Raw genomic sequence first — 137,500 nt, forward strand, 5'->3', positions numbered from 1 at the left:
ATAAATGGAGAAATTTCCTGGTCGTCTAACTGGTTTTCTTCGTTTGATTCATCTTATAAACTTGGATCTATATTTGCCAGCCACTCTGACTCTTCTTCGTCGGAAATATCATTCAAAATGTCAGCCATTTTTTTTCCGTAACTGCAATCCAATTCTTCGCTTGCGCGATGCGAGAAAACCGGTTTAACCGGTACTCTAGAGTACAAATACCACGTGATATTTGTACTCGTCTAGGGCGTTATTTGTACTCTACGAAGTGTAGTTGGATAATATATAAAAATCATATTTGTGCAGTTTAAAAAAAATGAAAATAAAAAGCGAACTTCGCAGAAAAGAGCACTACCTAGGCCTCATTTTGACTACTACATAAGTGGTGCTCATTACTTGCGTTCAAGATAAGTGAGAGAGATTAAACATTATGAACGAACTGTATTGGAACGAGTCTTCGCGGTATTTCCCCGAGTACACCGAACTTAAAGCTCTTCGTTCAACTTTGATCGCAAGCTGTATCTTCAACAATTTTCTAACGTACACCACGATCGCATTAAACTTTGTGACAATTTACGCGATACACAAAACTTCGACGATGAAAAAAACTCTAAAAACCCTGTTGTTGAATTTAGCTTTTTCTGATGTTGGTGTTCGTTTATTTGCTCTACTATTTCAAACAGCACTTCTGGTCAAATGGTTACAACCACACAGTCCCGGCTGTAACGAAGTCACTGCATCATGAATATTAGTGGTTCTGTCTTTTCAACTGATTCATTCCTCGGTGTTTTGGCTGTGAGTGTAGACAGGATTTTAGCTGTTCATCTTCATCTCAGATACCAGGAGCTTGTGACTCACAAGCGTGTTGTTATTGTGGTAATCTCCATTCGGGTGTATGGTGCATTTTTTTCTTTAATGATTTTGTGGGAATCGCGCGTCACTTGGAATATTTTCATTTCAGCCACTGCAGCGTTTGTCTTCATGCTTTAATTGGTGGTATACATCAGGAGATATCTAACTATTCGACGGCATAAGAATCAGATGCAAATGCAAGAAGAGGGTCTGTCCAATGGTCATGAAATGGCAAATTTTGCTGCCCTCATTGAATCTCCAGTTGGCGTATTCTACGTATATCTCGTGTTTTTAATCTGTTATTTGCCTTTTTTTACTTGTATTGAATCAGTGGCACAAGTACTGCTTTGAAAATATTTTATCTTTTATCACTAATTCCCTTCTATCTGAATTCATCTTTGAACCCTGTAATTTATTGCTGGAAGATGAGACCCATTCAACTTGCCGTCATGCACATGCTGCGAAAGATGTCTCGGAACAGAAATCAGCAGTCTTACCGGTATTACAGCCGGTGATTAAAGGGTAGTCCAAGGTGATAAATGAACTCGTGTGTATGACAAGGACTGCATATACAGCGCAGTCTCGGTGGGATGAGGAAAATCGACAATGTGCTCGAAACTGAGTCATACGGATGGAGAACAAAGACTCCTTCAATTATAATTTTGAATTAAATTATATGTTTTACTATGCGTATCTCACCTCGAATGAAAATGACACAACAAGGCAGATTGTTTTATTTGTAATTTGAAATTGTAGTGTTGTGAATACAAGAGATATCAAAGTAAGACAACAAACATTTATATTGTAATATGATGAGTATTATTTTATCGTCGCACTCTGAATTCAGAATAAAAGCGAAACTAAAACAAAGACATTGGACGGTTAAACAAGTACTTCAGCTAAGTGTAGATGCTTAGTTAATCCCTCGTTAATTTACCCCAATACTGCAAGATACTTTGGATTCACGCCTGGTGTATCAGGGTCAAATGAAGTTGACATGAAGCCTGTCCGTGTTAACCCTTGGATTATAATATACTTTCTTGCCTCCTTACTATCCTGTTTAAGCAACAGAGTTTACACATCGGCCGATAGTATAAAGAAAAGCAATTTGTCCCTCTCATAGTAACAGTTAACCCTTTGACTGTCAATAGTGTGTAAATCATCTTCACATTTCCGAAGCTTACTGTCGAAAAGACGGATGATAAGAATGAAGAAGTGATGAGTTAGGAGATATATAACAGTAGATTCTCAAGGATCAGCAACACAGGAAAGAATGAACTTTCGGATCTTGCAATTGACCGTCCAAGGCGATGAATGAGTTTCGATATCAGTTGTCGACTCGGAGTTTTTTTCCTAATTAATGGACTTGTGTATCATTCTCTGGTAAATGCAAGATTATCAAGGAGAAAAAAAATAACTAAAACATATGCCCAATGGTCAATGCTAGCTGACAGAGAGCGAACGAGTAGTTTGAAGCGACTTTGTTTTATACAGCTTGCGCAACTTTATGCTCACTTTGCCCAATAACTGAACGAGGTAAATGTTATAATAGTAAATGAGCTCTTAACATAACAAAACCACGTATTTAAAGATGGAAGCGATCTTTGCAGTAATGAGCACTACCTAAGCAGTAATCAAAATGAGGCTTTTGTACTGCTCATTACTGCAAAGATCGTTTTTTATATTGATTTCTTAAAAAACCGCACTCACAGATAAGATTTTCATATACTCACAGTTGTTAAAACCATGTGTTTATTAAAGCATTACTAGCCAATCTAGTTGGGTTCGGAAATTGTACACTTGGAACTTAACAGAATTAGTGGTGTATGGGGTGCCAGGGAGTGGTAGTACCTCTGACGGGGAGACATGTCGCACCCTCCAGGGTGGTCCATCCGCTTTGGTCCGCACCTGGCACTCAACTCTCACCTGTGGCTCCAAGTAGCTGTAGCACGCGCAGCGGCCACACCCCGGCAAACCGCCTCGACAGGCGGGCTAAACCAGGTGAGGGTAGCCGTCAGGTCTGAAACCCTCGGTGAACTAGGGAATGTCTACCCAAGCATGTGAAGACTGAACCCGGCGGACTGGGCGGAAGAGATAATCTGATCCAACGGCTACGAAGACGGGGACAGCAAGGTGTTGTAGAGCGCCAAGAGCACGACATGACACAGAACACGTCGGGGTCATCTACTGCAGCCAAAGAAGCTTCCGGTCGTGACGTCTCTACGTACCACTGGAATTCAACTTCCTAGGCTGAGAGAGTGGGATCGCCCGCGTGCAACGACCCTCCCACTATAAACAACCTCCCGCAAAGGTTCTCTATGTGCAACTTTTTCTGAACATCTCAACTCTTCTTCTGTATACCGCTATCATCAAAATCCTACAGCGATGGGGAAAGGGCGAAGCAACAGGTGGAGGTACCCACTGGCAGTTGTAGCTCCAACCCTGCACGTAGGCGGCCTGGAGATAAGAGTTGCTCTTCTTTCTGACCCTGGGACAACAGAAGAGTTCGGCGTTTTCTCAGGTGACTGAACAGCCCTGTTTAGGATAGCACTGCTCACCCTCCAACGAGGGAGGAGACTAGAAAAGGTGTCCCAAACATTGCTTGTCCCATCACCTACTGGCCAGTCTACCGCGGCTGGCAGTGTTACCCCTTTTGCGGTCGAAACACAAAGAGAATGAAACAGATGATTTTCGGAGCATGGAACGTCCGAACACCTATGGACAGGGAAACTTCAACAAGGCCAGAGAGGAGAACAGCCCTTGTTGCTAAAGAACTGTCACGCTACAGCCTCGACATTGTCGCACTCAGTGAAACTAGGCTAGCAGATGAAGGATCCGTTGCTGAGCTCAAAGGAGGATACACCTTCTTCTGGAAAGGCAAAGCTCAAGCCGAAGAAAGAATCTATGGGATAGGTTTGGCAATCAAGACTTCAATTCTGAAGCAGCTGCCATACCTCCCTTCTACCATCAACGAACGCCTAATGAAGCTTCGTTTTCCACTAAACGCCTCCCGACATATTACAATCATCAGTGCATACGCACCAACGATGACCAGCAGTGATGAAGCAAAGGAAACCTTCTATGAGGATCTGAATAACCTCGTAAAGGAAGTACCCAGTACCCAGCGGAGATACACTCTTACTGCAGGGCGACTTTAACGCAAGAGTCGGCTCTGACTACACGAACTGGAATGGCGTGCTGGGACCACATGGAATGGGGAAGATGAACTCCAACGGCCTGCTACTTCTGAGCCTATGTGCAGAGAACAACCTGACAATCACCAACACCCTGTTTCGGCAAGCTGACAAGTACAAATCAACTTGGATGCATCCAAGGTCCAAACAGTGGCACCTGATTGATTACATTACCTGCCGCAGACGATATGCTAGAGACTTCAGGACTAACAGGGCCATGCGAGGAGCAGAATGTTGGACTGACCATCGACTCGTCAGATCTGTCGTCAAGCTCTACATCGCCCCAACTCGTCAGAAGAAGCCCAAGCTCAACCGGCCGTCATTCAACATCGCCAAAGTCAACCATTCAGACCACTGAGACCACTTTGTGAACAGCCTGGACGACAAGATAACCTCCCACGGACCACTCACTGGAAGCCCTACACAACAATGGGACCAGTTTAGCTCGATGGTGAAGGGATCAGCTCAGTCGATACTTGGTCCAAAGAAGAGAGTGCACCAGGACTAGTTCGATGAGAATGATCAAGCCATCACCCAGCGCTTAGACGAGAAGCAGAAGGCATTTGTGGCCTGGCAGAATGATCCTTCCTCCATCTCTAAGCGTGATCACTTCAAACACCTTCAGCACCGAGCCCAGACCACCCTACGCCACATGCAGGATGAATGGTGGAAGAACAAGGCCCAAGAGGTTCGACTATGGGCTGATATGAAAAACTCTAAGATGTTCTTCAGCACCATCAAGGCAGTGTACGGACCTTCCCGGCCTAACACAACCCCTCTCCTGTCAACAAATGGCACTCTACTGAAGGAGAAGAACGCCATCAACGAAAGATGGAGGGAACACCTCAACATCCTTCTCAACAGATCCTCTACTGTTAGCAATGAAGCACTGGACCAGATCCCTCAGAGACCCAAAATAGACAGCCTCGACCTCCCTCCCAGCATGGAGGAGGTCCAGAAGGCCATCAAGCAGACCAGCTCAGGAAAAGCCCCCGGCAAGGATGGGATCCCTGCAGAAATCTACAAGGCTGCAGGACCAGTAACCCTTAACGCCTTCCACAGCCTCCTCTGCAGCATATGGGAGGAAGAGGACATTCCCCAGGAGTTCAGAGACGCCACAATCATCTCCCTGTACAAAAACAAGGGCAGCAAATCTGACTGTGGCAACTACCGGGGCATATCACTCCTGTCTATTGCTGGTAAGATCCTGGCGCGCATCATCCTAAATCGCCTGATCTTCAACATCTCTGAGCACAACCTACCAGAAGCCCAGTGTGGATTCCGTCCAGGCCGCAGCACAACTGACATGATCTTTGCGGTCCGGCAAGTACAGGAGAACTGCAGGGAACATAATATGGATCTGTATGCAGTATTTGTCGACCTGACCAAGGCGTTTGACACTGTCAACAGAGCTGCACTGTGGACAGTTCTTCAAAAACTTGGTTGCCCTAGGAAGTTTGTGACCCTGATCCCTCTATTTCATGACAGAATGACGGGTCTAGTGCTTTCTGGAGGTGAGGCGTCTGAACCCTTTGAGATTACCAACGGTGTGAAACAGGGATGTGTCCTTGCCCCAGTACTGTTTAACCTCTTCTTCGCCTGCGTTCTCAGCCACACTGTCAGAGACATCGAGGACGGAGTATACATAAGGTACAGACTGGACGGAACTCCCTTTGACCTTCGACGCCTCAATGCTAAAATCAAGACAATTGAGAAACTGATCCTAGAGGCCCTCTTTGCCGACGACTGTGCCCTCATGGCTCATACAGAATCCACCCTCCAGCTCACTGTCGACAAGTTTGCTGAAGCATCCCGCCTGTTTGGCCTCACCATTAGCCTGGGAAAAACAGAAGTGCTGTTCCAGCCCAGTCCTCTCGCAACAGACCACCGCCCGTCTATCTCTATCGAGGGAACGGAACTGAGGACTGTAGAGGAATTCAAATACCTCGACAGTGTCATTTCCAGCGACGGCTCCCTTGACAAAGAGATTAACGCCAGGATCTGTAAGGCAAGCCAATCCCTGGGCAGACTGCGAGCTCGTGTGCTGAACCAACACAACATCCAGTAGTCTACCAAGCTCAGGGTCTACAAGACAGTTGTCCTCACCAGTCTCCTCTATGGTTGTGAGACCTGGACCCTATACAGAAGACACATCAAACTGCTGGAGCGCTTCCACATGCGGAGCTTGCGCTCAATCCTGGGCATCAAATGGCAGGACATGATCACAAACCTTGAGGTCTTGGACCGTGCAGAAACCACCAGCATAGAGGCTATGATTCTCAAAGCCCAGCTCAGATGGACGGGGCATATCATTCGAATGGACAGTGACAGAGTCCCAAAGCAACTCCTCTACGGAGTGCTCAGTGAGGGAAAGAGAAAGCAAGGCAGGCCACTGAAGCGCTTTAAAGACTGCATCAAGGCCAACATCGCCTACACTGGCATCGCAACAAAGCAGCTTGAGGAGTGTGCACAGGATCGCACTGGATGGTGTGCATTGACGCGCGAAGCAACAAAAGCCTTCGAAGCACACCGGCGAGCCAATGTCACTGAGGCTCGCGCTAAAAGTAAGGCAGCAGCAGAGACACCCAAACCTCCAGGCCAGTTTCCCTGCTCCCACTATGGACGTGTTTGCCGTTCCCGCTTTGGACTCCTCAGTCATCAACGAACCCACCCACGCACATAGACGTCATCATCGAGACCGATGGACCACCAATTATTAAAGTTTATTGGTGTTTTCTGTTGTTTTTATAGTATAGACTAAACATGAAATAACTTCTCATGCAATTCTCTCAAATCAAACAAGGTTGACTACGGCAGTTTTTGGTTGCGGCTGGTTTTTAAAGCAGCCTACTATCCCGTCTCTAGAAAAATTTCCCTTAAATTCCATGGACCACAGGAGAGAAGGTGACCGTTCCATTTCAACAATACGAGAATCGGAGTGGAGTATAACATGAAAATGTTTCACAATCGACATGTTTTAGTATTTGTTGATGTTGTTGTTGTTTTCCATTCACAGGGAACCCACAAAAGGAATCATACTGATTGAATTCAATCCTGTCCCCTGCACTACTGACTCCACACTTAAATCAAGAAATTAACATCCGGGCGTTGGCAAGAGTTAGAAGAACTACCTGAGTCTGGTTTATATTCTTTCTTTGTTGAATATCGCCGGGTCGACAGCAGTAACCATTACACCAAAGCTATCACACTCGTAATCCTTCCCGTCTTTCGTTCGAACCGTTGACACATTCTCAGCCTTAAACATGATGAAATTTATTCCTCCATTTATTCGTCCCTATCCAAGAAGACTAGAATATCTAACCATTTTTTGTTGTTATAGAAAGGTAGCATATTCTTCTCAATTATTTTAAGACCCTGAGTGTTGGTCCGGCCGGGGCTCGAACCCTCGACCTCCCGCACAACAGTCCAGCGCTCTATCCATTGAGCTAACCGGGAGGCGGTTATTAGTAGTACTTCTACAAGGTGGCTCTTCGCCTACTAATGACCTAGCTACACTATATTATTACAAAGAAAAATCTGATTACAATAAAAACGATTACAATAAGATATGTACAGTTAAAAAAAACGGCATGGTTAAAAACAATAATGATATTCAGTTATATGCTTGCTCCGTCGGAGAACATGAGCTTCTTCGCTAACCTAATGAAATTGTTATAATCAGGCTCTTGCCTAAAGCTATCAGGTAAAGTATTAAACAGTCTCGCTGCTGAGTCCTGAAAAGTGCCGCTTTCAGTTGGAATAGCTAACTTTAGGGCTTCAAGAGATCTTAAATTATAGACGTTGACAATATGGAATTTAAGGCGTAAGTAATCAGGCCAGACATCATCGTAGACGGCTTTATGAGTAATTTACAGTAGAGCTAGGTCTCTCCTTTTAATGACTGGGAGCATGTGATTTCAAAATCAAACGAGCGCGCGCGCGAGTTTGACTTGAAATCACAAGTATTACATTAGATTGGTTGTTGTGTGGTCGTGAGACTTTCTCATTAGCTGGGGAGAATATGCAATTTAGAGCATAGAATGGTGCAGTTTGTGAATAAATCACAACGGTGAGAGCTGATAAGATTTTAAAATGGCTGTCAATAAAAGAATAAAAACAGAGAAGACACTAGCGCATATTCATTTAAAAGAATGAGTCTGGAAGACCAGTTCGCTAACTTAGGACACTGACGGTCACATCGAAAGATCGAAGCCGACCGATAACGACCCATTTAAGTTACTTGAGCGCTCTTAAAGCCAATAACATCATGGGGAAAATTAACCAATCAGTTTAATTTACACGAAACGAACTTATTACGCTCGGCTTACTACAGCTCTTCACTCTAACTCCAATGATGACTTTCGTTAAAGTTTTCGAAACATCAGTCAGTCACTTCTTACGACTTCCCTCGTCTGCACGTTCACAGTACCCAATCGTAGGTCTTAAAATTAGTTCAAAAAGCAGTTAGGAATATTCAGCCGGAAAAACAAATTGCTTTCTAGCAAGATTCAATGTCATGTCTATCTTGGCATTCCGGCAGCGCTCTAACAAAACCAGGTATCAAGACATATGGGAAATGTGATGATAATATGTTCAGAGAGCTGTGTAAAGAAAAAAGTCATAGCATAGTTTCAAAACTGACGACTAAAGCATTTCTGAAAATTGATAGGGCTTCAAAAAATTCAGGTATTAATAAGATTCTATGTTATCATTGTTTTACAGATACCAGTGCAAGCCTTTACTGAGGACGAAATTCCAGTGCTGTCTGATTTGTTATTAGATTGCTATGGACTTAAGGTGCATCACATCGACTTTTCAATCGGCGATGAAATGATCAGTTTGAAGACATATTTTATTTGAGTACAATTTGGGGTTAAGGTCAGTTTATATGTTTTTATTAAGTTGATCCAAGTTTTACATCATTACATGGTCTCAAATAATGAACGCAACTAACTTGTGCTAACATATATTGTAATAGAAATATCTTCTCTTTGATCAAGAGTCTCCGACAAATGTAACAACAAAATTTTGAGAAAATGCAAAACTTACATTTAGATGCACCATCAACGTCTAATTGCTTGTTTCAAACTGTATTCATAGATAGGGTGGCAACATCTAAGAAAAAAACTTCTTAGTAAACTGCGATATCTTCCTCTAAACCTCTATCCCTCGGAATTTTGTCAGGTTTCTGAAAGTAAGTAGCTTTTGTTGGTATAACCCACTGTCGAACTCTTTATCACGCCCCTCAAACTTTGCAAAAGTTTGTCAAACTCGCCTCTTCAATCATTGCGTGCGGCATTTTTGAACTTGTCACCTCTACAGTACAATTGGGTAAAAACCATTTATTTCACGATAAGCGAACGTCATGAAAGTAAAACTCTTGGTTCTTTGATTCTAACACTTGACAGGTACAGCTTTTTAAAGCTGGGCTTTGTTAAAAAGAAAAAGAGCTTTTAGTCGAACGTGTATGATACTCAAAGTTCAACAATGACAAGGCAATACTGCGACATCATGGATTGTTGCACGCGATTACAAAATGACCTTAGCAAGCCAAATAAACAATATCGTCTCTTAGACAAACTACAAAAGCTAGCGCCTTTCTGAAGATATATGCCTAGATAGACCGAGTAACTTTCTCGAAATTTCCTCTTAAAACTTTCTTGATTCGTGAAAACCTTATCTATATCTCTATTTTTGCTTTTGTGATTTACTCGAATTGTAATCACTCGTTAAATATTTTCAAAACAACAGTGCGGGAGTTGAAAAAGGTATGTTTGAGATTGAGTACGTTATCATTACTATTAAGTATTAAACATTTTTTAAATGTCCTTAAAGTTTCTTGATATTGAAATATTTTCTAAAGATATCGGAAACTACTAAATATCCCCTAAAAATCTGGGTTATTTGTAGAAAGGCCTAATCAACTGCGTTATTCATTTAATTTTTACAACATGGATTAAAACACAATTTGTTACGTAAAGCTATAAATACAAGTCACAAATTTTTAGTTCTGACAATGAAAAACCACAAAAGGATAACACATGAGACAATATGAAACGGGTTTTGTACGTATTCGATGTTTCATAGCACAGATCCCTCAAACTATTTCTAATTGCAATAAATGTCTCACGCGTACAGTTATCTTTACGGACAACAAATACGTCTATGAACTTGCACAACTACATTTTTAGGCATCTGCCGCATCTTTTCAAGCCAAAAAGGAGTGAAATATTTCTAATATTATTAACAGTCATTAGTCTAAGCCGGTTGAATTGCCTAAAGAGTAAATCATGATAGAGAGGTCTACAATAAAAATTGTCACAGCTTGGGGTGCATTATCATCCCAACACAGCTCATTAAATCGATTTTTTATATCGGATCGTGTGAATAAACACAATAGATATTGATCTGCTATTTCATAATAAGAAGGAACCCCCCGGCTTTAAACTCACATTTTCTTTATTACACCAAACAGAACAGACAGCACAAGTTGGCTAATTGATCACTGAAAGAAGATCAAAGGTCGGGGTAAGTTTGGATTGCGATTTCTTTTAGGAGAAATCTGAACACTGACTGTTGAAAGTTGAATGTGACTTCCTCGATAGACCTTCCGTAACACCAAATAGATGTACACTTTTAAATCAGTCGGTGTAGTAACCATATTTTTTTTAACTTGTTCACAGACAATATGAGATATAAGTGAAGTTTGACCTCTAACCGCGAACGCCGTTATCAACATACTCAGACCGGCAAAGTTTTCAACTAAAGCAAACGAATGTTTGTACATCAAACAATTAACAATTACTGGACGAGGTTGAGCAAAATATCGTGATTTGTCCGTGGCGAGCAGATCAATTATTTGCCTCAGCCTTCGGCTTCAGCAAATAAGTGATCTGCGAGACACTGACAAATCACGATATTTTGCGATAGCCGAGTTCAATAATTGTTTTATCGTTCGATCACCGAGTTTGTCTTCAATTTTTTGGGGAAAGCGGCAAGCGAGTTTGTTTTCAAATTTTGGGGGAAGTGGCAAGCGCGCACTGCTGCCAGAAATCAAATGGTTTCCTTCTCAGGATAATTTATTCTGTCGACTTTAAATTGTACGTACACTCAACTGTTAATTAACAGAATGTATGCCTTCAAATGGCTGAAACTTACAGGAAAAAGTTCACAGTCTTCAAGGATTTTAAATCCGAAAAAAAAAAGGGAAAATGTATTCATTGATGAATTAGCTTTAACACAATCCCTGAAAGTTTACTTTAAAAGTTGAAATTAACTGTCTGCTGCGTGTTAGATTGCTCGATACTTAGCTCATTTAAAATATGCTCTTCCTGAGAAGTGGTTGCGCTGAAGTGAGAAGTGGTTGCGCTGAAGTGAGAAGTGAGAAGTGGTTGCGCTGCACTCTCAGCTACAGGAATCGAAGAGGTTGCCGTAGTGGTTGTTACAGTCTTCTTGTTTTTCAACGATTCTGATAATGTTTTCACACAAGAGCGACCACAAGAGCGTGGTTACTAGTGTGCATGAGCAGAATATTATTTGCAGCAAAAACGGAGTTGGACGGTAGTGCGCACAAGCAGACCATTATTTGAAGGAAGTTATTAGCAGGTCACGTGGTGGGCTCCCAGTCAATGAAAATGGGATTTTCTTGAAATCTACAGATTAAAAAGTTTCATTTAAGCTTTTAGATGAGTAACACAACCGGTCGTTTATTTTCAGCATTTCCATCGTTGGCAAAATTGTCGACTGACAGAAGCCCAACCCCGACTGTGCCTTCTAATTACGCCTTTAGAAAATTCAGAGAACGTGATTTTGTCAACACAATAGTGATCCTTTTGTGCCAGTCAGCCAAATGACTTCCTGATCTTTACTGAGAGATCTAAAGATATTTATTTAAGTAATTGCGTTGCGATTAACCACTGAGAAGCTCTTACACGTTCAAAAATTAAACGTAAAAAGTATACCGCTACCGATGGAAATTACTGTCTTTGACCAAGAGTTAAGAAATTTAGGAGAGTTAGGGAAGGATCAATCTTACAGCCCTGTTTGTTGCCGCACTTCTGATAAACTTTATTGTGATACTGAACAACGCTTCTTCATTGGAGAATAATACTTAAAAGCAATTCAGTAAACAGAAGCCGACAGAAAATTAATGACTATTAATTGAAAAACACACCTTAAACAGACCCACTTGAGAGCTAACAACTCTTACCACTGCACCGTCCTCAAACTAAAGATCTCTTGAATGAAGAGCACAGGATTTTCACAACAGGTTGTTTAAAAGAAACGTTAATTACATCTTCAACCCGGAGACTATTGGTAACTGCAGTGTTTAATTTTCTTATTTTAAATTTTTCTTTACAGATGGGTCCTACTGCGAGTCTGTTAATTTTAGCCTTTGGAGTCTTGGTCATGGTAAATTCTGCACCAGTCAACGACAAGCTACCAAAACTCGGAAGGATTATGTCCGTTACCCATAGAGTAAGGCGCGATTCAACACCACCCCCTCCTCGACCTTGTGTTAATGCTACACCCACTACACGTGCAAATGTCGGAGCGGTAGTGAAAAAGAAGATCAAAATTTTCAAGAAAAAGATTATCGGCCAAATTCTTTCTGTCGCCAAGAGAGTGAGGCGAGAAGAGCCAACCGTACCCAATCCCCGGCCCTGTTGATAATTTATCCGCAAAGGCTGAGAGTGAACTCGGAGAAAAAGAAGAAGACTGAAGATACCATGGAACAAACAGTTTAAACTGAGAAGGATTCCATGGCAGAAGTTTCCATTTTAAAAGTGTAATTCACATTTAGCGCAATTTATTGGTATTTTGATGTTCAATTTCCACCATATTTATTAGTGTTGGAGCTCTTAAGGGAATTCAAGAGTACAAAGATAAGCAAGAAAACAAAAAAAGATAACTGAATTTTTGCTTTCTTTAAAACGCAACACAGCAGGAAATTTTACTGTTTGACACTTAAAACTTGGTGTGCAACTAATGTAAATAAAACAATAACATGAACTGAAGTGAAAAAATATCTTGAGATTACGATAATGATGCAGTTTTTCACCGGAACTTAGAGCTTTCTGTTAACTCGTGAGCATCAGTAGTCAAATCAAAACACGACAATCATGTTTATTGTATGAAACTTGGTGTCAGGGCCAGTTATACCGGGTTATTGAGTAGTGCTGACTCTCTAAAATTAGTTACAAAACAGCCCAGCGTGGCTGCTCTCTTAGCTTTCCTTGGCTTCTTAGAAGGCTTTATTGAAAGTTCGATCTCCACATCACATAGTCACCAATGAAAAGTAAAGAGGAATAAAAAAGAGTACTCAAGAGAGGGTGAAAAATCTCTTTATTACTCCTTTGTTAAACGATTTCCAACTTTTACGCTTAAAATTGATATTGACCTCGATGGATATATTTAATATTAACAACATCCGTACATCATTTCACCTTCCTGTTAGGTTTTGAATTGAAATTCATAACAGTTACTAGCTGCTAGAAGAGAATGTTCGATTAGCTACGATTCGCGGGCTCTTCTCAGCTTTTACCAAAAACAATTCTAAGAATTTGTACTGAAACACCTCATATTATGTCATCGGCACATGGTCTGCAATTATATTGGTGCTACACAAGTATTACAAGGTAAAAATGCAGAAGATAATCGGAATATCTAACATACAAACCTAATGATATATTCATATTCCCTCGCTAGAAACCACTAAATAGCATATTGTAATGTTTCAATCCTAACTCAGATACACCAGGCTTTTCTCAGCTTTCACCATAAACAATTACAAAACCTGTAAAGTAAGTCAACAAAGTTGAAAAATTGAAATTTCACGATAAAACCTTTGACATAAAGTCGCATCTTACTTATTTGAGATCTCTACAAAACGAGAAATGGTCCCCTACTATTTTTAGGAACAGTCGCTTTAGATCTTAAATTTTTTATGAATTTACGGAGCTCTTAAGGGAACAATCACCGCTGTTTTGGTGTCTGTCAGTTCCTTGTTTCTTGTTGACTTTGCAGATCATTACGCATTACGAAGGTACACACTTATTTCTTTCTAAATTTATCGGCACATAATAGTTTCCCGGCTTTGAGAAATACTTTTGGACCAATTGTAAAATACCCTCTCTCAATCAAGTAACCTACTTCCCGTTCAAACAGGACCGAGTAGTAATTCTTCTTTCCTTCTCCTTCCCCTGCTATGTCCCCTATGGCTCTTTGGTAAAACTTATACAAGCGCTTAATCATTTCTATCTCAGAGAAAACTCTCCTACCCCTTGCTGAATGTGGAAAGAGTTTGACTCAATAAAACTATCACATAAAAAGTATTTTTTACACAATAGTCCAGGAATGCCAACAAAACATAAGGAAGCACAATTTAAACTCCGCGTTTAAAGCTTGTTGATACTTTTTTTTCTGAGAATGCGTCAGTAGTATTTCACTAAATTAATTAAAATTAAAGCCATTCAGCACATTTTATGAGAATTTTTCCGAGACAAAGCCAGAAAATGTTTTCTGCGAATTCTTCCCATCGCAGGAGTACCAACCTAACAAAGATCTAATGATTCTTTTTGAGGAGACAGCAACGCACAGATCACCCAGTAAACGAGAACAAAGATTCCATACACAGATGGCATCAGAACCCGCGCGTATCTGTCCACTGCGTTCACGGATGGAGTGTACATGCCTTTCTTTCTTTTGTTTTTGCAGGAAAACAATCGGAAACAAGCATTTGGTACACCTGCCTGGTATCGTTTATTTTGAGGTGAATCGTCTGATGTGAGATTGTTTAGTAGTCCAAGCTGTAAAATAACACAGTTTGTTTAGACTAAATGATGCCTATATTCTTTTTACTCTATAACTACTAAAAACAGTGGATGTAAGATTATTCATAATAACACAGGGGAGCTATTAATATCACTGTTTTAAGGTATGATAATAACGAGGTCCACACACGGGCTTTCGATCACCGGCTTTTTCAGAAAAAGGTACGCAGTAACTCTGTTATTCTTTAATTCTTCTTTCTTTTTTATCAAGCACCAAAATAACACGTTCCTTTCCCTTTAAAACAGTTTGAAAACCTAATTTTCGAACTAATTAGAAGGTAAAGAATAAAAAAGGTGGTAAGTTTTTAACTTGGTAAGGAAATATAGAAAGATGTTTTTCGTCTGACTAGTCACGAGCATGGAACGAAGAAACAATTCTGAGTCCCCATGGGAATCGAAGCTGAGACCTTCGGATTCCGCGCTCCGATGCTCTACCACTGAGCCATAGAGACTCTATGGCGAGCAAGGCCCATTGCTCATCAATCTTTACCGAGCTCACAACTTACCATCTTTCTTATTCTCTACAAAGCATGACGCTACTGACATTGTCAATCCTAGCCGTATGCAAGACGCGCGTCAATCATGAACTTCGTAATGGGCCTAGCTCACCATAGAGTCTCTGTGGTTAAGTGGTAAAGCATCGGAGCGCGGAATCTGAAGGTCTGAGCTTCGATTCCTCACGGGAACTCATGTAGGACCCGTATGACCCGGTTGTGAGCCATGATAGTCATGATGTATCATTTCAATGTAGGACTAAGCATGCATTCAAACTAACTTCAAAGTTCTCATCAGCAGACATCGTCCTCTTCTTTCTGTCGGAGATGTTCAGCACAATGATATATTCCAACATGGTGGCAAACACAAAACCAAACGATACAAAAAGATGGCAGTCGATCGCTTTCATGTAAGACACACGAGGCATTGAGCTATTGACAGTTCCTACGTAAGAACAAAATAGCAGCTTAATTTACTTACAATCGTGTTGGCAATGGAATTGTGTTTTTATCAATCTAAGTAATTGCTTCAGTATTTTTCTGTTATTTCATTTATTGAGTAAATTGGAAGAAAACTTTGACTTAAGCCCTTGGGAGTAAAACATGGTGGCAAACGACAAACTACATAAATTGTAATTCTGGTTCTTCTTTTGACCTTTTAGTACACTTAAATAAATGTGTTTGCACTTTCTGGAAACATTGTATTTTTTCCCTATCCTTTCTCTCTGCCGTAAACGTCAAACTCAAACTACTAACAAAGTCATAGACGAAAAGTCATCTCCTCGACTAACCAGTTAAGTTCTCTGAAAAGGATGTTGTAAGTTATGGATGCAAATGGGGTTAGAGATGAGTACATTGAACCGGAGCGATTGATCTTTGTATTTCGTTTATTTATTCTCTTACCCAAGAAGTACACAATAGTAAGTACAGTTGTTATCCCCAGTGCCACGCGGGCAGGCACGGCATCTTTAGGTATCCACAAAGCCATAAATGATAAAAGAACAATCATGTAGCTGGGAACGTATACTTGGAGAACTGTATATGACGTGCGGCGGTCAAATACAAACGTGGCGTATAAGTTGGAGAAAGCGGCTGTTGGAAAAGTAGATCATAAGACGTACGAGGTTTCCATATAATTGTGCTTAATGAATATTTTGACACGAGGTAAATGTTTCTCCCCATTTCGAATGCACTTTGATTCTAGTTATTCGCGATTATTTTGAAGATCACAAAACCAGAGCCGCCTTGAAATCCACCGAACGAAACATAACGATTATATCCTCCTGGTTAACTTGAAACCTTTCAGTTTTCCTTCATAAACTGATTGCGAGCTAGCTACAATCGATTATCAAGTCATCAGTTTTGGTGGCAGAGCGTTTCAGTTGAAATATTGCAAGGAGCATTGTAATAGCCTTTTGTTTGCATAGACACATACCAGAGGATATCTTCTTGTGTTTATAGCTGAGTTTCACTCCTTTGTACTCATATTGAGCCATGGCGTCATCATAGACATCCACAACGCATTTCTCCGTTGCTAAGTTTCCCCAGCTGTAGTTCAACTTTGATTCTGTCAGTGAAACTAAATAACAAATAAGTTCAAAATTAGTGAGAGGTACAGAACAAAGCAGAGCGAAAGACAGCGAAATGCTCTGAGTGCCCAGTAAAAAAATTTAACAAAAGAGAATGTGATCACCGACAAAACAGTTTTATGTCATTCTGGGTTCTTTTATAGTCACCACGGAGGAAAGCTTCCTGTCATAATGAAAGGGAAAAATAGAAGTTAGAGAAGTGAAAAGTTAAATACTCACAACTCTCGATAATGAGTTCACATTTCTGTCTGTCAAATGGATACATCTGCAGCTCCATGTGACAAGCAACGTCTAATGTGATCCTGATAATGTATTAACATGAACAACAGTAAAATGATGTCTATGTAACTTCCCTGATGCGAGATGAGGACCAATTAAAACCCGAAATAGAGTTTAAAATGTTTAATCTTGCCTTTGGAAACTTGAAATGTTCTTGGGTCAAAATGACCCAATGAAGCATAACAGTGTACATGGCCTACACTTGGGTCTAGTTCCCAGTCGTCCCTGCCAGGGCTTTGACGGAAGCGCATTGTATCATATGTCTCAAGCTTGCTAGCGCTTTCGTGGGGACTGAAAACGAGTTTTTTTGCAACAAAACATTTACCGGCTAATTTACCTGGACATCTGTACTACCAATCCGTTAGGCATGATGAACACCATTTGATTGTCCTTCATCACCTTTATGAAAATAGGTAAAATGTTAAAGTTTTTTAAGGGCTAGGGACTCTAAAATCGGCGATTTTAAAAATTGACATCCTCTGTCTAATCGCCAAATGTAACGTTTGTGGAGGAGATAATTATTAATTTTTGGGATAAAGCGTGGAATTGCTACATAGAAATTTTCTTAAAACTAATTAGTATAATTTCAGAGCTGAGCAAAGAGTTTCCAGCAATCTGATTGGTCGAGCGGTTCCTTATATGACGCTGAAGAAACCGCTCCACGCGGTTTATAAAATGTTAAAATAAAAGTTTAATAAATGTTACTAAGATGTTATGATTTTAGAAATTTCTCTGTTGTTCAGCTCTGAAATTATACTAAAACAATCATTCGCCTCAGGTTCGGTGAATATTATCGAGTAATCCCCTCGACTTCGTACGTCTCGGGGATTATTCGACGATATTCACCTCGCCTTCAGCGAATAATTATTAAATGTAAAAGCTGCTAATATAAATTTAAAACGGAAAACTTACGTTTTTAATCTCTGTTTTCTTGGCATTCATAAAGTAGGTGTCTGGTGTCCAGATCTTCTTGATGTCATTTCCACTGAATTCGAAATTCCTACCTTGACCTTGAGCGAGTCTGATATCTGTCCAAGCTTGAAGGAAATATAAATCTAGACCGTATTCCTGTTAGAAAAAAAATGATCTTCAAGGAGCTGCGAGTTCACAGAGGGTTCAATTCTTGTTGAAGCTCTGTATCGTTTTCAGCCTCTCTATCACATATTGATAAAATACATCGCTTCGTTCATTTATTCTTCACCCAATTAACTGTTCCACAGTTAAAGTACTTTGATCAATTTTGCTTTGATATCTAAATATTTCAAAAACGAGAAATTATTTTCAGTTGCATCAAGAATCAAAATAAGGATACTTTTATCGTTTGTCTCACTATGTAAGAATCAGGCAAATCAATCGTGTTTTGATTGTTATACTGCTAGTCTTCGTTAAGCGATGAGGTCGAGAGCTTTTAAAAAGTGTCGCTTTTTATAACACCTTGGCTGGTGTGTTATGGTGCGCTTGGCTGGTGTGTTATGGTGCATTTCGATCCTCATGAATATTCCAACTATTAGATGTTTTTTCCGGCCTCATAGATCCGCTTTGTTACTGATCGTTTGTTATGCTTTTTGATAGCAAGCATCCATACTTCAGGAATATCGATTCCGTTATCGAGTTACCGTTTTTAGAAGTATTTTTGTTATGAAAGATCATATTACCATTTTTGCTTCCTTCACCTCGCCAAAAGCCAGGATTTCAAGTGTGAGTGCCACCTGTACCGGCTTATCTGAAACAGTTGAACACTGATAGACTCAGCGGTCTTCACCCGGAAAAAAGCAGCTTGTCCTAACTTGATAGAAAACGAGACCTGGGCCGAGGAAGTATCTGAAGTTACAGTATCAGTTCTTAGCAAAGTCTCTTAACTGACGCGACCACAAGTAAGAAAATAACTAGAGTCATTAATACAGCTACTGAAGCTAATGATCTCCTGTTCACGTGCACTTATGAACTAGACATAACATAGTGTTATATACATAGAGCTATTTTGGTTTATAGAGGAAACCGGTCCAAGACTTAATCTTTCTTAGTACTCAATTTTGTTCAACAAGTAAATTTAGTTTAATACGATGAGGCTTAAGTGAGGAATAAATTACGAAGAAACTCTTTATTCGCACTATTTCAAGAGGTTACTACAGATTATAAAAGTCAGAATATATAAGAAACAGTAAATTACATCAATAATCAAAAGTAAAATTTGCACAGTGACCAAAGTAGCATAGCTTTCGAGTTGGCCACTGTCACGTATAATTAACTGGTGTATCTTAACATTTACACAAGACTTACTTTACTTTAAATCTATATTTACACTAACCAAGGTATTTATACACAATGAATATTATAAACAAAGAGCATAGAGAAGGGAGTAAATAAGTAAATAAATAAATAAAAATTTAATTAAGTTAAAAGAAAGAGAATTAATTTTTTTTTTTATAATGAATCAAAAGAACAAAGACTAAGAACAAAGAAACTAAAGTAAACTAAATCAATGCATTCTAAGAAGCAGGTTGTGAAGTTAGCAGATATAGCTTAAATTCTTTGGAGAAGCGATGATAACATAGTTTTTTTAGATACAGTGGAATAGTCTCCCATATTTTCGATGCAATGAAAGTAAAAGTAGAAGCTCCATAATTATTATGTATTAGAGGCCTAAGAAGTTAAGGTTACGAAACACTACTGTTGGTGCCAAACGGTGTTTAACTCGAAGTTTCTCTCAGGCGAACTGGTAAGTATGTCTCATGGCGGTCACTTTTGAGTCCGAACAAGAAAATAACCGGCTGTATCCTAATAATAGCAGGGATTGTCCCTAAGACTGGCAGAACAGAGCAACCTTTGTCGAAAAATTACCGTGAGTGGAGTCCAGTGATCCAGCTGCTAAGGACTTACCTGGAGTAAATGGAGCAATCGATGGATCATAATCCTTCATCAAATTTTGGAAGATTGTAGAGGAATTTATAATCCACTGTTTGGAGGTATCATTCATATTAGTTCTTCTGCTGGGAAGAAAAGCGAAGTGGAAATCAGAATGAAAAACATCGTAAGCTTATTGAATGAATTCTAAAATGATAAAGGTAAATGGCACCCACTAGCAAGTTTAGTTTGCAAAGTTCCTACACGTTAGCCCATATTGCCCTGGTCGTTTTTATTTAGAAATCACGAACTAAAAATCTTAACCGACGAACACTATGAAAGCCTCTGGCCTGTTTCAATGGAACTTGAAAATGACCAGACGTCAAAAATATGCCAGACATGTACAAGTACAACAAATAACAGTGTTGAGGGTATTAAGTAAAAGCCATGCAGGACTGATCAGCAAGAATCCAATGAAGAAAATAATCAACATGAAATAATCATATTCTCATCGCTGCTTTAGGTCTTCCACACGCTGGGCTTAACACCACATGATCACCTCCTAGTCACCAAGACAAGATTGCTTTTGCCAATATTATTGCTTGCTGCTTAAAGGTTAAATTTCAAAGTCGACGTTCACATAGTATACTCTGGTGGCATTTTATATCGTATGATACTCGCTAAACCTGTGCTGACAAATAATCGAATAGCTAACATCAATAAGGGAAAATACTTAAATCCGAGTCTTTTTAGCTTCATTGGTAATATTGCAGTTATCCAGAAAGCTCACAAAACTTCATTACATCTACATGCAACAAAAATGACATTAAAAGATCAATTCTCACTTTCGTAGCTTCGATAGATATGTCGTTATCATTATTTTACATAAAAACTATGGCAAAAGACCTTGTTCCCTCCTTTTCAAGTTTTTAATGTACCTGTTAGAAGCATGTTATAGACAGTAAAGAAAATACTTACGGTTGTGCAACACAGAAAGAGCTGGATATAAACACACAAAGTAGCTTGGCTAAGAGTTGGTTGGCGTACATTTTGAGGCTGTGTTCTCATCGCCGACTGCTAAAACTCAAGTCTAACTCACTCACATCAAATGAGTTTTACACCTGTAATATCAATAATGTAAAAGCATAATATATTCGAAGTTACCACCCACAGCTACAAAATGAAGTGAAGGTTAAGACCTTGTTTAAATGTTGAATCGAAGCAAGATTGTTATTCTCTCCCAAGGTGAAAAGATAATAACGGATGGAATCAAACACCCGTATATACATCACATGTATTCTGTAATCAAACACCCATATATACATCACATATATTCTGTAATTGCAATTCCAAAATCATTATTTTGGCAAGCATTTAAGGATCTATTAAGTATATCCAGCTCGCTAAAGAAAATTCTAATCAGTGATGTGCCGGTTGGGCATAGTTTATTAAAGCCGCTCAGTTAGTGTTGACTCTTACATTCTAACCCGCATTCAGAATGGAAACATAAACAACTTTAGTTTGAAGAAGTAATTTGACAGAACCCTACGCCAGATATTTATTATTAATCTAGTGTACGAACATCACAGTTTCTGCAAAAGACGAAAAGAAGAATAGGAATAAGTAGAAAGCTACGCTTCCTAAATTTCCTTAGTTTCTTATTTTAAACATTTGGACACAAGCGATTGACATACAGAATTGTAGAGTATGAAAATATTTTGCCCATAAGTTTTATTCAAACGTTGAAAAGTGGAGGAAATATATCTTTAATCAATCCTCTGGCAATGTTTGTATTACAAGGTAACCATCGAACACGCAAATAGCACAAATTGAAATGAATAGTACATTGGTCATTAAAGGAAATATGATCCGTTTGTGGAGATATTTACTAGAGTCCTCGTGATATTTTGGGCTGTAAATTGGTTAGTGGCTCAATCACACGTATTGGCGTCAAAGTGATGAGCGTCGTCAAAGATATGGATGATCAGAGGTTTTGTGAGTAAGGATCCTAATTTTCCTTTGCCTCTCCTCTTTTCTGAATTCCCAAAGCCTCATGTCACAACATGACAATTGAACTGACGCGTACACAAAATTGTTCAAGAAGCTTCCAGTTTGCTTGTAGGTTCGTAGGTTAATTGTTAGTGAAGAACCACAGCGAGATCGTGACTAATGTAAACATAACATACTCCGTGTAAATAAAGAAAGATATAGTCGGTTGTTATCACTAGAGTAATCACGTTTCAAAAGTCAGTCAAAAAAGTCCTAAAAAGAAACCGGACGACTAAGGTTGGTTGGTAAGAAACGTGTAGACAAATACTCTTTTTATTTTCATTATTGAGTGTAGTATCTTTGTTCAAACCGAAATGATTTGGGTTCCGTTTATCTGCAGGAGGAAAAAAGTCCTGATTATTAAAGCATGTTGAGGTAATTTTAAAAGAAAGACTTGAAATGTTACAAAAGTGTTAAATGACTCTGATGATTCAGTTCTAAATTATTGTAACGAGGACAATTTAACAGGAGCGCTACGTGATTCAGCTATGTTGGCACAACAATAGAACACTAAGATAGATCGATAGATAGATAGTTTATTGACTAAAAACATAGCAGCCATTGCCTGAATTACGTCTAGCTTACAATCACTAATATATGTAAATAATACGATAGGAAAATAAGGACCCTCTAATGTAATATCTAATTAAAAATATGAATGCAATCAACTAAATGTCTAGTTATTAAAAACGTGACTCAGAATGAAACTGTTCTTGCAACGTTCAGTCATACATCTTGGTAATTTATATGGTCTTTGGTTCCTAAGGCCGTACGTAGATATGTCCACTTCTGGCAAAAGTGAATGTAATTTGTGTCCCTCATTTGTATAGATCTCGCCGGACGAAGAGTTTCGAGATTTCCTCTCTTCTTTAAGATAGTATAGGTAATCCTGACGAGTTGAGGGCTTCAGCATAAAACAAGGTAGGGTAAATGATCTGAAGAGCGCGTCTTTGTAGACGTTCCCAATCGTCGTCCAGATAAGCTGGTAGTGCACGGTGGAAAACTGGACAAGCATATTTCCGAAGGGACCGGATACACCGGTTCAGTAGAATAGATTGAGTTCTTTCCGAGCAACTTTCGATCTATTAAATTGCCCTAAGCAATAAAGGCGGGAAGTAGTACTCTATTTAAATTTCGTCTTATAAATTTTCTAGACTTTTAACTTTCTAAATTCTGTATATACATTCTATTGCTGCTTATATGATTGTCTGTAAAAATTTTATATAGATGCTTTTTATACATATTAAGGATATTTTGAGAATATATCCTTAATATTTTTACATATACTCTATTTAATCTTATATTATACTCATGTTACTCATTTATAGCTAAATACCTTGACACTTCAATAAAGTTTATGTATGTATGTATGTACTAATTCAGAGATATGTCCGTTCCATTTGAGATCATTACTAATATTCAGTCCCAGGATTTTAGAACTAGAAACTACTTCGAGGGGCTTGCCGTTTACTTCAACAAAGTTGTTATATTTAGTAGACTACTTCATTGCAAAACAGACCCTGATCTCTTTATATTTACTTTTCATTGCAAAACAGACCCTGATCTCTTTATATTTACTTTTCATTGCAAAACAGACCCTGATCTCTTTATATTTACTTTTCATTGCAAAACAGACCCTGATCTCTTTATATTTACTTTTCATTGCAAAACAGACCCTGATCTCTTTATATTTACTTTTCATTGCAAAACAGACCCTGATCTCTTTATATTTACTTTTCATTGCAAAACAGACCCTGATCTCTTTATATTTACTTTTCATTGCAAAACAGACCCTGATCTCTTTATATTTACTTTTCATTGCAAAACAGACCCTGATCTCTTTATATTTACTTTTCATTGCAAAACAGACCCTGATCTCTTTATATTTACTTTTCATTGCAAAACAGACCCTGATCTCTTTATATTTACTTTTCATTGCAAAACAGACCCTGATCTCTTTATATTTACTTTTCATTGCAAAACAGACCCTGATCTCTTTATATTTACTTTTCATTGCAAAACAGACCCTGATCTCTTTATATTTACTTTCGTTGAGTTGGAAGCCATTGGATAGAGACTGCCTGGAAAAACTGTCTACAGCAGCTTGAATGTTACTTGGTTGGCCTTCTTTTAATGTTTTTCAAACTACTTCACACCAGAAAAAACAGTATTTTAAAATACTGGCTAGACTCCCTACTAAGAGAATATGATCAATACTGAGATCGATATTAATCAAAGAATCGGCAACATTTGGTGTAACAATGTCATCTATATTGATTTCTTTTCTCGACGATGTTAAAAAATGGTTACAAAGAAATATTTTCCTATCTAAGTGGAAAAACGCAGTAAACTAAATTTCAAATACTTCTTAGTTTCCAGACCGATGCATTGGCAATTGTAGGTTTGAAGTGAATTTATACCATGAATCCACACAATCAGGGCTACTCATATCGTATGTCAAGTAAAAAATACAGTACAATGGTCCCAGAAATTACGCTTCAACTACGACACTTAAGTCACAAAAGTTGTAAGGTAGATAGGCATGAAGAAAAGACCCTTACATCGCGGTCAAATGAATGTTTTATTTGCCTTTGCCTAGAAGGTATAAGGCGAAAAGTGATTGAGTCACGGCGGCTCGACACGGTACCTTTTTAACATTCAAAATTTCGGTAAATTTAGATGTATTTTTCACATTTTGCTGTTGAATGATAATGATCATAAAAACAATCTGCTGCTTAACACACTTTTCAAGCTAGATGCATTCTATGAAATAAGTGTCATTTCAAAACTGAAATTTGTGATGTGTTGCATGTAATACTAATATTATTATAATAACTATCTCCCGTTTTCTTGATTGATTTCTTTTCCATAGAAACTAGACGCATACCTGCGTGACCTCGCGGTTCTCTTCAATAAAATCTTTAATTTTTATATCAATCAAATTTGTTTGGTCTTGTCGTCATTTCTTTGGTTTCAAGTGTGCAGATCTTCATAGAAAATAAATTTAAGTGGTACAACTAAAACGGAGATACTGTACATCTAGGAGTTGACTCGTCTATAATTATAATAAACAAACCTTGAATAACGAGATCTGGTATTATTTGTAATATTTATTGTAACTTCTGCATCGTTATATACATGTACAGGTTTTACAGTCAAATAATTAGCTTTGTCTAAGATATCACAATCACTGAACGATGGAATAACCATTACAGTTTGAGTATGCCAGTGGAACAAAGTGGCTGTTATACACCCTAATAAAGTTACTACTATCAAACAAGTAAAACAAAACATACTTTCTTGAACTAAAAAAGATAAAAGAAGCAACATATTTACCATTATTATTATCATGAAAGAAGAGGTCATTTTGATGAAGGCTTTACGTTGAGTCACATGGTTTGCTCGATGTTATATCTTCTTCGCTTGAAATGCTTATAATAAATGATAATAAATGACAATTTATATAGCGCCCTATCCCAAAGCTCTAAGGTGCTTCACAATCAAGGTAAAAAGTAAAATAATAATCAAACGTAATCATTCATTAAAATAACGCTTAAAAAGATAAGTTTTAAGATTACGCTTAAAAGTGTTAAGATGTCTACTACATTTTATGGTTTCAGGAATGTCATTCCACAGCTTAGGTGCAGAGACAGAAAAGGCGAAATCCCCATAAGATTTCAACTTGGAGCGAGGAATCACTAACAAGTTCTTACTCGATGATCGCAAAGACCTAGTACGCTTATAAGTTTCTAACAAATCCCTGATATAACTAGGGCATAAATTATTTAAAGCTTTAAAAGTAAAAAATAAGATGGTAAAGGTTTATTTCACAAATAAATACATGGCAGCCCTCTAAGGGGCTGAATTGCGTATTTACAAAAATTGTAACAGAATATCTAATAGTATGACTAATGTAAGAATAATAATAAGCCTATAAAAGTAAAATTGAATACTGTAAAATAATGAAACCTATTATTAAAATTAATAAAGCTATATTTATATAATATCATGCTCAATACAAGATTTCATTAAAAATGTGTCCCTGAACCTATTTATTTTCCACCTTGGTGTTCCAAAACGCCTGCATCGTCTTAGATGGTAAGACGACTTATGGGCTGAGGGTAAAAGAGTTCTTAACCGGTTACTCTATTTAAAATAGAATTAAAGGTCTTCTTACAAATATTTTCATTGTAATGTTCAATGCTTGGATTTTTAGTGCTGACTAAAGCATCGCTGTAGTCTTTCCCCGGGAAAATAATAGCCAGCGCCCTTTTCTGGACACGCTCCAGTTTCGTCTTGAGATACAATGGCAGCGAGTAATAGAACGCAGGTACCGCATAACTAAGTACAGATCGAATGGAAGTGCAATAGAATAAGACTAATTCAGTTGTCGGGAGTCTCGCCCTCTTAAGCTGCACCAAAAAATACAAACGTTTAGAGGCCTTGTTTATAACCTCACTAACATGCTCGTTCCATGACAGGTCATCACTTATGGTGACCCCAGGGAGTTTTGCTGACTTTACGGTCTCCACACCTTTCCCATTAGCTATAATTGGAGGAAACTCCGGCTTTTGTTTACTGAAGGTAATTCGAAGCTCTTTACATTTATCATTGTTCAGTTGTACTCTATTTTTAGAGGACCATTTCATTACACGGTCAGCTATCCTTTGCGAAATACTTGCCTTTCCTTTGACGACAACTTCTGAGGTCGTAGTGTCATCAACATATTTCCACATTTTGGCATTTATGCCACTACTTACTTCAAGATCATTAATAAGCACAAGAAATAACCACGGCCCTAGCTTTGTTCCTTGTGGGACGCCAGACGGAACGGACTCCCACTCGGAAAACAACCCTTTGCAAGTTTAATTCGCTGAAAACGGCCCGATAAAAAAATCTATGATCCAATTAATTATCTGTTTGGGTATCTCCAAGACGGTCAGCTTCCTAACTAAAATGTCATGATCTATAAGATCAAAAGCCTTCCTATAACCGTATAGTGTGGCTCTCACGGTGGCGCCGTTTCCGACAGTCACTTGTGCCCATCGGTGAATCATGTGAATCACAGCTTGGGTTGTAGAGGAGTTCCAAGCAAGATTTTAAAAGTAATCCTCTGCTCCACGGGGAGCCAGTGCAGTTCCCTCAGTAAAGGAGTAACGTGATCATGCTTGCGACCACATAAGATCAGCCGTGCCGCACAATTCTGGGCTTATTGCAATCTATGGACTAAATGTTTCGGAAGACCATACAACAGAGAATTACAGTTGTCTAATCTGCATGTAACGAAGGCGTGTACTAACGCCTTAGTACTACTAAATGGCAAAAACTTTCTAACCCGAGAAATATTCCGGATGTGAAAAAATGCAGATTTACAAATGGCCGAAACTTGACGTTCCATATTTAACTTATTGTCAAAGATTACACCGATGTTCCTGGCATAGTTCGAAGGCTGTATAACAGATCCATCAATCGCTGTAAAAGAAGGAAGGCGAGAAGCAGACAGATTGCCCGATCCGATGACCAAAAGCTCAGTCTTATCACCGTTAAGTTTGAGTATGTTCAATGACATCCAAGTTCCAATATCTTGTAGACAGGCTTCGATTCTCGTAGTAGTACCTGATGAAACCGAGTCAAGCGAAAAATAAACTTGACAGTCATCCGCGTAAAAATGGAAGTTCATATCATGTCTTCTTATTATGTCGCCGAGAGGAGATGTATATAGTAAATACAAAATCGGACCTAGAACAGATCTCTGGGGAACTCCAAACATCAGATCAGAGCGAGAGGAATTTGATCCGTTTATGCTAACAAATTGACTGCGGTCGGCCGGGTGAGATAAGACTTAAACCAAGTAAGAACCTTGCCTTTGATACCAAACCGAGTATTAAGTCTGTGAAGTAATATACCATGGTCGACCGTGTCAAATGCCGTAAATAGATCGAGCAGTAATAAAACAACAGTACAACCACGATCCACAGTACGTAAGATGTCGTCATGAACTCTCAGAAGGGCAGTCTCAGTGCTATGCAATCTCTTGTAAGCAGATTGTAATTTCTCACCAAGGTTGTTGTTATCAATATACTGCACAAGTTTTACCGCAACCGATTTCTCGATCAATTTAGAGACGAACGGAAGGTTAGAAACAGGACGAAAATTCTTAAAATCTTCAGTATCTAAATTAGTCTTCTTTAACAATGGAATAATCAAGGCAGTATTGAGTGAGTTTGGTATGAGTGCCTCGTCTAAGGAACGATTTACAATATCAGTTATCACTGGCAGCAACATTGGTAAACATTTAGTTAGCACAGAAGCTGGTAGTGGATCGAGAGCACAAGTTTTCACACTGGAGGATTTAATAAAGTTAGCTATAAAGTCGGAGTGGAGGCGCGGTGGCCTCATGGTTAGCGCGCTCGACTCCGGATCGAGTGGTCCGGGTTCGAGCCCCGGCCGGGACATTGTGTTGTGTTCTTAGGCAAGACACTTTACTCTCACAGTGCCTCTCTTCACCCAGGTGTATAAATGGGTACCGGCAATTTAATTCTGGGGGTAACCCTGTGATGGACTGGCATCCCATCCAGGGGGGAGTAGAAATACTCCTAGTCGCTTCATGCTACAGAAACCGGAGTTAAGCACCGGCCTAATGGGCCATTAGGCTCGTAAACAGACTTTACAGAGACTTTTTATAGAGTCGGTAGAAACACGTTGAAAAGTCGCAAATCCAAGTAAGGGAAATTCGGAAATCCAGAACCATGAACAGGTAAACTATCGCGTATACGTCGTATCTTGTTAATAAAGAATGATTTGAACTTTTCAGCTATAGCCATATCAGAACCCACAGAAGGATAGCATACTGTCGGTTTCCTGTATAACAAATTATTAACTTCTTGAAATAATATCTTCTGATCTCCTTGGCTGCTTTCAATTATAGATGAAAAGTAGTTCTCTTTTGCGCAACGAATCAAGTGATTCACCTCGTGACAATGTTTGGTGTATAATAGATTAGCTTCGTTGTTATTCGCGCGCCATCGTCTTTCCAGTTTTCTTCTCTTTCTCTTTGCAACTTTAATTTCATCCGTAAACCATGCCGCATAAGGGCGAAGAGTAACAGACCTGCGAATGATTGGGGCATGATTGTCGATTATAGATTGAAGAGTGGAGTTGAATTGATCAATTGTTAATGGAAGGTCATCATTTAGAGGTGATCTAATTAGCGCGGAATCTTCCAGGTCAGAGGAGAACTTATCCATATCTATGGCACGTAAACGTCGAAAAGATAACATTTGATCTTGAGCAACAGGTTTATAAAAATCTAGATTACACCGGATCATAAAATGATCAGAAAGTGCAGGATCAAAGACTGAGAGATTCTTGATGAAAGATTGTTCCTCTCTAGTGATAACCAGGTCAAGGGTATGGCCACTGTTATGTGTAGAATCATTTACATGCTGGCGAAGGTCAAATGAATGAATAAGGCCAGTAAATCGCCGACTGGCATTATTTTGAGATTCAACATGAAAGTTGAAGTCACCAACAATCAGCAAATGGCCTGATGTCGTTACTATATGGGCAAGATAGCCGGCAAACTCATCAAAAAAACAGTGACACATCGGATGAAGGAGGACGGTACAAGAAAATTAAACGGACAAAACACTTTGTAACCGTGAGTTCCAGCTCAAGATGTTCGAAAGAGCAATAGGATTCATGTGCTTGAATTTTTCCCTTGATATTATTCTTGAAAACAATGCCAACCCCGCCACCAGTAGTACGTAATCGAGGGACATGGTGGAAAACATATCCGTTTGGACATATGTCACGGATATAATATAAATCCGAGTCATCACCACGAAGCCACGTCTCTGACAGGGCAAAGAGGTCGACGTTGTGATCAGCTATGAAATCATTTATCAGCCGAGACCTGTTACAAATAGATCTCCCGCCTAAACGAGGCTTTAAATTGGCCTCGCTAAATATCAATAGTCTTTCTGCACACATTGATGAACTAAGAATTTTGCTTTCCGACAGACCTATCGATATCTTAGCCATAAATGAAACTAAATTGGATGACACAATAGGCGATAATGAAATTCATATTTCTGGCTATGAATCTATTCGTGGAGATCGCTCTACTAACGGTAGGTCTGGAGGGGGTGTTTGTTTTTTTATTCGTTCCGAAATCAATTATTGTGTTCGCTCTGATCTAATATGTGAACAAATAGAAAGTCTGACTGTCGAAATCAAGAAGCCCAGATCAAGGCCTTTTGCCGTTATGACCTGGTATAGACCCCCTGATTCTTCAATTTACCTTTTTAGACCATTTGAAGAACTTATTGGAAAACTAGACTCAGAAAATATCGAATATTACGTCTTAGGAGATCTGAATTGTAATATGGCCGCACCTAAGTTTGACAAAAGTACAATTATCTTATCTAATATTGCTGATGTTTACGGCCTTGACCAGTTAATAACTGAACATACTAGAATTACCGACAAATCACGTACTTTAATTGATCTAATTTTTACAAATACTCCAGATAGGGTCGTCTGCTCAGGGGTCTCACATATAGGCATCAGCGATCACAGTTTAGTTTACGTTTTTCGTAAAGTTTCTATTGAATCAACAACGAATAAGCATACTACCCTGAGGTATAGGAAATTTAAGAGTTTTAACTCTGATCACTTTCGTAACGATATAGGTCAACAGGATTGGAGTAGCATCGAAAGCTATTCTGATCCTAATTTAATGTGGGCTGCATGGAAAGAACTATTCCTGGAATGTGTAAACAAGCATGCCCCACTTCATGTAAAACGGGCGCGCGCCTCAAAGTCACCTTGGATTACACCTTACTTAAAGAAACGAATGCATGACAGAGATATCCTTAAATTGAAAGCATCGCGTTCTAAGGATGCTAATGACTGGCTACAATTTAAAAAATGTCGCGACCTAGTTAATAACGAAATCAAAAAAGCAAAAGAGCTCTTTTATAAAAGAGCATTAGATGAAAACGAAGGCAATTCGCGCCAGACATGGAGGATTGTAAATGAGCTCATGTCGAGGAAAACTAGTAATTGTTCCATAAAAGAAATCAAAAGCAACGGTAACTCTATTTACGGCCCTCCTGAGCTGGCCGATACCTTCAACAATCACTTTTCTTCTATTGGACCCAAGCTTGCTAGCCAGATTTATTCTAATAATGGTCCATCACACCTACGTTACCTTGAGGGAACTGACAAACGTTTTGAGTTAAAATGTATTAATCCTTCTAAAGTGTTCTCACTTTTGTCTAAGCTTTGTAAATCGAAAGCCACAGGCTTAGATATGATATCTTCGCGACTATTTAGGGAGTGCGCCGATCTGATAGCTGATCCATTGTGTTCTATTTTTAATCAGTCCATCAGATCAGGTGTTTTCCCTCAGGAATGGAAATGCGCAAAGGTTATCCCACTTTTCAAAGAGGGAGATCACTCCGACTTAAACATTTATCGCCCAATTTCTATCGTCCCTATAGTAGCTAAGGTGTTTGAGCGTATCATTTACGACCAGGTTTACGGTTATCTCACTGAAAACAATTTGATTTCCAGCCAGCAATCTGGCTTTCGTTCGCTCCATTCAACTGTTACTGCCTTGTTGGAGGCCACAAACAATTGGGCCTTCAACATTGATAAAGGCAGTATAAATGCAGTTGTTTTTCTCGACCTAAAAAAGGCTTTTGATACCGTTGACCATACAATTCTTATGTCTAAATTATTCGAATATGGTATCCGCGGTATCGCTTATGAATGGTTTAGCTCATACCTAGATAATCGCCATCAACAATGTTTTGTAAATGGTTCGCTCTCAATTAGTCAAGTTCTCACTTGTGGAATTCCGCAAGGAACAATTCTAGGACCTTTGCTTTTTGTTCTCTACATAAATGATCTTCCTAATTGCCTGTCTAATTCAGTTGCACGTATGTATGCCGACGATACTCACCTGACCTTTGCCAGTAACAACATAGAAATGATCAATGATGTTATGAATCACGACCTATCCAATGTTAACACATGGCTCACTGCAAACAAATTGACTCTAAATTCATCTTAAACTGAATTCTTGTTAATTGGATCGCGGCAAAGGATAGGTACCTACGATACTTCCCCTAAACTAATCATAGGTGGTGACATAATTAAACAAGTTAGCTTAGTCAAATCTCTGGGTGTACATATAGACGAAAACCTTTCATGGAATATGCACATTGAAAAAATAGCCAAGAAAATCGCATCGGGCATTGGAGCAATTAAACGTTGTAGGCCTTTTGTTAATCGAACCACGCTTGAGTCCGTTTTCAATTTCTTAGTTCAACCGTACTTTAATTACTGCAGCGAGGTCTGGGGGCATTGTAACAAGGGTCTTTCGAATAAGCTCCAAAAGTTGCAAAACCGGGCTGCCCGTATTCTGACCTTCTCCAGTTAGGACAAAAGCGCTGATCCTCTTTTTGTGCAACTTAACTGGAGACGGTTAGATACTCAGCGACAAATACAAGTGGCCACCATGGTCTATAAATCTATACATGGTCTTGCGCCCGACTATCTTGGTTCTCTTTTCACTAAATATGATCCTCCATATAATCTAAGGAACTCTGAAAACAAACTAGCTGTTCCATTGCCCCGCACCAATTTCCTGAAAAATAGCTTTAGCTATAACGGTGCGGTTATCTGGAATAGCTTGTCCCCTGAATTGCGGCAAGCAAAATCACTTCAATCCTTCCGAAATGGTTGTCGCAATTTCTTCGTCTGAATCGACAAAACACACACGGCATCTATGTAAAGCAGAATTTCTTTATTTTTTTCTATTTCACTTTTAAATTTTAGATCATGTTTATATAGATTAAAATAGATTGTAACTGTAATAATAGATTGTAACTGTAATAATAGATTGTAATAATATTATCATTTTATCTGATAGATTTACCGTGTCTAAATAAAAATAAAGTTCAAGTTCAAGTTCGAGAATTCAAAAAGCAAAAATCCAAAGGTACAATGGTCGATAACTTAGACTGCAATGGATCCGGACGAATACAAATTAAGTTGTGCCTATTGACATCTAAAGGGCGTGATTCACAGATTTGTAACGTTGAAGTGGCATTTTGAAAATTTAATGAAACGTGGTAATGACGACGACCAGAACACATCACAGGAATCCTAAGACCATTTCCCGCTGATTTTTGTTTCTTCGACCTTCCAGCAAGCTTCCCCCGGTATCTCAAAAGATTCATAGCTTTTAACTTCCCCAGAAATGCAGGCGAACAATAGTGCTTACTCCAATGACGAAGAGACAGTTTCTCTCGTAAGATATGCACGAAGGTTGATAATGCTTCAGATGTCTCAGGTCAAGTCCACGAACATTGTAAGAGCTTGTAGTAAAATGGGCCGTATTATTCAACGAAGAACAACAAGGACCAGGATTTCTTTCAACGTCAAAACAGATAGTTACATCAGAGGAAGGCAGGAAGAGGCACACGAAGCCGCGTTTGTTCCAGCTAACGCCGGATCGGTCGACTTGGGTTGTAGCTCGGAATATCTCTGGGGAAGTTAAACCTCGGTATCCAACGGAAGGCTGGTTATAAAGCATGTTCCTTAGCAGTACCGACATGGTGAAATAAACTTAAAAAACCAGAACACAGCAGCAGAATTAGACACAAATTGCGGAGAGCAAAATTCGTGGCTGCCATCATGGCGCCTGTCACAACGCTTCCAAATAGTCTTTCGTTCATCATGAAAGCTTTGTGTACATTTAGCATTGAAGTCCTTTGTGCTGTTAGAGTTGGCATGAGATAGAATAGAATTTGCTTTTGAATAGACAACTAACTTATTTGGAGTCGATAAGTTTCACAATATGTTCGCGATATCTCTCAAAATCAAATGCCCTTTCCGAAAACGCTCGACATCTTTTAGTGTGGCCATACCGCAAACGGTGTGTGCATTTGTGAGCGACTTGAGCATATTTAAAGACACTGAGGGTACTTAAAGACACTGAATCCGTATCTTAAAATAGTGAACAGCAAAGCGAAATGAAGCGACTACCGACTAAAGCACGATGTCGATCTCACGTGACAGCTGTTGATCACGTGATTCAGTAGTTTGACCACGTGACTGCGTTTTGTGGTTGACGAAGAAAAAGGAAAATAATAACGAAGGCGAAACCTAATCTCGCCATTCCTATGGAACCGTGAGGAATTAGTGGAAAATCATCGATCTCATTGCCCTGTACACCTATCTTTAGGATGTATTTAAAAACGCTACGTAATCACTTGGGAAAATTTTAAGTCCCATTTTACAAAAAAGTTGTTTGGAGTTTTTATTCTCTTCTTCTATGAAGCAGAATACTGTACTTCCTTGATCCAAAAGGGTTTTAGCAAGATGGTAGACGACAGCCATGGCCAATCCACCTCTTCTGTGACATTCTAATGTATGGAGCATTGAAATGCAGCCATATTGCGAAATCAACCCCCATGAGACAAGCTTGTCAGTGTCTTGACAATACACCCCAGCAGTAACTGAGTGGGAAATCAAGTTTTTAAATATCTTCAAAGAATTAGGGTTGCCCCCAAATTTCCAGCTTCCATCAATTAGGACTGCATCTTGAAGCCTCAAAGGGGCTATGAAGTAACCAGGTGGACATTCACTAGAAGATAACACTTCAATTAAAGTTTGCATTGATACACTTGAATGCTGTAACTCAGTGTCACAAATCAAACAAATAATTATTAGAAGTTGCCCCACCCTTGCGCATGTCCCATGAATGACATTCAATCAGTTTTAAATTGAAGTTGTAAACAGAAATAGAGCTACCAAAGAAAACTCATGGGCACATGCCAACTTTTTATGCTCACATCAGCTTAACTTCTTAACAAAAAAATTATCAATGCAAATAATAACAAATAAACTACTTATGCTTCTCTTTCAACTCACTGTTTTTCTAAGTTAGTGACATCAATCAATGCAGCGATATATGGGAGTGCTTTAAGAGTGACTTGAAGTCCACTTCCATTCAATTTAGTGATCTCATTTCCTATATCTAAACATCTGGGGTCACCTGCAACAAAGGAAATACCCAATTAAGGGCATTGATAAATACTGTCTTCTCTGTAAATGTTAAAATAGGCTGGTCATACCCACAAGTATTTCTGGTGAGGATGTAAACCTGCTGAGATGACTTCTATCCAGTGTCATTTTCAGCTTCTCTCTGGAACAACTTGCGAAAATTACAGATGGAGGAATTCTACAATCAATCTGAATTAAGAAAAAATATATACGTATACTAAAATTCATAGTTAGTATACCACTTGCTCCTAGATGTTGTCAAGATGGTGACATTTATAGGTCATTATGATTTGACTTAATTTACATTTGCAGTAATGGCAACAAGAGACTAAAGGAACACCTTATGGCAAAAGTTAATAGATCTCCACATGGCCTGGGGCTGAAACATCTACTTCCTCAAAAAGGGAGATGAATACTAATGAAATTGTTTCTGTTCCCTCTAAAATGTGTAGGTTTCAAATGATTATGATGACGATGATGATGACTTTCTTTAAACTCGGATGAAAATGAGGCTTGTTAGGCCTCTAGCATTAGAGATGCTAATATACCGAGGGGAAAATATATGAATATAAATTACAGAGTAATAAGTTCTTACTACAACATTTAGTGATAAAAACGAGGGATAAAGAATATGAACGACGTTTCGACCGCTCCACGGTCATTTTCAAGTTGGAGTTCATGAGTAAATTTCCGCATATATACCATTCCTGAAACAATGGAATGAAGGTAAAAGCTAAGTATTTACATATAAACAATAGAGCTAATAACTAATAATAAAGTGCAAAAATGAAGTGTAAATAAGCGGTGAAAAAGATAAAAATTAATGATTAATATGAAGTGTTAAGCAAACAGCTTCGCGCGAATAGAATCACTCTGTTTGTTCAGTTTTGGCTAAAGGTCCCGAATATAAAACACTCCTAAAATCAAACAATCGAACTTAAAGTTCTTTGCGATTTCACATGGTTCGATTCCATGTTATCTTACATGGTTGCCGATTACCGATCGTTTATGCTCCTCCACACGTTGATGTAGGCGTCGGCTTGTAAAGCCGACATAATCTGTATCGTACAGATCACACTTAAAGAGATATACAACGTTTTGTTGGTTGACAATTGGAGGTTTAAGTTCCTTAGCTTTAAGCTCATCTTTGATCTTGCGGCTTCAGTGTAAAGACAGGATGTAAGGTAAAGTCTGTTTACGAGCCTAGTGGCCCATTAGGCCGGTGCTTGACTCCGGTTTCTGTAGCATGAAGCTACTAGGAGTATTTCTACTCCCCCCTGGATGGGATGCCAGTCCATCGCAGGGTTACTCCCAGCATTAAATTGCCGATACCCATTTAAACACCTGGGTGAAGAAAGGCACTGTGAGAGTAAAGTGTCTTGCCTAAGAACACAACACAATGTCCCGGCCGGGGCTCGAACCCGGACCACTCGATCCGGAGTCGAGTGCATCAACCATGAGGCCACCGCGCCTCCACTAAAGACAGGATGTACTTCGTTATTTATCTTCCGGCTGAGATCACTAAGTTGTTCGCGTAGTTTGTTTGCTGATCTCTGATCCTTGAAGGGCAGGGGTATCCTAACGGGAATTTTAACTGCTTGTTGCGGGGGACGCGTGCTCTTCATCACCTTCAATTCAACAAAAGACCTGATGTGTTTTGCATGAGGGGCTCTGGGTAATGCAAACGTGTGAAGATCTCCTTTTAGTAACAACAAACATATGAAACATATGAGTGAACTGCGGTTATGAGACGCATATAAGAACGATCCTTCGCAGTAAAGCACTATTTGAGCAATAGTGGAAATCAGACCTGAAAAAAAAAAAATTTCAGGCCTGTACGGGATTCGAACCACTGACCTCTGCGATACTAGTGCAGCGCTCTACCAATTGAGCTAACAAGCCAACTGGGAGCAGGCCATCAAATTAATTCGATATAAACCCGTAGATGATAAATCGAACAACAACAAACATATGAAACATATGAGTGAACTGCGGTTATGAGACGTATATAAGAACGATCCTTCGCAGTAAAGCACTATTTGAGCAATAGTGGAAATCAGACCTGAAAAAAAAATTTCAGGCCTGTACGGGATTCGAACCACTGGTCAGTGGTTCGAATCCCGTACAGGCCTGAAATTTTTTTCAGGTCTGATTTCCACTATTGCTCAAATAGTGCTTTACTGCGAAGGATCGTTCTTATATACGTCTCATAACCGCAGTTCACTCATATGTTTCATATGTTTGTTGTTGTTCGATTTATCATCTACGGGTTTATATCGAATTAATTTGATGGCTTGCTCCCAGTTGGCTTGTTAGCTCAATTGGTAGAGCGCTGCACTAGTATCGCAGAGGTCAGTGGTTCGAATCCCGTACAGGCCTGAAATTTTTTTCAGGTCTGATTTCCACTATTGCTCAAATAGTGCTTTACTGCGAAGGATCGTTCTTATATACGTCTCATAACCGCAGTTCACTCATATGTTTCATATGTTTGTTGTTGTTCGATTTATCATCTACGGGTTTATATCGAATTAATTTGATGGCCTGCTCCCAGTTGGCTTGTTAGCTCAATTGGTAGAGCGCTGCACTAGTATCGCAGAGGTCAGTGGTTCAAATCCCGTACAGGCCTGAAATTTTTTTCAGGTCTGATTTCCACTATTGCTCAAATAGTGCTTTACTGCGAAGGATCGTTCTTATATACATCTCCTTTTAGTGTTCGCCTTCTCGATGAAATGACCGTGGAGCGGTCGAAACGTCGTTCATATTTTTTATCGCTCGTTTTTATCACTAAATAAATTACAGAGTTTAAAAATTATTATAAGCCTAAATATAAATAATGATAAAAAATTACAAATTACTTAGTTTTCTTATCTCATTCCTGAAAGGGCCAAATCCGGCCATTAATCTTAGCTTATCAGGTAATGCATTCCAAGCCTTAGCAGCAATGTAAGAAGTCGATTTAAGGCCGTAAGTTGCGGTCTTAGCTTCAGGTAAAACAAGTTTGTTTTTGCCCCTAAGATTTTTCTTATTTTCTCTTACTTGAAATAAAGATTGAATATACTGAGGCAAATTGAGGGCCTTAAAAATTATTAAAAGCATATCTTGTTTCCGTCTGCAACTTGATGAGTAACCAATCTTATAACATAGACTATCATATCCGTTGGAAAAGTCATTAAACACGTATCTAAGGGCCCTCTCGTGTAATCTCTCTAATCGGTCTATCTTCTTTGAGACAGCTATTCCAAATGGAACTACAATAAGTAAAGTGAGGCATGATAAATGCCCTATATATACGTATCTTTGACGAAAACGAAAGAATGTGTTTGAATCGATTAAGTACATCAATTTGTTTACTTACTTCCTTCATTAACTTAGATATATGACTCTTAAAATTTAACTTATTGTCATTTACAACCCCAAAGAGTTCCACATTATCAGTCGTGGTGATGATGACAGTGCTTACATGTTCAAGTAAAATATAAGTAAAGTATGAGTAAGTAAAGTATGAGTAAGTAAAGTATGGGTAAGTAAAGTACTAGTAAGTAAAGTATGAGTAAGTAAAGTATGAGTAAATAAAGTATGAGTAAAATAAAAAGCACCAAAAACAGAGGAAGGTTCTCACCAATGCTTGATAAGCTATATTTTCAAATATTACTAGGTCAGGGTCAGGCCAATGGCTTACATAGATGCGACCACTTGTTACCTCTGGACTTTGCTTCATTTGCTCAAGGCATCCCAATATCTAAAACAAGACAACTAAAACTCACAAATAACAAAACAAAAGCTTAAAATAAATATAGGATACTTCTGCTCAACCAATAAACAAATTGACCGTTTTCATAATTAATCTACAAAAAAGTAAACAGTCTCTAAAATGTTTTGGATTCATTTTGATCTAAACTATGACAAAAACAGATTAACAAGTTATGGCTGCATATTGATCAATTTAAAAAAAGATAGATCTCCCCAGGAGTATTTGGCCTGCATCTCCGAAGGCAGCGTGGTTGAGTGGTTAGTGTGTTGGACCTGTGATCCAGTGCTCCTGGGTTCAAGTCCCGCCCTGGCCACTACCTGGATTTGTTTCAGGGTAGCCCTGAGTTTCAAACCCTCGGCCATGCTTGTAATATAGCCAACTGGTTTGCCTTTGGCCAGTTGGGATTCTTAACAATGTTATTTTCAATTTGAATTGTTTGTTTCAGTTGTTTGGTGGAAAACCTGTAAACTAGCTTCTGGCTAAGTGTTTCTCCACATTAAAAACTGTTTATTTTTTTATCATTATTATTATTTTATTACATAGCTGAGGACTATTGGTTGCCACACCAACTATTGTCTATCGCCTTATTTTAATGAATTCATGACAAAGAATGTCAGTATCAATTCTTGATTGCTTGCATGATTTTTTTTAATGAAAATCTGGAGCACTGACCACATAGGCATAGTAAAAGTGTAACTACTTGATGCTTTCCTGTAGTTGTTCTTAATAGTTCCTTAACTACTTCAGTTGAGGTATTACCAAAATATATTTCCATGCTTAAAAAAAAGAAAAAATTCAGGATTCTAGTATGAAAGCAATCTATGCCCTTTGTAACAGCTTTTTGCCAAGGGCAGGGGTTTCATTAAGGGCCAGGCACCGGGCAAAGTGACCGGTTGTGAGGACGACTTTGCCCACCTGATTTGACCATCTGGAGGAAAGTTTATCTTATAAAGAAGTTCAGTTCAAAGAGTTTTGCCCGCCTGTGAATACCAGTTGCCCTCCTGCAGAAAACATTAATGAAACCCCAGCAAGGGTGAGGGCAGGAGTAATGCACCAGTCAAAGTAGACTCAAATCCTCCCCACCCTGGGACGGTGGGTGGGGATTGGTTTTGAATAGCGAAAAAACTTGAAAAATGCCTCTCCGTGTGGAGAAAATTTTAAAGGAAAGGAGACAAAATAACCCACCCCTTAAGGCATTTTAAGCTGTTACTCAATGTGAGTTTATTCCTTAAATAATGTAATTCGCTATTAACGTAATTTTACTTCTGGAAAGAGAGAGATTACCGCTAACGATCGTGGAATTTCCTTTCTGAGTGATTTAATGAGTTCGGGAAAACATTTCAGGGAAAGTTCTTTCAGGGATCCGCCACAGAATGTTTCGTCCTCCATGTTGTCTAGTCCCTCTCCTTTTCTTAACTCATTAATATACATGGTAACCAAGCCTTCGTATTGCATTACACGTGTAGTTATGGCGGACGAAGGGAACGAGTTTGAAAGGCCGCGGAAAATTCCTAAAACACTGAAAGAAAAGGACTCTGGAAAACGGCTTATTGTTATTCTAGAAAATGCGTCACTTGAGACAGTTAAGGCAAGGACAGAATATTGATATTAGTTCGACTGCAAGGAACAAAGTTAAGTTTAATAGGCTCAGGTTTGAACAGCTGTGTGGTTTATGTGGTATTCTGTACTTACATGCGATACGTTCTTTCTACCCGTAGAATGGAAAAAATTTCGAGTTACTCAATTGTGACAAACATAAAAGTATAATGCGGAAAAATAAGAAAGATCCAGCAACAGCTAGACCAGACATAGCTCACCAAGTAAGAATTATGTTACCAATAGTGCAAGTCAGATCTTTCAATTTATCTTGCCAGGGTTTTTTAACCTCATGCATAATCATGAGAGATATTTTCCAAAACCTTGGAAGTTTCCTTGAAACCAGGAATGAATTTTTACCCTTTCAGTATGTAAATGAAGACCAAAACTAAGCCACAGGTAAACCAATGGATAACAATATGGACAATCTTTTTAAGGCTGGTTTTAGTGATTCGCTCTGACAAAGGGCTGACGCTCGAAACGTCAGCTTTTTTATTTGTTACGGTAATCCAACTTACAATTTCAACTTAGTTGATCTAACCAAATTACCAGGTTTTAGTGTGGTAATGAGTTGGTACACTATAGCTTGACTCTGCTGTGGCAGACATGTTTACCATAACTTGTAGGATAATGATCTTTGCAGTAAGGAGTACTACTTGGGCAGTAGTGAAAATAAGACCTGGGGTTTGAACCCATGGCCTCTGCAATACCAGTGTAGTTTAAAACTAAACCTGTGAGAAAAATTTTTCTCAGGTCTTATTTTCACTACTGCTCAAGTAGTGCTCCTTACTGCAAAGATTGTTCTCCTATGTGTTTCTTTAACCATAGTTCAATATATGAGTTTCATATATTCTTAGCATTTGACTCATCATTTCATGGGTCATTACGAATCACCATAATGGCCAGCTCCCAGTTGGCTTGTTAGCTCAGTTGGTAGAGCACTGCACCGGTGTCGCAGAGGTCATGGGTTCGAATCCTGTACAGGCCTGAATTTTTTTCAGGCCTTATTTTCACTACTGCTCAAGGAGTGCTCCTTACTGTGAAGATCATTGTCCTATGCGTTTCTTTAACCGCAGTTCAATATATAATTTTCATATATTCTTAGCTTATCTTTACCATAAGATTGACTCTTAACTATTTTTTCTTTAATTGATTTTAATGTGTGTCTCACCAGTGTTTGCTGATGTTACTGGACAGTCCACTGAACAAAGCAGGTCTTTTACAAGTCTACATTCATACAGAGAGAAATGTCCTTATTGAGATTAACCCCCATACCAGAATACCAAGGACATTTGACCGCTTTTGTGGCCTTATGGGTAGGTAACACGCAGTCTTGATAATGAACTATTGATGAGCCTACTGAAATAGCCAAGAATATTTATTTGTGGTATTGCATAAATGGCCTCTATACAGCTAAGTACTGGATCTTTGGTGTTTGTGTAAGAGTTCTAATTATCATTTTGGTATCATTATCATTATTGAAGTCAAATAAACTAAAAGCCTATTTGCAGAAGGATGATATGTTTTTGATTATGTAATTATATCATAGCTCCACTGATTGTATGCAATGTCTTTTCATTTAGTTCAGTTATTGCACAAACTTAGTATTCATGCCTCTGATGGTCCGCAAAAGTTGCTCAAGGTGAGATTTTCCCTGCATTTCATTGGGAACATATTTATTAGTAATATGACTAAGAGACTTGCTGTGAACAAGGTATCTGTTGACTTATTGGATTGTTGGAATGATGTGCACTGGGTGTCTAATCCCTGTCTGTGTTAAGTTGTCCATGTGTCCTGCATGAGACACTGGACACATGCACACACCATATTCAATCCTAGAGTGAAGTGAGCATCATAGTCCAGCTAAGATCTTTAACAGACTGGCTGGTTCCCTTGTCTCACACAATACTTGTCAGATAAGCTCCAGTTGTGAAAACTAGCGATGTAGCAATACACTGAAGATCACACCTGAATTTCGGAACTCATTTGTGCATGTAAGAAGAGAAATTAGACTACATGTAATGGGGTTTTTGGTGGTTATCTGTTTATTTAGAAACCTACACCCTTTAAATAATAGAGTAGGTAACTGTAACTTTTGAGGACAAACTTAGTTTTGGGCATTTTTTTAAAAGCAAATCAGTAAGTGGAGAATAAAAATTATTATTGTTATTATTAGGTTATCAAGAATCCTGTGACTGATCATTTGCCAACTGGCTGTAGGAAAGTGGGTGAGTAACTGGAATCATCTGATAATACTTGGTCCTGCCAAGCTGTGTCTTCACTTCTTTTATTTGTTTTGATTTCGGGTGAAAATTATGTGAATTTCATACTATGCATGTACGTCATGCTAGGTGTATGAATGTCGATGTTGTTACATTTACTTCACAACTTGATTATGCTTTGATTATCTTCTAACATTTACTGAATTAGTGGGATCTAGTGAACATGGCAGCTACTCTTTGTTTTTGGTAAGCTGTCTGTACATTTTGCTTGTAGTATGGGACTGGCACACATACCCATCTACAATCCTAAAGTGAAGCAAATTATGTAGTCTAGCTACAAATTTTTAGTAAAAGAGACTGGTTGGTTCCTTTACCTCACTGCATTGTAACAATAGAATTACTGATTCTTTATTTCATTACTATGTATTTTAAAGGTACCAACCTTCAGTTATATTACCAGTAATTGAAACAAAATATTGATTTGTCATTTCTTTTCAGGAACATCTTTTCATTCTGATAATCTTGTGAAGTTAAAGGATGTCATACCTAAAGAAGAGCCCATTGTGTTAGTTGTTGGAGCCATGGCACATGGCTCGGTAAGATTTTAACGAAAGAGACGTAAACCACTGAGACAATAAAAAATCTTAATAATATACCCAATTCATAGGTATTTCGTGATCTCTGATGGTTAAGTTCTTTTTTTTCCTCCTTTCTTTATTATGTCTCTTGTGGTCAGGTTTGCTCACATCATGTCAATTTATGATTGGCACCTTCAAATAAATGATTTTCCTAAACACAATTTTTTTTTTTCTGTAGCTACTTCATGCTCTACCTTTGACATTCATTGAAAATTTTATTCTGCAGATTGATGTCTCTTATGTGGAAGAAACTGTGGCAATAAGTCAATACCCATTATCAGGAGCTTTAACTTGTGCAAAAATCTGCACTGCTTTTGAAGAGGCATGGGGAGTGGTGTGACATGATTTTTTTTTTTTTTTAAATGGTTCAATAAAGTCAACCTTGAGGAGTTTAGAGGAACTGTTTTGAGAGCAGAAGCCCTAAAGAAATTTCAAGGAGCACCTTGTTTTTGTTTCAATGCAATATGAAAATGTTTTTTTTTTTGGTTGAATGGTTAGTGTATTGCTTTATCCAGTACCATCCTTTTTAATTCAGGACAAAACCATGTTTATGCAAGTGAGCTCCGGAAACATTTTCAAAACAAATTTTACATACACTTTAAGTTTTCTCAGAGAAGATAAACCAGAGACTCTTCTCTCAAAGGGCAAGTAACAATTGTTTATAAAGAAAGATACTTTTTATAAATATGAAAATCTGTAGATTGTTTCTTTTTTTTTTCCTTGGGATAATTGAATAAAATGAGATAAATGTTATATTGAAAAATAATTGTGAAAATTGTGAGTTGTATACAACTTAATTTTATCAATTTTATATTGTTTGTATATAGTTTTTCTTATTATTATAATTATTAGGTTAGTTTACGTAGTAGGTGTTCCCAATTAGTTTTTACTTGTAAAAACTAGAACGATTGATACGTTAATAAAGTTATTCATTCATTCATTCATTCATAACACTGAAATGAGTCGAACCTGAAGGCGTGACACAATAATCCTTGAGCTACGCAACTCGATAGTCCTGGAAACTGTTTCAAAAAGCACTATTCCTACTGCCAGATGTTATTTTCTCTTGGTTACAAGGTTAAGGTGCTTTTTACTTAATAACAAAATTAAACAAATATCAAGAACCAGGTTAAGAACTGTAGATCGTTTAATCTTCATATGTTTAGAATCATGATATAAAAAAAAAAAGAAAAAGCACTGTATAAATTTGATTCAGCTCGTAGTGCGATGGTTAAACTATTCACAAGTGTACAACTTGATTCCTGATGAATTACACCTTTTAAAGAACTCTCACACCAGACGTGTCCGATTCCAATGGATTGAAAGCTGATATTTACATGTATTTGATAAATAGTACGATATAACTAACGGTTAAAACTCGTCGATAAAATTGGGGTATGCTAAAGATGCGATTAATTTGAAGCGTGACTTGTATGCGTTACAGCAGATTGAAAAACAAAATAGAAGAAAACACAACGGCAACCAAACGGCAAAGTTATCCCCACGAGGCAAAATCAAATTCAGGATGAAAAGATGTTATTCATCAGTCCTTCAAAGCCCTCAAAATATCAATCTCCACCGCTCCTCCTCTCTACTGGCCCACGGTGTAGTGAAAAAGATGCGTTGCGTGACAAAGTATGCATCAGCATTTCCTAGCCGCACTTCTGGGTCTGGACCTTGCAGAACTGTTTCGTCGATCCCCTCGCTGACCTCCTCCTAACATGGCTAAAGCACCTGCTGCGGCCATCAGTAAGTCCTGGGAAGTAACACAACACCACAACGTCCCGTGTTAAACAAGAGTAACACAATGTGTTAAAATGTTTACTGATACCACAACAACAGAATGTCACGGAATCGTATCGTTGAGTTACACAATAGCAACGGTATCGGGTTTTTTATGACAGTGCAAGGTTACCGGTATACGCAATGTGACAATGCGTAGGCACCAAGGAGACGAATAACACAACAGATCAACTGCACTTCACTATCTTAACAGCTCCTGTCAGAGGAAAGCTGTGAACAGTTAGAAACAGAGTCCATAACTAAATTAATTTTACCTCGTGTTCATCATCTGAGAAATTGGATTTAGCTTCAGACAGCAATTTAGTAATATTAGCATTCAGTTTCATTTCGTCTTTGATGTCGTCTGTAAAAAAGAAAAAAACCTGAATTCATTAGAAGTCTCTTCACTTACCAATACCAAATGCAGTAATTTTGTCTTACCATATTCTACCAGCTCAGAAAAAAGGACACAGATGTTCTCCACTACTTCGTCGTTGGTTTTGAGGTTACTACAAAATAAAACAAAAGAGAGTAGCACGTTTACAATGCGTGGGTACAGAATGACTGCGTACACGCGAGCCACTGAAGGAACTCACTTCGAATGAATTACACCCTGAGTCATACCTGTGGCGATAATTAGGTAACCCTCGTATTGTCGCATGCAAATACACATGAAAATATAGTAGATTTATGAAAACTTAACTTCAACGGCTTCTGATACTTCACAAACCAATTCTTACATTTTAACCAAAGAACTTTATCTTTTATCTTTGTCCCACTGCGAGAGATTTTAAGAGGAACTGATAACTGAGTGCAATGTAGGACTCCTAAGAGTTGACGTGCTCCCACTGAATTATAATCTCGATGTTCTTGCTGTCCATCTGATCCCTACAGAACACCAGTGAACATCATTAGCTTCGTGTAGAGTCAAGAAAATACTTTCATCTTACTTGTAGGCAGCTATGATGCTCTCCAATCCTTCAATCTTCAACAACTGATAAGCACAGACCTCTAAAAGGAAAAAAATAATTCACGGTTTATTTAGTTAGAACCAGAAAGTGCAACAAAGTATAATCATCTTATTAAACACTAGTTTTGGTAAATATTAAATGCATCTGCAGAGACGCGAGTTTCGTTCTTGGGGTTAATTTTCCGGCAAAAAGGTTTGAAAGTAGCTCACAAAAGCTAGAACATGAAACTGTCGTTCTCTTACCTCGAGCCTCCACAATACTTGCTAATGCCATGCAAGCATTTTTAATGACTTTAGGCTCCTGCAACACAGACGTAAGTTAAAACAAGTCACGAAAAGCTTGTGCATCTTAATAAAGTAAGGCTAAAATTTCGGATTCGTTAACTGCATTCCGTCTTAATGTTTTCCATTCTTAACAGTACAAGTGGTCTTTTTGGTTTACTCTACCCCTTTGCTGTTTGTACACCCTATCAAAAAATTTACCTTACAGTTTCCTTCAAGACTTTGTATTTTATGTAAGAGACCCCTGGACCTAAATGTGGAGATTTAGTTACTCTCAGGAATTGACAATCTGAGTCCATGAATACAAAGTCAAACCATTTGCCAGCACAAGACACGCCTCTGCATGAAGGTTTTCATTTTAGAACAGAAGTCACGCTTGGCTTTCCGTAACTGTCGATACCGCACTGCGAAATCACCGACAGTCCCAAAGACATTTCAATACCTTTTTGTGCATTTTAATGGCATCCACAATCAGGTCAATAACATTAAGGTCCTCCATAAGTTCTAAATTGACCTCTGCAAGAAAAATTATTCAAGATTGTTGAGAACCAATCAAAAAGGGCAAAAAGTTTTTGGTCTGGAAGAAAACAAAGTGGAGGATAGTTAAGATTGTCAAGACTAACAGTCGAATAAGGAACATGGTAAATTACGATCTCGGTCTTGGAATAAAGAAAAGCGTCATTCCTTTCTAATAAGCATGGAACAAAGAAAGCCTCTCGAGTGGATTTTAACAAACAGACCTTCAGATTTGGGGGTCGGTCGAACGATACGCATTTGAGCTATTTGGGAATGGTAAGTGTGTATAAAACATTCATTCCTGATTTCTGAAAGACCCAAACACCAACTGCCGATGATGTAAATCTGCTGTGAGTTCATTTTACCTTCCATTGAAAGAGACCAAAGAGCAGAGCACGCAGCTTCCACCAAATCAACATCTGTGTTATGTCTTCCCATGGCGAGGACAATGTCTTCAAGACCCCGTTCCTCAGACACTATCTTGCAATTGTCCTCTGCAAATATCAAAAGTGAAAGTAAGACACCTTCAAACAAGAGGAAATCACCTTTAAAAAACTGGGTTCACCCTAGTAGATATAGACTGTACTACTGAGTTGAAAAACAAAATGTACCCATATCCACTGATTGGAACTCACTCACATGATAACACAAGCTCAGACAAGGTAGAATTATCCACAAGCCATGTACGACTGGGAACGAATCTAGCACTGTGCGCGATGCTCAACCGCCACGGACTGGGAACGAATCTAGCACTGTGCGCGATGCTCAACCGCCACGGATTATTAGGAAATTCACGGAAGTAACAGTCGCCCAATCAGAACAGCCAGTAGCCACTGACGCGGTCCACACGTCACTTCTTTTGTATGAAAATCTCTCAGTTCTTTCAAACATAAATTTTTTTAAAAATTTGTTCCCATACCACTGACAGCCAGACTCCACAGAGCACCACAGCAGTTGGAAGCAATGCTTTTGTTGTCAGGGAAAGCTCGCAACGCTGATAACAAGTCCTGCACTCCTCCACAACGACCGATTATTTCACCTGCCGCCTCTAATCACAAAAATAATCAAATGGAAAAAAGTTAGCATTGTTTATTTGATGTTAATAAATGTTCATCATATGACCCGGTTTAGCCCCGCGAGTGCAATCCAATACTAAACCAGAACAAAACCTGCCGAGTGTAAGGACGGAAGGGTTGAGGTAAGCCGTTCCGGAAAAAGCCATCCGGTACTGCTGCCTTCACGTCGCTTTGTTGCACAAACTTAAAAGGAAAACAGAAATGAGCAAAAAAAGTCGCGTTTTTCAAGGAATTGAAAGTTTCTCGTTCTGATTCGAAAAAATAAAGGAAAAGTTAGAATTCCAGAATTTTTTTTGGTGCTCAGGTGATTGTGTGTACCCTTCAATTGTGTCCTATTTAGGTTGAAATTTTCAAGACTTAGTGGTCATAGGATAAAATGCTTACTCACCGAGTTTGTTGGGGCTGGACGGGAATATTTTTGGCCCTTGGTCACGAGGCACGGACATCGCTGCACTCGGTCCGTACGTCATGACTTTGAGCCAAATATTTTCTCGTCCGACCCGACCAAACTCAGTCAATAAGTAGGTATTTTATTTTAGGTAGCTGCCTACTATCGCATCTTAGACTTGTTCATGGCGGATTCCTTTACTCGTGGTAGCATAGAGTGTTGAGGATGGCAGCTGTTGGTGCTAATTTTTTAGAATATCTCGTCTTTAATAATAATAATAATAATAATAATAATAATAATAATAATAATAATAATAATAATAATCTTTATTGAGATGATTTTTTCATATAAAATATGGTTTTCGAAAAGGATCTCTAACAAAAAACAAAACAAAAAATTTTTAATGATAAAATTAAAAATATATACAAATTATAAAAAGAAACAACACATTGACTTAAAATTGTATTTAATAATAATCTTTAATAATAATAATAATAATCTTTATTGAGACGATTTTTTCATATAAAATATGGTTTTCGAAAAGGATCTCCAACAAAAAACGAAACAAAAAATTTCGCACATTAAAATTAAAAATATATAAAAATTATAAAAAGAAACAACACATTAACTTAAAATTCATATGGATCACAGATTTAAAAATAACATGGTATGAAATTCATTAATTCACAAGTTTAAAAGATTAAGTTTAAAAATATTAAGATTAACGGATTGGCTGATTTCTTGGCTAAGAGAGTTAAAATCCTTTATAGCATGAAATGCTGTCTGTTGTTGACCCCAGTCCCTCTTGACACATGGAAGTGTGAGATTTAGCTTAGTTGTGGTATTATAATCATGTTGTTCATGCTGTCTTATAAAGTTCATATCATGCCCAGCAAGTCCATTTAAACACTTAGATACATAAATACATCTTCTTCAACACATCTCTTCAAGAAACACTAGAATTTACATATTAAATTAGCTTCACTTGGTCCAAAGTTATTTTCGAGAGAACAATTGCTTTGAAAAGTAGATGGACTTCATCCTAGCTACATTCTTCTTTTCTGAGTCCTCTTATTGTCTACAAACATTAGTTGGCTTCACATAACTTTATCTTAGTGTGCTTTGAAAACCTAAATTAGACTGAAGGATGACACCACATCATTTTATAGCTTCACTTTGCTTTATATTTTAGCTGACAGGATAATAGTAGTAATTTGATAAATACTTTTTCCAGAGGATCTGATTATTTCAATTTGCTGTCTCACAGGTTCAACGATGATCTAAACGTCAAATCTTACAGCATCATGAGATGATTTTCAGCTATTACTTTGTTTTCTTACTCTGATTTTTATCAATTTTTGTACTTAGCTTTAATTCTTGGAAATGGTTAGAAAAGTTTAACCATCAGACACGAGGTGCTTCGTTCCTCTAACTTACCCTCCGCTGAAAGGGCCATAAGTAACTGACAACCACAAGCCTGGAGCTCAGATGAAGTTATGTGGGACTACAAGGAAGAGAAAAAAAGCAGCAGCAAGAACCTTTGAAAATGGAGGTTATGAAAAACGCATTGAATTAGCAATTCCTTTAACTTTGAAACTCAGGAACACCTTTAACTACTCAACGCTAACAATAACTCACCTTCATTGCTTTAAGAATAGGCCGAATTATTTCCTCTGTAAACATGACGTCATTATCATCGGCTGAAAAGCAAAAAAGCTATTAAAAAAACAATCCTGTAATAAACCCACAAAATTCAGGATCACTTCTTTGCATCTAACTGAATCACAAAATACAGGACCACTTCTCTACATCTTACTGAATCACAAACATTTCTATTGTTCTTTTTCATGTTCCTTAAAGCATGCCAGTCGAGTAAAGGCCTTAGTAGGTCCGTACCCTGTACTTGCACCTGCTAAATACATGGTACGAACTCTTATGAACCCAGGCAACTCTTGGTCAAAACCACTTCTCAGCCATCTTTGCACGTGCCAAAAACTTTCTAATTGAATTTCAATGAGCGCCTCACCACGTACACACTCATACATGCTCTCTAACGAGGATAGAAAGCTTACAGCAAAACAATCGCTAGATCATGCTATGATTTGGATATATCAACAAAGTTGAAATGGTAAATTGGCCACCGTAACGATTACAAAAGCTGACGTTTCGAGCGTTAGCCCTTCGTCGGAGCGAATAGAGGAATTGTGGGTTGTGTGTGCTTTTAAAGGCAGAAAATGGAGCTACGTTATTGGTGGGAACATGGCAACGAGAAAAACAAGAATAAATTAGTGGAACGAAAAGCGCTATGGCTTGGTTAACTTGTACTGGACATTTCTCCAACCCACAGAAGCAAGAAATTTCGGCAGTGGGCCTTTGTTCCACTTTGTATAAACGAGTAATAATTCCTCACCATGTGGAAAAAGATTAATAAATATCTTTAAGGCCTGAAGGTGAACATCTTTGGATGGATCTTGTTTTTTGTTTTCATTTGTCATGGTTTCTGCAATTTGCTGCTTTGCTTTTTTATTCAAAGACACATCTGCAAGCAGGGAAAACATTCAAAATTTAAATATAAAAAGTATACACACACACACACACACACACACACACATTCCTAAAAACACACCCTGTGGCAGACTATACTAATGACCAGCGGGCACTTGGTATGAATAATAAAATGACCTGAACTAGCTTCTCCCCTTGTAACGCTCGCTACGCTAGATTTGCACTCTTACCTTTAATTGTTTTTCGGTTAGTGGAACCAACTGTACTTTGGCATCGGATTACCAACAGTTAATACAAAGTATATGTTACTTTTTATATGAAAATGTATCATTACAAATAATAGACTGCTCTAGGCAGGTCATCCTCCACATCATGTGAGCTTAAGCAGGCGCGTAGCGTGGTTATTTTTTCAAGTACACCCAAGTGCATATGATCTAGAAACCTAAGTAAACTGAGCGAAAAATACTGCGTTCTTTATTTCTTGTTTGAAATAGCTGTGTGAATACAAGCAAAGAACAAAGCGTCTTGCCCTTATTTTGAGCAAACTTGGCGCAAACACAACATTGTTTTCAAATTTTTCTGGTCACTTCAAGTACGCACGTGGGTATATGCGTTGAGGACGCTACGCGCCTGTGAAGTAATTTTTAGTTCACAGGTCAGACAAGAACACACCACACTACACCAGCATTGCATACTAAACACAAATACCTTGTTTCCTTGTAATTTGTTCGAGGTGTTTCAAAGCTTGTACCTGTCACAAAATAAAACACTGAAATATCTGACTGGACAGGTCAGTATCACAAGTAATTCACACTTTTTTAACAAGCATCTTATCTCATTTTATTCATTCTTTTAAAAATCACTTTGGTAAAACATGTTAAAATGTTATCATTATTTCTTACTGTCCAGCAAAATGATCAAGGTAAGAGCCTTGAAGGAAGAGGATAACCAAAGAACCTGCTCTATCATGTTACCTGACAAGCTACACTGTCTTTGTTTTTCTTCATGTAATCTGCAGTTTGGATACAAGAAGAAAAGATTTATGAAAATACAGATTTAATTCATCTGAAGTGAGTAACTTATTCTTAATAAGTTCTAAAAAAACAACTTAACCTCTCAGCAGAGCTAACTTTAGATATTACTTACAAGGAAACAATCTGGTACTTCAGAAATTTTCATTTAAAAATTGTTCAAAGATTGATGGATAAATACTTACCAAGAACACCTGCCACACCCTTATCTTTAGGTACTGGTTTTGCAGCTGTAGAAAACAATAAACAACATTTGATAACAATGTAAACATTGAACCTTTTTCATAATATGTAAACCTTAGTTGACTGTATCCATGGAACAACTTGTAATTTGCACACACCATCTTTCCTTGCTCCTTTAGAGGCAGCCCCCGTTCCTTTTGGTTGTTTACTGGATAGTGCAATACAACCTTTAACATAGGGCAGCTCAGCCAGTTCCCTATGTAAAAAAAATGTCACACAAGTGAGAATACAAAGTATGTTTCCAAGTAAAAAGAAAAGAATAATGCAAGTCCATCCAAACTCACATTGTTCTTAATTAGTTTGTCAAGTCCTTCCTGTAAGTTGTAATATTCTAATTGATCAGAAAATGAATGAAATAATTGCTTGTGATTTTATGATTTGGTTTGCAATAAGAACATCAATCCTGGATGCTGACAATTAAGAGACATGACAGCAGGAAAGCTGGGCGGCAGCAGACCACAATAACAATGAAAATTGAACAACCGTAATTTCAATAATTTTTGGTTATCCTTCTGAAACTGGCTGCTTGAAAGTTTATACAATTCTTACTTCATGGTAGGTCTTTGTTGGAAATTTCTTCTCAGCATAATTCGAATAGTTTGGCAGAGATCTTTAGCGTCTTTTGTTTTGTATGCCTACAAAAATGGTATTAAAGTAATATCAAATAATACAATTCAAATGGAAATAACTCATTATTCCATCAGAACTCCAACCAGTGTCTTAACAAAGCATTTGCAGTTGTGAGTGTAGTGTCCAGTTACTTGGTATATTTCTCACAAGTGATTACTTTAGGTAAACAATGTAAGCAAATATGCCTTAAATATGAAAATGTTCTCACAAAAAAAAAAAAAGTAGCATATATGTAAACAGTCTTTTAAGAGATAGAGACCTTCTCAACTTCTTTGAGTACATCTTCTAGTTCTTGAGGAGAGTGTTTGATTTGAAAAAGTTTGGAAGATATCTGTGATTGCTGCAATAACAGAAACATAAGGTCTGTGAAGGCAATCTCAAATACAATAACAACTTGCTTCACATACTATAACTAGAGCCTACTTTATCATAATATTAAATGATTGCTAGGAAGAATGCTTGCATGGTACAAAAAGAAAAATAAAATGAAAGTTTTAAATACTTTTCAAGGTTAAACTTAGTAACTGTTCTGAAGGTGACAATTTTATCAGCAAAGAAAATACATGCTTTAAACTACAGTAAATCCTCTTCTAAAAAAATTTCTGCTTGCACTATGTGACTAATTATCAGCATAAATGTATTTGTTAACCTTTCATACATTTTTATGTCATTAATCGATTTTAACATTACTCACATCCAAGAAGCCACAAGTGGCTAATTCAAGAACTATGCATCCAAGTGACCAGACATCACTCCGTTCATCATATCTTCCAAACATTAAGAAGAGGAGACATCAAGAATACTAGGACAGATAGCCTTGCCAATCAACCATGATAAGTGAGCTACACATCAGTAGATAGACACAGCTCAAATAATGAAATGATTTTCCCCAAACAGAATTAAATAGCCATTAATTTATTGATCCCACTAAAGACTGTCTGAAAAATGAATATTTGCCTGAGAAGCACTGGAGGGGAAATGTAAAATTGAGGACAATCTCTCAAGCAAGGATATCATCAGCCCACATACCAGCAAGCAAGAAAGACGTTCATAACCCTTCAATTAATTTTTATGTCATGTGTTGACAGAGAATTTTGTTGACTTTTTTGTACTTTCAGGAGCAGCATTTGAGATCAGGTTTTCTTAATGTTGTTATAACTGGACTCTTCAAAATGAGTTTGTTTTCTTCCATGCAAAATAATAAAGATGAAAAAGTTTGACATTTGCACTGGCTTCTCTAATAATAAAAAATAACGATTTATTGACTTATATTGCACAATTATCAATATACGAATTTTCAATTGTGTATTACTATTAACCCATTAATAGCCACAGCTTTTGTGAAAAACTGTGTTTTGAAGCTCGTCGAGCAGATTTCGGGTCACTGTTGTGGTTTTAAAAGCTCAAACTTACCACAAACCCATTGACAACTTGTACACTTGATGGCCTTTCGATCCAAATGCAAAATGGCGGCCTGAAAATCTCGGGCAGGTGCAGAAAGCAAAATTTTGAAAAGTAATGCCCCACTTACGACTTTTACTTTTCTCTCTTTCTCCTGCCTTTTTTTTTCCCCTTTCCTTGCCTGAAGTTTCTCCTCGCTTGCTGGAAATTTAGTAGGCTTCATTTTGATGTAGAGATTTTTTAGGAAACTACTCATTATTTTCAAACCACATGCTCAGAAAGGTAAGTGGGTAATGGAACAAGATTTTCGTGCAGATTTTCAGGTCAAAGTTTACATGGTTTTTTGGCTATTTCTCCAATCTCCTTCACTCTATTGCGCTCATTCTGGTATCGTTTGTAAGATGTTTTCAACCTGTTCAAGTACGTGCTCAAAGTCGTGCTCCAGGGTTTAAAGTGATGACATCACAAGGCATAGAAAGAGTGTGGGTCCACATGGGCGCTTACGGACGTCAACAGGTTAAATGTTAAAAATTCAACTCTACATAGATACTAAAAACCAAAAAAATAAACATGTTCACAAAGATATACAAAAATTAAAAAGGAATTAAAAAGCTGTTGCAAATAAAAAGTCTTAATGGCTTTCTAAAACTTGTTTAAAGATTGGGTATTTCTGATAGAGCGTGGAAGATCATTTTATAATTTAGTGCAGCTGCATTCTGGACTCTCTGTAATTTGTGTAGATTGCATTCAGGAACTCCAAATAGGAGGCTGTTACAATAGTCCAGGCAGCTAGATATAAAGGCAAGTATAAGTGTCTCTGTACATTCTTTAGATAGGCACTTTCTAATTCTTCTAATAAAACACTGCAGAACAAGTCTTGGTGACATGATCAACCATAGATAGGTTTCAGTCAAACCAGCTCCAAGGTTTTAAACAGGAGAGTGCAAAGCTATTAGTTTGCCAACTTAAAATAATGTGTTAATTTTTACTTTGGCAAGCGGCTGCTTCATGCCAATTAAAAGAAACTAATTTTTTTCCACCTTCAACATTACTTTATTCTCATGCATCCAACACCTGATTGCCTTAATACAACACAATAGCAGCAATGGCATCCAAGTGACCTGTTTCAACTGCTGGGCCGAAAGAGATGTAAAGTTGGGTATCATCTGCATAGCAGTGGAATGATAGAAGATATTTTGTGACAACATCTAGTAACAAGCTCATATAGATGGTAAACAAAGGCAGTCCTAAACAGCAGCCTAGAGGAACTCCCCAGTTTAAATCAAACTTCTCCACCAGACACCAACAAACTAATATCCTTTGACTGCACCCTGATAAATATAATTGGAACCACTTGAACACCCTAGCCCCAGGTCCTAGTGTATTGAGTGCCTCCAGCAACATATTGTGCTTGACTGTATCAAAAGCAGCACTAAGATCGAGTAGCACTGGAAGAGTTACATGTTGTTTATTCATATTGAGCAGGATATCATTCCTAACTTTCAGAAGAGCAGTTTCAGTGTTATAACACACCCATAAGCTGATTGACTGGAGCATTCAAGTATAGGCTCATCTCAACCATGTGTTCATGTATCTGATGCAAGACTGCTTTCTCAGTGAGCTTTGATAAGAAAGCCAAATTGCTTACTGGTCTGAAATTCTTGAATATGATATCAAGACCAGGCTTTTTGAATAATGGACAAATTACTAGTGCCTCCTTCCAGAACTTGGGGAGTCCAGCTTCTAATGATTTGTTATTGATTGTAGTAATGACTGGAAGAAGAGCATCATCTCTGCTGACCAAGCATGAGAGCATTACGTTGAGGAGGCAAAACATCAGTCTTGAGTTATGAATAAGTGATTTAACATTGTTCGCAGAATGGGTCTTAAATGCAGATAACTATGGAGTTGACCGAGCAGAACCATTAGCAGTAGTGGATGCCAAGGCAGGTAAATCTATAATAAGAGCATCAATTCATCTCTGGATTGTATCAACCTTTTACACAAAATACTTTCCTACTTTGTTTGTGAATGTGGGGGCATACAGATTCAGTGGTAACTCATCACCCTGCAACTGATTAAACAGGTGTTTAGTACCTTGAAACAACTTTTGCTAATAGCAGCTGTTATCCTTGATAAATTTAGTTTAAAATGCTTGTTGTGCCTTGTTGATAAGATTGTTGACAGCATTACATTAACTTTGAAGACAGCCAAGCCAGAATCAAGTTTTGATAATCTCCATCTTCTTTCAGCTTTCCATCACTCTCTCTGATTTTGTTTGTGCACCATGGAACTTGTGGACACACAACAATTGTTCGAGTCTCAACAGGGGCATGCTTGTCCAGCACAGCTCTTAGGGTTTTGTTATAGGACAAAACAAGTTCCTCTAGGTCGTCCAGTGGATTTTTTGCATAACTCAGACTTAGCCAGGTCATCTTTCAGGGAATCCATGCTAACTGATCTTATTTTCCCATACAAGAGAGTACTGGTGGAGAAAGAAAGCTTGACTGAATGAAGATGACAGCACTTGTGCATGATCAGAGAAGTAGCTGTGGACTCGAGCTGTGGATCTTACAATCTGGTTGGACTGGCAGGTGATGATTAAGTCTAGGGCAGGACCACGAATATGGGTTGGGCCCACCACATGCTGTTGTAGGCAGGAGGATTCCAGCAGATCTTGAAATTTGGTTGAGTCACTACTGCTAGGTACATCTACATGGATATCAAATTCACCAATGGTGAATTTAATTTCCATGTAATTTGGTCGAGTCACTACTGCTAGGTACATCTACATGGATATTAAATTCACCAATGGTGAATTTAATTTCCTTGTAATTTGGTCAAGTCACTACTGCTAGGTACATCTACATGGATATTAAATTCACCAATGAATGATCACCAGCTGTTCTTTACAGAGATTTACCATTTCTAGATGGTCAGTAAAATCATTAAACAACATGGTCATGGGGATCCTGTGATCATCAGAGTCAGACTGTGGTCCATAATACTATAACTGAGATCGTAGGAAGAAGCCAGCTAGATAATCATCTCTGAAAACTCAACTGACATTTTAGCACCACCACCCACCTTCTTGACCATTAGCGAGTCCCTGAACAATAGAGCTGTACTACCAGCTTGACAACAATCGTATACATGATCCAATAGCTTAATATATCCATCTGGACAAAGTTCTGCTCAAACTGCATCATCACAACTTAACCAAGCCTCTGTCAGTGACTAGGTCAGCTTTACACTCACAAATATAATCACAAATATAATCAACTCCAATGGCTTTGCTTCTTTCCAATGGAAATAACCAGAGGAAAAATATCAACCAAAATGAGGGTTATAGTGTTATAACTGTCTCGTGATTTTTCACCATGTGATGTGAAGTGGCCGATAGACTAACCAGAAAAATTATGGGTGGGTTATGACAAGAAATATTTTTGAGATTTCTGAAAAGGATACGGCTTCTCTAGTACCTCCGGTGCCATCCAGTTCATTGTTCCTAAATAAGAATAACTGCTTAGTAAGCACTGCTTTTTTATCTTCACCAGAGACGCCAGAGAAATTTGAAATGATGGGAAATGATGTATAATAACTATTTAACAAGAGGCTGTAAACTAAATAAATGTGAATATTCCATCATTTGATTTGTGAAGCTTTTACCATCCACAACAAATCAATACAAATAATTCCCTATCAGCTACTGTTTGGAAACAGAGATAATGCACCAAAGGATATTAATTACTGCCCCCAAAACATTGTTAAACACACAGAAGCAATATTATTCAAGAAAGATCAAAGGCAATTTTATCATCACAAATAATCACTGATAATGAATTCTTATAAATAGTTGTTGAAAAACTATCAAATTCTAATATATAACTTTATAAAAGATAATTAGGGACATGACACACACCTACTGTAGTTCGTGTGCGAGTCCTTGCATCATCCATAATGGTTGAAACACCAAAATCACCTGTTTTCCATAACATATTAATTATAGCTTAGTCATCTTGATACAAAAATCAGCAAATCTAAGTTCCAAAAAAAGGTAGTTTTAAGGTTACTTCCCACCTTTGCAGTTGTTCTTCAGGAAAAAATTTGAACACGCACTATTTTCAAGAAAATCCTAACAAACCACACATCAATAGGAAGCTAATAATAAAATATAGTTTTAGGAAGTGTCAGGAGCCGGTAAAACATGAAACAACCAAGGGGTTCTTCTGCTGAATTTATTGGGCAATGGATCCTACAGCATGAACAAAATGGCTGCTCAGTCTTATTCACAAGACATCAATCAACAAAAGACTGTCTGGCTTTTCCGATATTCTGATTGGTTGTCTAGATATCCACATTAAAAGTTAGAGTAGCACAAAATACGTGAGATGTGTAGCATAAATAGATGCCACCTGAAAAATATTTTAAATATCAACCCTTGAATGTTTTGGCTAAATCTCACGAAAATCAATTGAATCTACATACCCTATAAATTTGTTCAAAGTGGATGTATTTCTCTCAAAATCAAATAAATTGACAGACAGCTTTGAAAATAATGATTTGAGGTGATTCAAATGTTTTTTATCAAGGCTGGTACTTGCATAAATAAAAGGAAACAAATTGAAAAATTATGGTTTAACGGTGACTCCTTTGTTCAAAATCTGGATGCCAATGTGGAGTGGAGTACCAGTCGCTTTTAACAAGGACTTTTTTTTCTTTTCTGGTCAGAATGATAATCTTCTTTCTTCTTTGGGTCTGTTTCCCCCCCCCCCCCCCTTTTTTGTCCCTTTTTTTTTCAGCTTTTGATTTTTCTATGAGCAAAAATTTTTCCACAAGCAAAAAGCTTCCACATGTGAGTTTTGTCAAGTGCAGGATGTAAACAAAATATGCAAATAATATGAAGAGGAGCAGCTGCTGTGAAAATTCCCCCAGGGGACTCACTCAGATACAAGATTATGACACCTTCCTGATTCTAATAACTTGGATGCTTTTGCAAATTTTATAATTTCCTTTTTCTGGAGTTATGTTGGGTAAATTGTTCGACTTCAGTTTAGTCAAATAAAAGAAAAAATTCTTTTTTTCGCTATCTGAAGGTGGGAAATAACCTTGAGAATAAAGATAAGCAAAACAATGAGACCATTGGCCCTCACTTAGCATTTGTCTGAACTTATCAACTCAGGTGTTATTCTATCTAGGTTGGGGCAATCAACTAACTATTTATTCATGTAGATAACACTGGAAATCAAATTATAACATGTAACTGTTTGGAGCTTTTTTCACATGTACAATATTATCTTGCCAAACTTTCCTTTTTTCACTCAAAAATGATCATATCATTATGATAAATATGTCATCATTATGATTATTATTATAATTATCAAATAATTATCACCATAATTATTAAATCCAAGTAACGTATTTTTACGTTGGTTGTTATTCTTACCCTTACATCATATTCTAAAAGGTCAAATACAATATTGACACCCCGATCCTCAAAAAGCAGGAGTCCACAAATCAAAGACCAAAATCTTAAACCTCTTTGTATTTTTCAAAGCTGGACTTGGTGGTGAAAAAATTCAAAAGGGAATCTACTTCTTACAGTTTCTAGGTCTTGATGTAGGTTTAGATCTTAGGGTGTGCACAGAAGAAGAACTTTACAGATAGTATCATTAACATCAGATCAATGACTTACCAACTGAAATGCTTCCATCCTCAGCAAGAAAAATGTTACTTGGCTTTAGATCCCTGCCCATGGGAGAAAAACAAATTTTTATTACACGATGTCTAATACTATCAGCCTTAAATGAATCTTGAAACTTGAAACAATTATTTTTTGGATACATTTTAACAGGTCCTTCTTACAATTTACTGGCAGAAATAGTTCCTAGTAAAAAAAGTTTATCATCCAATAGAAAATTTGAAAACAACATCATTCAACAATGAGTAGGGTACCTGTGAATCATACTCTTGGTATGAACCCAGGTCAGTGCATCAACCATTTGACCAAACCACTTTTTTATAACCTGAAAACACATTAGGTACAGCAAGAATAAAAACAACATGAGATTCACTTCAGATTATTCAGTTTATAATAAGAGGGCAGAAGACATTTTCCTTTTAACTTAGCAGAAAGGAATTGAAAAGATAGATTCCTGCCAATTTCAAATCCAGTTCATCACATTGTAAATATGGGGTAAAAACACTGAACTCTCAACCTGTTTTTTGATCACTGATGTTAGCATGAGTATGGTGTCACTTAATATATGTAACTATTAAAACTGCAGGTTAAATGATATGAAAACCAGTTGTGCGAAAAATCATATGCTAACCATTGGTATTTTGTCTTGCTGGTCCAGGATATACTTTCACAATGGGTAACCCAAAGAAGAATGAATCCTAGTCTACAGCCACCACAACTGGTAATCATAACAATCAGACTTGCACAGAAAATATTTCAATCTACATTTAGGGGATCCATGAAGTGGGAAGGAGTCCATGGGACTCATTCAAAGACAAGTCTTTAAGGAAGTTGATGGACTCAAAGCCTCTATGTTCAGTATCTTCAGGATAACTTAAGACGGTTCTGTTTCATTAAATACATAAAATAAAGTATCACAGTAACAAGACTAAGGAGAAATCTCTGCCTGTGGATTTTGTGCTTCATCAACAGCTGGGATCAGGGTTTTTTATCACTTCCAAGATATAGTTTCACTCACAAGTTCTGGTATGGACTCTCCTTTAGCTCGTTTTTGCTTCAGGGCCCTATCTAAGTCACCTTCACAAATTCAATGAGACAAAGTAATCATTAAACATAAATGGCTTAATTAAGATAAATTTGTGAATATATGACTTGCAAATGGCTCATCAACAACAGAAAAATTTAAATCAGACAGCTCACCCATCTTGTAAAAATCCATCACAATACATACAAACATGGCTGCCTCCTGAAAAATGTTTACAAATGCAATGAGCTCAATACAATTTTGAAACCAACTGTACTTGCTATAGGTTAGGAACACACATATGGTGATAAATCCGATATGCAAGAGTGTAGATCGTAAACGACATAGCATATCCAGATATGTTGAATAAATAGGCTATCACAAGCCACTATCAATGCTAAGTAGAAAACACCTTTATTAAGCAGACAATAGAGTTAGTGGTGCAACTGGTAAATAAAGGTTTCACTGTATGCATTGTTCCTGGAAAACTCATAAGACACAGGAGGGCCTGGCTATACAATTACAGAATGATATAGAGATGGTATTGTTGACAGTGAAATTTCTTAACACGCCGTACCTGAAAGATACATTATTGAAATTCATGAAATTAGCATGTACCTCTTTATCCCATGTTACAAAAAACTCTTTGTATCCACAGATATATGGGTGCTTGTGTGGATGTTGAAGTTCTTGTAAGGCCACAGCCTGTCACAGAAACAAATGCATGTTTCAATCCCTACCTATTCAAGTTACTAACCTACATGCAAAGTTCTTTTTTAAAACACTGGTTTATTCTACATGTACAGCTTTGTTCTTCCCACTGAATTTTTTTCCACATTCAGTCCCTTAATCTCCCCTCCCCCTCTCCTTTCAACCTCACTTCTCTCCCTACTCTGACCTAAAGAGGAATTTTTTGTTAAACCCCTTGCCCTTCCCATTAGGATTTCTCTCTAATAGGATAATTTTGTTTTCTGGAAATGCACAAGAGATAATTCAGTTCTTCATCTCAGGGATACAGCCAAACTTTACCTCATGAAATGCTTTATTTGCCTCTCCTTCATCATTGCATTCAACCTATCAAAATTAATGACAATAGAGAAAAAAACCTGGCAACTGACTTCTCAAGCATCTAAGGAACAGTTATCTTTAAAATCAAGTCTTAAGTTTAATATTGATTAATCCGGAATTTGTTTTAAATAAAGGAGGTGCCACCAATGCTGAGGTTGAGTAATTGTCTGGAGTGAATCTTTTCATTCTTTTTTGTCAAGATGTCAACGAATACAAGAGAGTGCTGATGACAAAAGTTCCTAGACTACTGTTTATCCATTTTAAGCTACATCAAAGAAATTCCCCTCAGTAGGTTCATCACAAGATTGCTTTAACCCTAATTTTCTGTTTCTGTTCCCTTTAAATGTTTCAAAGATTGTTTTATGATTGAGCAACACAAGATTTCAAGAAGCAGAAAGATCAGAAGTGGCTCAGTTGTTCATAGCTCATGTGCCACTTTTTTTGTTCACACCATACTCTCGCATCATCTGCAATGCAGAAGGGAAGAATATTTAATTGTTACAAGGACTGTTGTGCCTGCCCACTTGATGGCATTCAATAACAAACAAATTCTTTGAGGATCAGCTCCAAATTAACATTATAAAAACGTCTAAAAAATTTGTGTTTCAACTTAAATGTAAATTCAGGTTCAAAAGGCTTTACCTGTTGTTTTAACAAGTCTAACTTTCTTTTTTATTCTATTTACACATTATTCTTTAGCATAACAACATGTTCTACTCGTCTACTCATCACGAGAACTTTGTTTGAATTATTTCCTGATGTTAAACATTTCTTCCATCTAATTCCATTTCTTCAGTACAGCATATATCAGTAAACTACTTGGTTCATTGCAAATGGAAATAGTTGCTTTGAAAAATGCTGCAACTAATTAAAACGACTACCGTGGAATGTATGTGACATTTTAGCAACTCCACAAATCTAAGCTTACACGGCTATTGCAGTTTGAGCTGCTGCTTAGCACGCTAGTTGGATTTCGCTTCTTAGGCCGAATAAAGCTTAACGAAGAAAAACAATTTGCAGGCTGGATCAATGAAACTTGTTTCGCCCTTGCTATTAAATGTAATCAATGAACTAGTAGGTCTGGTTAAAAAGTCAATTCACCTTCTTCAAAACATACAGGACTTTATCGTGCTTGTTTTCTGCCAAAAACACAGACCCCTGCGCTCCCTTTCCAAGCCTCTGATGCAGCTAGAGAGGAAACATGTTTAGATCATTGCAAGCTATGTTACAGTCTGCGAAGATCGCTAAAAGAACTCTCTGAAAATTTACCTTGTAGCCATCCATGCCGAGATTGACAATTCAGAATCACTGATGTGTGGCGGTCACTAGGTTTCTTAAAATTGCATAAATTATGCCAAATTTATTTACTTATCAACAATAAATTAATGGTCAAACTTCCATGACTTCTTAGTCCTCCAGCACTTGAATAATTTCTCCAGTTACGAGGTTGTTTGCTCTCGATGGTCAATCAGTCTCTGCTTTATAAGCAAGTGCAGAATAGTAGGAGTACAAGGACTGTATGAGTCCAGGCGAGTTTTTTACTCCTCCAGCCCTCCCTTCACCGCTAATTCAACAAAGTTACATGTAGCCCATGATTCTTCTCGACCTACCTGAGGAAAAAAGCACGGCCACAATGCACCTTGTAGGCTGTTTCCATCGCCAAAACTTCAAAGCTGGACTTGCATGTTTTGAGAGCAAAAAGTTGGTAATAAGGGGTGTAGGGATGGTGCTGGTGGGGCAATGACATCACTTGTCCCCAATCTCTAACTCGGAGTTTTAGGAAGGAAGTTATTATGAAGCATAATGAATGCGGAGGTCCGAATATTGCATGAGGTCTGTATTTCATTTGCATCGATCTTTTCAATTTATCTACAATGTTTACATCCTTAATTGCATTTGTAACGTTTCTGGAAACTTTTACTGCATAATTAAACCACCTTTACGTCAAAAGAACTTGACTTTTGTTGCACTGAATGAATCTCGTCATTCATGAGATGTTTTGTTTCGCAATGCATACAATCTTACATTTGTGATCTGTGGCCAATCTTTTTGACAGGGGACACTTGAGAAATGCACGCATGATCACGGGAAAAAGGATTGGAAGCGGCGATATTTTGTATTCAAGCACATATTGGCAAGTAACATCAGAAGCTTGGAGTTCTATTCTGTTGGTAACAGTAAGAACTGGCGGACTGCAGAACCTAAAGGAGTGTTAGCTCTATATCCCGGGTATGAAATCATAAAAGTTCACGAACCAAAGCGTCATTTTGTCTTTGAAATTAAAACAATTGATCATACTTATCGTTTGGCGGCTCATTCTGAAGATGAACTTAATCAGTGGATTGTTGTCTTGGAGAGAGAGAATGTTGGTGAGTGAATAGATGACATACCTAATGACATTTGCTCATATTCATGACTGCAGTCTGAGATCATGAATAATTAACAAATCAAACACATTGATTTAATTTTAAGAGTAGAAATGAGGAGTAGAAGGCATGAAAGGGTAAATTAAACAATATTGACTTGTGAATGTTGTAAGGATTTAAAGTGCACCTAAACCCAAAATTTTTTTTCGCTCAACGAAATAAGCTTATTTTTTGGAGTATTTCTGTGCAAAAATTTTTTAATTTGCTCAAATCTGTAATTTTCTATGCCCAGTCAAAATACAGAAAATCGGCCGCCATCTTGCCCCACGACCGAGTTTAAAGAAGAATGGTTCTAGCGGGTAATGTGACGTCAAATCGAGAACACGAAAGTCTGCATCTCACACATTTTCACTTGTTTGGGAAGGTTGTCGTCGATATTGTCCGAAATATGCCGACTAGGTGTGTTGTATGAAGAATGTATGAAGCGCGATACCCTCTTGCAAATTTCGCACGTTGCTACATCCTTCTACAACACACTTAGTCGGCATATTTTCGGACAATTATCGACTACAACCTTCCCAAATAAGTGAAAATGTGTGAAATGCAGACTTTCGTGTTCTCGATTTGACGTCACATTACCCACTAGAGCCATTCCTCTTTAAACTCGGTCGTGGGGCAAGATGGCGGCCGATTTTCCGTATTTTGACTGGGCATAGAAAATTGAAGATTTGAGCAAATAAGAAAATTTTTGCGCAGAAATACTCAAAAAAATAAGCTTACTTCGTTGAGCAAAAAAAAATTTTTGGGTGTAGGTGCACTTTAAGGTCAGTACATAGTAACTGTGGAGTCAGAGCCATACCTTAAGGTGGCTCGTACCAGTTTCCTCGCCTGGGGAACAGGTCACTCTTGCGTGATGTGCGCGAGAGAAACGTGCGAAAGAAGCACGAGATCAAAAGATGAAAATTTGGCGGCGCGTGGAATTTTTTCTACTTTTGTGAGAAGTTTACCTAAGAGCTTGTATTTGATGTGATGAGCGGCCACTGTGAATGCAGGAGATAGAAATTAAGATAACGAAGACGATTTTCGGAGAAGTAAAGGTTGCTTCACTTCACATTTAAAAGAAATATTCAACCGATATGAAATCTTGCGACGGCGAAAAAAGAAGAACCCGAGTGAAGGATAATCTACCTGAAGTGGAAGAAGACTTTGAAACTTCAAGGAAAATAATATGATATAGCCAGAATTCATGTGTAGGATTTTTAAGATGAGCTCGGGAGGCTGTCTTTGACGGCCGTTTAATGATTTTCTTAGCAGTAAACGTCTGTAAACATCAGATCGTAGGTGCTCGTGTGAGCACACGCAATTGTCAGCGGTAGCTAAAACAGATCATGAGCAAATGTCGATCTTATAGAATCCAGATTTTTAAATGCATGAGAACGTGCGTGGAAATTGCTAAACTCACGAAAGCTATTGCATGAAGACAAGTCCGGTGACCCCTTCTTTTTATTGTTCCAATATGATAATAATGTCGAAAGGAATCATCAGAAAAAAAACTAGAAAATTCTACAGAAGGAAATTTGCGATGTGTGAAAATTACCCTTTTTGTAGATTTTCTGAAATTCCGCTCTGTATAATTTTTTTAAAAATCTTTGTGCATTTTCGTTTTCAAGTCCCAAAAGCAATCACTGAAAAAAATCAAGGGGTCACCGGGTTAGTTTTCGAATTATTTAAGCGACAAGCTAAAAAATGCGTCTGAATAAGCCTATGAAAGCATTGCCATGGAAACTGTTAGTAACGAAATGACACTTATTTTTGGATAACCAATGCTTATGTAATTCAACCCCGTAAAAGTGTTCAACTGGCCTTGGTCAGTCTTTCTGTTGTATTCTTTCAAAGTTACAAACCATCAAAAAGATGAAAACCGGTATGAGCCACCTTAAGGTATCATGGAAAGCTGGACTTCTAATCAGGGGGCTTTTCAGACAGGGGAGGGGATTACTTAAGAGGGGTCTCTTACAGAACACACAGTCAGTGATTGCTCTCCATTGGAACTATAATAAAACATGCCTAAGAGGAAGCATGTACAGAAAGATGTCCAGAATTTCAAATGGAGAGAATGATACTCATCTTTGTGTGTTTTTAAAGTGCCTATAACCTCAAAAAAATTTTTTGGCCATGTTAAATCTCTCTATTGCACTGAGCAAAATGCCGCAAAAATTTTTGTGTTTGGTTAAAACCATGATTTTTTATGTATTTTCAAAGTCAGGTTTATTTTTGGAATGACCAAGTGAACCAGAGACTGGGGCTAGTGACGTCATTCCAGGCCATCGGCAGTGGTGCTCTGATCCAATCTCAGTCAATGTTATACATTCTCAACGAGATGAAACCTTTGCAAAAGCCTGATCTGGTAAATTCTTCTCACCTTTCTCTTACTTTGCTCGCTTTCAGCTGATTTCGTTTCCTCAACATTCCACACGTGAACAGTCGGAATGACGCAGATTCCAACTCCATCTTTTCGCAACCTTCGTTGCATAGTCTTGCTAGTCAGAGCAGAAAACATGACTGAATGGTTATCTTCTCGGAAGTGGTTGTAACACACAGCCGAGTATTTTGTGGGCTTCCAATGTGCATGCTTCAATTGCACAAAGTCAACCCACTTCTTTCTTCTCTTTTTTTTCTCCGGGTCATCTTCCCCATAAAAAGGTATCAGATGAAATGCTATTCTTTTTTCTTTGTTGGGAGTGTTGCTACACCGGAAAACAATGCACTTATCAGGCATATCTGCCAAGATACTTCATCCAGTCCTTGAAACAAACTCGTTGGAATGCCTGGAATGACGTCACAAACTGTGCTCGACCCAGACCCATCTTGATAATTCCGTGCCTCAGTCGTGTTTGAACAAATGTGATTTTCCATGACTTTGAAAATTCATAAAAAATTGTGGTTTTAACCAAACACAAAAATTTTTTGTGGCATTTTTCTCAGTGCAATAGAAGATTTAATATGGCCAAAAAACATTTTTGGGGTTATAGGCACTTTAAGTTAGCCAGTAACAGTATAATGTGATACAATGATTTTAAGAAAATCTTTCCTTTGTGGTTTTTTGGCTTTGGGTGAAAAAAGGCTGAGAAAGAAAGATCTCTAAGTTGTTTCCCTGAAAGGATACATACTGAAGGAGACTGAGGGTAATCATGACTGGACATTTCTGACCTTCTGAAGTTCTTTAAATGTAACCATAAGCTTCCTGCAGACCTTCCTTGCTACTTGTTAACAAACTTCAGGTGTAGGTTTCCAGGTATCACCACAGAGACACATTGTTGCTACCTACCTACATACATCAACTTTAAATACACAATGAATGATAAAAGCTAAACGCTTATGGGTTCATGTGTTTAGTTGTCTAATCAAATGAATAGGAAACTTAATAAATAGCTTAAGGCTCATAACAAATACTCAATGAATGCTATCCTATAGTATAAATCGACTCTTGACAAAAGAATATCTAAAATCTCATGTAAATGTAGCTCAGCTGAAATTGTTGAAAATAAGTTCAAAACTCCCTGCTACAAAGATTCAAGGAATCCTTTTAAGAACAAAGTTATGGTTTTTTATTAAGTGTATTCTTGATTTCCTGAACAGTCAATTCATTCTATGTGGATCCTGAAACCACAGACCAGATGTTAAAGCTGGGAGCAACTGGCAAATGTCATCTCCATGTAGCAAACAGTGAGCTACGACTTCTCTGTGCAAAAGATGGAAGACTGCTTGTGGCATGGCCTTTCACATGTTTGCGGCGATACATGAGTGCAAGAGGAAAGTTCATAGTCGAGGCTGGGCGAAGAGCTCCCACTGGAGAAGGAAAGTTTGCATTTTTTACTCCTCAATATGACGAGATTTATAAGCTCTTGGACAACGTTGTGAAGTCCAGAGCAGGCCATAAACCTTCCCATGAAACACTGAAGAAGACACATCCTGTGCCAAACGATAGTGGATCGCCAACTTGTAAAGAGACTGTAGATGATGGGTATGACCAGCTGTCATGCATCCCTGTGACTACATCAAGTAACACAAATTCATTAAAAGACACATATGCTGCTCCCTATGGGCATCTGCCATCACGTGATATGACAAGAACAGGTCCAGTGCATGGTGGTCAAGTTGCATCTCAAGCTGCATCCTCAGATGAGAATCGGTATAACACACAGAGTCAACCAATGCATGGATCTGAGAAACAAAGGATCAGCCAACATGACAAAAAACCTGTTAGTGCAAACGAGTACAATGCTCTTGATCAGCGCCCTGCTTTTCCTCATCAAGGACAGGATATGTACAGTGTCCTTCGACAGGGTCCCAATCCTCAAACAGGTACACATCAGAAAGAGACAGATGATGTTTACAATGTGATTGGAGAGACTTTGCACTCTGTGCCACATGCTAGTATCCAGGAAAGTGAGGATGTGTACGACACCTTGTCCTCTCCAAAAAGAAACATATTGCCATCAAGCACATCAGCTCCTGAGGAAACATACAATGCTCTGGATCATGGCTCACCAGTATTGCCTCCTCGCAAAGGAAATTTTAATAGTCAAGCATCTGTCAGATCACCAAAGTTGGCTGTCAGGAAGCTTTTTGACTCAACACCAGATGAAATTGATAATATGTACAACACACTAAATACACAAAGACATCCACCACTTCCTGTAAGAAAAACACCTGAGCAGTCAATGCTTCAGAAATCCCAACCAGAAGATGAAGTGTACAACATGCTGGATAGTGCTTCAAAAGTGAGACCACTAGCACCTCCTAGAAGGACGTCTGAACAGCTGACGTATGAAACCAACATGTACAATACATTGGATTCGTCTAGTCTGGGAAATTCTGCACTGCATACAACACAACAAGGCAGTGATGAAATGTATAATACACTTAATGTAGCAAGAGGAGGTACATCTCCAATTCCAAATCGACCGAAAAGTTGGACTGCATCATCAGGCATAGGTGATGAGATGTATAATACACTGGGCAATAAAACTATGGCCTCTATTTCCCCCAGAGATGATGACAACATGTATGATACACTTGATAAAACAAGAGGTAAACCTAGTCCAAGTGTGCCTGTTCCAACTCAAAGATCATTTCTCACTACCAGTAACCCTGCCAGAAAAGATACCTTAGGGTTGAAAGGCAACTCTACTTCCTTGTATCATTCAACACGCTGTCCCTTAGATGTCTCATCATCGCCAGCAAAGACTCCTCAATTCACATCTTCCTTGGATGACCCCGACTCTTATGCAAGCATCAGTTATTCAGCTCTGTTGTCCCCTAAAGGAACACAGAAAAATCCTCCAATCCCAGTGAAAAGATCAAGTCCTTGCAAGACTAGAAAAACTAGTGCCCCTGATGTTTTGTCATTTTCAGGACATACTGGTCTGAAGGATGTTAGGAAGCAAGGGAAAGGAAATGTTTCAAATTTGAAGGCTTCCCTGGAAGCAGGAGGTTTAGATTTGACCAAACAACCAAGGAAACCCAAAATGCTCTCCAGAGAAGGAAGTGATGATTTGTCTCCATATGAAGAGAATGCAGAGCAAAGAGGCAGTGAGGTCTTGGCAGAAAATGCTTCTGTTGGTGGGACTTTACCCAACAAACCTGGAAGGTCATTATCATCACTGTCTGATCACGGGGAGGATATTTATGACAAATTACAACACACAGCACAGGTCAAACCCAAGTCTTCACAAATCACCAAAGCTAAAAAAAGTCCAAAGAAACATTAAGTATTTGTAGTTGTTGGTAAATAGTTAGGCTCTCTTGCTAGAGCCAAAAGCATTTCACAACTATGTAGACTGAGAACTTGCAAAATGCAAATTCAGTTATCTGTTGGAACTTACAAGATGCCCAGTATGCTATTTTGTTATCAGTGCTATTGTTTTTTTTATAGATAGATATGATAGATATGTTTACAATCAACACTTTTGCAGGCAGAGCTGAAATACAGTGTGGGTCAGAAAATTATACACACAATATACTGGTAACAATGATATAAATAACACTGATAATATTTCAGCAATTTCTCATGTGTGAATAATATAAATAACCCTTAATAAATAATATTTCAACTGCATGTACAACAATTTCATTACATTAAAAAATTAATCATAAATATGCCCTCAAAGGTTATTCCTTATGGGGAAGAATTATTAGTACAGAAAGCTGTGAATCTATCTGTCCTAACTCTGGGTCTCTCTACAAAGAGGCAATCCCCTGAGCAAAGATTGTAACCATGAGGAACTACTTCCTCCATGCAAAGAGACCCTAAAAGTTCAGTATTAGGAAGGTCCTTGACAAACCTGATGCAGGCAAGATCCCTGTGCTGACTTAGGTAAGGAAGGCAGACAAAGCTAAGGATTCCTCATAACCATTATCTGGAAAGATAGTCCACAATGCCCTCCTCTGAACAGCTTCAATAAGATCAGATAGATAGTCAGGTAGAGCTGCCCACACAGGTGAGGCATATTCAACAATAGATCTGATTAATGAGCAATATATCTGCACTAGGTCAGTATGATGGAGCCCTGACTTCTTAAATTTAAGGCCTACAGCCTCTTATTAGCCCCTCTAACAATATACTCAACATGCTTGGTTCCACTTGAGGTCATTGGGTATATATATATTATATATTTTGCACCAATTTGTTTTGATAGAGGAAAAGATTAATTTGATTTTATAAATATTTGTAATGATGACTTGTTTTGAATAGTACTGGAATGCTTGAATTCACATGGGTGCCATGCCCTCCTCTAAAATTTATTTTTATCAATCATTTACGAGCCATCTCAACAAAATTGCCTAAGCGTTATTCTCATTTCCTATTTTACTTGACACTAACTTCACATGGTGTACTGAAAAGGAGATCCCGCAACTTTACAGGCCAGTGAGGTATGGGGCCTTTTGCAAAATACTGGTTAAGTTTAAGATCAACTTCTGACTGATTAGGCTCCATGTTCAGGTGTAGCCAGCCAACTAGAGGTAGTTTCTCCAATATTTCAACATCTCTGCATTCATTACTGACTCACTAGTGGGATATAGTTAGAGGGATCCCTTTTCTTTTTCCATTTAATTTGGTTGAAACTCTTTCAAAGATGTGACTGAACAGATAGGGTCCAGTCACAAAATTTTGAAATAATTTCAGGTTTAATCTTTAAATACTTCCACGAATGCAGATATTTGCCTGTTACTGAATTGTTAAAGACATGGAGAAAAATGTTTTTTTCATTTTTTATTGTTTTGTTACATTAATAATTTTATATTACTACAATATTAGACTGAAAATCAAAAAAAATGGAACAAAACAGTAGATTATTGCTGAAATTTCGGTAGTTTCAGGTAACAGATATGTTGAGCAAAAATTATAAAACCATGAAAACTATTTTTTCTTGAAAGAATGCACATACTTATTCATAATTATCTTGTTTCATAATACTTGGTTAGAAAATTTGAAAAGGCCAAAGGCTTTTCCAAGAGAGGGAAAAATATCATACTATTGTCAAATATATTTTAGTACAAACTATCTCATCACAAACAATCAATGAACAATGATAGGGTGAAAAATTGTTTCTAGATTTACAATAAAAGTAAGAAATTTGAGTATATTAGAATTACTTTCAAGTGGAGATTTATTTCAAAACAACATATTTTCACATAAAAGTAACGGCACAACATCTTCAACTAGAATCATAAATATATAAATAAAATTTGTTTTGAATACTTCTAAGAAGAAAAACCAGAGGCTCAGGGTAAAATATCTTTTGATTTGTTCTGGCTTTTTTCTAAATTATTTAGCATATCATGTATTGACACATTCAAAGGAACTTAATATACAAATTACCAACCAAATCTTCCTTGAGGCCCAAGAGATAAGGTTTCATAAATCCTTCTTTGGTAAGAGCTCATGGTAAGGTTAACCACTAATTTGACAAGTATCTTGTAGCACAAAGTTGCAGTGACTTTAGATTTAGGTATCTATAGAATTTAATTTGTTAACTAAGAGAGCAAAATCTATTTTTGATAATAAAGTAAATGAACTCTTTGTTAGTGTTTTCCTGAGATAACCTAGATAAGGCGTGGCTTACACTTACAAGATAAGCATAAGAATCTGAAACTGACTAACCTAGATAAGGCGTGGCTTACACTTACAAGATAAGCATAAGAATCTGAAACTGACTAACCTAGATAAGGCGTGGCTAACACTTACAAGATAAGCATAAGAATCTGAAACTGACTAACCTAGATAAGGCATGACTTACACTTACAAGATAAGCATAAGAATCTGAAACTGACTTATGTGGAAACACACAAGAACCAAAGGAGTGAAACATTTGGCATATGTATAAACATAACTGCCATGACAGATACAATGATTGTGTATAAACTGAATCCATTAGTCTAAGCTTCATAATTTTTTATATTTCCTGAAAAAAAAAAAAGAAAGAAAAAGCATCTCCTAATGATGTATTAGGGCCAATTACAAAATAGGAATCAAACTGGTTGGCTAAACTAGACCATTTGGCTAAACTAGACCATTTGGCTAAACTAGACCGGTTGGCTAAACTAGACCGCTTGGCTAAACTAGACCGGTTGGCTAAACTAGACCGGTTGGCTTAACTAGACCGGTTGGCTAAACTAGACCGGTTGGCTAAACTAGACCGGTTGGCTAAACTAGACCCGTTTGCTAAACTAGACCGGTTGGCTAAACTAGACCGATTGGCTAAACTAGACCGGTTGGCTAAACTAGACCGGTTGGCTAAACTAGACCGGTTCTCTGAGGTGACCAGTAAGTAGACCACTTAACTTTACTTGGAAATTTGATTTCCTCTTGATGCAGCTCACAACAAAATAATACAGTTTATGGTTATTTTTTCTTCCCACCCTCTTAATGCAGACACTTCTAATTTATTAATATCCCTTTTTGCAAAAAAAGAAAAGGAACTATGAATAGTCCTTTAATAAGAGCTAACCCTTTATTTAAATTCCGTTTCATGGAATATGGAAAAAAAATACCGTACTAGACAAAACTGGCTCCATTATTACTGTATGAAATGATTGTATATCATGTAATGTTAGAAGAACAATTACATCATAATCTAAAAACTAAGATGTTCCATCACACATGGTACTCTGGTGACATGTCACTTTTCTTGTTGAGTAAGGTGTGAAACTTCTGTTAATGTCCTCTCCAATGCCTCTACCTGACCCATGTATGAGCCTTTCTTTTCAGGCAATACAGGCAGATTAACAACACGCTCAGCTCTTTCTCCTTGATGGTCTGATTGGTTAACAAGGCTTGTTTGTGCCCAGGAAACTCTTTCAGTGCAAGGTTTTTGTGGAGGGATCATGGCGATGAATGCATCTTCATAGTCTTTATGCTCAGTATCTGCTGCAAAAGCTGCAAAGTGGGTGACTTTTGGTGGTGACCCTTCCAAGATTCTATCAGAGCTCTTACTTTGATGTCTTGTAAGAGTCACTGCACTATCTGAGGCTCTGTCTGCTGGATTTTTGTTCTTTGTCTTTTTACTAAGATCCACAGTAGCATAGAGAGCTGGCAAAACCTCAATACTAGAGGAATGTGCTGCATTCATGTATAAAAAGTTTGGAGAGCCAACTACAGAAATAGGTTTGTCACTACGTGAAAAGCTTTGTCTTCTCTCAGAATGATCATCAGATGCCACTTGCTGTGCTGACCTTGGTACACTGGGTGGTTTTTCATTTGTTGGAGTTGGCCTGGATTCTTTTGAATGCTCATTACCATTTGTTAATTCATTCTTCTTTCTGGGTAAAGTGGGTGCCATTTTTGCCCCATGTGATTTCTGGCCAGCAGATGGCTGCTCCTGCATCAAATGTCCTTGTTCCATTTGAGATCTTGTGTCCTGTAAACACCACAAGATGTATCATGGAGTCAGGCCTGTCTGGCAAGCAGAACAAGGTATAAAACATCTTGTAAGTTAAAAAAAAAAAACAAAAACAGCTTTTTGTTTCACTCACGTCCACAAAGCAAACAAGTATGATGGTACCATGACCACTTAGTTTGAAGTTTTAACACTAACCAATAGCCTATAGGAATTTAAGGAATTTAATTTGTTTGCCATGGGAATGGCAGGAGAAAGGAACAGAACTTTCGTCCCCATTGACACCTAACCCCTTTGTACCCACCATCCCACCCCGGGGAGGACATCCACCACACAGTAATCACATGCATGGGAAATTAATATCTCCTACCCCTAACCCTGCAGGAGACAGGACCTACAGTTTTATTTGTCCTTATCCGAGAAGACTAGAATATCTATCCATTTCTTGATATTATAGTAAGGTAGCAAATTCTACTCGGTTATTTTAAGACCACGAGCATTGGTCCGGCTGGGGCTCGAACCCTCGACCTCCCACACAACACAACCCGGCGCTCTAACCAATTGAGCTAACCAGGTGTGGTTGCAGAAATCTATGGAATGACCTGGCTCTACTTATCACCACTTAATGTTTCTTTTACCTTGAGCTACGCATTACCATTTCTCTCTGTTTTCATCCTTATGATTGTTTTTTAGAAGAATAATTAAATTTCCACCAACTTAAAGTCCCCCATTTTTCCAAGATACAATGGTGGGTAGCTTTTGTTACAAAGGATGTCAAACATATTTATGTCTATTAAGAGGAATACAACCCATCCTTGTAAAAATAACAAAGAAAGCTGAATTACTATTATACAGCATTTTTGAGGTCCCTCACCAGTGACTGAGAAAAGTTACGGCTTGAAGTACTTGGTGAGCGAGCTAATGTGTCATAGCTTCCTTCCTGTATAGTGTTTTCTGTCTGCACCGAGCTAAGTGTGTTGTACTGGTCCCTCACGTAGGTTGAATTGGATGTGTGGGAACCCCAGCTTGGAAGCCTCTCCAGACGACTGTAGCTTAGAGCAGATTCTGAGACCATCGAGAAGCTGCCAAGACTGTGTGCACTACCTATACTATCTGATCTGCCTATGTGGTTGTATGCTTGTTGTGGTGGTGTTCCTGTATCGATGGGCCGAGGCAAGCTCTGGTTCACATGTCTAATAGATCTGTCTCGATTTCCTGGAGAAAAATTAATATCTTTAACCAAAGAGAGTTCAGTTGTAATGTTGAGTAGTTAAGTACAATGACCGTCATAATATCATCATTACCTGAGAAGTTTTGGAGGCTAAACCTGAGTTGATCATATGCACGTTCAATGTCATCTTCTGTCAGCTCATTTGAAGCTGCTGGGGATCGGGAGTCCCTTCCCCTCCTGACACGGGCAGAAGCAAAACTGTCTATCACATCAAAAATCTTGTTGTCATCACCATTGCGTGTGACAAAGTTGTATTTCCCTTCACCCATAGGTGATGCTCTGCCAGCCTCAAAGATAAACTCGTTGGAATCCAGAGCTTCATAGTTTCGAATTGTTGTCAAGGGCCACTGAGCCAGAACAGCTCGAGTACACTCCAGAGCCAGTGACAAACCCCACCTGGAGATATGCAGGAGACACTGTTGGTCCTTAGCTCCTACTCTCTGCATTTGTCGGCTGCCACTGCCTTTGACTCTGAAGACCTCACCTACAAGACAAATTGGGATACATCATACTGATATTAGAAGGACTGGTTGTCTTTCTTAGACTTAGCATTTCAGAAACCTGTTTGAGAGTAGTTTGGTGAGTGTGAAGCACCAGAGGTACAAATAGGTTTCTTTGACTCTAACCTGCTACCCGTGGATTTAAGGTAGTTTGCATTTGTAACTGAATCACCCACAGGTCCATCACAGTTTCACTCTCTGCGGCCAATGTCAATGTTTCAGTATCAGTACTAATCTCAAACACATACTGCTTTGACTTTTGTTCCATTCTTTTGAACACCTTATATCTGGGAAACAATTCTAATGTCCCTCGTGGCCTTTGCCTCTGCCATCCTTCTTCTCTATCAAACCACTGCAGGAAAGGTTGGTCTCCAGCACAATATTTCCGTAGCACATAGAAATTCCTCTTCCATTTCTTAGTGAAAGACTTTTTCAACCAGCCTTTGCTTTTAGCATCATCTTCTGTCGGTTTCTCTAGCCATCCCTAACAAGTAATAAAATTAATAAACATCACTAAGAATTTAGATTAAAAAAAAAACACATTATATTGATGGTTGTAATAACAGATTATACTTCATGAATTTTTTTATTATTAAGTATACTGTTTATTTATCATTATCATACCCTTGTAGTGGTAGTAGGAATATCTCTTGTTGTGTTCATTTTTCTAGTACCCTACTTCAACAATTCCATGGCTTCTTGTCTCATGCAAAAGAAATCCCTTCGTCATTCAACCATTTTTATCTATTTTAGAAATTTCACCCAGTGGGTGCCGAACATGAGATGACTACGGGTTCTTGAATTACTTGCCAATAATTTTGGATTTGAAAAAAAAATTGTTAAAAAATAATGAGAGGATTTAAGCTAACTTAATGACGTCACAGCACCGTTCAATTTGAGCAAACTTTGTAAAACACTCTTCATAAGCATGTTTATACTTAGATAATTCTATCCAAACCATACAAACAAACGATACTGTAGATGACTGTTTGGTGATAATTGCCTTCACAGTTGAGAGCCTGTACATTTACGTTCGCAGCAAAAAGGAATTTTAGCCTTATAAGGAGTTGATACCTGAACAAACAAAACTAAAACAAACAGAGTGATAAAGTGGATGTGGGATTACTTGTGACTTCATTCAATCACAAAAGTATGCTGTAAGGATAGTGTAAATAATGATGTGCATGTCCCTACTTGTTCCGAGGTTAGATAAACTTGCAGTCACAGCCGGGTGAAAAGATTGACTTTACGTAGAATTGAACCATGCAAAGTCACGATAGCGGAACAGGCTTGTAAAACATTCCACACTTTAGACACTAATTCACAACCTTCCAAATCACCGAAATAGAGATATAGAGATGAATTTTCTAACATACATCTGCCTACCTCAAATATATCTTCAATGTCCTCCAGATCCGACATAACGCGTTGTCTCTAATAGAATGGATTTTACTCAAAGCGCTGTCGGATTGCCAAGTCAGTCACTTGCGTTCAAAGGATCGAACGATTGCGATCGGTCAAACGGAATTGTGGCCTAGAAACATCCCTCCATAGACTAAAACCAAATCCTTTGAATACTCACAACCTCAATGCACAGACAGTACCAATAACGTCCCACATTACTCCATTCATTAGATGGTCGCGTTCTGCGTTTCACACCGGAAAAGTGGACTTTAGTGGGTGACGCATGTGAGGGGGACTGGACAGTTGGGTGTGGCCAGCAGGATCACATTCTTGAGATGGTTAGAATCTGGAACAAAATACATTAATGTATATATTTTTAAAATGTCAATCGATTATGTGTTTCTTTTTTTAAATTTCGTTTTTCTTTGTGACAAGAACTGGACCAATGCCGATCATAGTGGATCCTGTTTGCAAAACCCTGCACCAGGCCGCTTTCCGTAGCCTCTGATTTTTTTTCCTTCGATTCTTTAGATTTGTATTTAATTATGAGTTCTATCCACCGTCAAAAGATAATTCCGTTCTAATTCCCGAGACTCTGGTAACTAGTACAAAATTTGGACCGGCTAGAGGTAAGCCATTTACTCGTAACGTTTCCTCTTATCTGCAATCATGCACAGCGGTACATGAAGGCGATCGATCTAAATGAAAGGGGTTAGGCCGGACTAAGGAATAACCTGCTTTTAAAGTACGAAGGGCCTGTAGAGTAATGGTTAAGTCCTCCTCTCCATCTGCTTGAGTTTCCAGGTTTTCTAGTGAGAGACGTCCCTAAAAAGAAAATCATTTCTCCAACTTCTAATAAAGGACTTATCCAGTTCTGACTTTTGTTACAATATTCAACACAAGTCATACGACATTAATACCTCTCATTGTGTTATTTTAAACATAAACATGAGTTTAATCACTTGCCGGATTCTTAAAATTTTCAGGAGAAGGGGGAGATTCTTTACGAAGTCGTTTATTCTAAATCCTCGTCAGCATGTCATCAGAATATGCTGAGTTTTGAGACTGAAGAAGCCATCAAAACGTCAGGTGATTATAAAAGACGGAGGTCGCTGTTGAGTGAGCTCCTCACACTTTGATGATCCCTTCATTACTAGTCGTTCGATGACCACGTAAATTACTGTAAGCCAGTGCCTCGTCCTTAATCAACCGTGTGATGTTTTGCAATTAGACTAACAAGAACTGCGTAACAAAGATAATCGAAAAATCGTAAACAGCTTGAAATAGCATATTACCATGAGATTAAAAGAAGTATATATGAACATCTGACTGAGGCAATTTGGACTTCTAAATTATATTGATATTTTGGACCATTACGATTCCTATTTACTCAACATATAATTGTAAGTTTATATAGAAATGAAAGAAACTATCTTTCAATGCCCCCCGCCCCCCATATTGAAATGAATTTTCAATATTTTCCTGGTAAAAAGATTTACGTGAGATGCAAAAATTTAATTTGAATATTTATCTGACCACACAGGGTTACAGATCACTATTACAACTCCACTAAATATTTTTCCAGTGATGTTTGTACCGTTGCTCTTTAATTCGCTGTTGTTCCGGTTTTGCTTTCCGTGCAAAACATCTAAACGTTACAAACAACATCCTAAACGCTTCAAACATCCAAACGCTACAGAAAACAACTCTTTACAGTTCCTACGGAACTCGGCACTGAAAAAAGAGTAGACAAATGCATTCGCAGTACTATTAAATAGCATGAGATAATAAGCTACTATAGCATATTCTCTGGGCACAGCAACAGACAACGCGATTAAAAATAAGTAGGTAGCGAAGGGAACAGAACATAACACAAATATGGCTGTTAATAGAAATACAATTAATACGACTCCTCGTCTTCGCTGGTCGGTTGTGGGGCGGAACTTACTGAAAAGTTTTGAGCCTTGACCACGCAGTAATGCATGAATAACGGCGACATTAGTACACACGATAAAAGCCAGCGGAACTAGGAAGGTAGCTGAAAGAGTAGTTAGTAGGATCACTGTTGTGTCAGTACCTCGGAAAAAGTCGTACGAACAAAACGGAATTAATCCTCGGCCACAAAACGGCGCTTCCAATCTCTTAAGGAAATAAAAGTCGGGGAGAGTGAACAAGAGAGAATAATACCATGAAAATATTATCATGAACACAGTGCGACGTGTGTCGAGCGTAAAGTCAAATGGTCTCACCACCGCCAGGTAACGCTCTAAAGAAACACAACAGATTAAACAGGATGAAGCTGAGAGTGTGGTCCATGTTAAGCCACCAATAATTTTACAAACAGGTGTGTTAGAGTGCTCTGAATCGATTCCTATTGCTTCATTTATGTTGTACACGATACAAACAGCCATGTCGGCCAAACACAAGTTTTGAATGAGCAGTTTCATGGATCCGCATTGTCCGTTGCGCTTCATTCGCTGTAGAACGAATATAACGAGTGTATTTCCCAAGAGTGAAATGATTAAGAACAGTTTACTAAATACCACTTCGCCCATTGTGTGCCATGATTCAGGAGGAATTGAACATTTGCAAAACTGTTCGTAAACGCCTCTTTCCTTCTCCGACTCAGGGAAAGTTGACCCACTACAATCGAAGAGAGCCTTGGAAACATTCATCAGTTGAGCTTACGTAACGAAGTCTCTTTGTAAGAAACCTTAAGTGGAGACCTAAGATGCTCTTTGTAGGTTGCTTGTTTGGAACAGTGACGGGCCAATGTGAAAACTGCTGCTTGGCAAACTCTTGGCTTGATTCGTTTACCGATGCAATCAATAAAGATTGGTCAACTATTGAGTGCAAAGAATAAAAAGTTGCTTCGAAAACGTCTCAAACAATGGCTAGGCCTACTGGCGCCCTTTGATCTGTTGTGTTTTGACAATTTGAGTAATTTGACTATCTATGGCTCTTTTGAAAGAGCACAACACTTCTGAGGCATAAAATTATCGCCATGTACTTTGTTGAAAGCTCGCTAACGTCATGAATAACAAATTAAAGAGGAAAAAGAAATTTTGCATATATTTTCTCTCTTAGAAAACAAATAGATCACTTGAAAGTGGGCTTGTTAGATTCTACTCAAATATCGTTAAGTGTTTAGTTAAGACAGTAGGATTAACAATGCCGCAATAATTCCAGTCGGCGAGTGTAGTTTGAGTTTAATTTGTGTCAGAGTGTTTGTGTTCATAATCCCCTGGCGGCGTCTAATAAATAAAATGTTTGACAGATGTACAATTTTCATATCACTCTGACCAAAAGATGTGTATATATTCCACTGCAAATACACCACACTGATAAAATATACGTAAAACATAAAATTCAATATAATTACATGGTTCTTACAATCTACCCCTACACTGTATTTCAATGTTCTGTCATTAAATGTAACACAAATAGTACAATTCATGAAGCATACACGACCAAACAGATGTTAGAGGAATTGTCACTACCAAGGCTCCAGTTCTGGGGAAGTCCTTTTTTCTCCATTTTCCTCCCCATCGCCTAAATCATCCAGGCCTTCCATGGCCGCACGAAGCTCTGCTTCTAAATCAAGATTTAAGTCTAATCCCTCCGTGAAATCTGGAGTGCTGACGATATCTGGTGACGCAGGGGGCTGGGGTAGATCCGTGTTGTCCTTCTCAGCCTGTTCTCTCTCACCGGACTCCTCTGTTGTTGCATCTTCATTAGCAGACTTGCTGTCGTTTTGTTTTTCAGACTCCTTTTCATCACCTCCAGTTTCATTCTGTATTACTTCATCAGTTTCTGTTACAGGTAGATTTGCTTCATCACCAGCAACAAATAAAGAAACGGGGTTTCTATCTAAATTTATATCCGGAGTATCTTGTGAGTCTTTGTTTTGTCTTGTTTCAACTGTTTCTGTCTCTTCAGTGATTGCGAGATCTGTCTCTTTTTCACTATTACTCTCAGATTTGATGTGTTTTGAATGTTGACCAATGTCAACTTCGTTGCTTTCATCAACTTCGTCTCCATCCTCGACTTCTGAGAGGTTAGCCACAGCATTCTCACCTTCCACTTGGCTTGTGCCATCAACCCGACCAGCTGAAGTAATACTGCTTTTCTCTTCTACTTCACAGACAGGATCCAGTCTAGGGGTACCAGGAACAACTGGGGCTACCAGTGTTAGCTCTGGGGAAGGAGGAGGGGGAATGGAGCCAGAAGTATCCATGGAAGGTGATGTAGCTCGTGTGTCCATTGAATATTTCCCTGGCTCATCTCGTGTGAAACTACCAAGTGTCGAATCCGACAGAATCTGATGCACTAACAATTCTCCTGAATCCTTGGGAGAGCTCATACGAGGAGGGGTACTCTTTGGCCTTCGAAGCACGTGTTTTGCAAGAGGCTGTACAGTTAAGGACTTCGGCAAACTTTCCTTCGGGGGCTGTTTTAGAGGTCTTGGGGCTCGCCTTGAGGGTGTATCTACGAGCTGAATGGGTGTCCTTGAGCGCGGAGCTCTCCAAGCCGGTGCCATGTAACCACGCAAATCAGTTGTTGTTTCAGGCTCTTTCACAATGTTCGGTTTTCCTGTCATTTTTTGGCCTGCCACATGCATTCCTTTTCTCCCATAGGGATCTCCTTGAAATTCAGCGAGAATATCCTGAGGGATGAAAGTTTTACTCCCTGGACTTGGACTTCGAAGCATTCGGGGCATGTCATCGCTGTTCTCTATTACATTGATTATCATTTTATCTTGCGGCCATTCCTGTGCATCTTTCTTGTTTAAAACCAGACTCAGGTCACGAGAGAGAGCTCCTTCCGTCAGAAAAACTGGTTCAACAGCAAATTCTTCTTCCACTCTCTCCCCCTCAGGACTTCCCAGGGCCTCTCGGCTAGTCTCGGCTTCGTCCTCGTCATACACACTGGTCAAAGTCTCTCGCCTCCTAATGTAGCGAGAAGTGACGGAATTGTTATGTTCCCTACTCTGTGGAGTACGGGAGAAGTACTGGCCGTGTCTGTCTGGGCTATTGGGAGTAGGAGCCGGAGCATGCACTGGAGCTGGAGAATATCTACAGCGAGAACAAAACAAAACCAATGAGATCTTTGCCTCTCTGATAGTTTGTGCCTACGAACACCGTAATGGTGATGTTTAAAAAGTGACAAAGGTTGATTACGGATAGAATCAGTTCCCTCATCTGTTACTTTTTTTTCCGAGTTCATTTACCTTATATTCACTTTTCTTTTTGCTCCTGCACAGTCGCCTGAAGTTAAGTGGAGGTCGCACTTCCAAGCCTTTACGTTTTGAACTCGGAAATGAAATCGTCCTACTTACAGGCAATCCCGCTACTTCCTTGGAACTGGACCAAAATAATCCTTGCAGGAAAGCAAGTTACTTACTCACGGGCAACTCACCTGAGTGCAGATGTCATGTGACCTCGCACAGGCCAATGGAGATTCATCTGATCATCACAAGACGAGATGTACTCACTGCCATTGGCTAAAACCACGTCTGGGGAACTGTTAGCCAAGGTACACGGCTGAGATTCTTGACCTTCCATCTCTTCTTTTGGCGTTCCCGTGGGAGTTGGTGTGACTGATACAACATCAACTGGTTCCAATGCCACGCCCAAATCCAGGTTACGAGGAATGGAGTTAACACAGTGATGTAACTTAGACTTCGCACGATGCTCAAAGGGAACACCCACAGATGCAAGAGGCAATAGTTCGCGACCTCGTTTGCCGGCAAGTCTATCAATGACTGTTTTGATCAGCTGAGGTTGCAGTTGGTCAGTGTCTTGTTTCGATTCACTGTTGATCTTCAGCCCACCCTCCTCCTCAGTAAGTTTTTCGTCCCCAGGGGGGGTAAAGTGTGAGTTTATGTCAATATCCAGCAGCATGCGCGAGTTTTCATCTTGCAAAGTTTGTTCCAAAGTATCGCCTGTTAAGTTTTCAATACTTTTGAATTGTGTACTTAGATCAGTAGCTGTTCTTGGACTTGATTGTTGTTTTGGTTGAACTTCTAGTCCCAGAGGCAATTCATGACTGACAGCGACTTGGCTAAAAATTGGCACAAATGATAACGTTTAGTAAAACTGGTATGGTCACTACAGCGTATCTGGGAGACATCCAATTTGAGTTCAAAACCAAGAATACATATAAAGGTGTACATTCACTTTTTTAGACTTTGGATTGACCATTAATCAAATGAATAAGCCTGCTATTTTTAGCTCTTACGGCGGACAAAAATAGAAGGTTTAAGAGACTTCCTGCATAAATAAGTGGTGCAGCCCCAAAATAACCGATGCAGCCCCAAACAGTTTCTTTTGAAACTATCAGCCTTTACTTACAGTATAGTCAAGTTATCTGCTAATAATTGATATTTTTCACTGGCCATACAGTCCTTTACTTATGATACATGTATAACCCTTTGTTAAATAATATGGTACATGAAACTGTTAAAAGATTGGCTAACGAGTTTATCGGGTAACTGTCAGAATGACTAAGACACACCCAAGCCTCTGAGGATAATTGAAGACTGATGCTAACAATTCTCAAGAAATTTTCCTTGGAGATTGGCTGATAAACAAGCCAGTTGGTCAACTGCTATCCTTCAAATGCAAGGCATGAATTCAGACAATTTCTACAGGTTTGGGGATCCTAAACCATACCTTGGTTTGAAATGTTGAATGATTCCAGTAATCACTGACTTGGGAAAGTCTCCAAAATCTCCAAGTCTACAAAAGAGGAACAAATTTAAGGCAACCATGGCATGCTCAGTCACTGGTAACCCTAAATAGTCAAGTTTGAAGCACGTCAGGCATTAACAGATAAAGTATCATTACATGAATATAAACTTACTTTTTACAATATACTACATTTATTTTTTTTTTACTTACAATAAATATGGAAACTTAAAATACTTATGAGTGCATACAAATACTTACAGTATTCGCTCCGACGAAGGGCTAACGCTCAAAACGTCAGCTTTTGTAATCGTTACGGTGGCCAATTTACTATTTCAACTTTGTTGATATATCCAAATTATTTCGTTACTCACACCGATGCAGCCCCAAACAGTTTCTTTTGAAACTATCAGCCTTTACTTACAGTATAGTCAAGTTATCTGCTAATAATTGATATTTTTCACTGGCCATACAGTCCTTTACTTATGATACATGTATAACCCTTTGTTAAAACTAAAATTTGTTAAAACATAGAGTTAATGAAGCCCACTTACAAGACAGTAAGGTCAAACTGTTAACTGTTATCCTTATTAGATGACCCAAACAGATTAAATTTCTTTATATGCCAGAAAGAAGGAAGGAGAGAGAATAATATAAGGTAAGTTTACCTCAATTTTAGAAAGTGTTTCCAGAATTTCTCAACTTTTATGGATGATGTCTTTGCTCAAAGTCATAAATCAAGTTTTGTTTTGAGGAGGCAGCATGGCTGAGTGGTCAGTGTGTCAGACTCACAATCCACCACTCCCAGATTTGAGTCCCACCATGACCACTACCTAGATTTGTTTCGCTGTAGCTCCAAGTGCAAATCCTTGGCTTTCGGCCAGTTAGGATTCTTAACATTGTCATGCTCAATGTTCAATGTTATGTATAATGGTTTGGTCCAAAGTTTCATATGTAAAGTAGCTATCAATCTATAAATATCCTGTATTTATTCATAAAGACCATACCCATAACTGGAGAGGTCTAAGTCCTGGATATGCATTTTGGGATGACACCTTCCACGACTAGGATTATAAGGTTGTCCAACAGTGGGAGATCTGCGAGGTTTTGGATGTTCCTGGTAAAAATATTCTAAAAATTGTCTCATGGATATCTCATACTATCTTATACTTAAGATTTATTTATTCATTGTAGTATATCATTATGAACTTAGGTCAAATCTACCAATCAATATCAAAATTATGATTTTTAAATTTATCAGAAAACAAAAGATGTCACTACTAGGCAACAGATAATAAACCCACAAACTTGATAGCTTTCTCCTAAAAGCCTCTTGTGGAGGTTCACTGTTTTACACGGAATTTTATATACACTTAGTACCTAATTAACAATTATATACTCCTATCAATATTCCAAGTTATCTGAGCTTAACAGTAGATTGAAAAATACAGGTCAATATTTTAAAAGGGTTGACATTCTCTTCAATAAGGTTGAAAACATCCATTCAAAGTTTAAACTTACTGGCTTTATTTTTTCCATGGCAGCTGGAATCATGTCCTCTGTAACATCTTTAAAAGAAATTCTGTGAGGATCCTTCCTCCTTGAATTTGATCTGAAAACACCAAAAACATACAAAGATAAACTGGATTTGTTGAAAGGTCTTCTTCCCCCTAACCAAACTATAAACTGTATCAGACGTAAAGGCACATTGCAAAAGAAGGTTTGAAAATCAATAATTGTTTATGGAGAAGCCTGAATCCATGTAGAAGTCAGTACACCTAATAGGGCAAAATGTATATCCTACATGCTACAAACAAGGTAGGTATACTGTTAGGTAATGGCAACATTTATCTCATGTACAGCAACTCACAGCTCAAGATATCAAAAGTATAACGAACTGAGATCTTCTACAGCTCACTGATGTTGATTCCACACAAGATCTTCCATGTGTGATCTCATAAGCTCTTATAACACCAAGTGCATCCTCTTATGCTGGTGTTACACTATTTTTTTTTATGACCTGCTCTTGATAGCTGCCACTAACAACATGTATCTAAAACTAGATACCTGTAATTATTTCAACTTCAATCAATTTCTAGAAACATTTAAAAGACTTCTGACTACAAATAATATGAAAAAAAATATGACTCCAAAGCAGCTAAAACAGGAGATATCTTACCCAGTGCTTTTTGCTTTCCTTCTTTTTCTCTAAAAATTAACAGAATAAAGTGAAAAACAGCTAGCTTGGTGGACATGCAGTGAACAACATAAACAAATTAAAATATAGGTATATATTACATATTATGACAATATCGTAAAATTTTACCTCAGGATTTTACTTAATTCTATCCTTCTCAGCTCTATAGTTTCAACAACATTATTTAAAACATTCATGTAACTGCAAGCCTTGAAAATGTTTGAATTAAAAGAGTCAACAAATTACAATCATTATGAATGAGTTATTACCTTGCTAGTTTGGCACCATATAAGATATGCTGAAGCAATGTACACATCTTTCCAGTCTTGTAATAATTCATCATTTTCATACAACTCATGAACACCAACAATTGAAGCCTTTTCCTTCCTAAGTTCACCACCAGTGGGTTCTCTGACAGCCTGTAACTTTTTCTTCCATAACATACGTTTCTGGTAATCTGTCAACATTGTTGGTGAAACAGGAGATGGACGTGGTACACGCACAGATGGAGTGCTTGTAGATGAATGCTGATGATCGCTGGATAATAATATCAAATTACATTCAAAACAATCCTTGAAAATTTAATTACCACGACTCATTAGATCAGTTCAACACTCTGCACTCAGCTGCTGTTTGCAGCAGGTGCGTAATAATGAATTTATAAAGGAAGCTGAAGTTATATGCTTTCTAAGACTCAGTCACTCGACAGTGTCAAGCTTGACAAGCTAGATAATTTGGATATATCAACAAAGTTGAAATGGTAAATTAGCCACCGTAATGATTACAAAAGCTGACATTTCGAGTGTTAGCCCTTCGCCATTCGCTCTGACGAAGGGCTAACGCTCAAAACGTCAGCTTTTGTAATCATAACGGTGGCTAATTTACCATTTCAACTTTGTTGATATATCCAAATTATTTCCTTACTCCCACCGACGCAGCTCCAAACAGTTTCTTTCGAAACTATCAGCCTTTATTCATTTGACAAGCTAGAGACACATTGTTTAAATGATTATCAACGAGAAGTTGATTGATAAATGTTGAGATAAGTTACTGCAATTTGAAAAGCCTTTGGCTGCTGCACTTAATGAGTCACCTTACTCTACACAATTAATATTTAATTACATCATTCATTCTCTATCCAACAAAAGAACTGTCAGCCTAAACTTCAATACAAGTAAGACATTCATGTCTTATACCTAAGATCCGGTGATAATGAGGGTAACGATGCTGATCTGTGATGGAATCTGTTTGTTTGTGATATGCTGCTACCATGTCTTGCACTGTTACTTCTCAAGTTTGTTCCATCAAAGACATCAACAACTTTCAGTGTTGGAAGGGTGCCTTCATGGAAAATATCATGTTGAACAAAAAATATTTCATTTTCAATAAATACTAGAAATACATGATACCTCTCGTATTCAATTTGAACTTCCAGTGTGAAATACCAATAATTTAGTTGAGTGCATGTTTGAAGAAATAAAAACATCCCTCTATCCTCAATTTGCTGTAAAATAGGAACACTTCTCTAGAAACCCTTCTCAATCCAAGTTTCAACTGGAAGACGAGTTTGGAAACAATACATCCAACTTTCTCAAAACAGTAAATAAAGTTGTATCTCAGTATGCAAGCTTACATTGGGTTATTTCCCAACAACTGCATCCCATGGAAGAGATAAGAGTAAAGATACAAAAGCAGGCCACTAAAAAAGCAAGGATAAACATGTACCACACAAAAAGCAGTCAGAACTGCATAGAATCGTGACATGGTGATTGTGTCCCAATCAAATGACAAAATTGTGTGACAAATGATAATAGTCGGTAAATATCACCAAGCTTTCTTTCTTTTATTTTCTTTTTTTATTACATAGCCCCCTCCCCCCCCCCCCGACTTACCTAAAGCTAAAGCGATTTAAGGAAAAAACACATGCAGACGTGTACAGCTGTTACAGGAAAGGTTTCAAAGGTAACTTAACGTAACTCGTGTTGATTGTTAATCGTGTAACAAACACATTCGGCGCGTGCAAGCATCCGACTGATCTCTGTCTCCTTTCTTACCATCATCTAATCTTTTCCTTTCAGACAAAGTATGGAATTCTTTACTTTCCAATGAATCACCAGGCTGGATTCCATTTCTAAGTCTAACAGCATCTTTCACTCTTTGCAAGTTCGATCTCCAACATTCAGGATGCTGACACAAAGCACCACATGAACTTCCACTTTTCATGGCTCTTTATTGTACCAGCCTAGTCTACAGGCGTCTACAGTGTCAAGAGATAGACTGTGTAATCCTAATCGGCATTTTTTTCTGACATGACAGATCGGATCAACTAAATATCACTATTTTAAAAACACAAACGCACCACTTTGCCTTTTGCTTACTCATGACGTCACAATACTTCCTAGCAACCACTCACCTCGTGCGTGCGACTTGTGTTTTCTTGGGTTGCTTTCTAATAACCCATTACAGAGTAAAACGTGACGAAGTTTAGGAATATTTTCTCTTTTATGTACAAAAAATTGATTATGAAACGAGGGAGAGAGAATTTCTCTGACATCTCTCATGATGATCTGGGTACCTAACACCCAACGGGTGCGGATACAGTCACCTGCGGCCACTCCTCTAATTTGTAACACTTTCGCCCAGACCTTGCGCATTTATTACAAAAATAAAACAATCGTGCAGGCGATGAAGACATTGAAGAAAAGGAAAGTAATGACTGTGTTTTGTGGATAGAGTTAAGTTTTAATGGCTGCTCGCAGTACTTCAACCAGTATGGACGTGAATCCAAAAACTCAGAACTACCAGCGGGCTATCGGTGGTGGAGACAAGACTGAACTTTTAGAAGAAGGTAAGGGTAAGACAATTCTGTCGGCTGAACGATCGCACGATGTGAATAGTTATCTGTCAACCTGAAATTTAAAAAACAATGAATCCCTCTACGCGCTTGTGGTTTAGTTTTGATGCTTTGTAGATGTTTCACGGGTAGGTTTGTAGTTGATCAGAGCAATCTAGGTTTCTATGGTGAATAGATTCAATGTATTTACTTTTGAAAAGATGAAGCCATTTGAATGTCAATGTGGACTCAAGTTATTTCAATGTGCCGCCAAGCGATGTTAGCAAATCAGTAATTACACTGAACCTGCCACTTGCTAAGAAAAAAACCACATGCAGTTTGCATTGTTGTCTTGTTGCCGAGAGCTGGTTGAATAATCATTATACCCTTCATTGTACATTTATTTATATAATTTTTATGTGTTTAATATATGTATATTTCTGGCTCGATCTCCTCATTCTTTTGATTCTCTTACTTCAGTTCTCATGCTTTGTCCTTGAGGGGTGTAGAAGGGCTAAGGATGAAGAGGAATAGGGTTATGGATATTTTTCAAATATTTGCCACTGTTCACAAGGAGAATTAAACCCCATTTGTATGGTCTCTGGTACCTGAGACAACCTTACCCCTGTGTTACCCTGGGCAAGTAGACTTTTCACTCATTTCTTTGCAAAACTCAGCCACCTGTTTACAGGAAGTAGTGAACTTGTCTTGGGGGGTGAGTTGACTCACCTTGGCAGTTAGGGGTGGGACAACTTTTTCTAATGTAAACACCCTGTCTCACCCACCCGAGACGAGACAACTTGAACAGAAAATGAGAGTGCACACTTCAACCAGAGCCCATACATATTACATCTATTCTTTTCCTGTTGTACATCACCTGGCCTGGCCTAACAAGAGTTGGCAGAGGTCAAATTTCATAGAAAAATTCTGTAGAGTTGTCTTGCGGGGAGGGATGTCTCGGGTACCCGAGACTATATAAATGGGGCCTTAATCTTGAATTAAACATTACATGAGGCAATGAGTTGCACCAGAAAAGAGATTGGTGTTGATAAAGAATACATTTAAAACACTGACTATAAGTATCCAACCCACAAGCTTAAAGATCAATCATTTTAATCTCATGTCAGCCTAAATGTGCCAACAAGTGTCTCATACCCAAGAAAAAAACTTTGGATATTAAAGCCTTGATCAACATTAAAAGTAAAATATACTTAAATCGATCATAGAAAATAAAAGCCTTTATGAGTGATTATGCTTCCTACAAACCTCTAATTTTAGAAGGAGAATGTCAAGGAGGAGGAGGTTTGTCTAGAAATCTGTGGGGCACCTTTGGCAATCTTGCCATATATCTGGATATCGCTGGGTCTTCCATTTGTCTCTGGATATGATTGGGTCTTCCATATTTCTGGATATGATTAGGTCTACCATTTAAAGTCCTGAACTACCATTTAAAACATTTTGTGCCTCAGCTCCATTACAAGGAGTTGACAGTTGAACTCTGTGTCATTTACCAGTTCAATGAAATTTATTTGGTTGTTTGATATTTTACATATGTGATGCAGGGATGATAGAATTAATTGACAGGTTAAATTACTATGTAATCTACTTTTATTGGCTAAATTTTTGTAGTGGGAGATATTTAATTCAGACATGAATTCCTTCTGTAGTATGTTCTCCTGTCACTTAATTTATTTATGAACATCCACACATGTTAACAGAAAACAAATGCAATGAACGGAATGTAAGGAAAGCTGTCAACAGATGTTGCTTATCACAATGTTTTAAGGGTAGAATTTTGGATGATTTATTTCTTTGAAACTACATGGACAAGTCAATAGGTTGATTGATAAACAGCCTCAAGCAACCCTATGATTTTCAGAAAAACTATACTCAAAACAGTAGGAGTGGTCCTCTCTTCGCCTGCATTCTAGATGCTAGGAGGGTTCTTGTCTTGACTTTGAATTTCAGTAGAATGATAATCAAAATGCAGATCATCCAACTTTTAAACTGGCTGTCTTTTGACCCAGGGGATAAGGTGCCTATATGGCTAGAAAACTGCAATAAAAATACTTTGATAAAGTCATGTATATATTTGTTCATTGAACAACAACGAGCTATTCATGGTTTTATTTGGCAGTGAGAAGCTTTTGACTGATGTAGTTTCTTAAAGGAAGTTGAATTGATAAATAGACCTTTAATATTAATGGTGACATAGCAGACAGAAACTCCTTGGCTTTGGAGTACTCCTGCTGATAAACTTGTAGGCTTTCAAAGTCTTGATCATCTTGACATATGGTGTGTTAAATATTCCACAGACAATTTCATGTCTGTTTTTGATTGAAGTCCTGCTGTTGTCATCTGATGCACTTCTAAATACGTTCACAAATGAATGATAATCACTTGCCAAGTAGCGAGCAGGTGAAGCTTACTTAGTCACGTGACGCGGTTATTTGTTTGGAGAGGGACAAGAAGGGTCGTTTCTGCTTTCCTTCATGGAGTTAAATCGAAAGGAAAATGCCGGATTTTCCGAGCCAGGTACGTATTTTCATTCCAAAACAGATTTTTTTTTCAGAATTTTGTTTGCTTTTCTTTGAATAAAATAGTCGAAAGCGAATAAAGCGTTCGGCATAAGATGCTGTTTCGATCGTGTCGGGGAAAACGACACGAAAACTAAGCCATATTTTGGGTATGCAATTTATATATATATATTTGAAACTTTTTGTTTCCCTTGTTCTACTCAACATATTCATAAACCTTATTTATTTGGGAAAAAATATTTTTTATTGGTGATTATTTCTTCCTTGATGAAACAAGAGCGCTCTAACTTCGTGGTACCAAATTTGTAACCTGACAAGTTTGCGCTGCAGGTGAACGAAGAATTAGAACTTTCCAGTTAAATTAGTTAAATATCTCTTCCCGCAAACAGTTTTATACACAGTAATACGTATCAAGGTAAAAGGAAAAAGTGTTTTCCACAAACTGGGGATTTTTGTCCGGTAGGATTTATTTTTGCCTTCCGGTCTCATTTTAAATATGCGCAGTTATGTTATTCTTCCTTTGAATTGTTAATGAATAGCGAAGGTAAAGTCGCGTATTCGCTTAAATCACAAAGACACCATAATTTCTCAGATATGTAGCTGTAGGCATTTAGGTGAGAGTAATAATTAGATTACAGTCTCTGCGTGAGGACTACTTGCAGTATGCACACGGAAACCCATTCTATTGAGGTCAAGGTAACACGGCAAGTAGAAGTCTCAGTTTCTTTTCATAGTGTTAGGCCCTTCGTTAGTTTTTTTAGGCAACGATACGTCGAAAGTTCAATAATTTATTCGAATATTCCACTTGACGTTTTCAAGTTATCAGGTCTATTGAATTTTTAATGTGAATTAGTTAAGGTTAAGTAAAGAAGGTTCAAAATTTGAAATTCGATGGAACGTAGGGAACGATCACGAAAATTGAAGAAAAAAACACGAAAGCAAAACTTTCGTTAAATTATCTGAGGAAGGAGATCGAAATGATTTTGGACGAAGTTTGCTTTTATGTGCTAAGTTGACAGTAAGTCTTCAAACATCAAAAAATGTCGGATGGTTATTTTTTAGGAAAAAAAGGATTAAACAACTTGCTCCTCGACGTTTTATGTTTTATTTTTTCGGGAATTTAATACAGTATTGGTCCAACTCTTTTTCAGCATTCAAAGTTATTGATTCTGTGCTTGTCCATGGATATGGCCACTTAATTTCCAAACATGGGTTTTTTACATTGAAGTTATTTTGATAGATTAATTGGGCTGAAATATCACGGTGGTGGGTGCAGGCAGGAGTGGTGGGGATGGAATAAAAATCAGTGATATTTAACTTCACACTTTGTTCAAAGTTAGACTCATCTTACTTAATAGAAACAATGTTATTACAAATTTTCACAATTTTTTGTTTGAAAAATTGCCATAGAAAGAAAAGAAATGAAAGAAAAGGTAGTGGGATGGGATAATAACAAGACTCGAATAAGTTCTAACTGCAAATAAAATATGGAATTGATCTGGTTGTCTACTTATCAGAGAAAATATGCATTATTTCTTTGTTGGCATTCTACACACACAGTACCATTCGTCAGTACCAGTATGTTTTTTTTTTCTGCTAGCTGCTGCGAAGAAAAGAAGGGAAAGTTACACTTGGGAGACATTTTATTTGAAATAACAAAGTTTTTACAAGTGCAAAAGTGCTTAACTTATGATAAGAAAGTTGAGTTGATGATTTGAAAAGTCAAACCAGGGCTCGAAATTAAAAAAAATTCTCGATTGCAATTTGAGAGTAATTCCTAAAATTTAGTGGCAAGTTAAAAAATTCTAGTCGCAAAAGAAATCAACCCAAGAAATTTCATGAGCATTGCACGATTTAGTTTTTAAAAAGTACGCCCGCGGTACGTTTCTCAGCAAGAAATCAACGATAGAAGTCACGCAACATTTAACTTGAATTTCGTAGGATTTTTCGGATAAAACTCTAGCAACCAGTAACAAGTAAGACACAAGGCTGTTAAATATAATTTATTTATAAGCTAGGCTGTAAAAAGGTCGCAAAATCGCTACTAATGGAGGAATTTTAGTCGCAAAAGCGCATTTTTATTCGCAAATGCGCCCGATACAGGCGCAATTTCGAGCCCTGCAAACAGAGGCAGCATGGTCGTTAACTTATTGTGTATTTTGGAGTTTTATATATTTTGGTATAATTGATATGTTCCCTTACCATGTATAGCTAATAATGCATGGTATGGAACAAAATAAAACATCTGCAAATAAGGGATTGTTCCTGATGAATGGCATGGGAAAGTGTTTGCAGACATTTAATTTTTGTGTTGTCTGTTTCAGGTGGCAGGGATGATGAGCATGGTAATGTCTGCATGTTAGACTTGTAGTTTCAGAGTCTTGTCTGACAATCCGTCAGTGATGTACACTTTCAATTCAGCATACACTGAATTAGATAAAACAGGAATATTTTGATTGAATATAAACATTAGCTAGATCAAGCAGGAGATAATTAAAAGGAATAGATACAAATGCATGCTTGTCAATGATCTAACCACTCTGACCTTAAAAATAAATTAATTCCATTTGGTTTGATTTGAGCTCATTACTATAATTTCATTATTTCACCGGCAGGTTCCCCTGAGGAGCGTGGTTTTTGCGACTATTTGCTGACATTATTCTCGTTCTTCATATTTCTCTGTACACTGCCTTTATCACTGTGTTTCTGCGTAAAGGTAGTGACTTTTTTAATATTTATTCAATTCACACACTGGGAACCATTCTGATTTTTTTTCTTCATGAGGTTCACAAAATCATATCACAAAGTCAGGAGAACTTTTAGCAGGTTTATTTCTGTTGAAGTTTTGTTTTAAAGTGTTGTAGTCTTAATCTTTTTTCAAGTTCTGTTGGGGAGCTAATTATATTTATCATATGACCCAATCCAGCCCCTCTCATGCAATCTCATAGAAAACCATTGTAAAAACTGATGTGTGCAAGGCCAAGTGGGTTGATATGAACTGGAAAACACCCTGCTGCCCTCACATCCCTTTGTTGCAAACACAAAACAGAAATAAGAAAAAGTCATGTTTTTTGGGAATGGGAATTTTTTGTTCTGACTTAAAAAAAATAAAAGAAAGTTGTGATTTCAGATTTTTTTATGCTTGTGTGGCTGCGTGTGCCCTTCCAATGCATCTTACTTAAGTTGAAATTTTCAGTATTTAATGTTCATATCATAATGATAAAATGTTTATTGACTGAGTTTGGTCAGACCAAATATATATTCTTCATTACCACAAGGTATTTTTCACTTTGTTGGCATTTCAAATAACTTTTGATTTGTGTTAGAAAATATCCTTGAAAAAATTTTAATTTTGTCCCTATTGTCACATATGTATAAATTTAAAGTATAATAGTTACATATATTGTTTAAAGTCAGAGGAAACTTGTGAATATTGCTGGACTACTTTTTGTTTTCATTCCTTGTCATTTAGATTGTGCAGGAATATGAGAGAGCAGTTATTTTCCGTCTTGGCCGATTACTTCCTGGAGGTGCCAAAGGACCAGGTGAAACTGATGAATCTGTTTGTATTATCATGAATTCAATATTACTGGCCACATTGAAAACTCATTTTTTATGGTACTACATTTTAAATTTTCATTCAGTTGCTTTGATGGTGAAAATGACCTCGAATGTCAGTTAAACTTCAAATTGTTTGTGCAGTTAGATAGAAAAAGTCAAAAATGAAAAAGAGTAAACCAATAATGAGACAAGGTTGGTTAAGGATGGTCAAACTAATTTGGACTCTACTTGATAAACACTAGATCCCAAATCTAACTCCTCTTAACTGATACAGACATAGTACATTTTGAATAGTAAAGCTTGTAACAAAGTTCCGTAAAAATCATTGCATCTGTAGGTTGTGGGATTGACTTTGGAAAACTGTTTATTTTTTAGGAATGTTCTTTATTTTGCCATGTATTGACTCCTACCAAAAAGTAGACTTGAGAGTTGTGTCATTTGATGTGCCACCTCAAGAGGTAAAGAACAAAATGGTGATGCTATTTTATTTACTTGGGAACAGGTAAATGTACCTAGTGGACAAGTATGGTGTATCTGTTAGTGTGGTCTGATCTCTGCTGACAGAAGTTTTGACAAGGATTGTTGTTGGTTGATATTTTAAGCCAAGCAATTAATTAGTATGCCTATTAACTTTAAAACAATTTTGGCAGGTTTTGACCAAAGATAGTGTCACTGTAGCAGTTGATGCAGTGGTATATTTCAGAATATACAATGCAACCATGTCCATCACTAATGTGGAAAATGCCAATCGTTCCACTCGTCTGCTGGCTCAGACCACCCTGAGGAACGTGCTGGGAACCAAAAATCTCAGTGAGATATTAGGTGAAAGAGAAAGTATCAGTGAAACAATGCAGGCAAGTATGTCGTAAATATGTGACTAACTAATCACAAGAAAAACCACTGCAATCCTGTTTACACCCAAGTTTGAGATGCTTCCAATCAACTCCTACTTTCTATCTCTGGTTATGTGATAAAAGTTTTCATTGGTTGGATGCATGTATTGTGTAACTGAGTGACTTAAATCAAGTTGCAAGGAAGTAAGCTGCTCTAGTGTTTTTTTTTTTTTCATTTCTTTGATTTTGAATCAAAGATTGCAGCTGGGTTTGAGGGGCATTAGAAAGTAACTGGTAAAAATGTTTGTTGTTTCAGTTTGGGTGATATGTTGATTTGAGTGAAATTGTGTTGTTCCACAGAGTTCTCTGGATGAAGCCACTGATCCATGGGGTGTGAAGGTTGAGCGAGTGGAAGTGTAAGAACATTTACAATTTTTTTTGTTGGTCTCTTATGTTCTGGTTGCTGTTGTCCTTCCATTATTGCATCTCTGTGTTTTTTGACATTTCTGTTAATGGCAAAGTCTACAGTGATGATATTGTTCAAAAATTCTGCTAAACCTCAGCTTTTCCTGTAAATTTCTATTTTTGATAACCTGTTAATAACTGTTAATTGATTTTTCAAGATTCTGAAATCTCATTTGTGTCTTGTTGATTTTGTCCACAGGAAGGATGTACGTCTTCCTCAACAACTGCAGAGAGCCATGGCAGCAGAGGCTGAAGCTTCTCGTGAAGCTCGTGCTAAGGTACTCAACCTAGGGTTCCCATGCTCGAAAGTCCTTGAATGAAATTTTTAGTTTCCAAGGACTTGAAAACCCTTGAATTTAGACTGAGGTCCTTGAAAATGTCTGAAAAGTCCTTGAAAATAAGTGTAGATCAATCAAAGTTGAAAAAGTTGAAAGTGTAAGTTTCTAGCACAAATTGTGAAAACAAGTTTTCCTTTCAAATCCTGCATCTGATTATGATGTCTGACATGTGATTTTAGTATATTTTGTACCTGATTGGTGCATTGAAAATAACCTTTGTTACTAGCACATGATCACTCTGGTGTGCATACTCAAAGTCACGCTCATTGGACTTTTCAGCTGTCAGCTGGTCCTGTACGCACACTTGTGTTATTGAAATTTAACAATAAAGAGCGATATTTTTTATTTCTATTGGCTCCTATATAATGCTTAAGGTCCTTTAATTTGAGAGCCAAGGTCCTTGAAAATGACCTAAAAAGTCCTTGAAAGTCATTGAATACACCGAATGCAAATATGGCATCCAATTTGATTTGCCATTGTTCTGGACTGACTAGCCTCGTCTTCACGTGGAAATACAAAAGGATTATTACATGTGTGAGAGGCTAGTCAGTCCATAACAATGGCAACTCAAATTGGATGCCATATTTGTATTCGGTGTATTGGGTTCCTGAAAAAGTGCAAAAACCCTGTCAACCAAGGTTCATGTTTTGCAAAGACATTGCATTGTTTCTTCAGGAACTTTGTATTTCTGCTTAACTTGGAAAAATTACTGACAATTATTGTTGACTAGCCCTGCATTTTCATTACAGTACCAATTTTACAAAAATCCATTCAGATTTTAGCAGTGAATACCTATATCTTGGATTAATGACTACATCATTATCCAAGTTTAAAAGGGAGAAGAGACTTCTCTATAGAAAGCTATCATGATGAGTTGCACTTTTCTCTTCAGGTCATTGCCGCAGAGGGTGAACAGAATGCATCTCGTGCACTGAAAGAAGCTGCTGATATCATTTCAGAGTCACCTTCTGCTCTCCAGCTCCGATACCTGCAGACACTGACAACCATCTCAGCAGAGAAGAATTCCACTGTTATTTTCCCTCTCCCTGTCAACTTTTTGGCCAGACTTCTTCCAAATGAGAACAAATGACTAATTGAATGGAGAAAGTGTTCATCCTTGACTGAAATCAGTATTCTCTGATCGTGAATGGTTATTTACACTGCAAGATGTATTATATATATAGAAATTAATGGACACCACTGTGTATATTAATAAGCAGTAGAAGCAATTAAACATTTATTTAATGTTCATAGCCTTGCAACTTGTCTTGTTGTCAAAGGAGATATAGATTATGATATCAAGTGGTAACCATTATTGTTTCTGATAATCCTTTCTATTTGCAGACATTCTGTAGTGCTATGTATTCCCATAAATGTTATAGATATGTATCCATTCTGCTAACAGTTACCTTTGTACTGTCTTTTTCTAGGAATAAGAATACCAAAACAATAACAATCCTATTTTCAGGAGTTTTTTTGAGCATGTGATTATTTGATCTTATCTTAGTTGCAAGGCAACAGGAAGCTTTTCTTTTGGTGGTTTTTGTTTTTCAATCCCCTTTAAATTCCCTAGTAGTCTTGTTATTCAAGGTTTTGGTAATAGTCTTTTTATTTAGACTGGTGATTTGGAAATATATGTGTTTCAAGACAGAGCGAAAGAAATGTCAAACCTTCAGGAGAAAATTGAATTTTCTATAGTCACTGTGGTTAATTATGGTTTATTACACTAATGTATAGCTTTATCAAATGAAATTAACATTAAAATTAAAGTACCCATATCAAAGGTTAAGGTGCTGAATAAAGAGTACTCATCTCAGAGATAAGATGCAATGGTTATTTGTAAAACATTGAAGTGGGGTGAGGAATTAGAATTATGGCTTGCTAGGCTGTAGATACTTTCAACAACCGTGATTCTATACCAGCGTCTTACTGGATTATGGGAAAATGCAAACTTGTTTCATATTAATCAGTTTTTGAACAATTAAACGATCACTTGCATCCGATGATCCCACTCCTCTTTGGGTGGAAAGTAGCGTGAGCAATGACTGGCGCACACTTTCTCACCACATTAAGGCCCTACACATTTAACAGCAATTTCTCTATAGTGGGTCTTCAAAAGCAAAAAATTTGAACGTGTTATTTCCATTCTTTAAAAGTCACACTGGGCATATGACAAGGAAATTCTTGGCTTCGTTTGAAACACCCTATTCTTCGCCCTCATTTACGCAAGTGTATGCTAGATGTGTTAAACACAAGCTGTGTGAAGCTATATTTGATGACTTCAACTGAAGAATTTAAATCTTGGTGAATTTACTAGAGATTGACTTAAAAGTCAAAAGAAGGCAGAGAGATCACTAAAGAGAGAACCGATTGATGACTCTTTCCCCTTTGGATGGATGGATGACCTTTATTTAAACACGATAAAAAATCAAAGCTATAAGCTTTAAGTTGTTGATGAATACAGTCTTACTGAACAACCATGATGAAATTGATGTGCACATTTTACTAACTCCTGGATCTTAAAAACTTTTGAATTAATTGACCACACCAGCCACTGATGATCACCAGGATGATCACACAACAGAAACATCCTGATCTGTACTTCAACCTTATAGTCATCGCAAACAGGTATGTAAATTTAATGAGACGCATATCTGTGTGAACTCTGGCTTTCAATATTGCACATCTGGAGTCATCTTTGGGGGCTGCCATATTGCCATTGTTACTGTCGTCACGCACTGATTTCATCATCGCCGGTCGCGAATGTCTACTTGTGTTTATTTTTGTCTGCTGGAGTGTAATGAATGTTATGGTACTAGACAACAATCAAAATAATATATTACCATATAGGAGTAGGTTCCTGCAGATGCCAAAGGTTGAAATTCAAGGACTTTTCAATGACTTTGAAGGCCAAGTTTTAGAAAATTGAGGGACCACTTTTGGAAAGGTTTGCGGAAGCAATTTTAAAATTATTTAATATTATTTCTCAGCTTTTCCATGAAAGTGCTGTAATATTCAACTTCAAAATTGCCAAACAAAAAGCATTGCAAAAATCAAGCCTCAGCCCTCAAATTTAAGTACTTTCAAGGCCTTGAGTTTTTAAGTTTTAAATTCAAGCATCTTCAAGGACTTTCAAGGCTTTTATGAACCCTGAGTGGGTAATGTATTTGTCTTTAGCTGCAAGAAGGGATTTTTTTTTATCTATTATTGGTACCAAGTCATAGTTTGTTGCCAAATTTTCACCCAAGCAGAGTTGTCAGAAATCAGTAGATCGAAGCAATAGCACTGAAAAATCTCTTAATTAGGAGCATTTGACTTTCATTACATCCAAGAGGGAATAAACATATTTTGACCTTTTCGTGGGTTTAAAAATACTTGTCATAGAAAAGTGTGAAAACCACATCAACAACCATGTGCATTCAACTATTATTTTTTACAAGATTTTTGAGAATTGATTTGCTGTCAACTGAATCAGACAATATTCCTTCACTGTAATCACTTTTAAGAACTAAACTTCCTTCAGTTCCACAAGCATCAGTTTTTGGCAAATCATCTGACAGTAAATACTTGTTCAAAGATGAATTTTCATAATCTTTTGCCATACTGAATGACATTAGATAAGATGTTTGACTATTCCAATAACTACGTGATTTTATTACGGAGTAGCAGAGTGAATAGACACCCACAACACAATTCACATTGAACTTTCTGGTTTCACAGGCATGACTGAAAATGGGCACTATTTTGAACTTTTTCAATTTTAACCCCTTTCAACTCAAATATATCGTTATGTATACTCTTAAAATAATGTACTAAGCTATTCAGTGATGATACTTCAATCAGCACACATGTACCTTGAGAATGGCTTGTACCATAAATATCCCTTGCATGAGAATTGAATATTTTCAAGCCAACATTGCCTTTACAATAAATAGCGACTGCAGTACATCCTATTGTCAAGACAAAATTGTTGAAATTTTTGGATTAAGTGATTGAAAGGCTCTATCTAAGGAGGTACAGTACTGCTATCCTTCCATTGTAACTTTCACTGTATTGAAGTTCATAGTCAGTCTTAAACACATTTAAAAGTATGGGTAATTCTGTCTGCATTAAAAATAATTGTCTGGTTAACTGAGACAAACTTGAATACAACTGATTTCCAATATTGATTATTGACACCTGATCATTCGTAGAATTGATTCCTTGTTTGTTATGGTAAATCAAAGAGCATAAACTCATTGCAACACATTGTTGTCCTGAATTTTGTCCAAATGCCAACTCATTAGCTTGGCTATATGGTGCCCTTATTATTTTGCTGAGGTCAATGTACATTGGAGTAGGACCAGGGTTTTTCTCTATGTCTGAACTCAGTTGAAATTTACAATAGTTTAATACGTGTGCCTCACTCTTACAAAGACACACGGGTCTGTAACAAGAAAACATTGATAAATACCGACTTCCTCTATACTTCAATTTAATTATCCTTTGATATACCCTCACAGAACAATTCAACAAGTACTTCTCATGTTGTGTAACTTTATTTAATCTTACCCTCTTCGTATTAAGCTTACATTCTTTTTAACTCTTCTAACCTTCACATAGTGACGTAACCAAGAGGAATTCGGTATGCTTGGACGAAATTATACGCTTGTAAACAAATTCCTTCAGTTTTCTGCCCTTTAATCTTCTGAGACGTTTCAGAGCAGCTTCGTGTACTCTACTGGGTTCTCGATTACTTCTAAATACATAATTTATGTATGGGGTTATATGGTACTCTTGCCTTGATCTCTTGTAAAGTTCGCGGCCGGCCCGTTTCCAAAACGCTCCACAACTTTTAGTGTGGGTCTACCGATAACGGTGTGTGACTTTCTAGGTATATTGAGCGTAATAGCCATCTTACGCGTACCTCAAGCAAGCACAAAGGCAGCCACAGGTGTTTTCTGAGACAGACAGGCAGTCATGGAACGCAGGGCATTGTGGTCTAGATTCAGTACAAATAAACCCGCGAAAATGAATGCGGAAGGGAAAAAGTTTCACAACTGCGCTTCTTATCATATATAAAAACTTTTCTAAAATGAAAAATGACGAACTGGGTGCTTTTCTTCAAAGACGAGGTATTCCCTTTCACGGCAGAAGAAAAAAGGAGTGAATAATAATCGCTCAAGTAGCAAAGAATTTGGCTTTTCCTCCTCGGCCGACACCAGTACCAGACGAGCTTAGAACGAGCGTTGTTAACGACAAAGAAAATCTCTTAAGCATAGAAAATGGCATCATGAAGCTTCCAGATCCAGAGAAATTACTCTTGGGATGGCAATCGAAACTTGATAATCTTCCCAATATTTCAAGTGTAGGAGTTATTGCTTACATCGACCAACCTAAGTTTAAAAGCGCGCGTACGTATACTGCTGCCTTACCAGTGTTTTTTAGTGTGTATATTGACAAATTCTCAATTTAGATTCTTTCAGTTTTAGGACTAAGGCTATTCATTATGAATGCTGACGCTGAGCGAGCTAAAGCACTCAAAGCTGGTGAAAGTCTTCTACTCTCTGGCCATGTTAGGAACGTGGAAATGCACAGAATCAGTCCAAATCTCAAGTACTGTTTTATTCGAGCTGTTGTCAATCCAGCAATGACTAGAATTAATGATTCTTACAAAGTGTCGCTGGTTCTTCACAAAGAAACATCAAAAGTTGAAGCAGCATATTGTGCATGTTCTTAATTAGCTCTTATGATAACATTATGTCAAAATATCACCTTACTTGTGTTTCAAGTAACCGGTGTTACTCAAAGTTTGTTGAAGTTTCTTCACACTGTAATACAATTTGTTCTTTTGTGCATTTTGTTTTATTGTTATTATTGCGTATTTAAAGTGCATAAGCCACGAAATTTTTTTCTCTTGTTTCTTGTAGTTGGATATCTATAGAAAACGTTTCGAAGCCTTAAAAGTGCTGGGAAAATCTAAAAGGCATTTTTTTGCTTTCAAAATACGCGCGATTTGCCTCCAAATTTGTCCCGGTCATCGCGCGGTCAAAATCGCACGTGACGTCAAATTGTGTACCCAGATTCTTCGAAGTCTATGGAAGTTGAAGTTCATTTATTGAGTTATTTTTTAGTTATTTTTTTAAGAAAAAATAACTATTTGTTAGCGTAGAGATTGGTGTATTGTGGTGTAGTGTAATCTGATCAGCGCAATTTGGTGTATCTCTAAGCAATCTGACTGGCACATCTTTTTTTTTGGTGTGTCTCAACGCAATGTGATTGGCCCAATTTTTTGGTGTATCACAAACCAATCAGATTGTAGTATTTTTCAATGTCGCATCAATCAGAACTTTCTCTCTAATTTGGGGTTTGACAGGTCTTCAAATTTTAGCGAATCAACGCTTGTCTCGGAGAGAGCGTTTCGCGAATTAAGGAGATGTATCAGTCGTGTTGGGTAAGTGGTGGAGTTGTTATCGTTGTACGACGGTGCTTATTCTTCCTTCTGAAGGAGACTGATAAAGCAATTTTCTTCCAACAAAGTTTATGGCAAGCAAAGAAAGGTAAACATCACCAATGACTGATAAAGCAATTTTTTTTCTTCCAACTAAGTTTATTTGGGCCGGATTTGTGGATCAGCGGATTGAATTAAATTGGTTCGAATTGAGGGCTTTGCTGTTTTGGCAAAATCGCTGTCGAGTGCTTTTTATGGTTTGTTAACATGGAGAGTTATGGAGACTAAGACTTCGGAACAAGTTGATGCCATCCATGACAATTTGGAATTACTAAAATCGCCGGAGGAAGGGCGGGATCACTCGATAAAAATTTGCATTTGAACGGGAGGACTTTATTTACAAGGATTTCTCTTGCTTACATCTAATAACAAACTTTTCAAGTTTTCTTTGCCTCGGAACGATATATCATAGAAGGCATTTTATAGACCTCGAGTTTTTTTACTGATTGAAATTAAAGGTATATGGCAGTGACTTCCACAAGTTTTTTTTTTTTCGGTCAGAAAAGTACAATTGTTTTGTTCGCAGTATTTATTTACGGATGGTTTCAATCGCCAATGTTTACATAAGATGGTTGTATTAATTAATCGAATTAAACAATCGGCCAAAAATTTTACTGTTCCCAAGGGTTGTTGTTTTCATCAGTACGTTAACAATAGTAGTGATTCACAGTATTAGGTTTGTACTTAAGTATATTTAAGTTCACTCGAAAGATGAGTATAAACTGTAACAAGCTTATCGTTGATGCGCGGCCAATACTTCAAATCTGACTGACACTCGATGCCAAAACTCAACCTCGTTCCCTGGATATGCCACCACATTACTTTACGCCAATTAAAAACTGCACGCTATTTTGCATTTTCTTGCACAGGAAAAATCAAAGAGAATCTCTGATTCTGGCCCTTAATGGTCAGAATAATAACTAGGACTTTGTCTCTGACGAAGGAACGGCAATAAGCACAATTTTAACCTACGAGCAGGTTGTTGTTTAGTCTCGTGCAATAGAGAGCTTTAGATTCGAGTACGAGAACGAGTACGAGTACGAGTTTACTAGCGTGCTCACATTGCGCATGCGTAGCTCTGCGTGACACTGTCACGGAAGCGGGAAACTCGTCGTCCGCCGATCGTCGACAACGAGATTTTGACCAGAAGTCGTCCTCTAGAGAACGAGTTTCGAAAGGTGAGTATTTTGTATTTTAAACTTACCCTAGTCTTTTTCTAAGTCAGCAAAAGCAAACTTAAAGCCCTATACAGAGGTTTTATCGAATTGAATGTTATTACAAACCCTGATTTCATTCATATTTGATACTTTTTGGTCGACCTATTTTCACGAAATTCTGAGGTCTACACACGTAAACAACATATCGCCAGTCGAATAAATTTAAATTGAAAAATGAGAGCCTTAAAAAGCACTTTCACCCTTTGAATTTTAACCATACATGAGGGATATAAACAGTGAATTGTTGTGATGTGGTTGACACTTTCCCGACTTTCTTATATTCGTAGCGATAGCGAAACGAGAACTTTTTATTTGGAAAGGAAACACGAAACTATGCTTCTCAGAGAAGTACTGGTTGAAGAGCCTCACAAGTACTGACCAGATTCAAAAGAGAGAGGTATATCTTGGACGAAAATCGCCGAACACTATAATAAAACCTTGAACACTGAAACATTTTATTAGCTTCTCATTAATTATTGTCATATTAATACCATTATATTTATGAAATGAAAACTAAGGAAGAGTTTGTATGGTAAAATATCTGAATACATTATTTTTACATCTTTTTAGTTGTATCATATAAATGTACTGTATTATTATTACAAAGTCAGTTCAGCTGTTTTGAAATTAAAAATTATACATATTTACAATTTTCATTTTCTCAAGTAAATTAATTTAGATTTGAAAATTCTCCATAAAGGAAAAAAAATTGATGGCCATGGATCCACATCCCATATTCATCAATTACTCCTTTCATTGCTAACTATACATAAAAATTTACAAGCAGAAAATATAATTTCAATTATAATTTGGTTCACTTCTTCTCTTTTATCTTCTCATCACTTTGCCAAATTGCATTGCTTAAATGTAGCCATAGTTGGTACTAACTATGATGTAGCAAATCAAGAACTTTAAACCTGAAAATAATCATCTAATGTAGGGGGTTGAACATCAAAATAGGTGCTTGTAGTTGATCCATAAAAGCAGATACGTGCATTCCGAAGCACAGCACCCACTGAATTCATTACACCTACTGGACTTAATCCAATCTTTAAGTTTTTCTTAAAATCTAGGAAAGCGAAGTATGTTACTATGTTGCTAAACACCCACTCCACAGCTTCCCTGACTTTACTTCATCCTTCAAGATGAATCTGAGTGGATAGGCGAGGTCGCCATATATACACAGTGGTTGTCCACTGGTATCAAATGAATGCTGCTGAAGGTTATGAAGGAGGCCAAACATTCTTAACATACCAGCATCATGCCTTTTACCCTCTGAAATGAAAATTTATAGAGTAAACATACTTGGATTTATATCAGTAGCTAGTGTTATAACACTCTTGTAGCTGCAGGTAACTGTTGAGTTACAAACTGTGATTTAAATTTTTTTTTGATTTTCCAAGTTAATTGGTTAATAGCCATTTTGATTTAGTAGGGGCTGGGTTATAGATATTTGTGTAAGGATTCAAGGGTAGGCTACATTTAATGAAGCTCTTACCAAGGGGCTGACTACCGAAAATGTTTCCTGATAGCTTTGATCTTTCCAGCCCACTCCTCTAGGTGTAGATACCGTAGATCCTCAAATCAATTAGCGCCCAGGGAGCTTAATTCAAATTTATGAGAAAATGCGCTTATTTAATTTTTCCCAAATGGTGGCCTGACATGACCATTTTTTTAATACATCATCTAAACATAAACAAAATTAACTATTTATTGACGTAAAAAACTGATCCTAGAGTTTAACTCACCATTAGTGCAATGTACAAATCTAATACTACACGATGAAAACCATGCATCCTTTGCTTTCTCACTACTCATCCACAAAATGAGGGGAGGGGAGGGGGCACTTATTTGAGGGGGGTGCTTATTTTAAATTTTTGGTCGATAGGAGGGGAACTTATACGAAGGGGGTGCTTATTCGAGGATTTACGGTCGTGACACTTCAATTCAGTTTCAAATTTGGGGGCTTAAATAAGGGGAGGCATTACAGCAGAACGATGCAAATAAGCGTATTAGCTTACCAACTGGTCCATACAAATTGGCTATTAAACCATTTGGCGCAACAAATGATTGAAACTTTAGGGCATGTACCCTTTTGTGCCCACTGGGTACACGCTGGTTCTCTCCTGGGCGACAAATTGGGCGAACTGTCAGGTCTACAAACCCCTAGCAATTCTCAAGAGCTGTTCCCTTTCCATGGACAGCAAGAGCAAAGTCTTCCAGATGTTGGCTACTCAGCCAGGGTTGATCGAGATCTCTGAGCAAGTATCCATGGTTCGTGTAAGTAAAGCTGATCACCTCGTTGAAGATTAAGCTCAGCTCGGGCACTGAACAAAGCGAGGAATCATATCCGAGAGACGACATGGGTAAGAAGAAAGTTTCAATAAAATCAACGGCCCTTTCGTTCCTGAACATACCGTGCCATTGGCACAAGTAAACATTTCTGGAATTGCTAATGCCCGAAGAAGGAGAGGCAATCCTGTGATGACAAACCTGAGCTCGGCTGCAAACTCTTCAGGAGAAATGGCGTCAAAAACATCGTCAATCCTTTCATACTGCTTGTAAGGATGTTGCCTCCCATCGTTGTGATTTCATAAATCGCGAAGGAGGTAAACGGATGCTAATAGGATAGTTTTTTTGGCTAAACATGGCGAGATTGTTACAGTAAAACCCTCGCACTCGGATCGATACATTTGTTTAGAATCTAAAGTTACAATTTTCGTCAGCACAACTACGAGTACGAGATACTAGTGCCAGATCTCGCGCGGTTAAAACTCGTACTCGTACTCGTTCTCGCACTCGAATCTAAAGCTCTCTAATGTTGGAGAGAGAGATAGCGTTGCGTGACAAGTTCAAATTAGGGCTGTGGAGGGGACTGCAGGAAGCGTTGTACCAATGCAGTTTATTCTTGCCATTAATTATTCAGACACCAGCATCAGCTATATAGTGTCCCATTTCAACCTACGTATCCAAAAAAATAACTCCTGCATGCGTAGCATGCCTATGTTTTTGAGTTATTTTTGAGTTATTTTTTTAAAAAAAAAATAACTATATGTTAGCGTATAGATTGGTGTATTGTGGTGTAGTGTAATCTGATCAGCGCAATTTGGTGTATCTCTAAGCAATCTGATTGGCGCATCTTTTTTTTGGTGTATCTCAACGCAATGTGATTGGCCCAATTTTTTGGTGTATCACAAACCAATCAGATTGTAGTATTTTCCTTTGTCGCACCAGTCAGAGCGTTCTTGCAAATTTATGGTTTGACAGGTCTTCAAATTTCAGCGAATCAACGCGTGAGTCGGAGAGATCGGTTCGCGAATTAAGGAAATGTATCAGTCGTGTTGGGAAAGCGGTGGAGTTGTGATCGTTGTACAACTATGCTTATTCTCCCTTCTGGAAAAGACTGAGTGGAACATGAGAAAAATTTTGAATGAAATATTACTTCAGATGTTGATAGGAGCAACTTCAGGATATTTTATTGCTATATATGAGTTAATCAGTGATTCCAATTTTGAATTTCGCTCAAGGAACAAGGTAAGAAGACGTCTACAAGAGCTGTAAGATCATCTATTCAATGTAATGGCTCATGTCCTTCGTGAGGATTTTATCGTTAGGATCTGTCTGGATTTGAAAGATCGTCAGGGAACTTTTTCTACCGATTAGCAAGTTAAAACGTGCATGTTTTGTGTACCGCTCCTTCACTTACAACGCACACACCGTCAGCTAAAGACCTAACACGAATTTAGCGCTATAGCATGTTGTTTTGGAAGGGCTACTTGGTTGAAACGACCACCAAGTTACATTTACTTTGTGTCGACTGCCACGTTACATATCCGTTTCTTTGCTTCTAAAAGTCCTCCATGAATTAAATATTGTGTAAACGATACTTTCCCGTTACAACTGCGTGTTTACTTTTTACTCGCCAGTATGGATTAGATTTTCTTAGATGAAATGCCATTTTTTAGTAAACAACGTAAATTTTATGATATAAATCTACCTCAATGTAAAATATTTCACAAGGGACAGAATGGTACGGTTGGTTAATTTACCACGCAACTCTCACGTGCTTAGACGTTTTCTACCAATAAAATTCGCTTATAGCTAACCTGGACTTTACCCTATTGCGTGTCAATTTCCTGTAAACAACCTGCATTTTATCACGTAATTCGCACGCAAAGGGCAAAAGTCCAGATAGGCAACAACCAATCAAGTAGCCCACCTTATTATCCTTTGAAGAATGATACTTTCTCTTGGTTCAATCTACTTTCACTTGTTCGAAGAACGGAGACCGGAAAATATCTTTGTCCAGAGACTGTAAGAGATAAAATAGAGCTTTCCACTGCTTAAATTATATGTAAGAGTATTTTGAGGCAACCATCTGTTACTGAACAAGAAGCTACACGGAGCCTATATTTGGGCCGGATTTGTGGATCAGCGGATTGAATTGAATTGGTTCGAATTGAGGGCTTTGCTGTTTTAGCAAAATCGCTGCCGAGTGCTTTTCATGGTTTGTTAACATGGAGAGTTATGGAGACGAAGACTCCGGAACTAGTTGATGCCATCCATGACAATTTGGAATTACTAAAATCGCCGGAGGAAAGGCAGGATCACTCAATTAAAATTTGCATTTGAACGGGAGGACTTTATTTACAAGGATTTCTCTTGCTTTCATCTAATAACAAACCTTTCAAGTTTTTTTTGCCTCGGAACGATATATCACAGAAGGCATTTTATAGACCTCAAGTTTTTTTTGACTGATTGAAATTAAAGGTATGTGGCAGTGACTTCCACAGGTTTTTTTTTTTGGTCAGAAAAGTACAATTGTTTTGTTCGCAATATTTATTTACGGATGGGTTCAAACGCCAATGTTTACATGAGATGGTTGTATTAATCAATCGAATTAAACAATCGGCCAAAAATTTTATTGTTCCCAAGGGTTGTTGTTTTCATCGGTACGTTAACAATAGTAGTGATTCACAGTATTAGGTTTGTACTTTAATTAAATATATTTAAGTTTACTCGAAAGATGAGGATAAACTGCAACAAGCTTATCGTTGATGCGCGGCCAGTACTTCAAATCTGACTGACACTCGATGCCAAAACTCAACCTCGTTCCCTGGATATGCCACCACATTACTTTACGCCAATTAAAAACTGCACGCTATTGTGCATTTTCTTGCACAGGAAAAACAAAACAGAATTTCTGATTCTGGCAATAACTAGGACTTTGTCTCTAACGAAGGAACGGCAATAGGCATAATTTTAACCTACGAGCAGGTTGTTGTTTAGTCTCGTCATGCAATGTTGGAGAGAGAGATAGCGTTGCGTGACAAGTTCAAATTAGTAAAGGCTGATAGTTTCGAAAGAAACTGTTTGGGGCTGCGTCGGTGGGAGTAACGAAATAATTTGGATATATCAACAAAGTTGAAATGGTAAATTGGCCACCGTAATGATTACAAAAGCTGACGTTTCGAGCGTTAGCCCTTCGTCGGAGCGAAGTTCAAATTAGGGCTGTGGAGGGGACTGCAGGGAGCGTTGTACCAATGCAGTTTATTTTTACCAACAATTATTCAGACACCAGCATAAGTTATATAGTGTCCCATTTCAACTTACATATCCAAGAAAAATAACTCCTACATGCGTAGCATGCCTATGTTTTTGTTTAAGCAGGTTGATTAATTTGGCAGCTGTAATAGCTGATGTGGACCTAGAGACCTGCTGTCCTAACCCACCCATCCCACCCCAGGGAGGACATCCATCACACAATAATCTCGTGTGTGGGAAATTAACGTCTCCTGCCCCAACCCTGTAGGAGACGGGACCTCCATTTATTCGTCCCTATCCGAGAAGAATAGAATATCTAACCATTTCTTGATGTTATAGAATGGTAGCAAATTCTTCTCAATTATTTTAAGACCTTGAGTGTTGGTCCGGCCGGGGCTCGAACCCTCGACCTTCCGCACTATACTCCAGCGCTCTATCCATTGAGCTAACCGGGAGGCGGTTTCAGAACTTTCAGAAGAGTCGGACTCGAAGGAATCATGAGAATCACTGGACATCTTTGCCTTTCAATGCTTTATCTATCTACTACGAAGTACTGCAGAATCCTCTTAGCGACAACAGACCTTCGCGCCGAAGGTACACAATGCGACGTCGCGAATAACTTCGACGGCGATAATCATGAAACCATGCGCTCTAAAGTTCCTTCTACGCATGCGCCCAGACTTCACGCATGCGTTGTAGTGGAACTGCGTTTTGTGACTGAACGCAAAAAAGAAAAAAGCCAAGCCGAATTTATACCTTGGGCGTTTCCTTCGGAAAGCCCGAGTAATTAGGCTGCACTGGGATATGGGTTTATCCACCGAGGCTGGAATATGTCGGAAATTTTAGAGAACCTGCCCCTTCGTATGGCGGCAGAAGCAGATGGGTGACAAAATATAACTTACCCTCCCCTGGAAAGGACTCCAGCTGGTTACTCCTTATTCGGTAGCCTCCTTATTAGGTAACAGGTGACTCGATGCATGCACTCCCTCCGATATCGTTCGTCGCTCGCCTTCTCCATACTATTGCAAAGATCTGAAATCTGGCAAACGCGAAAGAAACTACAACGGCGCTAATGGCGCCTGAGGGTAAGTCATTTAACGGCATATAAAGGGGTTAACGGAGATAACTTGCCTGGGTATCACAAAGACGTACCTTTTAAAGTGCGCGATGTCTCTCTCGCTCCCTCAACTCGTTTCTTGTTTACCCATCCTCATGGAGGTGATGGTGTGAAAATCAAAACAAAGAAGCTATGTTTATTGGATATTTAGCAAAAAAATTTACGTTAAATGTAAAAGTGAAGGTACAGTTATTTTTTTCAAGCTTCTGTCTAACGTTGCAAGACTGTAAACATTGGTACTGTAAGTATTTCGATCGAAAATGCATGTCGTGTCAACGTCGTTCGATTTTTTTAGTAGCACATCATGTGAGTTGGTCTTCAGCTCTAGAATTGGTTCTTTGCCTTTTAGCATGGAACCTTGATTTGATAAGTTACATGCGACTGGAAGGATATTTTTTTTGGATCAACTGGTTCAAATTTCGTATCTAACTTATGACTAAGCGTGATGGAAGCCGAGCAAAATTCGGGGCTGGGAAGCTACGTACATGTATTTACGTTCAAAATAACTCATATTAACGGAATGCGAGTCTTGGAAAATAAGTAATTACCCATTGATCCATCACAGTTCGTGATTTATTTTCTAATATGCACATTATTTTGTCGAGCTCTCAAGTTTTGTTTCGACTCAGAGTCATACACTACGTAGATGTGTGCTAATCGGAACGGTATTTTGGTTGTTTACGAGCTTGTATAGTGCACGCAGATTTCTCATTTTTTTCCAATACAAATTTCCTTATGAAACCTTCCTTTATCATTTTCTGCCAGTGAAGGTGTTTCGAAAACTTTGAAAGCCTTTCTTCGTTGATTCTAGAGAAAATTCATCCGAATGCCCCACAAGTTAAAAACTTCCGCACTGCTAATTATTTATGAAAGAAATCCCCTTCAGGATGTTTTTCATGTGAAGAGGTCTTTGGTTAATCATGGTTGTTGATCAATTTGTAAATTTTTAGGCGAACTAGGCAATACAAAGGTGGTAAAGCCATTAGTAAACAGGTGACTAACGTGCACACCTCTTACTGAGTTAGTTATGCCAGAAAATGTCTTAATGGTTTTGGAAAGAGTACCATATAACCCCATACATTAGTTATGCATTCCACTTCTTTGTCTTTTGCGTCAAAACTTTAAAAACAAAGTCTGCTAGGCGGAATGCATAATTAATGTATGGGGTTATAATTATGGTACTCTTGCCATGCTTTTTAATGAATTGCCCAAATGTCTGTAAATCAACATAGCACCTTAAATATATTCTTAGGTCATTGAAGTTTTGATGATAACAGGTGCACTACAGGAAGAAGCTAATGAGGACAGTAATTCTTTGTGAAAGTACAACTTCATTTTTTTTTTCAGCCCCACTCTGGGATTAGACTGGTACCAGTGATTAATCAAATTCTGTGGATTTGTATTATTGGTTATAGTTTAAATTCTTATTTGTTAAAATACTTTCTTTCTAATCAGTCTAGCAATTAAAAATGTGAACTGCAAGCATGACAGAAGTGTTAAGATATTTCAATGTGTTAGATATTAACAAGGTGTCCAATAGCAAAACAAAAGTAATGTAGATATTGCTTGCAGATCTTTACCCTTGGACTTGACATATTTAAGGTCCTGGATGCCTTTTTTTTCAGGGGATTCAGGTGACCGTGGTTGCTGTGACTATATACTGACAGGCCTGTCTATCATCCTCTTTGTGTGTACTTTGCCATTATCTTTATGCTTTTGTTTAAAGGTAAGGTTGCTAGAGATAATTCTCTATGGTAAATTTACAATTGCTGGCTCAAGACCAGGATTTCTTTCAAAATATTAAAGACTGTAAATACTAGCATCAGAGGATCGCACCAGCCCTTTTTTAGAAGTGAAGTTGTAGATGATTTTAAACTAAATTGTACAGCTGCTGACCTTTTTTTATGAAATAATTTCCTATTTGTAAACCCCTTTCTGTATTGAATTTCGTAATTAGCCCCTTAGCCTTATTGTTTCAGTAAATAGTCTACTAACCTTATTGTAAATTTTACATTTAGATAAGCGCAAGATTACTTCAGTTTCAATAATATAGATCGATTTCTATAGCGCATTTCCATGTAAAATGCTCTAATGAGCTTTACAACACTGTGTGTGGGACTTTTCCAGACTGCCAGCGGCAGTTTACATTTAATAAAGAAGAAATTTTACAGCTGCCCCCTCCCCCCATTTCCAGTAAACAGGCCAGACCACATCACAGTAATCTCGTGATGTGGGTTCTTTAACGTCCCCTGCCAAAATTAACTAATTTATAAGTGCATGAGACGGGACCTTCGGCTTTGCATCCTATCCAAGAAGACGAAGCAATGTGAGTGAAGCGTGTTGCTTAAGGACACAACGTCAAGCCCCAGCCAGGACTTGAACCCGGGCCAACTGACCTAGAGTCCAGTGCACTGACCACTGGACTACTCACATTTTCAATCAGGGCGTCAAGTCTTTACTTCACCTGAAGACATGGCAGAGACATTTAACAACCATTTTACTAGTATTGGTCAGACTCTAGCCCGTGGAATTCCTACTGTAGACATTGATCCACTTGATTATGTGAAAACCTCTGACAGGGTATTTTCTTTCGAAAGGATCAATGTCTGAGAAGTCGTAAACTTAGTCAAAGGTATCGATGGAGGGAAGGCCACTGGTCTTGACAACATTCCATGTAAATTATTAAAAATAGCCACCGATGTGGTTGCACCCTCTTTAACGTGTATATTTAATCAATCACTATTGACTGGTATCTACCCTTCCGACTAGAAGCTGGCTAACGTAACACCTATCTTTAAGAATGGATCCAAGACTGACTTAAACAACTATCAGCCTATATCCGTTATACCTGCTGTAGCCAAAATCTTTGAAAAAATTATCTATGACCAACTATACAATTATCTAAGTGTAAATGATTTATTAACCAGTTGCCAGTCTGGCTTTTGCCCCCTACACAGTACACTCACTGCCTTGTTGGAGACAAGCAACAATTGGTGTGTCAATGTTGACAAAGGTCTTCTTAATGGTGTAATTTTCATTGATTTAAAGAAAGCCTTTGACACTATAGATCACGAAATCATTCTGCAAAAACTTGTTAAATATGGGGTGGATGAAGATGCACTGAAATGATTTAAGTCTTACCCTAAAAAATTGCCTACAATGATGTAATATAAACAGTCACCTTTGCGGTGCAAGCCCTCTAAACTATGGAGTTCCCCAAGGATCAATAATTGGTCCTCTACTTTTCTTGATCTATATGAATGACTTACCAAATTGCTTGTGCCTACGCTCTCCTAGAATGTATGCTGATGACACGAACGTCACCTTTGCTGCGTCTTACATGCATTAATCTCTGGCTCAGCAAACAAGTTAAGCTTCAATGTGGCAAAAACTGAGTTCATGGTCATTAGCTTGCATCAAAAATTGCAGTCTTCAAATGACAAGACAAAAATGTTAATGTAGAGGGTGTCAAAATAAACCAAGCAGCTCATAGCAAAGCTCCGGACTGAACATAGATGAAAACTTCTTGTGGAAGGAGCACATTCACGCAATCTCTAAATAAGTCTCTTCCAGTATCGGTGCACTGATGCGAATGAGACCTTTTGTTTCATTGCACACCACTATTAAAATATACAAAGGTCTAGTCGAACCACATTTCGATTACTGCAGTGTTGTTTGGGATGGCTTGTCCAGTGAGAAACTACAAAATCGTGCTGCCAGAGTAATTGATAAATCAGTTATAATATGAACTCTAGCTGTTTTCTCAACTCTCTCGGCTGGGATAACTTATCAATAAGAAGGACGAAGAAAATTTAATGTATAAATGCGTTAATCTCGCCCCAAATTATCTTTGTAACATGTTCAGTCCGAGAACCTTGTCCTTTGATCTTCGTGGCGCAAACCAAAAATTGTACTTGCCGAAACCAAGAATTGATTTCCTGAAGCGTACCTTCAGTTATAGCGGAGCTTCTCTTTGAAACGATCTTCCTGAGGATATTCACACTGCAAAATCTCTACGCATCTTCAAGAGAAGAATTGATAAATGGCTCTCTGTATTGGGCTCCCACACGGCAAATATGTAAACCAGTTAATAGAAAATTTTACTTAGATGAATTTCTTCTTTGTTTTCTATTGCCTTATTGATATTTTTACCGTGTTTTGAATAAAGATTTAATTCATTCATTCATTCTAGTTTTTATTTTAGTTTTAAATTACGTAGTGACCTTTTTTCCTGAGTTGTAAATAGCCCGATTATTTTTATTGTGAATTTAATACTAGTAATACTAGTAATATTAGTTTTCAACTTAGGAGTGCATGTTACAGTACGAAATGTACATTGATTAAAGATGATTTATTCTCTATGGTAAAACCCCTTTTTGAATGTTTTATTTGGACAACTCCTTAGTTACAGGTTGGAATGAAATGCAAAACTGAACCAGTTTTTTTTATATTTTTGTTTTTGGACACAAAAACAGATTGTACAAGAATATGAGAGAGCAGTGATCTTCCGTCTTGGTCGTCTGCTGCCTGGAGGAGCTAAAGGCCCAGGTAGATAAGAATCAAAGACTTGAACATAGCTTGGTGAAGGCTAAATTAATTCTTTTTGGATCACCATTTTTTTTTCCAGCTCAAAGATTGTCTTTAAAGAATCTTGTATGCAAAATATTAAATGGAGACAAACCAAACATCTCCAAGTTATGACATTGGAAAGTTAGGTTTCAAATGCAGTTTTCCCAGGGAAAAAATATGAGCATGATACATTCTCTTTGTTCTTCCCAAAACTGTCTTGGCAACAGCTTGACCAGATAAAGCCTTTTTTTTTTTTTTCTCAGAGGGCATGGTAACAAATCCTGCAATCTGATTGGTTCTTAGCACAGTCAGGTTTTCTTATCTCTGCCCACATGCACATGAATGCTTTTGTGAGTTGCTGAGTTTATCCATTTCTTTTTCTAGCTCGGCAGTATTTTTAAGTAAAGATGTCGCTTACGTCCTCAAGCTTATAGAGGACTTAAAGATCGTTTTCTTTTTCCTCTCTCTCTCTCTCTCTCTCTCTCTCTCTCTCTCTCTCTCTCTCTCTCTCTCTCTCTCTCTCTCTCTCAAATCACTTTGACTGCCAGCAAAAGTATTGGCTTCAAAAAGAAGTAGTACATGTAGTAGCACATGTGTCAGTTGACACATGGCCTAACAATTGTTTGTAGTTAATTTTGATCCTTCACAAAAAGTAACGTCAATAGTTAAAAGGCAAGGTATTTGTTTACAACCAAATTAATCAATGTCACTTTCATTCATTTAATGTCTGAATTCTTTCCAGCAATTCTCTTGTTGTGAAACAGTGAGTGAAGTTTTGAGTTGTACCACAAATATGCTTCCAGCTTTCTTTGCAGGTCTGTTTAATTTGGACATTTGTACCATAAATTGCACAACAGAAACCAAAGAAATTCACTGAGTAAAAGCAAAATGAAATCCTTGTGTGTCTAGTTAAATTGTCTTATTTGACTTAAGTTTTTTGGTGGAAGAAAGACCAGATCTACACACACCATTACAGCAAATAGACAAGCAAACTTGCACAACTTCAAAACATACATTTAATTTACCACCAATTACTTTCCTTGCCATTTACTAACTGAACAGAGGTAAATCTTGGTGGATTGACCATAGATGGAAGTGAACACTTTCTTAAGATCCTTGCCTGTGTTTGAAGAAAAAAATTATTGTGACAGTGGACTTGAGTTTGTTTGCCAAACTGGTATGTTTTTTTCGAAAGTGTACATGCGCCTTTTTTTTTTCTTACACGCTCTTTTATTGACAGGTGTCAGATCATGAAAATTGCTAGTAAAAAAAAGTTTGAAAGTTTGTTTGGAACCTTTTCAATCACTTTTATCCAGACACAAATAAAGATGTTTTCACTTAAGCCTCTTTAATTAGGATTGCCTCTGTTTTCACTACCATCTACTTGATCAAAATTTGTTCATTATGGAGGATCTTGCCATAGTTACAGCCCTTAATCATTCGGGGTTAATTTTTTGAAAAAATCAAAAAGCTATTCACCAGTCTAGGTTAGTCCATATCAGGAAAAGACTGCGTCCTCTGTCTTGAGTACAGTTTTTCCAACATGGACCTGTCAGCAAGTGAATAACATATGCATTTTTCTGTACAATCTTCCTCAAGACTTGAAACTTAGCACAAGTAAACTACATTGATTTTTGAATGTATATTTGTTTGTAGTACAAAAAAATGTGCAATTAAAGCTCTAGGACTATCTTTTATCAGCAAAGTGATTTTTTTTTAAAGTGTCCTATCCTTTATATGTGGTCTGATTTAGCAACATTCATACCATTTAGACCCTTTGTATGCTTCATAAGTTTTTGTTTCTAGCTTTCAGAGTGATATGTTTCTAAGCAATTTTTGTGATAAATATTTTAGGTCTCTTCTTCATTCTGCCTTGTATGGACTCCTACCAGAAAGTTGACCTTAGGACAGTGTCCTTTGATGTTCCTCCACAAGAGGTAATCACTAAATTCTAGTTGCAGCATTTACAAGAGGGACAGTTTTGGAAAAGTTTATCGAAACATTTTTGTGAAATTTAGTGTAAAGATGTAGGTGCTGATAGTGATATAACCTTTGGCTCTGAAACCTCAAGTGCTTGAGAGAATTAATTGAGGTGCAAATGATTTCATTTTGCTCTTGTTCCATGAACATTGTTTATTTGGTGTGAAATAAACTCTCAACTTCAGCCTACAAGGTGATAAACTGAAATGCTGGTTATGGTCTCATTTGTAAATGTATTTCCTTGGATTTTTCTGTAGGACATCTGAGGCACTTAGTGTATTTTTAGCCACTTCCAATCTGATTGGCTTGTTGTACTTTTAATTTATTTTAGATTTTGACTAAAGACAGTGTGACTGTTGCTGTGGATGCTGTGGTATACTTTAGAATCCATGACGCAACTATGTCCATCACTAATGTGGAAAATGCCAATCGTTCCACACGTCTGCTGGCTCAGACCACCCTGAGGAACGTGCTGGGAACCAAGAACCTTAGTGAGATATTGGCTGACAGAGAAGTTATCAGTCATGTCATGCAGGTACTGATAAATCTGACTTTTCAGCATTGCTTTCATGTTTTAAGCAGGAACAGGTGGAGGAATCATTGGAAGATCTCTTAATTGTTTTGCTGCCAAACCTAAGTGTTACATGGTTATCTTTTGCACTGTAGTATCCTCCTCCCATTAATAGATGTTTTATTACCCCATCTATTGTTAAATACATTTTAAAGGTAAAGATCTCTCCCATATCAGTCAAACATATAGATGCTGATATTTCGATATGGGTCGTGTAATTTCTGGAAGTCTTGTCTAATACACATGAAAAGTGGAAACAATGGAAACAAGTAATTTATGACCTACCATTAAATACCGACCAAACTGTCGATAACTTGAGTAACTCTAATGTTGTGTGTAAAGGAAAAATTGAGATGATTAACATATTTTATGTTTTCTTTTCATAAGAGCTCGCTTGATGAAGGAACTGATCCTTGGGGTGTTAAGGTGGAACGCGTAGAAGTGTAAGTCAAAGCTTCATCCAGTTTTTATAGCTACTGCCTCTTATGGGGGTGAAGCCATAATGTTGTCCTGTTGAGTAAGTGAGTGAGTGATTATAAATTAGAATATGAAGGACCTCTCAGCCTGCTGAGTTTTACCTGATATTCCTCGCTCTAGGCTTTTGTTTGTTTGGAAAATCTTCAGTTTTCAATGCCTCTTGACAATTTCTTCAGATCGTTGCAAATCTTACTTGGAATTGACATGTGATCACACTGTTTCCTATTGCTACTTATTGTTTGTTTTGGAGTACTACTTGTGATGTATCAGCCTAAGGTCCAGAAAACAAGACAAGATTTGTTAGACAAGGTCAAGATGGCGTTTCTAGTAATCTGCCAAAAACTCAAACCTTGTGTACAAACCCAAATATGGAAAACTGGTCATGTGACCTTGGTGCAAGTAAAAACCCAAATGGAAAGATTTAACACTACAGAAGATGATTAACATCTTCACAATCAATTCAGGATGGCACATAAAAAAACAAAGCTTCACCTCTCAAGAATGTCTTAAAAGGTGTGTTTGGCACATCATGAAAACTCAAAGTAAAATTTTTTTTATGAAAGCATTTTACTGTTTGAATCTGAAGTAATCCAAAGAATTGTTTCTTTTTATTTTTTTTTAAGTTCTTGCCATGGAACCATAACAGACGATACATTAACATCTCAAAATAATTTCACAGCGGCGTCTGATTAAAAAAGACTTCCTCGCAGAAATTTCTAAATAAGTTAGATCTGCACATAGTAGAAACTTTGATGAAAAAATTAATTTATTCGGAAAGAGAGCATTTTATCATTTCATTCAGTGACTAATGCTCAAAAGAGCCAATAAATTTGTGAAGCAATTAAGGAAATATGTTTTTTAGGGCATGATGCAGTATTTTACAGGTCAGCAGACACCTTAACGAAAACCTAAAATGCTGATAACTTTTACAATTTGTTCCCACTGTAAGTCTAGTCCACAGCATAAAAAGGCAAAACTTAGAAAGAATACTGTAAACTTAGCTTTGAAACTTGGCTCACCTTTTGGATAGTTCTTACGCTCAATTATATATTTTGCCAAAGCTGAACTAAAGTTGCACACAATATGAAATTGTTGTTTTTCGCTGGCGGCTCTGTGGCAACTAAGTTTAGTTTTCAAAAGAGCTTATGCATCAAGGCTAAAAACTGAGACAGTTTTGAATGGCTGAGGCAGTGATCCAAAAACATTGTATTACCAGATCTGTAAAGCAGTGGCTTGAACCATATAAATTGGCATGTCAACAGCATTTTGGTCAGTTCCATTGAGAAGAAAACAAAACATGGGCACTTGTATAAGTAGCACGGCCATCCTATTCTCACTCGTTATTACCGAATGTTGTATCAAGTTGGCCAAAACAGTTCTATGTATAAACCTGGGACACACTGCTGTAACGTGTTGGATTGAAACCCCCCAAAGTACAAAAACTGACCTCAACAAGAGGAAAAATAAACCAAGGTATGTTTTAAGTACCAAATGTCCATTTTATTCACTTTCCACCTTTGTTATTGTTTTTCTGAGCAGCAATTATTTCACTTTCCCAACAAGCATTTGTTTCCCATCACAGTTACCGTATTTATTTGATTAAGCGCCCAGGGCGCTTATTTCATTTTTGGACTTAAAGGGTGGGCGCTTATTCAAGGTGGGTGCTTATTTGAGGCTGGGCGCTTATTAAATTTTCACCATTTTCAGTAAGTAAAAAGTTTATTTTGTAACAAAACAATAAATAAGAACAAAACATGACAAAATATTAAAGCATATAAATTGTAATTGTTCATTGTTCGGTTTGGTTTATGCCCAGGACTAACAACTCATTGTTCGGTCTTCACAGAAGTCTCTTTAGCTATCATAATTCTCAATCAACTTCAATGTCATCATTGCTCAGCTCAATAAGTGAACTTTCTGGTGCTGCCTCCTTGACCTCCAACAGCGTAATGTCAGCAAAATTGGTCAGTCACACAAGAAGCTGTTAGGGCTTGCTGGATGGATGCCAGGCAATCATGTCTACCCCCTTTAGGGGGGTGGGTGCTTATTTGAGGTTGGGCACTTAAAAATTACTTTTTGGGGTGGGTGCTTATTCAAGGCTGGGCATTTATTAACTTTTTCTATCCTCAGGGTGTGCTCTTATTCGAGGTGGGTGCTTATTCAAGGTTGGGCGCTTAATTGAATAAATAGGGTATGGATAATTAGTAACATGTCTTCGTTTTATGTCACTTTTCCCTCTCTAATTATTTCATTTTATTTCTTTCTTTTGCTTTTTCTTTTCTTTCTTTACTAACCTACTGCCACCTGCAACATAAAATGTACTGAAGAGCTAACAGAATACCTCTGGTTTATTTAGTTCCCTCGTTCACAAAGTAACATTACCATCAAGGTACTAGTAGAAAGCAAATTTCTAATAAACAAAAGCACTGTAAAGTAAAATAGTTATTACAATTTAGATTAATTGATTTATATGAATAAAGCATTGTATGGTCTGTTCTTGTATTGCAACAGTTTGCATGAATCAACTGTCTTGTAAACTTGATTTCTTATACCCAGAGGCTATCTAAGTTATGGAACAAAGAACTCTTGTTGGGTGTTCCTGGAGGTGATGATGGTGGTAGTAAAGAACATGATGATTATGAAAATTAAACTCCCAAATTGGAAATGTCAAGGGGAAATTATCAGAAGTATTTCAAGTCAAACCTGTTTGTAAAAAATGTGTAGGAGAAAATTGATTAGATTAAGTCAGCTGTTTGATGAGGTACATCACTTCATTTTTACGACAAGGAATCAATCATGCATATGAAGAATGATACCACAGAAATACATTTTGGTGATGTCACAGTGGTCAGTGGTCATCAACTTTAGGCTGCCAAGTGCTTTGATTTGTTAGTCAAGTAAGTTCAATGAAACTATCGCTTTTTTGCTTGGTTTTAAGTTGGAAAATATCCATAATACTTCTCATTTTTTTGTTAGATTTGATTCTTTGAATGGGTTTTTAATATATGCATTAATTGCAGAAACTAGTTGAGAATTGCTTATTGACTACAAGTAGCCTGTATACAACTGCTCCCCTCCCTTGTAATAAATTGGGAAAAGGAAATCTGTGTGGTGCTGTTGTTGTTCATGTTTGGGAATATCCCTTCTCTGATTTTTATTTGACTGGATGGGCACAGCTGTATGCAGGCTAATTACAGGCTTTTGGTTACTCCTCATGACTAGTGTTGACTGGGAATCGACAAACAGGTTTGTCTTGAGATACTTCTGATAATTTTCCCCCGACATTTCCAATTTGGGAGATGAATCATCATACTTAATGTATTCTTTGTTACCACCATCATCACCTTCATGAAAAACCAGCAACAGTTCTTTGTTCTATAACTCAGACAGTTTCTGGAGATAAGAAATCAAGTTTAGAAGGCAGTTGATTCATGCAAGGCTGTTGCAATACAGGAAAAGACAATACAGTGCTTTATTCACTTAAATCAATTAATTTAAATTATAATAATTATTTTACTTTACGGTACTTTTGTTTATTAAAAATTTGTTTTCTACTAGTACCAAGATGGTAATATTACTTTGTGAATCGGGGAACTAAATAAACCAGAAGTATTCTGTTAGCTCAGTACATTTTTTTGTTGCAGGTGGCAGTAGGTTAGTAAAGAAAGAAAACAAAAAGCAAAAGAAATAAATAAAATGAAATAACAAGAAAGGGAAAATTAGCATAAAAAGAAGACATGCTACAAATTATCCCTAATTGTGACTGATATGGTTCAAGCCACTGCTTTATAGAGCTGGTAATGCAACGTTTTTGGATCACCGCCTCAGCCAATCAAAAACCATCTCAATTTTTAGCCTCAGCGCAGAAGCTCTCTAAAAAACTTAGTTGTCATGGAGCCGCCAATTGAAAAACAACAATTTCATATCGTGTGCAACTTCAGTTCAACTTTGGCAAAATATATAGTTGACCATACGAACTATCCAAAAAGGAGCCGAGTTTCAAAGCTATAAGTTTACAGTATTCTTTCTAAGTTTTGCCTTTTTACACTGTCGACTCGACTCATGGTGAGAACAAATTGTAAAAGGTATCAATTGGCATTTTATGGTTTCGTTGAGGTGTCCGCTGACCAGTAAAATACTGTATCGTGCCCTAAAAAACGTATTTCCGCAGTGTCCAATTAAGGTACCGTGAGTCATATTGGATGGAATGGCAGAGTATCCTACAATGCAGAATGCCTTGTTGTATGAAACAAAACTCTCCCAAAAAATGGAATTGCAAAGAAGTAAGAAGATAATTTTATAATCAACGAGCAAATTAAAAGAAAAATCCCCTCCCCCCAAAGAAAAAAAGTGCAGGAAATTTTACAGGTCTGTTTCCCTTGACTTATCACTGATGTAACTTGTTGTGACATACAGGAAGGATGTACGTCTTCCTCAGCAGTTGCAGAGAGCCATGGCAGCAGAGGCTGAAGCTTCTCGTGAAGCTCGTGCTAAGGTAATTTGTCTTTAATATCAATTTTTAGCTTTGTGGTTGATCATCAGTGTTAAAGTTTATTACTTATACATATATGTAGGTTCTGCCTTTTTCTGAAGTAACAAAGGAAGCTGGCTCTTGTTTGAGTCATGCTAGATTTATCAACTTGGTAGTAATTTGAACCTTTAGAATAATAAGCCATATAATTTGGATAATAGAATTGATTTATCTGTATAGTCAGTTTGTTGGTGTGTATTTATGAGGTTATATTTAGCCTAAAACCACTTTGAATATCTGAAATTTATTAAAAAAAGACACGGGTACTTTCACAGATAAAGCTACAACCTTAGAAAAACATCATGTGATGAGGTGTTCTTTCCACTTAAGGTCATTGCTGCTGAGGGTGAACAGAATGCATCTCGGGCACTGAAGGAAGCTGCTGACATCATTTCAGAGTCTCCTTCTGCTCTTCAGCTGCGATACCTACAGACGTTGACAACCATCTCAGCTGAGAAGAATTCCACAATCCTATTCCCTCTCCCTGTTGATTTCATGAGCAGATTCCTACCAGATAAGAAAGGTTAATGAAAGAGAAAGACCAAAGAATGAGGAAAAAATTTTCTCATTGTAAGATAGTTGATTGTTCAAAATAGTTATCTGCACTTTTCATTATAAAGGAATATTAAGATTCAGAGCTTGAGTTCAACAAGAACCAACTAATTGTATAGAAGTAACAATTTCGGATTTAATTTTTAGTTCCATTTCATATATGTTGAAGTAACAATTTATCAGTACAGCATAATGCAGTTCTCAAAAAAAAAAAAAAAGTTCACGACTGGTACATAGACTTTTATAGCAAGCCAGCAGCTTCTCTTGCTTACATGCAAACTGGGAAAAGTCTGTGACAACCCAATCAAAGGGCAAGATGGATTTAGGATTTTTTCTTGGTGAAACAGGAATAGCATGAAAGATGCTTTCAGAGATTTTCACTACTCTTTTCCTTCCAAATTTTTGCACGTTTGGTTTCTCTGAGCTCCATTCAAATCCAGTGTAGTAATCATGATGAAAAGTGCATATCCTTTCCAAAAATAAAGTGACCATGATAGCCATTCTAGCTTGAAAAAATAGTGGCTGAGGTAGAAGCCTTTCCAAACAGCTGAGTAAAGTAGGAGTAAGTCTTGAGGGCTGAATAGATATTTTAGTTTCTGTGAGTAATATTTCTGCATTAGACTTAAACTTATTTACCCAGGGTTAACCATTTATGTTAATTAAATGTATTTCTCAAGTTTTGTTTAGAAATGTATGTCAATTTTGTGAAAATTTAATATGGTTAGAGCATCTTACTGACAGGTGCAAGAAACAGTGCTATGGCTAGGCGCATGCAAAATATATCTAATCAATTTTGATAGGCTGACAGTTCCTATCAATTCTAGTAAATAGATCATATATTATGAAATGTGATACATTGGAGAACTCTGATCAGAGCACTCGCAAAGTTTGTACTTGTTTGTTTTCCAGTAGAAAAATGTGCTGTATTTTCTTTTTTTTTTTTAAGTGATAACTGCCATGTGGTGATGTTAGTTTTGAGGATATTTTTGTGCTTACTGACATATAGTGGCAATATCATGACCTTGTCAGGCTGGAATTCTGTTGTTAAAATTCAAGTCTCTATTGTAACAGACATTTCAAGTGCTTGAAAAGACATTCCACCAATATATCACATGTTTTAAGTGTTGAGCTGTATTTTTTTTTTTTTTTGGGAGGGGGGTGGAGGGTTGGTCCATGGACCAACTTATGCCTCAACTTACATTGTAGACATGGTGCGTTACATATTAACGTATTAAACATATGAAGAGTCATGCAGTGTGTGTTGGTTATTTCTAGTTCATTTTCATCATAAAGTTCAATACTGTTCATTGTTTGTGTTATCCTTCAATGTAAAGACAATTAATAGAGCTTAGAATTTACCTATATAAAGAGGTATTGTGGCAGCTAGCAGTCTTGAAACATATACGTGGTGAATACAAAGTGTGTTATTTCTCCTTTGTGGTCTAAAGAAATCAGTCGAAAGATGCCAAAGTTCAATGAATGTTTTATCCAGACCTTTATTCCACACATGTACAACTGAGTCTTAACACATTCATAGCTGTTCATAGCTTAAATTATTTGCATCATTCCTCTTTCAAGAATCAGGTTATTTAGAGTAAAAAAAGGAATTTCATAGTCTGTGGAAGAATATTTACTTCTTCTGTTTAAATTGTTGCAAAACAAGAAACTGAAGAAGGGAAAAAACCAACTTGTGGACCGGAAAAATCTTTTAAACCAAATTATGCAAACTGTTGGAAGTATGACAAGGTAAACGTTAATGATGCTTTGGCTCTGTCCAATTATTTGAGGAACTTTTAAATAGTAATTTGCAGTCTAAAATTAAGGAAAAACCTGCTGAGGCACTGGTAAGATTGTATGTTGTCAATAACTTTTGGAAAAAGAACACTTTTGGGCTGGTTGTACGATGATAACATGAAAGGAGACCCTGCATTTTATTTAAACGGAAATTGAGGGATTGATTTTAGAATTTTAATCTTAGATCATAGAGTTCCCTTATTAACACCTGCCCAAGCTCTGCTGGGGGTGAAAGTGAGATATCTTTCTTAGGATTACCAACTGAGACTTCTTCATCAAAGAAACAAAAACAGCTTTGTAACTTTTGTATTACTTGAGATTAAAAATATTTTAGATATATCCATGACAACTAAACATCATGGAAATGAGTATTTTGGTACCTTTGGATATGATTGGTTGTCCCTAGGGAGGAGTACATATCACGTGATGTAGCAGAGTTGAAGTGTGTTTGTTTGCAGTTGAAACTTGCGTTGTGGTGCTTTCGACGATTCCAAATTACCTGAACATGGCTTCGGAAGGTAAGAATTAAAGTTCTCTGCAAGGTGAAAAGAAATTAGAAAATTAAATTTCACGATAGTGTAATTGCAGCGCAAATTTTAGCATTTATGGGGATAAAAAAATGAATTTAGATCGTTTAAGCGTTCCCAAAGATTACGTTTTTAGCCAACTCCTGAGGCGAAAGTTTGTCGTTTCTTCAACATTAAACATTCAAGTTTGTTGTCGAATAACGATTTCCCACTTGAACCATCCTTTAGTTTGAAAAGAACACGATTAAAATTGTGTCGAAAGACCATCTTACTTCAACATAACAGATCGCCAGAAGTGATGATGCTGCAACTGGGAAATTAATTAACATTACCCGATCCTACCTCGCTCTATGATTTATGTGCCGTTAAAAGATGCGTTTTGTGAAAAACTTACTTTATTTCCTTCCCTGCGACTGTGCTTAAGGAGTTTGAAACAGGAGCTATTATTACTGCATTGCGTCAGTGCCAAACGTGGATCATGGAAATTGATGCAACGAAAGGAAACCTACAGAATCGTTTAATTATGATGCGCAATAAATATGTTGCTTTAACGTGAACGTGAAAGTTTTGAATCAGACAGTAACTGTAAAACTAAAGGTGGTGGTGATACATGATAAGGTGTAATTAAAGTTTTTAAATCGCTCGAACTTTGGAAATAGTTCTAATTCCCTAACGTCATCTATTGCACTTGTTAATTTCAAGCTTGAGTGAGTTCAGTTTGTAGAATATTTGGGTTCAATTATTTGTGTACATTGTGTAGTAAATGAAATCGAAGCTTCGAGACATCTTCCTCAGATATGTCCTACTGTCATTAGGTAAGAACCTTCCCAGATGTGTAAGTGTATCACATCTTTGCCTTTTTTGGGGTCGATGAATATTTTAACATTGTATCTTTTGCAATTACAATGGAGAGTTAATCAATGAAGGCACTTCCAGTGTTGACCATGACTTTTCAACTGAATCACCTCTAGTCTTGTGCAAGCAGTGACATATATTGGTTAATGCAATAAAGTATGCTCTGTTGTGTAGTTTTGTACATCGGTAATTAGAGCATTTTCTTGATGTGATCTCTTAAGTGTTTTCCCACAGTATTTTTTTAATTCACCAATTTCAAGTTTGTTGTTGATGTAGTATTTTTGTGTTATTTATAGATGATGATGTTTCACGCGGGTTTTGTGACTATGTTCTGACATTTCTGTCTTTCCTTATCTTCGTTTGCACTCTGCCTTTTTCATTGTGTTTTACTTTGAAGGTAAGTAAATAGGTGAATGTAATGAGAGATTTCAGAGCATGAGTACTCTGGTCTGTGCCCTTTCAACATAGCTTGGTATGTTTTCATCATACTTTGATAAGAGTACATTATTCAATCAAAGATGTGCACAAACTTCAGGTAATAACGGATTATTTTGTATGCAGATTGTGCAGGAATATGAGAGAGCAGTTATGTTCCGTCTTGGTCGATTACTTCCTGGAGGAGCAAAAGGGCCAGGTATAATGCAACACCAAACACAAATAACTAAGACCAAACAGCTTTCCTTATAAGAGTATGAAGTAAATATTAGGGCATGATATATAATAGCTACAAACTGTAACCACAAGGAAACTGATTTACTGAGGGAAAATTTACATGAAATCATCCGTATTTGGGTTGAAAATTAGAAAACGCTCAAAATGGCAAAACATTTTGGTGCATAAATCAAATCGTAAACATGCATAAAAATCAAGGATTTCATATATTTTTTCATACATTTCATTTTGATTTTTTTTTTTTCTTTCAATGAGCAAAGAGATCAAGGGTTATTTTTCTACAACGTTTGATTGTTGGCCCACACAATGAGGGCAACAAGCCACAACCCTTGCCAACAGTGTGGTGCATCTCTTCTTAATGTAAGCTGTTTTTAGAACAATATTTTGATGGGGCACAGATTACAAAGATTATGAATAACCCAATCAAACTGTAGAATATTCCAAAAACTAAAGATGCAAAATCATATTAAACTCATATGATAGTTTTAAATAGTACCATCATAAACTTTATGTGAAGAAATGCTGCCAAACAAATTAAAAATGATTCCACATCCATCAGTAGTGTACCCACTGATAAGTGCTCTTGGGATTATTAGCTTGGGATTCCCTTTCTGTTTCTTTAGGCTAGCTATCATGGGAAAACCTTTTGTTCTCCTGACAGATCCCAGCTCCATTAGCTAAAATTTCCCCAAGGTAATTTACTTTGGTAAAACTGGTCACACCGGCAAATTCAAGTTTCCCTCTGGGTTGTCTGTTAGCAAGTATTATTTCCTAAGGGCAAAAGTCTAGTGATGGTGACCACAGCTATCACAGATAATTCTCAAATTCATTAAAAATTCATGAGGGAAACAGCCAATAAATTAGGCATATTTGGGTCACATGCATGAAACTTTGATACCTAGTGAATGCTCAGATAAAAATCTTCAGGGTTTTGATCTTAGATGAAACATGGTTTTGATCTCAGATCAAATACTTTAATTTTAATGAGCATTTTCAATAATTAATATACTGTTATCATCAATTCCAAAAATGACCCAAATAGTATTGCATAAACGGTCTTCAGTCGATATCTCTTCCCCAATTTCATGGCTTCCTCCATCACAGACTTGCTTAGCCAGTAATTCAAGGTTACTGCATCTATTTCTTCAATGCTGGTAGAAAGCTATGCGACCTTGAGTAAATCATAGTCTTTAACCCCTTAATAGCCACAGCTTTTGTGAAAAAATGTGTTTTGAAGCTAGTCAAGCAGATTTCGGGTCGCTGTTGTGGTTTTAAAAGCTCAAACTTACCACAAACCCATTCACAGCTTGTACACTCGACGGCCTTTCGATCCAAATGTAAAATGGCGGCCTGAAAATCTCGGGCAGGTGCAGAAAGCAAAATTTCCAGATTTCTCCTGCCCTTTTTTCCCCTTTCTTTGCCTGAAGTTTCTCCTCACTTGCTGGAAATTTAGTGGGCTTCATTTTGGTGTAGAGATTTTTTAGTAAACTACTCATTATTTTCAAACCACATGCTCAGAAAGGTAGGTGGGTAATGGAACAAGATTTTCGTGCAGATTTTCAGGTCAAAGTTACATGGTTTTTTTGGCTATTTCTCCAATCTCCTTCACTCAATGGCACTCATTCTGGTATCATTTGTAAGGTATTTTCAACCTGTTTAAGTACGTACTCAAAGTCGTGCTCCAGGGTTAAAAGTGATGATGTCACAAGGCGTAGAAAGAGTGTGGTTCCACATGGGCACTTACGGGTGCACTGGACATCAATAGGTTAAAGAGCACCCCTAGATTGAAAATGGGAGCTATAACTGACTGAGAAATTTGCCATTTGCCAAAAACTGTTAATGCCCATTTGTTCTTACATTTGGTAGGTGATGGAATAAGTTTTTGACCAACTCATGCTCTCCATCTTCACTCATGGTTACACCCGAACTACACCAAAACAATTTATCGTGCATGCATGTTTGTGTGATGTTACAGAAAAGGGAAAAATTGCATTGCTGCATAAATTAATTTTCTTTCATTTGGAGAGGACAATGGAAAAAATTTGTCACTGCATATATTGTTTTGTTTTATTTGAGAAGTCATCTCAAACTTGTGCTTTGGGTTTCATCAGGGGTTCCAAAGACCTTAAAACAATAAAAGCACACGGCCTGCAGCCTTGTTCTTCCATCAATTTCTTGGTGTTTGGAACTCCAGATGAAACACTCCCGGTCACTTTTGAAATATTACTTGGAAATTGGTATCGTATTTAATTTAGGGTTTTGTCTAGATCCTCATCTTGTTCTTGACTGATGGTAGAACAATATTGGTACAATTTTAAAATAAATAATTTGTACCTTGAAGCCTACTGTTAGTCATGAATAGTGATTGTTACTTGCAGCTATTCTACATAGGGCTGGCATAGATGATCACACCTCACTATCAATTGCAGTTTTACATGAACAGTAGACTTTGTTTTGTGTATGGTATATTATTCTATCTTCTGATGATTTCTTTCTGTTATTTCCATGTAGGGTTATTCTTTATTCTGCCCTGTATTGACTCCTATCAGAAGGTGGATTTGAGGACAGTGTCATTTGATGTCCCGCCACAGGAGGTATTGACGGTTCTATGTGGTTGTTTGATTTATTGTTTGAAGTTTGGTGTGTGGTGACAGTGTGGTTAGATTTTATAGCAACTAAGTATCATTGCTGGCTTTCAGATTCTGACCAAAGACAGTGTAACTGTTGCAGTGGATGCAGTTGTTTATTTCCGCATCAGTGACCCAACCATGTCAGTTACTAATGTGGAAAAGGCTGACCAGTCAACTCGCCTGCTTGCGCAGACAACACTGCGGAATTTTCTTGGCACCAAGAATCTCAGTGAAATTTTGGCAGACCGTGAAGAGATCAGCCACGCCATGCAGGTACAGACAAATTATTGAAATAATTGATTTATGTTTCTTGGAAATAAGTGGACTTGGGTTTATGTATTTGTTACACTTTGCAGACTTCTCTTGATAGTGCTACAGATCCTTGGGGTGTTAAAGTGGAACGTGTTGAAGTGTAAGTACCTTTATGTATAACTTTTGCACCCTAAACTAGCTGAACTGAGCAATGGAGCTTTGAGTGTTTGGTACAAAAGGTCAACACAAAGAATACTGAATTGGCATCTAAGAAAAAGCATAAGTCTCAGTCTGGGAGCTTTGTATTAAGACTTAAAAACAGCAGATATACAGACTGGTTGGTCTTTCTGTAAGAACTCTCTGTTTGCTTTTAGTGATGATGTAATAGAAGATTTAGAATGCAATTTTTGTGTAAAAAAACTATTTACATGAAAATATGACTTTTTGAAGTCATCTTAAGGTTACTTCCTACTTTCGTGGTTGTGCTTCGGGAAAAAATTCGTATGCGCGCTAGTTTGAAGAAAACCCTAACAAACTACACATCAAAACAAAGCTTAATTAATGCAGTTTACAATAGAAATATAATTTAGGCGATATTTTTAGTTAGGAAGTGTCAGGAGCTGGTAAGGCGTGAAACGACCGAGGTTCCTTCTATTGAATTTATCGGGTATCGGATCCTGCGGCACGAGAAAAATGGCTGCACAGTCTCATTCACGAGGCATCAATCAACAAAAGTGTGTCAGGCTTTTCCGATATTCTGATTGGTTGTCTAGATAAATTCGTTCAAAGTGGATGTATTCCTCTCAAAATCAAATGCGAGATTTTAGCTCCTAAAGGTTTGTAAACAAGTAGCGCCACATCAAGAGATTATCTCGCCTCCTGAAACCGCAAACCAATGAGAAGACGGCACCTCCCAGCGTCAGTGACAATGGATCAAGATTTTCCCGCGAAAAGTATCGCGTAGTAGACACGTTTTTTTAGCTCGCTTTGTTGATCATTTAGTGATGGACAAAGTCGGCGAAGGAAAAACCCACGGTATAAAGGGTAAATCTGCCGCATTCTTCTTTTTCTCCATCGGTTTCATCAGATTCCGACAAAGAATCTTGTTTACAACCTTCTGTGGAGTTGACTTTAATTTTTAAGCTGCTTGCCCCAATGGTAATCGAATGCTGCCTAGCTTCAGCAGATGCCGAGCTTGTCGAAAGCTCCTGGCCAAACCAAGAGCCTTTGTCGCTTTCATCAAGGACTGTTTTTTTTTGTTTGTTTGTTTTTTTGACAAAATGCTGCCATTTCTCTTTTCTTTGGGCCTGGTTTTTTCCTTTTCTTTACGCAAGGACTCCTCTCTAATTTTGAGTTATGTTTGTTATCCACGAGAAAAGACTTTCCACGAGCAGATAACTTCCACATGTAAATTTTGTCATTTGGTTATATCAACTTAGTTGAAATTGTAAATTGGCCACCGCAACAAATATCGCTCTGACGAAGGGCTAAAGCTCGAAACGTCAGCTTTTTTTATTCGTTACGGTGGCCAATTTACAATTTCAACTTAGTTGATACAGTCCAACCCCTATTAAGCGGCCACCCCTTATTAAGCAGCCAGTTATTGCAGTCCCGAAATTATTTTCAGTTAAATATTATAAATGAAACCCCAATTAAACGGCCACCCCTATTAAGCGACCGCGGCCACCTTTTGGTCGTCCCGATGGAGGTTTTTATTGTTTTTTTACCCCTATTAAGCGGCCACCCAAAATTAAATATGCGTGCTTTGGATTTGTTTGTGATAAGGTGATGACAGATAAGAATCCGAAATAGACAGCAACGACTGCCAAATATATCTAAACACGCGTTTATTGAACCGCTTCGAGCTCCAAAGCGACAAACAAGTCTCCAGGATTAGTTTAAGTAACGATCTTTTACTTTTGCGACATGTAGGATAGTTTTGTCGATATCGAGAATTTTATGTGTTATTTGGCTCTTGTTGAGACCTCATCGTCAGATTTCCTTAAAATTGAACTTATGCAATTAATCACTGAATTAATATTACCATGACGTTTCCCCCACCGACACAGCACCTTGCTACCCCCACCGACACAGCACCACAGTTTCTTTAGAATCTTTCAGCCTTTATAAATTTTGTCATGTGTGCGATGTAAAAAAATATGCAAATGACATGAAATTGCCGTGAATATTACCCTGGGGGTTCGCCCATTTTACGGAGATTGTAACACCTTCCTGATCTATTAACTTTTACTTGAAAATATGTTTTTCTAAATAAGTCAGACGCTTTTTGAGATTTTTAAATTTTTAGTTAAAATGTTTAACTTCAATCTAGTCCAAAAAAAAAAAAATCGATTTTTTCGGCCTCTGAAGGTAGGAAGTAACCTTAATTTCACTTTGTTCACATTCTCAATTTTGTAAGGAAAGGCATTAATCGTCTTCTTTATTTGAGTACAAGAACCCAAACCATCCATCCAGTCAGATTTGCCAAGCTCATGTAAAACATGCATTGATACATTGTTGAGTAAATAACCCTCTCCTTTATTTCTCTAGAGGCGGAAATATTTTTTCGAGTAACTTTGATCAAAACATCCTTTGTAGCACTAATTACTCATTTAACCTTACAGGAAAGACGTACGTCTTCCTCAACAGCTGCAGAGAGCTATGGCAGCAGAGGCTGAAGCTACTCGTGATGCTCGTGCAAAGGTAGATATCAGCTAACTTGTAGAGGACAGTGGAAACTGCTGAAAAAGCTTGTATCAGTATGAACACTTTGATCAAACAGTGAGAGAATGTTTGACAAGACAAGAGAAGGCTTTTACCAAGGATATCTTTTATTGACTACTTTTTCGATTTCAGGTCATTGCTGCTGAGGGTGAACAGAATGCATCTCGGGCATTGAAGGAAGCTGCTGACATCATTTCAGAGTCTCCTTCTGCTCTTCAGCTGCGATACCTACAGACACTGACGTCCATTTCAGCTGAGAAGAATTCCACCATTATTTTCCCACTCCCTGTTGACTTTCTGAGCAGATTTTTGCCAGATGAAAAGAAATGACTAGGCAGCCAAAAACAAGAAATTGAGGAACACTCTTTTGAATCACCATTGACTGAAGTTAGTGTTCTGTAAACAAAACTTGCTCTGAGAACATTTAAAAAATACACAGTGCTGTACATAATCCTGCTCATACCACAGTAAGCAGTTATATATCATATTGATTAATACATTGGAATCTTCCGTCAGATTATTTTAACTTGGCCAATAATTAAGCCAACATCAAATTTGTTGACTACATTTTCTCTGTTGATGAATTTATTGTTAAGGTTATACAGGGTTCGTACAGGTCATGGAAAACCTGGAAAGTCATGGAATTTCAAATTTTCATTTTCCAGGCCTGGAAAGTCGTGAAATTTAGGTGTAGGTCATGGAAAGTCATGGAAAATCAATATGCTCTCTATGGGTGAAAGGCAATAATAATAATTATTTAAACAATCTTTAAGGAGGAAGTGCCCGTCACATAAATACGTGGTTTTCAGGGAGGTCCTCCGTAAAAATACGACCCAAAGTTGAAAAGTTAACTGACGAGTCCAAAAATCAGCTTTAATTTCATTATAAATAAACAGAAGCACACATTGTGAGAATGTTTGCAAACATAAATTGTTTTTTTATCATTACTGTCAGAGAACAATACCATTATTTATTGCTTACGGTAGGTCATGGAATCTTTCAAAAGGTCATGGAAAAAGTCATGGAAAGTCATGTAATTTTAACAGGTCGAAAGTGTGCGAACCCTGTCATAGTTTTGATAAAAATTTTAAAACAGTAAATTGAATTAAATACACTGTTTTGAGTGTATAAAAGTATATGGTAAATAGATTCACCTTCTAGTGGCAGAATAAATGAGCAGTCTAATACTGCGTGGTGTGTGGTTAAGTGAAAATCACAAACTAGAAGTGTTCAAAGGTCTTTCTGATTGAGTGCTGTGGGACCAAATTAAAGTTATCACCTCAGGAGATCAAAGCAGAGAGAACCTCTACAACCAGTGAGAACTCAAAGTCTGTACACTCCCAGGAGACATTTTGAGAGTGCTCTTTTGTCAGTCGTTCTACCACTTAAATTTTAGTCATGCTCTTACCAATGTTTCTTGTTTATTATGCTAGTTGGGCAACAGAGGTAGGGTTTATAGTTAACATGTTACTGTGTCACATGAGTGTTAGCTGTAGTATTGTCATATGCAGCTCTCATGAAGACAGTGTGGAAAACTGATCATTCTGTCTGAAGTCTGCTCGTATGTTTGATGAAAGTTAAATGTTGTTTAGTATCCAATAGCACTAATTTAACATTAGTGTGTATATTTAAGATAACATTTACAGTCAGTTAAGAATAATTAACTGTTTAGCAACAAGATTTGAGGCATCATAGCTTTCCCATGACTCAAACATTTGATGTAAATCACTTGTGAATGGAAGGCACGTGCACAGATGATTCTTGAACCTGCTTGTTAACGAATTGTTTTTAAAATGTGTTTTAATTGGTGCCAATTTTGTACCATTTTTGCAAATTGTGCTGTCTTTTGTTCTTAACTGTTCAATTAGAGTAGCAAAAGATGTAACATATGGTTAAACCTACAATTGATGTTAAATTTCAACAATTTAAGTGAAAATTAAAGCTACCTTATTGTATGGTCAAGTTATTTTTGTGTTTTATTTTTTTATATACATACCGTATTTATTCATCTTTAAGCCGAGCGATTTTTTCACAAAATTTTACCAAAATCTCGAAAACTTGAGCTAGAGAAGGGTTCTCGGCTTATTGCGGAATGTTTTTCGAACAGCAAATTCAAAGGAAACATAGATATGTTCGTCTATAAGCCGAGATATTGCATGAAAAAGTAAATAACAAAACAAGTTGAAGTTGGTCATTGAGTTTAGGTGATTGCTTCAAAAGGAGCGGTTTGTTGTTTTCGGCGCGTAGTAATTACGGCTACTGTTCGTCCTCAGTGTCGGCGTGGAATTCGTCGTCCATCTCCTTTTCATCCGCTAGTTCTGCCGTTTCTTCCGAGTAGATTACTTCATCTTCCATGCCATCTAGGTTCTTTTTTAAGTCTTTAAGTCTTCATTCAATATACAAGTAAAAATACATACCTATATTTACATGTTTAAATTATTAATTAAAAAGTTAAAAAGCGAAAGCATATTTAAAATACATAATTGATGGCGTACGTTCAAAACCTGTCGATGTGACTTCAGGGGTACCTCAAGGCACAGTACTTGGTCCATTAATGTTTTTGTTATTCATTAATGATATGCAAAATGGGCTAGGATGTACACTAAGATTGTTTGCTGATGATGCTTTATTGTATCATAAAATCTCTCATCATGATGACACCTTGACTTTACAGCGTGATCTAGATAAGCTAGGCCTTTGGGCTAACAGGTGGCAGATGCTGTTCAATCCTTCTAAATGCTACAAAATGTCTGTTTTCCGTAGTAGATCCCCGGTGGTTAAAGACTACACCCTTTACAACCAAACCCTGGTATCTGTTCGACAACATCCTTATTTAGGTGTTTTGCTGTCCAGTAATCTGCGGTGAAACTCTCATGTGGACAAGATTGCTAAAAAGGGGAACTCTTCACTTGCGTTTGTGAAAAGGAACTTGTATGCCTACTCTGAAGAAGCCAAACGTGTAGCATATGTATCACTTGTCAGGTCACATTTAGAGTATGCGTCTGCAGTATGGGATCCTTATAGACAAAATCAAGTGGAGAAACTAGAAGCTATCCAAAGTCGCGCAGTGAGATTTATTAAACATGATTATAGTTATAACACCAACGTGTCCAATTTGAAGGAATCCCTATCTTTGGATTTACTAAGCGAGAGAAGAAAATCCCATCGTCTACAAATTTTCCATAAAATCTGTGAACAATAGTATTGCTTTGCCTCTCCCGTCTTATTATCAATTGTCTATTAGGGAAACTAGAAATTATTCGACGAATTCCTTTATTCAACCATCTGTACATCATGATTACTACAAGTATAGCTTCTTTCCGAGAACTGCAAGGGACTGGAACTGTTTATCACCTGGAACTAGATCACTTAATTATTCAGCTTTTTGTAGTACAAAATTTTTTAAAGTTTTTTATTTCTAAGTATAGCTATATTGTTAATTACATATTTTATTTATTTATTTATTCTTTTTATTGGCTATGTTTATATTTTTATTCTTTTATCTCTTCTTGGTGTGTAATAGCGTTGAAGAGTATTAAAATAGATGTAGATGACCAATCAGAATTGCCCATTCCCACGATTGGCAGACAAACTTCTCAAATGTTACGGTGTTGAAATTTGCGATCACGTAAAAAGAAAACTTACCTTGGCTTCTCTGCTCTGTAATCCAGTAAAGTAATCTCTCATCCAGCCGCGGATATTTCGGAGTGTAACGGGCCCATCGTTGTGCGTTTCGCTGACATCTCGAGCTCTCTATTAAAGAGATTCTCTTGATCTTTCTTCAAGCGACTCACTGATGACTTACCCTCTGGTTATCTCGGAATTGTTTTGGACGGCAATACTGCATTGAAACTCTGTTCCGTTTCGAAACTTTTGCGTTCATTTCAGTTTGTTCCAGAATGGAATTCTCTGAATATGGTCTCGGCTTATAGCCGAGTATTTTCAATTTACATGTTTTGAGAACCTTCCCGATTAAAACAGACCGACGTTCAGGGTCTCAGCTTATAGCCGAGTATTTTCAATTTACATGTTCTAAGAAACTTCCCAATTAAAACAGACCGAAGTTTAGGGTCTCGGCTTATAGACGAATAAATACGGTATATATATCTATATATAT

General features: G+C 37.6%; 11 protein-coding genes, 4 long non-coding RNA genes and 1 other non-coding gene across 32 annotated transcripts in view; 7 read left to right on the forward strand and 9 right to left on the reverse strand.

Moving 5' to 3' along the window:
• Window positions 1-13,046, forward strand: part of LOC111326676 (uncharacterized) — a 25,662-nt gene extending 12,616 nt beyond the window's left edge. For all 3 annotated transcript variants that reach the window (XR_002694465.2, XR_016000145.1, XM_088757384.1), the window contains 3 exons: window positions 8,757-8,912; window positions 10,510-10,562; window positions 12,396-13,046. Coding sequence is in view for 1 of the 3 variants with exons in the window: in XM_088757384.1 (XP_088613510.1) it covers window positions 8,757-8,894 (138 nt within the window). In the remaining 2 variants the exon portion in view is untranslated. The remainder of the gene's footprint in view (window positions 1-8,756; window positions 8,913-10,509; window positions 10,563-12,395) is intronic.
• A 316-nt stretch (window positions 13,047-13,362) lies between these two features.
• LOC111326675 (gamma-aminobutyric acid receptor subunit rho-2) lies at window positions 13,363-21,581 on the reverse strand. Of its 4 annotated transcripts, none has more exons than XM_022930734.2 (10): window positions 21,051-21,581; window positions 20,109-20,215; window positions 18,884-18,951; window positions 18,141-18,296; window positions 17,566-17,627; window positions 17,169-17,251; window positions 16,796-16,939; window positions 16,264-16,452; window positions 15,642-15,805; window positions 13,363-14,842 (listed from the first exon to the last, which is right to left on the reverse strand). In XM_022930734.2, exons 1-10 carry the CDS (start codon window positions 21,119-21,121, stop codon window positions 14,588-14,590), a joined length of 1,299 nt encoding a protein of 432 aa, XP_022786469.1. In that variant the 5' UTR covers window positions 21,122-21,581; the 3' UTR covers window positions 13,363-14,587. The 4 variants fall into 4 exon arrangements, with proteins under 4 accessions (XP_022786469.1, XP_022786468.1, XP_088613509.1 ...); XM_022930733.2 differs by having other exon boundaries at window positions 20,109-20,218; XM_088757383.1 differs by lacking the exon at window positions 18,884-18,951 and having other exon boundaries at window positions 21,051-21,574.
• Window positions 21,582-32,916: 11,335 nt separating this feature from the next.
• Window positions 32,917-40,407, reverse strand: LOC111326617 (glycine N-acyltransferase). Its single transcript, XR_015999679.1, has 5 exons — window positions 40,237-40,407; window positions 38,821-38,940; window positions 35,273-35,390; window positions 35,070-35,193; window positions 32,917-34,782 (listed from the first exon to the last, which is right to left on the reverse strand). It is a non-coding gene; the product is annotated as a glycine N-acyltransferase (transcript).
• On the forward strand, window positions 40,383-44,349 carry LOC111326618 (ribosomal RNA small subunit methyltransferase NEP1). Of its 2 annotated transcripts, XM_022930654.2 has the most exons (7): window positions 40,383-40,540; window positions 40,671-40,772; window positions 41,723-41,864; window positions 42,132-42,190; window positions 42,725-42,776; window positions 43,269-43,366; window positions 43,635-44,349. In XM_022930654.2, exons 1-7 carry the CDS (start codon window positions 40,421-40,423, stop codon window positions 43,746-43,748), a joined length of 687 nt encoding a protein of 228 aa, XP_022786389.1. In that variant the 5' UTR covers window positions 40,383-40,420; the 3' UTR covers window positions 43,749-44,349. The 2 variants fall into 2 exon arrangements, with proteins under 2 accessions (XP_022786389.1, XP_088612148.1); XM_088756022.1 differs by lacking the exon at window positions 40,671-40,772 and having other exon boundaries at window positions 40,391-40,540.
• A 188-nt stretch (window positions 44,350-44,537) lies between these two features.
• Window positions 44,538-63,701, reverse strand: LOC111326614 (uncharacterized). 3 transcript variants are annotated; one of them, XR_015999677.1, is made up of 28 exons: window positions 63,295-63,409; window positions 63,127-63,213; window positions 61,987-62,031; window positions 61,576-61,662; window positions 61,134-61,179; window positions 60,952-61,010; window positions 60,188-60,258; window positions 59,928-59,980; window positions 58,155-58,214; window positions 57,701-57,740; window positions 53,526-53,598; window positions 53,091-53,171; window positions 52,751-52,836; window positions 52,300-52,397; window positions 52,144-52,188; window positions 51,902-51,939; window positions 51,636-51,678; window positions 50,833-50,961; window positions 50,061-50,122; window positions 49,860-49,926; window positions 47,878-48,006; window positions 47,324-47,452; window positions 46,885-46,958; window positions 46,404-46,461; window positions 46,141-46,201; window positions 45,632-45,699; window positions 45,466-45,573; window positions 44,538-45,164 (listed from the first exon to the last, which is right to left on the reverse strand). XR_015999677.1 is itself a non-coding variant. In XM_088756015.1 (28 exons), exons 5-28 carry the CDS (start codon window positions 61,168-61,170, stop codon window positions 45,051-45,053), a joined length of 1,764 nt encoding a protein of 587 aa, XP_088612141.1. In that variant the 5' UTR covers window positions 61,171-61,179; window positions 61,576-61,662; window positions 61,987-62,031; window positions 63,127-63,213; window positions 63,636-63,701; the 3' UTR covers window positions 44,538-45,050. The 3 variants fall into 3 exon arrangements, 2 of the variants coding, with proteins under 2 accessions (XP_088612141.1, XP_022786381.2); XM_088756015.1 differs by lacking the exon at window positions 63,295-63,409 and adding an exon at window positions 63,636-63,701 and having other exon boundaries at window positions 45,466-45,554; XM_022930646.2 differs by having other exon boundaries at window positions 45,466-45,554; window positions 63,295-63,366.
• Window positions 63,702-63,728: 27 nt separating this feature from the next.
• On the forward strand, window positions 63,729-72,477 carry LOC111326613 (uncharacterized). The gene is made up of 3 exons (XM_022930645.2): window positions 63,729-63,858; window positions 64,082-64,394; window positions 68,031-72,477. The coding sequence occupies exons 1-3, from the start codon at window positions 63,829-63,831 to the stop codon at window positions 70,163-70,165; spliced, it is 2,478 nt and encodes an 825-aa protein (XP_022786380.1). The 5' UTR covers window positions 63,729-63,828; the 3' UTR covers window positions 70,166-72,477.
• LOC111326615 (uncharacterized) lies at window positions 71,653-78,786 on the reverse strand. 2 transcript variants are annotated; one of them, XR_015999678.1, is made up of 6 exons: window positions 77,411-78,786; window positions 76,151-76,508; window positions 75,598-76,008; window positions 75,168-75,508; window positions 72,675-74,314; window positions 71,653-72,558 (listed from the first exon to the last, which is right to left on the reverse strand). XR_015999678.1 is itself a non-coding variant. In XM_022930649.2 (5 exons), exons 1-5 carry the CDS (start codon window positions 77,444-77,446, stop codon window positions 73,577-73,579), a joined length of 1,884 nt encoding a protein of 627 aa, XP_022786384.2. In that variant the 5' UTR covers window positions 77,447-78,786; the 3' UTR covers window positions 71,653-73,576. The 2 variants fall into 2 exon arrangements, 1 of the variants encoding a protein (XP_022786384.2); XM_022930649.2 differs by having other exon boundaries at window positions 71,653-74,314.
• Window positions 78,787-78,928: 142 nt separating this feature from the next.
• On the reverse strand, window positions 78,929-80,479 carry LOC111326616 (C-X-C chemokine receptor type 5-like). Its single transcript, XM_022930650.2, has one exon. It carries the CDS (start codon window positions 80,101-80,103, stop codon window positions 79,084-79,086), a length of 1,020 nt encoding a protein of 339 aa, XP_022786385.1. The 5' UTR covers window positions 80,104-80,479; the 3' UTR covers window positions 78,929-79,083.
• A 143-nt stretch (window positions 80,480-80,622) lies between these two features.
• On the reverse strand, window positions 80,623-88,768 carry LOC111326612 (uncharacterized). Of its 2 annotated transcripts, none has more exons than XM_022930643.2 (9): window positions 88,369-88,768; window positions 87,511-87,655; window positions 86,584-86,851; window positions 86,297-86,325; window positions 85,639-85,729; window positions 85,125-85,234; window positions 84,103-84,168; window positions 82,847-83,491; window positions 80,623-82,503 (listed from the first exon to the last, which is right to left on the reverse strand). In XM_022930643.2, the coding sequence occupies exons 1-9, from the start codon at window positions 88,535-88,537 to the stop codon at window positions 80,925-80,927; spliced, it is 3,102 nt and encodes a 1,033-aa protein (XP_022786378.2). In that variant the 5' UTR covers window positions 88,538-88,768; the 3' UTR covers window positions 80,623-80,924. The 2 variants fall into 2 exon arrangements, with proteins under 2 accessions (XP_022786378.2, XP_088612140.1); XM_088756014.1 differs by lacking the exon at window positions 88,369-88,768 and adding an exon at window positions 88,207-88,224.
• A 202-nt stretch (window positions 88,769-88,970) lies between these two features.
• LOC111326625 (mechanosensory protein 2) lies at window positions 88,971-98,134 on the forward strand. Of its 5 annotated transcripts, XM_088756020.1 has the most exons (10): window positions 88,971-89,168; window positions 91,617-91,682; window positions 94,009-94,029; window positions 94,300-94,400; window positions 95,157-95,229; window positions 95,621-95,703; window positions 95,896-96,099; window positions 96,439-96,494; window positions 96,743-96,821; window positions 97,774-98,134. In XM_088756020.1, the coding sequence occupies exons 1-10, from the start codon at window positions 89,060-89,062 to the stop codon at window positions 97,969-97,971; spliced, it is 990 nt and encodes a 329-aa protein (XP_088612146.1). In that variant the 5' UTR covers window positions 88,971-89,059; the 3' UTR covers window positions 97,972-98,134. The 5 variants fall into 5 exon arrangements, with proteins under 5 accessions (XP_088612146.1, XP_022786398.1, XP_088612143.1 ...); XM_022930663.2 differs by lacking the exon at window positions 91,617-91,682 and having other exon boundaries at window positions 88,972-89,162; XM_088756018.1 differs by lacking the exon at window positions 88,971-89,168 and having other exon boundaries at window positions 91,463-91,682.
• A 1,173-nt stretch (window positions 98,135-99,307) lies between these two features.
• LOC148733959 (uncharacterized) lies at window positions 99,308-102,974 on the reverse strand. Its single transcript, XR_015999682.1, has 3 exons — window positions 101,662-102,974; window positions 100,736-100,831; window positions 99,308-99,671 (listed from the first exon to the last, which is right to left on the reverse strand). It is a non-coding gene; the product is annotated as an uncharacterized LOC148733959 (long non-coding RNA).
• Window positions 102,975-104,364: 1,390 nt separating this feature from the next.
• Window positions 104,365-105,238, forward strand: LOC148733960 (uncharacterized). Its single transcript, XR_015999683.1, has 2 exons — window positions 104,365-104,549; window positions 104,876-105,238. It is a non-coding gene; the product is annotated as an uncharacterized LOC148733960 (long non-coding RNA).
• On the reverse strand, window positions 105,027-107,402 carry LOC148733961 (uncharacterized). 2 transcript variants are annotated; one of them, XR_015999681.1, is made up of 2 exons: window positions 106,610-107,402; window positions 105,027-105,863 (listed from the first exon to the last, which is right to left on the reverse strand). It is a non-coding gene; the product is annotated as an uncharacterized LOC148733961 (long non-coding RNA). The 2 variants fall into 2 exon arrangements; XR_015999680.1 differs by having other exon boundaries at window positions 107,082-107,374.
• Window positions 107,403-111,060: 3,658 nt separating this feature from the next.
• LOC111326626 (mechanosensory protein 2) lies at window positions 111,061-125,179 on the forward strand. Its single transcript, XM_022930664.2, has 8 exons — window positions 111,061-111,217; window positions 112,875-112,975; window positions 115,725-115,797; window positions 117,673-117,755; window positions 118,130-118,333; window positions 118,757-118,812; window positions 123,263-123,341; window positions 123,708-125,179. Exons 1-8 carry the CDS (start codon window positions 111,205-111,207, stop codon window positions 123,903-123,905), a joined length of 807 nt encoding a protein of 268 aa, XP_022786399.1. The 5' UTR covers window positions 111,061-111,204; the 3' UTR covers window positions 123,906-125,179.
• LOC148733962 (uncharacterized) lies at window positions 124,856-126,233 on the reverse strand. The gene is made up of 2 exons (XR_015999684.1): window positions 126,104-126,233; window positions 124,856-125,371 (listed from the first exon to the last, which is right to left on the reverse strand). It is a non-coding gene; the product is annotated as an uncharacterized LOC148733962 (long non-coding RNA).
• Window positions 126,107-135,349, forward strand: LOC111326688 (mechanosensory protein 2). 2 transcript variants are annotated; one of them, XM_022930745.2, is made up of 8 exons: window positions 126,107-126,241; window positions 127,402-127,502; window positions 127,667-127,739; window positions 130,289-130,371; window positions 130,477-130,680; window positions 130,764-130,819; window positions 133,284-133,362; window positions 133,516-135,349. In XM_022930745.2, the coding sequence occupies exons 1-8, from the start codon at window positions 126,229-126,231 to the stop codon at window positions 133,711-133,713; spliced, it is 807 nt and encodes a 268-aa protein (XP_022786480.1). In that variant the 5' UTR covers window positions 126,107-126,228; the 3' UTR covers window positions 133,714-135,349. The 2 variants fall into 2 exon arrangements, with proteins under 2 accessions (XP_022786480.1, XP_022786481.1); XM_022930746.2 differs by lacking the exon at window positions 127,402-127,502 and having other exon boundaries at window positions 126,166-126,241.
• The last annotated feature ends 2,151 nt before the right edge of the window (window positions 135,350-137,500 follow it).

The sequence above is a fragment of the Stylophora pistillata genome, chromosome 4 (genome assembly GCF_964205215.1).
Source record: "Stylophora pistillata chromosome 4, jaStyPist1.2, whole genome shotgun sequence".
NCBI lineage: Eukaryota > Metazoa > Cnidaria > Anthozoa > Scleractinia > Pocilloporidae > Stylophora > Stylophora pistillata.

Coding starts and splice junctions, on each gene's coding strand:
- LOC111326612 (XM_022930643.2), bottom strand. CDS start 88,537: ATGAAAAGTGGAAGTTCATGTGGTGCTTTGTGTCAGCATCCTGAATGT. Junction 87,656..88,368: donor AAGGAAAAGATTAGATGATG/GTAAGAAAGGAG, acceptor TTTTCCATGAAG/GCACCCTTCCAACACTGAAA. Junction 83,492..84,102: donor ATTCAACATTTCAAACCAAG/GTATGGTTTAGG, acceptor GCCAATTTTTAG/CCAAGTCGCTGTCAGTCATG.
- LOC111326688 (XM_022930745.2), top strand. Junction 127,740..130,288: donor TGGAGGAGCAAAAGGGCCAG/GTATAATGCAAC, acceptor ATTTCCATGTAG/GGTTATTCTTTATTCTGCCC. Junction 130,372..130,476: donor TTGATGTCCCGCCACAGGAG/GTATTGACGGTT, acceptor GCTGGCTTTCAG/ATTCTGACCAAAGACAGTGT.
- LOC111326616 (XM_022930650.2), bottom strand. CDS start 80,103: ATGAATGTTTCCAAGGCTCTCTTCGATTGTAGTGGGTCAACTTTCCCT.
- LOC111326615 (XM_022930649.2), bottom strand. CDS start 77,446: ATGTCGGATCTGGAGGACATTGAAGATATATTTGAG. Junction 76,509..77,410: donor ACATTGAAGATATATTTGAG/GTAGGCAGATGT, acceptor ATTACTTGTTAG/GGATGGCTAGAGAAACCGAC. Junction 76,009..76,150: donor CTTAAATCCACGGGTAGCAG/GTTAGAGTCAAA, acceptor TTTGTCTTGTAG/GTGAGGTCTTCAGAGTCAAA.
- LOC111326675 (XM_022930733.2), bottom strand. CDS start 21,121: ATGTACGCCAACCAACTCTTAGCCAAGCTACTTTGTGTGTTTATATCC. Junction 20,219..21,050: donor TCTTTCTGTGTTGCACAACC/GTAAGTATTTTC, acceptor TTTTCTTCCCAG/CAGAAGAACTAATATGAATG. Junction 18,952..20,108: donor GATTGCTCCATTTACTCCAG/GTAAGTCCTTAG, acceptor CAACTGTTTCAG/ATAAGCCGGTACAGGTGGCA.
- LOC111326614 (XM_022930646.2), bottom strand. Junction 61,180..61,575: donor TTGTAACATGGGATAAAGAG/GTACATGCTAAT, acceptor AACATTTTTCAG/GAGGCAGCCATGTTTGTATG. Junction 45,165..45,465: donor TCTCAGATGATGAACACGAG/GTAAAATTAATT, acceptor GTTACTTCCCAG/GACTTACTGATGGCCGCAGC.
- LOC111326618 (XM_022930654.2), top strand. CDS start 40,421: ATGGCGGACGAAGGGAACGAGTTTGAAAGGCCGCGGAAAATTCCTAAA. Junction 42,191..42,724: donor GTCCGCAAAAGTTGCTCAAG/GTGAGATTTTCC, acceptor TGTTATTATTAG/GTTATCAAGAATCCTGTGAC. Junction 42,777..43,268: donor AACTGGCTGTAGGAAAGTGG/GTGAGTAACTGG, acceptor ATTTCTTTTCAG/GAACATCTTTTCATTCTGAT.
- LOC111326613 (XM_022930645.2), top strand. CDS start 63,829: ATGAATGCGGAGGTCCGAATATTGCATGAG. Junction 63,859..64,081: donor AGGTCCGAATATTGCATGAG/GTCTGTATTTCA, acceptor TCTTTTTGACAG/GGGACACTTGAGAAATGCAC. Junction 64,395..68,030: donor CTTGGAGAGAGAGAATGTTG/GTGAGTGAATAG, acceptor TTTCCTGAACAG/TCAATTCATTCTATGTGGAT.
- LOC111326626 (XM_022930664.2), top strand. Junction 118,334..118,756: donor TTATCAGTCATGTCATGCAG/GTACTGATAAAT, acceptor TCTTTTCATAAG/AGCTCGCTTGATGAAGGAAC. Junction 123,342..123,707: donor CTCGTGAAGCTCGTGCTAAG/GTAATTTGTCTT, acceptor TTTCCACTTAAG/GTCATTGCTGCTGAGGGTGA.
- LOC111326625 (XM_088756020.1), top strand. CDS start 89,060: ATGGCTGCTCGCAGTACTTCAACCAGTATGGACGTGAATCCAAAAACT. Junction 94,030..94,299: donor TGGCAGGGATGATGAGCATG/GTAATGTCTGCA, acceptor TTTCACCGGCAG/GTTCCCCTGAGGAGCGTGGT. Junction 96,100..96,438: donor GTATCAGTGAAACAATGCAG/GCAAGTATGTCG, acceptor GTTGTTCCACAG/AGTTCTCTGGATGAAGCCAC.